This window comes from Astatotilapia calliptera, chromosome 20 (genome assembly GCF_964374335.1).
Source record: "Astatotilapia calliptera chromosome 20, fAstCal68.1, whole genome shotgun sequence".
NCBI lineage: Eukaryota > Metazoa > Chordata > Actinopteri > Cichliformes > Cichlidae > Astatotilapia > Astatotilapia calliptera.
In genome coordinates, this window is record NC_137441.1 from 34,434,784 (window position 1) to 34,549,373 (window position 114,590).

Sequence of the window (114,590 nt, forward strand, 5' to 3'; positions counted from 1 at the left end):
CAAAGGCTCCACCCCACAACCTCACAGTATACCGCATGAGAAAGGCACGCCAGGGGGATATTGATCATGTTTGTGTTTCCCATTAGTTAGACAGACGAGAGAAAACACTGTATGGAGCAGGTGGAGGTGGAGGCTATGTAAATGATGCTTTGAGTTGTCCTCACACTGAAAAGATGGCCAGTTCTCCGTGGAGAACCTCCCTCTGCTCTTTTTTCCCTTTTTTTTTGTCACGTTACAAAATTCCGTCTTGCTGGTTCCCAGCTCCTCCAAGTCACGTGGACTCTTCACTTTAAGCATCCCCCTCCCTCCCTCTCTCTTTCTCCCCCGCACTTCCTCGGACTCACCCTCCCTTTTCCCCTGTTTTTTGGTCTTTTACGTGCGCATATGCATTTTTACAAAATCTTGTTATCGCTGACAATCCTCCAGCTCTTTCTCTTCTAAACGCTGCATTACCACATACACCAGGGCAGACTGTGAGAGAGAGGAAGAGAGAGAGAGAGGGGAAGAGGAGGGAGCCAGAAAAGGGAGATGGGAGGTGCTGGAGCACTGCAGTGCAGATAAATTAATGCAGCAGTCGAGGCTGACTCAGCAGCGCGCTCCTAATTTGGCCCAATGCCTCCGTGAGCAGCCTGGTCACACTGGCTCCCCCGCGAAACAAAAAAAATCACACTATAATAAAGGCATTTCATCTTAAATTAGACTCACTAAGCACATCTGAGAGCAGCAATTCCCCCTGACGGCAGCGGGCGTTGCTGCTTGCTCTGCGGAGGAGCTGTCCTTGGTGCCGGAGGTGGAACCAGGCGGACGAGCATCCTCTGCACGGGATGTGAAGCTTTCTGGGTGGGGCTGCACGGAAGAAGCGCAACCGACTAAGCCCACTGTTAAAAAAAAAGTGTTTAGTGGAGCTTCGTATAGGTCCACACCCACCCCACTCTCTCTCCCTCCTTCTCATTGCCCCCCCACCTTCTGAAATAGGCTAGGTTGCCACATAGCATGTGGTTTCTCCGTGGGAAAACCTGAGTAGCTAAATTTAAACGTGCCACGGCTGGGCTTCATAGACAAGTTTGGCTTTTTATAACCGACACAGTCACGAGTGTTATTGTTTGTGTAATCATGTTACAGCTGCACTGAAACTGGTGTTGTCCGCTTTTTGAGCTTTTAGTCCCTTCTGCCTCATCCTTCACTTCCCTGATGTTCAACGTAAAAATGCGAATAGCCAGGAGTTAAAAGGGGGTGTGTTCATACTATCTGATCAACCCTTGACTAAGATCAGAGGATGATGCTCCCTCCTTCTCCCCTCCTCCCCCCCTGTTCTCCCCTGAGGAGGGAGAACGGAAACCAGAGAAGAAGTGAGTCTCATAAAACGTGAAAAGCCCCTCCCTCGATTTATTCCCAACATTACAGAGGCTCGTATGGATGAAAACCTGCACCACCATCCTCCAGTAGCTTTGGCCTACTGTTTCTCTCCACCGGTATGAAATCTGCCAGCACCTCCTTGTCAACGAAATATTGACTATATAGGCAAGTGATTTCATAACCTTGTTGTGCAACAGTGCAAATGTGTATTGAAAAAACAAAACATATGCCTTTATTTTTTATATTGATTTATTTAATTCCCAAATCAACCTGTCCTGTGCATGAACTGCGTGATTCCTTCGATTTGCCGAACAACAGCACCCACCCGTGGTCTCTGTCGTGTATAAATAGATACGAGCAGATAAAAGGCTGTCAAAGTTCTCATGACTGATTTCCAATTTAGGGAGACGGTATAAGACTGTGTCTGTTCAGAGCATCGTGCTTCAACTTGCTAATTGTTATTTTAGTGCTGGTTTGTTTTCTTTAATTGTTAAACAAGTTTAACAAATAGATTCAATCATTTTTTGACAACAGATAGATTTTTCTAATCACTGGAAAGGTTTGGTCTGATATAACTGCGAAAATAAAAATAAGAAAATGTTCCTTCAGTCTGTGCTGATCACTCCATGATATCAACGGTGGATAAATAAAGAGTATAGTGGTGGATTCTTTCCTTGTCGTCCTCATAGAGCTCCTTAAACTAGCATCTGCTTGCAGGTCTCACTTTGGGAACACTATGTGGTCCTTTCCTTCATTCCTTTTTCATTCCATTTATTCAATACTTATTTATTCCATTTATAGTACCTGTGATCGGTCTACAGTGTCAGTACAAAACATCCCTTTATAAGATTTAATCCTAAAATGTGTTACACAACATGAAATGCATACAAGTGAATTCATAGTGCTTTGGAAAAGATCCCAAATTCAAGTTTTTTTCCTTTTCATTTGGCATCTCGGTTTATTCATACTGCAGAGATTTGTTTAAGAAAGCAGAACAAAACAAACCACACATCCTTTTCTCCCCATTTCCTTATGGAAATAATAAAAAATAATGAAGCCGAGATAAAATGTTAAATGTCCACTTTATCTTAGGATACCGGCATTGTGTTGTTTAATGCAGACTCATTGTCATTTTTTAAAAATGATGTAACGCAGTGATGGGAACATGTTTTATCCCGGTGGTTTCATACTTCTGCCGCAATGTCGAGCAGAGCTTCACAACATCTGTGAAACATATATGTAAAAGCAAATAATTGCAATTAACATTCAACTGTGGATAAAAACTGACTAACATAGACGAATTCAAGCGAGTGACTTCTACGAAACCCTCATGAAATCCAAACAGCGTCCAAACAAATGTTACTTCCCAGCTCACCCTTCTTGTTTGGGGTCGGTCAGCCACTCCACAAAGTCTTTAGCCTTAATCTTATCAAGATAGTGTGTGAAATCACTGGTGAATGTTCCATCTGAATGCCTTTTGAGCTTTCGGACCATATGATGTCCCTTTTCCATCCGATACGAGAGCCATCTAGGAGAAGAAGTGTTGAAGAGAACGAAGAATGTTTAACTGACAAACGTATTTCAGAACTGGAGCTAATAATCCAAACATGAAACTGGACACTACATAATACCTTGATGGCCCGGATTTGTCCAAAACCACCTGCTGAGTATCTGAAAAAATACAAAGGAGCAGCAAACACAGCACAGGCAGATTCATCCTCAGGTCACCTAGTTAAAAAAAAACAAAAACAAAAGCAAAGATACAAACAGGTTGTTTATCCTAAATCATTTGAACAGATTTTTATTTTTTTTAAATTTATTTTTATTTTTCAAGTTTAGGTCTGAATGAATCAGCTCACCTCAGAGAAACCTAACACCTCTCCAGTGAAGAGCTGTGCTTTCCTGGCTGCTGCAAGTGTAGTGATGAAGAAGCCACGGAAAAAGCCCCTTCACACCTTGAAGATACACTAAACTACAAGTACTGATTACCTCTGTCACTTTATAAAGACAGCAGGTGTCCTAGTGTGACATACAGGCCACCTCCTACAGCTGATGAGCCTGTTAGTCATTATGGTGGTGTGGATCATGGCTCATCTCAACAAGAATTGTGTGTATTCTCCAGAAAGGTCAAAAGTCAGAGCGCACTCTGACTAACACAGACAGAAGCAGGTGCGAAGAAATTGTTCTGGTGTCTGACAACGACCACGTGATTCCTAAATCGTGTCGCTCGCTTCTGAAAATTTGGAATTCTAGTCAGCTTGCTGTTTAGTTGCAGTTCTGCAATCATCCGGTTGGATTTTTTGTGCTGTCTTTGAAGAGTAGAAAGCTAATCATTGTTTGTAGGTACAAGATTATTTAAAATAAATATACCAGATATGACCATATTTGGACAAGGGTCAAGCTGACAACAACAAACCAACATAAACATGTAAACTCCACGACATCTTTTCCTAACTTATGGCAACCAACTGGACCTTCTTTTACAAGTCCGAATATGTTAGAAGTTGCTGCTCTACTCATATTTTCCACAACTATCTCTGAGGTTTACAGAGGATGGTCTGAAAAACAGAAAATATCCAGTGAGCGTTAGTTCTCTGGGTGAAAATGCCATGTTGAGGCAAAAAGTCAATGGAGAATCAGCACACTGGAAGTCAGCTGTTACTCAAATACCCACTCCTTACATGCAGAAGGGCTACAGCAGCAGCCCACGGTGCCATGTGCTGCTCCTGTCAGTTAACAAGAGAAAATCAAGACTTTCCGATGTTTTTATGTCTAATATCTTTACTTACATTAGTAAATAGACTTTAGTGAAGATGATTTATGAAGGGGTTATTTATAAAATGAGGTATTTTTATGAGCAACATTAAAACCATTCTACTTTTTATTTAAAGTATCTTTATAGAACTGTGATGTCATATTTGTTGCTATTTCTGCTCCCCTCGTGACCAGAGAAAGACAGAAAATGTAACAGCAGTGTTTGCAGCAGAGGTGAGAGTATGGATCCAAACATCCACAGTATCGATACCAGCGGAGGTATTGGTACGACCAAGATGGGATCGATACTTTGTTTCTATTAGTTCTGCATGTCGCTTGAAAAATTGTGTTAAATAATTTGCTTGGAAATGAAAAAATACACCTCGAACATGCACTGTGAAAAAAGATGTCTGAACCTTTCCCTGTTGACTGCCGTGTCTGTTTGATTTGTAGCCTATTTAAACAACAGAAGTTGTCCTGAAGAGCTTTAGAGACAGGAACAATTACATTTCAGGTCTTCAAAAAAAAAGCCAACTCACTCACTGCTCTCCTACATGAGCTGCTTTTATAGGTCACAGGTATCGGTATTGATTTCGGCAATATTGGCTCTGTATTTACTTGGTATCACACAGGACTAGTTCGCGACCATGACTGCAATTAAATAGGCCTCAATTAACCCAATCGCAGCCACTAGATAACAGCAAGTCTGAGGCACACAAAAACCTCTCACACATTAGCGTCTATTTCCCACAGCACACACGGAGGTGAGCTAACATGCGCTCTGTTATGGGAGATTAACATAAAACTGCAGATATTGGACTCAAATTGCTGAGAGCAGCAAAACAAACTTCAGCTCCAGTTAACATTTTATCTAACCAGGATTATTTACTAGATTTATTTACAAGTAGGAGAGACCGGGGATAGTTGTAACGTGGGTCAGTTGTAACACTTCCAATTTCTCCAATCAGGGCTAAGTTTCAAATGATGTGACTCATCCTGTGCATGCCCAATTCAGTTCTGCTATCACATGTGAAAAATCAGCACATTTTGTCAAACACAGACAATTTAACATGAAAATAAGTAATTTATATGCCAAAAAGTAAGTTTTTCTACTTTATTTCAATGTTTAATAGCATTATCTGCTTTGCAGTTAAACTCATCAAATTTAAATTATGTTATTTGTATGTCTATGGGGATATATTCTGTGTAGGTCTTTAGTGCTAATGTTTTAGCCGTTGGCTGTAATGTTAACTAGTTCATGGCTATAGGAGTCTGGGTCAGTTGTAACAGCAACAGTCTGGGTTAGTTGTAACAGCAACAGTCTGGGTTAGTTGTAACAATAATGCAGATGTTACAACTTACCACACTATTACTTTAACTTATATTAAACAAGTTGGGGCAACGACATCAGCAGAGAGAGGTTCACTGGTCACTTTTGTATATGCGGTTAATGCCATTGGCAACACAATTCCTCCACTGTTTGTGTTCCCCACACATACATTATGCAGACCACTGTGTCAGAGATGGACCAGTAGGAAGTACTGGTAGTGGAAATAAATCAGGATGGGTGCAAGAAACAGATTTCCTCATCTTTCTGAAGCACTTTGCAAACCACACCAAGGTAAGCCATGATAAAAAGTAATGGAATTGCGATGCTGGTGAACAACTACTTTTTTTCAGCTTCATTGTTATGTTCAAAATTGGTGCAAGAGTTGTAGGTTATAATGCCCACTGAGCCAATGAGGCCAAACTCAAGGAAGACCAACCAAAATTAATGAAATATTCAGTTGCAGAAAATTCCATAATTTGTCTTTTTTGGGGGGTTGGAATATGTTCAAAAGCTAGATTTCTGCATTCTGTCACACACACACACAGCTACATAAATGGATGTAAGTGCATTCATGTGTTGAATAAACAAAGATCACATGTTAATGTTTTGTTAGTACCCTTATTTCATTGTGTTACATTTCACCCCAGGATATGTTACAACTAACCCAGACTATGGGGTTAATTGTAACATTTCACTCTTTGTGTTTGAGGCCATACCATGCAATGGGTAATTGTGCTGCAGAGAAAATAGCTGCACTATTTAATAGCAGAGACATGTAAATACTTTGCATTACATTTTGAATCCACTACCTTAAACGAGCTCCAATTTACAGACAGAAATGTCAAAAATGTTACAACTATCCCCGGTCTCCCCTAAATACGCTCTTATGGACAGGTGCAGTCTGCGCACCTGTGTCAAATCAAGCCACAGTATGTAGCTTGATTGCTAGCAAACTAATAATACTAGAGCAAATTATGTACACTAGCAGTACTACAGCTGGCTAGCTTTGAAGTTGACCCAGTGTAACTTCATTGTCAGTCTTCAGAATGTTTTCTTCTAGCTGTCAGGAACTTCTATTTTACAGAATTATTTAATAATTAATGGCGAGAATATCGAGATTAAAAAGCACTGGCAGCCTTGTTTTGGTGCAGGTGGTAATCTGCTCTCTTTAAAGTCATCTAAGAAACTTGCACGTTACAAATGCACTTCTCTGACTGTGTGCAAGTGTGCACTCAAGTTGGATAAGTTATCATGGTGCAGTTTACAGGTCTGGGAGCCTGTAGCTGCATTAATAATTGTGCATCTGTGTGGCTCACAATAGAATAATTCTCAGAAACTGTACTGTGTTGAGAAGAAGCCTTGATGCTGCCTGTGGGATGTGCAAAGTATTGATGTGACGTTCTGTATCGAGGCTTCAAAGCTCGTTTTTTTTTTTTTTTTTAAATATTAAACTTTATTAAGAAACAGTATACAGAACATGTATACAATCAGAACAAAATTAACATATGCCAGGGGGTCTAATACAAAGAATTACAAACATTCAAATAATTTGTAATTACTACAAATAGTAATAGTTTTCATAGCCTTTTTGTTAAGTGATCCACTAATCAATTTTATGTAACATAAAACATCATTACAGTAATGTTTAAAATGAGGTTTTTTGTTACTGTATTTGCATTTGTGAAAATGAAATTTAGCTAAGATAACTAACAAGTTTATTATAAAGTAAACATCTTCTTTTTTTTTGCCTTCGAAAGAAACAAAATACAACATTTTCCCATTTCACAGTAAAGTCTTTGTAGAGATGTCCAGCAATGAATCTACTGAAGTCTTTCCAAAATGTTCTAGCGTATGAACAGATCCAGAAGAGGTGTTGCACAGTCTCAGGATGGCTTCCACAAACTCCACAGTTCACATTTATGTCCCTTTTGAACTTTGTCATGTAATGATTAGCAGGATAAAATTTATGCAGTATTTTAAATGAGACTTCCTTCACTTTATTCATTACCAGATACTTGTTAGGAATTGACCATACTCTTTTCCAGTTAATGTCACTGACAAAGAAATTCCAATAAGAGACCACATGTGGGATAGTTAGAGATTCTGTCTGGAACAAAGCACGAATATTCTTATTACTTTTACTGTGGTTTGTTAGACAGATTCTTCCTATGTGTGAATCCAAAGGGTTGGGGAGAGAAACAGATGATATGCAAGGTTGAATACCTTTAAAAAGCATTATAATACCCGTAGGTATTGCATCAAATAATATGGCATATTCTTTGGGTGTGGCTGGAAATTTATAGGTGTTTAAGAATTCTGAATAGGACATAAGCTGCCAATCAGGATTAAACAGCTGATTCACTAAAACAATCCGTTTCTCAACCCACCTAGAAAAAATAATGATTTATTTTTATACACTATGTTCCTATTATTCCAAATTGAATACGTATGGGGTGTAAAGTTGTGTTTATATATAAGGGACCAAGCTAATAGAACTTGTTTGTGAAACATCGAAAGCTTTTCTGGAAGCTGGCTTCAAAGCTTGTGTCGAGTAATTGAGGGAGCGTTTCCGCGATGCGCGTCTCGAGGCTTGCTTCATTTATGGGAGGAGCTGAAAATGATGACGTCCGAAGCCTCGCTTCCCGGCTGTACCGCGTGACTGGTTCATGAAGTAGTTCGAACTTTGCTGCGAGCTATGACAGCGATATAAAGCCCTCAGACTTCATTCAAAATGTGGGTGTTTGATGGAGAGTTGTTAGCGAGAGTTTGTAGACAGTTTGGAGGTTTATGAGAGTGAGGAGAGAAAGTCAGGAGAGAATGGAGCCAGCTAAGAAGAGGAGGATGTCCTCCCCTGTGTGGGAACATTGTGATTTTATTCCTCTCAACAAGGTATGTAAATTTCTACAGAAGATGTATTTTCATAATACTGATGGTGCAATAAAACTTATGTTAAGCTGTCTGTACTTTTGTACAAGGTGAAGTGTTTGCTATGTGCCAGGGAGCTGGGATATAACAACAACACCTCATCCATGCTTAGGCACTACAGAGCTTTGCATGAGAATAAGGGGAACACCGATTGTGGAGCAAGACCAGGTGAGCCATCAAATGTCATGATAATATAGCATGCAGTAATGTTACTAAATGATATAACAATATTATACAATGCAATAAGTGACGTGTGTGATATTTATATTTGTGCTTTGTCTTTATTGTCTTTCCTCAGGAGAACAATCTCAAATAGATGAAGACCTGGTTACCATGGTGATTGAGGACTCCCAGCCATTTAGCATTGTGGAGGACAAAGGATTCAAAAGATTTGTTAAATCATTAAATCCCAGCTATGTTCTGCCCACTAAAAAGGCCATAAAAGCAGTGAAAATTTAGTTTTTACAGAATAAAATGTGGGCAGGACTGAGGCTCAAAGCCTCAGTGTGTAGCTGTCCATACCTCAACGTTACAAAAGCACAACCACTGTCCACACCCCAACCACACCTCACCTCACAGTAAATGATCATTTCCATTTTAAGCATTTCCAAATAATCATTTTCCATACTGCCAGTATAAATATACACAGTATACTGCATCACTACAATATACATGTTTTACACACTCCTTTTGTTGTTGACATTTACAGGCTGTGTGCAAAAGGCCACACTCTTCAAATTCATGCCAACTAATATTTTTACATCCAGTAGGTGTCCTACTAGAGCAAATGAAGCTTCAAGAAGCTTTGCGCTGGGGTGAACCAATTGGATGAAAAGCTTCAGTGCTTCACGAAGCTTCATCTGCCCATCACTAGTGCAAAGATCTATATAAGCTACCTTTAGAACGATGACATTTACTTGATGGAGCAGTTATTTCAGGTGGGCCACAGAGTCAAGCTTAGCCAGTCCTGGCAGACCAGCTGATCCCAGTACCAGCCCACATCAGCTGATGGCTCAGATGAGACCTTACTTCACATTCAGTCGTCAGATCTCAAGCCGTGACTTAACCAGTGTCCTATCTTTTGTCAGTGAAACAGCTCTGTTCAGTGCTGAGTCTCCTTGCTGCTCGCTGCGTGCCTCAGGGTTGCCTGTTTGCACTTGAAAACATGGAAGTCCCAGAACGGAGCCATACTGTCCCCTATGAATGACTGCAGATGGAAAAGCCAATCTTCTTTGAAACATAACGGTCCTGATTGAAATGTTTCTGTTCTTTTTCATAAACGTTTTAGGCCAGCAGCTGGACTCCCTCAGATCTGCAGTGTATAACCCAGTGAAGGACTTCTGGACAGATGAGTGAACAAAGTACAGAACATCCTCTCTCTGACCTTCAAGAGCCTCACTCAACCGAGGCATCTGGCAAGTATTTTCACCCTAAACCTCAAATAAAAAGACAAATAGTGCCGACAAAGTTGAAAATGCACTGAATCTGTTGGATAAATGTGTTCTACGTTCTGTGTTCTGGGCAACTAATGTGGATGGTTTTTTTTTCTTTTACTTTTAAAGATATTAAAGGTGGGCTAGCTTTCATTAAACCCTTTGTATACTAGCTGACTACTTGACTGTCACATAAATGACACTGTATGTTGTTTGATATGTACGGAGTAGCATCACAACTGAGCAGACAGTGGTGAGGACTCAAATAGTGTCTGTGTTAAATTGTTGGCTAGATTATGTGTGTGCATACACGCTATTACCCCACAGCCGTTAAAAGGCTGATGGTATTTTCGTCACCCCACCAGTGGTGTGGGTGGTGTGGATAGCTAAGTTTGTGAATGCGATAACTCGAAAATGAAGCAGCGTACGAGCTTTAAATTGATGCCACAGGAGTATCTACTAAAAATAGCTGACACGTATGAATCTCACTGACCTCAGCCAGGTCAGAGGTCAGGTTTTCTGAAAATCTGGTCAATGCCGTAACTCGTGAACGAGGCATCGTAGGACTTTGACATTGACACCATAGATGCAGCTGCTAAAAATCTTGGATGAGTTTGAATCTCACTGACCTTGACCTAACCCCCACCTGGCTGCAGCTGCCCCTCCCGGATCCAGGCTCTGCTGGAAGTTTGTTCCTGTTAAAACGGAGTTCTTCCTTCTCACTGTCACCAAATGTGTACTCATAAATTTTAAGATTTGCATACACTATTATATATTGTACATATATTTATTAGTTTCAGGTTGGCCATTCTTGTATTTTGCTCGTTTGTGTTGTTGTGTTTGCACATCTCTGTTGCTTGTGGGGCTCGCACACAAGAATTTCACTCGCATGTGCTGTGCCAGTGTGCCTGCACATGTGATGTGACAATAAAAAGTGATTTGATTTGATTTGATTTGATTTGATTTTAAATCGTCATCTGATAACTGATTGTTGGGATTTTCTCTGTATTATTCTTATAATATAAAGAAGCTTGAGGTGACTGCTTTTGTGATTTGGTTCTATGTAAATACAATTGAATGATTATTGGCTAATATATAAATGGCTTTTTAAAAATTCCCTTATTAGTTGGATTCTACTTTTGCTTTGGCTCGATTTCCAAATTCTAGTCTTAAGGTGATTTTTTTTTTCTTTATTAACAACCTAATGCTTAAATGTCTTGCTTAGTCAAAAGGTCATACACCTACACTTGGACACGTGTCTGTCTGATTAACAACTAAAAACATCAGGAGATAAAGCTAGTTAACTTTTTATTTTTACTAGAAGAGACTTGAGTTTCATATTTTAAGATTTGCCAGCGTTAGGATGTACTTCTTGGACCTGGCCGCTAGGTGTCACACTTGACCGGAGCATCCAACAAGGCCTCCTGCACTGGCATGTTGCTCTCCACAACACCTCTGAGCAAAGATTTGGTTTCAGTTTGCAGTTCCAAGTTACAGCTTGACTTTTTTTTCATATTTAAATATCAGATTGATTAATACAAAAAATGCTGAGACACTGTCGACTCAGTTCACTTTTTTTTTCATTCTGGTTTTCAAACCAACCCAATGTGGCTCCCAGACCCCAAGAATGACAAATGATGTTTGTGCAGGATGATGAGTTGAAAGTCCTTCGTAGTGTAAACCTTCATTGTAAATTGGATATTTAGAGCTGACATAATGAGATAAAGATGCTGATTGGAAAAGCAAATATTTGATCAGGCTGTTCTTTTGAAGAAGCTCTGTTAGCATTGGTGATATAGCATTCACAGGAAAAGTGTTTTATTCTTGGAGAAATAAACGTGCACCTGTGTCACAACTGAGACTGAGACATATGGGGCAGGCAGGGGGGAATAAATGTTTGAGTCTATATTTATTTATTTTATTAGTAATATTAACATACAAACAAAATGCACCATATATTACACATTCAGAGAATAACCATTCCTTACATAGTAGCAACTTTCCTACATAGGAAAAAGAAAATATAAAGATGGGGTCACATAATTTAACAGATTATTAACTCACTAAATCAAAATCTTCCACAAAGGAAACAAAAAAAGCAGCCTTTTTCTTTTTAACTAAGGTCAAAGATTTAACTAACAGGTTTAAGTCTTTTTCCCAGTAAGCTAGTGTTGGTTTGGTCTTAAAAAAAATGACATTTATGTATAAATTGCTTGCACAAGATTAATAACACATTAACACCATAATTAGTTTTCTTTTCTTTCAAAAACGCTCCAAACATATGGCGGCAGCTAGTTAGTTTTAATATTACTCTTATTATTCTTTCTGGGTCACAAAAGAAACGTTTAACATATTTTCAGGTGAGAATGTAGCTGTGTAAACTTCAAATATCTGCTCAGTTTATCAGGACACCACATATTTTCAAAAGCGCTCCACGTTTTCGGAGACGTCTGTTACCCACTAGGTCGATAGCTAGCCGGGGGCAAGGCTCACTAGAGCCGGTGAGAACACTGGACTCCCAGCAAATCGTTTTCAAACCCACCGCTGTCTTTCGTTACTCAGGTTAAATATATATAAGTCACTTAGATAACTCAAAAATGTTATCGTTTGGCTTTTTTTTTGTATTTTATTTGTTCCTGAGTAAATCGGTTTGGCTGAAATTAAAATTATAGTTTTTACACAGCTGAATAAACGTCAAGGAGACAACTGATTATCAGAAGTATGAGATGCTGGAGAATATACTCCGGTGTCCTGTTATATTTTAGATAGCAAGGAGTTTATTAAACTTCACTGAAACAATCTGCAAATTTCATTAAAATTTAATAAACTCTCATCTTGTCTTTATTTTTAGTTAGCACAGACCTTAAACACTTAAAGCTGTAAGCTAATGATAGTTATATAAGAGCAGATGCTGCTGGTGCAGTAAGCTGTACGTTTTACGTCCAATGGATGATGATCTGATTAGTCGACTAATCACAAAAATAATCGGTGACTAGTCGACTATCAAAATAATCGTTTGTGGCAGCCCTAATGTATAAGATTGAATTACACTGAAGAAAATCTCCCACACAGTGCTCCTATATAGATTTCATCTCACTTGAAGTCTGTGTGTATGTCACAGTGGACATTTCATATTAGACTATTTATCTAAAACAACAAACGCCTTCCCTGGCGAGGCATGACAAGTCTTTGAAACACTGCAGGAGACCAAACAGTAAGGCTTACACCTATAAACATCACACATGAGAGCAGTGATTCTGCCTGAGATTTTTTTTTTGTCTTCAATTTATTTGGCCTGTTAATGACAGGCTATCGGATTCCTATCTCCCTTTCCTGCTCTCCCTCCCCTCTCCTGCTCCCCGCTGTAGCCTGGAGGACTGTTTTGGCGAGCATCTGGAGGCAGGCTGTTTGAATAGGCTTCATTCTTGCAGGGCCTTGTGCTCCAGTGAGCGCACTCGGGGCATGGATGCTTGGCCGTAGTCCGTAGATGGGGGAGAGGGAGAAACAAAAGGAAGCCTGCAAAACGCAGCCACTGGTTGTTAATTTCCCCACGCTGGAGTATTTGCTTCCATGCGCAAAATCAATATAAAGTGCTGTCTCTGTTTCCTGTCTTCCTCCCTTTCCCCTTTTTTGTTTTACTCCTAATAGAAATGGGGAAAATATTTTCTTCATATGTGGGGGGAAGAAATCTTAAAAAGCCAACAGTGCTCTGCAGCCTTTTCCTGCACAGTGGTAATAGGAGATGGGGTGGTGTAGCGTCAGATTTGGTGAATGTGCTTGCGGAGCAGCTGAGGAAGTCTATTTTCTATTTTGCAGGATGCTTGTGGACAACTGTGGTCTTAAACCTCAGCCACCAAGTGATTGCCTTGTTGCCTTTCATAGCCTTGTGCAATTTCCCTGGGGTGAAGGGAGAGGATTGCTTCGGAGCACTTTGGATGTTTACATTTATAAGGTTTTCAATGAATTTAAAAGGAGTGTAATTTGTTGGTTTAGTCGTTTTTAGTTTTTATTTCTTTCCTTTTTTTTTAAATTGGAAATCTCAAAACTGTTGACCTGCCACGAGAGCAGCCAGAGATTTAGTTAAGAAATTGTTCACACGTCCTATTGCACCAAAATATAGCGGTAATCTTTTCAAAATGTTGAAAGCCCTTACTCTCGAGTAAAATCCTCTCGTAATCTGGTGACAAAAATTGGAGTGCATCGAAGACTTTGGCACTTCTTTCCTTGCTGACCGTGTGGCTGTGAATATGGGACCTACATGTGCCCTTGCTCTGTGCTGCCTCTGATTTGTGGATGAGGGTGTTTGTCTGCGTAGAGAAGCTGTGGCTCGGCCAGCGCTGACGTGTAGAGGGTAATGGGATTGTAAGTGTCCGGCAGTAGGGAGAGGTAATGAAATGAAGGACCAGCACTCTCAGAACGAGAAGTGTTCACTGACAGCCGCATGAGTTGATGTGCATTAGGTAGTGTGTGTTTTTTCACACACGTGGGAATGTTTGCGTATAATAACATGCGCTTGCGCCCGTGCAGAAATGGTGCTTTCAGAGCCTCGCTGCTCCTGCTGACAGTCTGACGGCCTGACAGGATCCTCTGAGTTAGTGTTTGCTAACTGTTATTAGCTCTGTGGGTTTGTGGTGACAGACAGAAACCTCAGGATGACAACATAACTGTAGCATGTCATAGCAGTGAAGGCGTGACCAGCTCTTCTATTTCCTCCTCTGCTGATAGTTGTTATCTCTGAAGGCAGGGTAATGCTTGCCACTGCGGCTGTCCAAACGCCCATTCTCTGTCCGCTTGCGTGATGCATGTTCCTGGGTGATAGTGCTGTAACTAAGCTTTAAGAAAAAGGATATTGGCTGCCAGAGCACAATTTTGAACTATAATCATGTCATAGGTAATGAACTTTTTGAGCTATCTAAACAAAAAAAGAAGAAGAAGAAAGAAATCCATTTTGTTGTTATATCATATTCCTGCCAAATGTCCTCTGGTCATTCTGTGAATCTCTGTCATTCTCATTTGAAATCATTATATCAGTGCATAAGCCCATATATATGCCATTGTGATTTGGTTTGGAGAGCAGAAATGGCAGATTGGTCTCAAATCCACCCGAGTAGATTATCTACTCATCTCTAAAGCTCGTGCTTCGAGGGCTCCTCATAATTGCCGCTTGTGGTTTATAAGGCAGGAGTGCCCACCTTGCCCATGGTGAAGAGAACAGGACCGATCTGCTTGCACAATGCCAACCGTGTATGCTTATTAAAAGTGTGTTTGACCCTGTTTTTTGTTTTGGTTTGGTGTTTTTCTCCCCCTGTGTTCCTCTTCTTACTTTATTCTATCTGATTGATGTTCACTGGGGTCGCCTAAGTCTATGCGGGGATCACTGTGTAGTGTGGAGGCGGCTAAATGTTTACATGCATTCATTTGATTTTACACAAGGGTCCACTGGCCCCAGTCCAGGGTGCTCCGGCAGTCTCAGCCATATGTTGTCCTTTTTAAAAAAAATTTTTTTAACACCACCGGACTGAAGGTCAGACCACCAGGTTTAGGAGGCTGGTTAGGAAACACAAATGCTCTTTGTGGGTGGATCCTTAGTTCGTGGTGGGTTGCGGAGCATGTATGTTAGTCATGTTTCTTGTCTGATGATAGTAACCTGACAGACGTGACAGTACAATATGTTCAGTCACACTGGAGCCAAAATAACAGCGAGCTTGAAAAAGAGAACAGAAGTGACAGGAAACAGCATTTTTTTTCCTTTGGAGGGGGGGATAGAAAGGGAGGCTGTGAAGAACCATTAGATGATTTTACTGATATTTAGCTTGCATATAAAACATTAAACACAAATTCACAATCCATTCTCATTCTGACATGCTTCCTGTGACAACTCCTCCCCCTTTTGAAGTCAAAAGGTCCAATTGGATCCTTTTGATGTGCCGGTTCTGGCCGATTGGAGGTATGTTTGTTACAGAAAAGTGTGGAATCTGAGAGCGGTGTTTTCATTAATAAGAATACTTTAATCAAACATTTTCTTGTTAATATAAAGTTGCAAGCAAAATGAATCAGAATACCTTCTTGAGGATAACACAACAGTAATAAATGCCTCTGTGCTATTTAGTTCACATATAGATACAATTTTAGTGTTCCCAAATAGATTTAACATAAAAACAGGTAGAGTGTGTGTGTGTGTGTGACTTGTAGTATAGTTCTTGGCGACAGTGGGAAGGAAAAACTCCCTTTTCACAGGAAGAAACCTCCAGCAGGTTCAGGTAGGCTCAGGGAGGGAGAGCTATGTGCTGTGACTGGTTGCAGGTGGAGGACAGGACAAAAAACACTGTGGAAATGTAGAGTGGTGTATAAACACATGGAGAGAGAAAAGAGCTGAGTAAAGAAAAAACACTCAGGGCATCATGAAAGGCCCCCAGCAGCCTATGAGTATTGCACCGTAACTAAGGCAGGATTCAGAGTTTGATCCATTCTCTTAAACTCTTAAAGGTAGAGAGGGTGTCTGGTAGCCTGGTAGGAAAGTTGTCTGTGTTGTGCTGATGCAGTGATTTCTTTGAGGTCAGCGCGGCAGAGTTTAAGACGGTGTGCCAAAGAGTTCCCGGGTGTTACAGCAGCAGCTACGTCTCAGCACTGTTATAATTCACTAAATGATTTAACAGCTTTCCATTGATCCACCTGGTAAACATTCGTTGCTTTCAAAAAGATTTTCCACTTTGTTCAGAGATCTCTCTCTCTGTCGCTCATGCTTATGCATTGGTGTGTGTGTGTGTGTGTGTGTGTGAATTGAAAGTTAACAGGCGGGTGGGGGTGGGGAAACTGGAGTCTGAGTGAACGAGTGTTGGCAGAATGTGGTTGAGACTAAGTGAAGAATGGGTCAGAGAACAGACAGTGTGGTAGTAAGACATAGAAATGAAGGATTGTCTGCTATTTCTCTCACCCATTAACCAGACGCGACCATTGTTGCGCTCACTTCCCGCTGGCGCACTGCTGCCCTGACTGACAGCCCAACAAGCCGCCTCTGTAGGTCTGCCACATGGTGGGCCGATGAATGGGGAATGCAAAACGTCACTGTTTTCTAAAAACGGCTTACCTCGACTCTTTCTCTTCACCTGCGCTTCACTTAACACTTAGTTTGGTAATTGCATTTGCTTCAAAGCTCCGAGCCTGAAATGAAATGTGTGCCTGTGTATTCATTGATTTCTAAGGTGGTAATGTAACATTTTAGGTCATGTTCTTGATATGTTATACTGGTATTCTTCCCTTTTTGGCATGCGTAAAGCTTGTTTGTCTCTAGTAATAAGTATATGTTTATATTTATACAACATAAAGACCATCTGTGTGCAGTACCACATGTTAAAGGCCCACAGGACCCCGTTACAAAACCCTCTTGAGCACAGCCCTATCCCCACCTCGAGAGTCGCCACATGCACCCACTACCTCGGCACAGCAGTGGGGAACGTGCAACGAGATGTGTTGAACAACTCTCCCAGGCGGAGGCCATCTCATGGAATTCCAGAGCCGGAGCAGGAGGCCGAGAGGAGGCTGCTGGGGTAACAATGGCCAGGGACATCTGTCATGCGTGGCTGCACTCCCCTTTGCTTACAATAGGTCCGGGGGACCAGCCAGTGCTGTCTTTCATTTCTCTCCCCTCCTTTCCGGGGACACTTCTGTCCCTTACAATGGGCCTTTTGTCCCCTCCCCGCTTTTTGCCAACATTTAACCCCTCGAAGCTGCTCCTTTTTCGGCCCCTTCTTTCTGTCTCCGCTAGAAAACAAAACTTATTTGAAACCGCGACTATTCATTTACCTCCCTCTGCTTCTGTATGTCATTATGACTTTTTAGCTCTGTCTCTGGCAGTGCGCTATGCGCTTTGCATGAGTGTGTCAAAACCCTCTTTGAAAGCAAGTGGGAAATTGGCAGAGGATGGAAATGATGGTCTACAAATAGGAATGAAATGAAAGCCTCAAAGTCCAGCACTCACTTAGCACCAAATGTGAGCCTATTGTCTTCTGCAGTCCTCTGGCACTGCAGGCACTGTACCGGCTCTATGTGCTGTAACCTCACTGCTGTCCCCTTCTAACTAACTTCATTGTGTTACATCCAGGTAGCCAGGACGCCAAGAGGCTGTCATCACACACTTACTGCCCGTTGATGTGACGCAAATCACTTTCCTGTGTGATTTCTGATTGATTATTAAACCCATGATGATGTTAGGGCCACAGCTCTGCACTGGCTTCAATGTAATTATGCTCAAAGCTGTCTGTTTCTCAGTGTTTTCAACACTCATCAGCCTGATGTAAATTGCAAATTGATTTTTTTCCCCAAGCCTCTCATTCTTAAGGACTTAAAGGGTTCTTGCTGGTCTATAATTGATTGGTCAGATTGCAATTTATTATTGCTGTCAGCAACAAGACTTTTCAAGGGGAAACTTGGCAGTCTGAGTAATCTGGGCTCATCACTTCTGTTGTGCCAACTTGACAAATATAAAGTCATGTCTACATTCCCAGATGCACTGAGTAGCTCCTTGGTTGTTGGTGCCAGACAGGCTGGTCTGAGTGTTTCAGAAACTGCTGATCTACTGGGATTTTTCTCACACAACCTTCTCTAGGGTTCATAGAGAGCGGCCCCAAAAAGAGAAAATGTCTAGTGAGCACCAGCTCTCTGGGGAAAAATGCTTTGAGCTGATGGGAAGGCTAAAGTAAGAAAATTAGGGATTTGTTACATCTAAGAAAGCAGAAGAGCATCTCTGAATGCACACCATGCTGAACCTTGAAGCAGATGGGCTACAGCAGCAATCTGATGGACCTCAATTTCTGCGCTAACATGACCAGTGTACCCATCGCCTGGTGGCAGCAGCCAGCGGTACTTGATGTACTTAAACGGCCTCCACAATCACCAGATCTCAATCTAGCAGAGCGTCTTTGGGATGTGGTGGAATGAAGTTGTTGGAACAAAACTTAGTTCCCCTTTCACTGGGATTTAATTCTTTAACTTTTTTTAGACTCCTTCTTTCCCACCTTTTTGATTCCAGACTGGATGCGCCCCAGTCGCTTGGCTTTTCTTTTACGCTAAAGGTTTTGTTTTGGGTTCCAGCCAAGTAACATTCTTGGACAGGATGTAGCTGATTTTTGCTCATGTTTCCTGTTTATTGTTAAGTTGCTGAAGTAATGCTCTCAAATAAAGCTGCAAGACCCTGGAAGCCAAGTTTTTAGTCAATATTTTGGCTTCTTCACAGGAATCTATTATCCCATCTTTAAATCTTTCTCTTAAACACCTTTTGTGTGATCTTATCTTTGTGAAGTTTTTTCTTTTCCCCCTGGATGGTGACTGTGGAGTTCGGTGTTAGGCAATATCCTAACTGTCATTGAAGATCAGCAAAGGGGTTATCAGCGGACATCCAAGTCTGAAGAACTTGTCTCTGTTTTTCAAGACTAGATTGTTCACTGTGCATTGTTTCAGGAAGAAAGGCTACTGCAGCACTGATTGGTGGTCTGACAGCATTCTGTCAACTATTGTACTGTGCATCCTTGTTACTGCTGGTCATTGATCTTCAGATATCCTTTTTCTTTTGTTGACTGTCACAATCAGGTTTTTTGACTCCTTTAGCAGTCATTTCCCACGTACAGTCAGTTGCAGATGATCAAAAACTGAGAAAATCACGATGATCACATTATTTTATGAGCACGTTCACGCAGTTTGGTTGGTTAGAAGTAACAAATGTCCTTAAATTTTTCAAATATTACATTTTTTTTCTTACTTAATTGTGGTTTTAATGCAATTATTGGGAGAGATTAGGCAAGCATGTGATATTGCACAGGGGTGTACTCACGTCTGTTGTTTATAACTTCCCGGGCTTGCAGTCACTTGTTTCACTCGGCCCTGCACCATAATGGAGTCACTGGCTAGCTGGACTGCTGTGTCCTGTCCTGGCAGATAATTGCTGCCAGCTGCCCATGGGTTGAGGGAACAAAGGCCTGTTTGAAAAGGTGATCTTGTTGATTGGAGAAGCTGTCCACCCTCCTTTAATAGGATATGCATCACATGAGATCTGGCATCTGTGTACAGTGCTGCCTCTTTCTCGCAGACGTCCCCTGGGTCCAGCACGTTTTTGTAACGCTAGACCTTGAGTTGTTTCAACCGGACAGCGAAATTAACTCTGAGAGGGAATATCAGGGCAGTGTGAGCGGGGAGTAGGGTGAAGGTGGTGCAGGTCATTTCACGTAGTTGGAGCGAAAGCCTAGGGGGTGAAATTTTATTATTGTCACAATTCCTGACTTGACACATTTGCAGTCATTTTAGATTGCATTAATATTTGCCAAACCTTTTGACAGCGACTTCATATATTTGGGACCATCTGATGTGGGTTTTCAGTCTCTGTGCATACCTTTTTTTACTATCTCTTAAAGGAGGAGGAAGGGTTTTAGAAAGCAAATATTTCATGTGAATGGCTGAGTCAGTTGTTGGAGATAACATTCTTGTCTTTTCCCTGTCAGCATAAATATTTAAGTGAAGCTGTCAGCAGCGCTCCCTCACTTCCATCCTCAGAGGAAAGAGAAAAACAAGAGAAGAGGGGATAAGTCAGAGAGCGAGATAAAGGCCTCTGAATGATTGTTTTCTGTCTGCATGGCTGTGCTCTCTGGCTATAACCAGGACCACTCACATGCTGGTAGGACCTGTGTGTGTCTAACACCTCTCAGTGCTGTTTAGCTGATCGAACGGCCCTCCGGGCGTCCTGCTATGACAGCTCACTCTCCACCTAGTGAGACTTCATCTGGGGCGTGTTCTGACAGGGTGGCCTCTTGAAATATCTCTGATGTGAGTCGAGCACAGATTTCTCTCATTCTCCTGCTGCTCACTGTCACTCTCGCTTTATTTCTTTGTTACAGTGCATGCTGTTGGTTTGTCTTTTTGCACATTGTGATTTCATCTGGAAAAAAAATGCCCTATTGTGGCAATAACGGAACAATAAGTTATACGTAAGGTTTTTCTTTTTAATACATTCAGTTTTATTAGAGAGATTTGATATGAGCTGCAAATATCCTTTAACTGCTAAACAAAAGAAGAAAAAAAAAAACGCAGAACACAATGAACGACACAAAGTCATCCCTCTGCAGCACTAGTACTGACTGACATTGTGAAGGTGAGATAAGAAAATCAGAGCAGTAAAAATGTCCTTGACTGAGCTCTGGCCCGGCCATAGTTAACCAATCAACCAGCACCATCTGTGACAACCCCAGAAGCAATTATCTCATATCACATCCTCACTGACCATCTGTATTAAAACCTTCTCAAAACACCTGAGATTAATCCACCCTCTTCTGCCATAATCCCGCCTGTCTACCAGTTCTCGGTTTTTTGCGGGGTTGAGTGTGTGGGCTGGTTCATGGTCAGCCTTCACCTTGTTGTATAAATTCAGCCTGCTGCTGCCAGTGGCCTGGTCTCCAATAATAACTACGGCTGTCATAAAATGTCCAATAGCTTAAATTGACTATAAGCCCTGTTAATACAGACAGAGGCAGAGTGATGGGGTCTGTTGTAAAAGAAGCATCACGGACCTGAAGGTCAGCAGTCGGACACGACTCTCCATCTGTGATTTAACCAATCAGAGACATGTTTAATGAACCCCCCCCCCAGGTGAACTTCAGTTTTTGTTAACTGATGCCAGTTACGATAATATGTAGAATTTTAAGGTGGAGCTATCGACAGGAGTTCAAGGACTTCAGACAGACGATAATCAGCAGTGCTCCTGCTCTTTGACTAACTGGTTTTATCTTTGGAGTTCACAAGCTTTCAACTAGGAATGTGATCCAGTCTTCCTACTCGCTGAATACCTTGTTGCACCGGTTCTTTTGAATTCTATTTGCATTTCAAGCCTTTGTGTATTTGGTCAAGGTAGTGGCAGATCCACCCTGAATATGCCAATTCAGAATTATTCAGTGGATGTGCATCCAGCAAGACGCCCTCAACACGGAGGTGGTACAACTCCTACTAGTTAGTCCAGAAGCAAACAATCTATTTTAAAGGATGGCAGGATATTGCCAAGGAAAATGATAGCTCTGCTCCTCTGCCGTGCTGCCTCCTGGGTAATGATGTAGATCATTAGTTATTGTAATTTCAGAACAGTGTGTCTGAGCACTCTGTCTCAAAAATGGTTAAATTGCTTAAGGTAAAGAGTGATATGTCTGAGATGTCTTACTTTAAAATTCTTGAGTTGTTCCATGAGCACTAGAAGAAGGAAAAAAAATTAATGTTTTGATCTTTTCAAACACAGCTTTAGATCTAGACGCTTTGAAATGTCTTGGTAAAAAGAGTTTAATTCTTCTAAAGAGATCAGTTCGTGTATTGCCGCTCTCTGTATGCTGCGCCTTCATCTTAGAAAATAAACAGACCTTCAGAGTGCAGAGGGCTACATAGACAGCTTGCACACTTGTGATGATGTCAAAATGAAATGCTGCTGACAAAGAGCAGAGCTGCCATGGCTCATTGAAAATCGGCTGTGAATAGGGAGATGGAATTCAGTCCGTCTCATACACATGGCTTGATTGTGTAAAATGTTTTCACTCACTGCTGGACAATGCTCAAGGCTATCCTCTTTATGTACACTGCCCTTGTGTTCTGAGCTGCAGCCTGTGAAAGCTGCATCGATTTAAGCGTGCTGTATAATACAAGCTCATATGGAAATGGTGCCAACGTACTCCTTTCATCCCTCCGCGAGCAGAATTTGCTATCCCATATTGTTTCATTGTGGCTAGAAAGCCAACAAAACGGTGTTGAATCTGGGCTAGACTCCCTGTACCTCCCCTGTGCATGTTCTTTTCTCTTTGGTGGGGCCATTAAGCTATCAAAGATGTGGCCTGTAAAGAAATGAAACATTGTCCAGAGAGTGGGAGAATTCTTCTGAGCTGGGGGAGGATGGGCAGAGAGTTGTGTGTGTGTTGGGAGGATTAGAGAGGTTTTTAGGTGGAGGAGAGGGGAGCCGATGATGATGGACAGACATGGGGGAGACCACCCCCCCCACACCTCAGTATCAAAGCAGCAGGAATGTCGAACGGGCTGGTAAGACCTGGAACGCTCTCCTAAACCTCAGATCTGATGTGATGTGTGAAGTGGAGGGGTGAGTTAGAGCTTAGCGCTGCATACAGCAGCTGAGATACAAAGCAGGGACCTAGACATGCAGCTGCTTACCAGACCTGCTTGTTAAACCAGTGTTTAAATGTTACTTTAGGAGTACAGTAATCAGTGTTTTGCTACGTTGATGTTTTTGTTGCTTGAGCATATGATGCACTTTGAGCGTCGTCTTTCGTGTGCTTTCACAAAGCACCGAATACCTTGGAATGTCAGTAAATCTTTTAACCCCTTGGTGCCTCTTACAAAATTCAGATCCCATATCTATTTAGCCAGAAAAGGCAACCTACAGTCAATAAAATAACAAACTGCCATTTGCCCAAATGAACATTTCCAGAGGCACCTCACAATTTCCAATTTTGTGATAAACACGTTACTAAGCCTCCAACTCTAAGAGGAACCATGAGGTCACTGAGCACCTGATTATGTAAACATTTATACGGTAACTTTAGCTTAGTGAATATGATAAAATCACATGTTTAGTTTAAGCACATTGCAATGATGTAGCTCTACATAATTTGTTTGGGGATTATCAAAGTATTCTGATTATGGTTTTCTTTTTAACCTCCGAGGACCCGAACTCTTTCATAGCCTGCATTTTTAATTTCTCTTTGCTCTTTGGGCTGATTGGGACCTGATTTTTTTTTTTTTTGACAAAAATGAGATCCACATATGAGGACATTTGTTTTAAATTTCGATAGAACAGTGACAGTATAATGTCCTCGTAAGTGGATATCAGGCCCTTGTGGAGCAAAATGTAGTATTTTGGTCTAAACAACCCAAAAAACGTGATGTCCAAATATGTGGACACCAGGTCGTATGAGGATAATCCAAAAGAAAGAAGGAAAGAAAGAGCCTGAGAGTCGTGGATGCTGTACAATTTAAATGACAGAAAATCATAATGTGCATGAAATGGTGAACAGTCTTATAAGCTGTAACAGCTTATTTTTGCAACTTTTAAAATGTTTCTCAGACTTTAGATTGGGATCTAATATAAGGTCAAGATAATTGACCCCCTCCCCCCATCTGATGCATACATCACTGTGTACTCAGCATACATATGAAACTCTGCTCAAGAGCATCACTGTGGCATTTATTCATTTCTATATAAACTACAAAGGAGTGGGCTACGGCAGATCCCTGTGGATCACCAGCTTTAGAAGCTAGAAAAGCTGGTTTTTCATTATTAATGAAGGCACAGCGTTTCTAATTTGAAAAGATTTGAACCATTATAAGATTTTATCAGAAAATTAAAGCTTCAAAAGTTGAAGGGATAAGAATGTTGGGATTTAATTTATGAACTTAAATCACTAAGTCCGGAAGGCTAAGCCAACTACTACACGTTTCTCTGCCGATTTAAAATTTTTTTTAATTCTTTTAATTTTAATTTATTTCTGACTTCAATTTAAAAATAAGGTGGCAGTCACCGGATTAATGAAGCTGGAACTCAAATTTTAGTTGATGCATAATAGTATTTGATTCATTGTAATTCATAAACTGATGAACTACGATTCTTTTTTTTATATAGGTACATTGACCTAAATTGCCTGCCTGGTCAGCTGTGCCTCACTTTAAAACTGGAATCTTAAAACTGCTTAATTCTGTTTATTGGGAATGTAGTGAGGAGTCGGAGCTGTGCCGTTTAATTGACTGGGACAACTCTCCATCCTTGTGTGGGGTCACGAGCTGGCTGGAGACTTTGTGCCTCCACACCGTTTTGCTTTTCACTAATAGACAAAGCCCAGCTCTTCCTGTGCTCAATCACAACCAGAGAGATGCACATGGAGTGTATCTCCGTGGATACGCTCATATCCCTGTGCGCTCATGGACGGAGACAGACAGGGAAGGTAGTACAGCGCTGTCTGTGTTTAGCTATTACAGAGATGCCCAAAGCTTTTACAGCATCGGTCCAATTATGGCTATACATCCGCTTCTGCTTAAGTCCATTTGCTTTTACTTAATGCCCAAACAATTCCCTGATGCTTTGTTCTTTACTCCAAATACAAATCACTCTGTCCCTCTCTTTCTCTCTCCAGGCTGAATGGCTCCTTGCACTTTTTCTCCACTTCCCACTGAACATGTAAGCTGCTTCCCACCACTGGCTGTGGGGTCATTAGACCACAGGAAATTTAGTTTTTTTTTTCATTTTTCCAATCCTTTTCCTTTATTTTATCTTTGCCTGGAACAAAGGGAAAACATTCAATAGTTATTGATTTGGAGACATCTAACTTTTACTGGAGATCCCATTTAATCACAAAAGCTGATTTATAGTAGGCTCTCTGACAATCCCATTAAATTGCTGTCTAGCTAATCAAGTCAATTCTTTCTCCTCGAGGACTAATCTTTTATAGGGACAGCAGAACAAATCCTGTCGGTAACAGGATTGGGAGGAAACTGGAAGGTTTCAGCGCTGCCTCACCTTACCGTAAATATGAGGCGGGGGGAGTCACAAGAGTTCGTGTTTGTTACTATACAGTTAGTCAGCTAAAAAATTTGGCTTCACTAGTAAAAGGAAATACATCGGTGACTTTTTTAAATAAGTATTTTTTTGGGGTGGGGGTGGGGGGGGGGGGGGGGGAGAAGTGTTACCACTATCCATCAGTAGCTTTAGAAAATATTTTACTTTTCTAAAAATTGAAATTTGCAATGAATTATAGATGAAACGGCAAAATGGAACAAAGCAGTTCAAAGACAGAGTGAGGTGTATAATGCAGTTTGTATAATAAGTTTAAGATTCTTTCCAAAACCTAAGAATCCGTCTCACACAAATCACTAAACCTACCATCAAAACTCCCATTACATACTTATTCAGCTGTGATAGGACACCCCTGTCCCCAAACAAGACAGTCTTGGTGACCTTGGTAAATTGCATTTCAACAGTTGGTCCATATAATCCAACAAATCTCTCCAAAACGGAGAAACTTTGGAACACTTTTTTGGAAAAAAAATAATTTGCAGATTTAGCATTACGACCAGGTGAAGTGCAATCCAATGTGGTACCAATATTGAAAGCAGTTTGCAAACACTATTGTCATCTTCATTTTATACTTTAGCCAAATTTCAGCTGTCGGGTCGAGTGTGCTTCTGTGGTGGATTAACTGTTTGGGGGGGGCTTATAAACCTGCACGTGTCCTTTTTTGGTGTGCAGCTTCAGATTTGAGTGAGGTGATGGCAGACCCAGAAGCCCTTAGTCTCATAATGAAATTGTTCTAGTGAATCTGTTTTCTGCCTGCTTGTCGTGGTGCTAGCACTTCTTTATGAGTCACTGACCCACTGGGATTCACCTCATCTACTAAATGAGGTGAAAACCCAAAAGAAATCATGGAAACCTGGAGACGCATGGCTGAATTTTATGATGTGCTGATAAAATTTCACTAGCTCTTGTCTCATAACATCAGGAAAGTTACAACTGAAGATGTTATTGCTTCGTGTGCTCCCACTTCGTTTCGAGACGTCAAACCCGTCTTCATTCTTTTTACGTAATTAAATATTTACTTGTCTAAACTCAGTGTACTTCACCATTTTGTGCAAATCCAACATCACACACATAACATTGCTTTCCTTATGTGGACCCCCTCCCACCACCACCCCAACCCCAGCATCATTTCCTTGTCATTCTTTTTGTGAAAGAAAATGTCACTTCTAACATTTCCATTAGAGCAAAAATGATGTTATTCCATGTATGTGGTGGAGAGCTGTAATTGCTTGCTGTCGCAGTACCTTCAATACTGTCAACAGATTGCTGCATTCTTTGTCATTTACTATTAGTTGAGCGTGCTGCCTTTTGAATGTCATTTGCAGTAAAACACTAAGTGGGCTGCAGGGTATCTACCTATAGTGTGTTTTCCTTCAGTATGATACATTTCTGTGTATTCCCCACTTCTTATTTATTTACCCACAAAAAACAAGTCTAATCATTAATTTGATTTAGGACAGTTTTGCTCTGCTACACAAATTAATATAGGATATAGTTCTGTAAGCTTAAAGTATATTGTAATGGAAGCCCGTATTATATTATCGTTGTTGTTGTTGTTATTATTGTAACCCGAGTAGATCCAGGCCTGACAGGACTCACACAGGACAGAATGTCTCCTTTGCAGCCAGAAGTCCAGCTCAGCACCTCTGGACCTCAGTGGAGCGACCATTGATTTGATCTCCTCGCTCATTCCTCGATTGACACAGATGCACTGTGTCACGGCTCCTTGGCGAGATAAATCTAAGTCTGTCTAAACAGGCCCACTGTCAGCAGACATTTTAAGTTTGTTTTTTTCTTTCTTTTTTTTTTCTTCCACCCCTCTTTGGTGTTTATGTAGATTTTCAGCTCATAGTTCAATAGCAGCCTTGCTTTGCTTTGGATGGTGATTGCTTTTCTCCCTGCTCATTTGCATACTAAGAGTGGGTTCCCACTGAAAAGATCAAGGTAATCTATGTGTGGCCGGCGCTGGGCTGCTGCCAGGAAGACTCTGTCGATTCCATTAAAGGTGGGGCCAGATGTTTGTCATTACCTTTATTGATAACCACGGGGTCAATACTGTGATTTATTCTGCTGGGATAGGGCTAAGCTTTAGTCACAAGTTTCACCAGAGCCTGATCAATAGTACACAATGGACAAGTACAACATGCCCACACGTGAACTGAGAGCCTCAGCAAAGCTATAAATCTGTCACAAAGTTTTGTGCTTAGGTGCACATAGCAACCACATAGCAACCATAAAAACAGCTGGGTGGGGTGTTTTTTTCTTCTTCTTTTTTTTTTAAGTGTATTTATTTCTACCTGAAAGCCCACATCCTGTGGATGTGTCACTTATTTTTCTTTCTATTGGTCCCCTTCACTGGGTGCTCTTTCAGTGTTGTCGCTCTTCAAAAAAAACAAAAACTCAACAAATTGCACCGTGGTTATTGTTTCTTTAGTTTTCTACTTATTAATCATAAAGCAGCATTTATTTGTTTTTAATGCAAGACTTAACCCATTTAAAGAAATCGGAGTATTTTCAGATTAAACATTAAATTTCACTGTTGCTCATGAAGTGTAGTGGTGAAGTCAGCGCAGCTGTTTGTTTAAGGCATTGTGACCAGCACTGGACATTCCTCTGGTGGTTGTGGTCTGTAGGAGGAGGGCACTGTCTGTACCCTCTGAATAGACGCTGAGTCGCCGAACTGGACCAAAATGTAATTACCTCTAGCTCACAATGTCACACTGCAGACCAGAGCCTGACAGCAGCCTCAAAATGAAACACGCTGGGATTGAATTAACCTCCAGCTGGGAGAGAGTGTGTGTGTGTGTGTGTGTTTTGAACTGCTCGTATACCTTTTTCATGAGTGCGATTCTGAGATTTTTCCGAGAACTTACACTGTCACACTATTATATAGCACAGTCTGTTTTCTAAAATGCTTGGGCAAGCAGTGCTGTTTTGTGGCGTTCTGTGACTTTTGGCCCAGCCAGCCAACTATAGAAATCAGCCACTGAATAGTGAAATGCAGTGCTCTGGGGGAAAAGAGAAAAAACTGAGCACACATACAAATAGTCTCTCTGCCTGAGCTTTTTAGACGCATTGATATGATAAGCTGATAGATTTGGAGCTATTAGAGTCAGTCTCTCTCTGTCAGTGACAGTAATTTGATTTAATTTCCTTTTTGTCACAGTGTTTAACATCAAACTGATTTTATCCAGAGATTTATTGAGATTGATCATATTTTCATCATGTAATATGTTCTCTGAATGTGTGTTGTATGGCCTGGGTGGAATAGAATAACGTAATGTGATGGGGACTTAAATGAGCCATTAATCTTGCAGACCCAAGGGTGAAATGTAAATTGCATGAAGTATACAGCACATCACACATTTAATGAAATATTCAAGTTGCAAATCCTCCCTGAGATTGATGTGATACATGAGCAAATTCATCTACTGTTTGAGGACTTAAATCATTTACTCATCCTTCTTGTGTCATATTTGTGACTCAGTATTGTGTATGGTGCTGCCTGGTGTCATTGGGGATCTCCTCCCATATTTGAGCATCAGTCTGTGGTGGTGTTTGGTTGCATCACATCAGCTGATACATGATTTTTCAGAGGTTCTCCATTGAGTTCAGCTTTTGAGAATGTGAGGATGAGTCAGAGGTGTCAATGCCTTCATCAACCAGAAACTGCCTACACACTCTGGCTACATGATGCCGTGCATCGTCCTGCACCAGGAGCAGCATACGACAGACTAACACACGAGTCTGTGTGTGACACTTTAAGCATATGCCTTCCTAGGCCATCGCTGGCCCACTGCAAAATTGGACATGCTGGATGATGACAACCTTCGCAGTGGCATGTCCTGACTCCTTGATGTCTGTCGTATGTGCTCAGTGTGAAGCTGTTGTCGATGAAGAGATCTGCAAGTTCTGGTGTTCTCAGGTGAATGCTAGTCAGTCTGCATGGTGCTGGGCTGTGAGCACAAATTTGCACCAAAGTAGGTGAAGTGGATTCACAATCACTTGTTTCTTGACTGGACAGATTCTCCCTGGAGTTGATGTTACGCTGCAATGATCAAGTATTGCCTTAATTTTCTCAGAATTGTATTTATTTCATTCTTTAAATAGTACAGTGTAAACTTAAACAGCACTACAAAAGTTTAATAACATGTACAGTAAATACAGGGAACAACTTTTTTTTTTTTCCCCAGCATGTTCAATCAAAAGCACTTTATTCATCACACATAATGCCAGAGGAAAAGCTTTAAAAGGAGACACCAGGTGCTCTAAGATTAGAAATCAGGAATGGAGATAACGTTGTGCAGGAAGGGGGAAACAAAGTGATGATTTACAGTTTATCTGTGGAAGACACTGGGTATTATAAATGATCCAGTGAGACCAGAGAGAGATCTGAGCCAGTGTGCTGTCGGGGCTTCCTGGCTGTATAATTGAAAATCATTCAGACAGCTGTACGTTTTAACCTTGGACCATGTCTTGGTCACTAACTGATGGGTTGGGATGCACAGCAGTTGAAGTGAGAGGAGTAGATGGGTAGACGTTGAACAGGTGTGAGTCTTCATGGATGTGCTGTTTGAATAAAGCTTTATCGAACACCATTTAAAAAAAAAAAAAAAAAGTAGCCCTTTGTAGAAGTGCTTCAGTATCTCTTGACATTGATTTTTTTTTTCCCATTATAACTCTGCACGACACATTATCGAGCAGGCTGAATCATTTCTATATGTGGGCCGATTACTTTTCAATCTTAACCAGCCTCCACCAACGTACTGTCAGATGTAACACACTGGTTTCTGAGGGAGCTTATAATCTTTGGGAGTGATACAAAGCCAGGAGTGAACTCCAGGAAGTAATGGATACCCCTGGCCTGTCTTAGCAGAAGCCTGTCTCCTTCCTCCATGCAGAGGGCTGGAGCAGTGTGGTCGTCTCTTCCCTCATGGAACCAGATGCATTATTGATGGATGGCCAATTGGGAACTCAATTACACAGAGATTACTGGGCTGGCAGACACTGGGACACCACTACCCTGTCAGAACTATTGAATTAGAGCACAGGAGAGGAGGGAAAGTGTCCTTCAGAGATGCTTCTTTTTTCCTCTCTCTTTCTTGGGATGGCAGATGGCCACATCCTAGTTCATACTCTGACAGTTGACCTTCACAACAACTGTAGCTTTGGTTGCGCAGCTAGCTGGCTGGATAGCGCTGTGGTGAGCAGTAGTGCGAAGCTTATTTCACACTAACCTGGATCTGGACGCCGCGGTGTGGTAGTACCTGTCGCGGCTGTGATTTGTAGCGCACACGTGCGTTTGTGCATTCCTCAGTGTAATTTCATGTATCAAGTGACAGCTGCTCTTCCTTTAACACCGAAGCAGACGCAATGATGAGAGAGGCTCAGAATGCGAATGTATGTGCATAAATATTGGCATTTCACCAAATCTCATTCATATAACATGGCCTACCTGAATGAGAATCGTGCCTTGCAGGGTCGTATGCTATTACAAGTTTAATGTGAAATCTGGATGGCAGAAGATGAGAGTGGTGGAGGAGGGGGGGGGAGGCTCAGCATCTGAAATGGAAGCATTCATCTTCCTTTTCTGTTGGTCAGCAAATGTGTTCAATGGAAAGGAAAAGCAAGGTGAGGCAAGCTGATCTCAAAGAAGAGAAATCATTTCATAGCAGACCACACAGTGAAGCATATTTCACCCCTTGGCTTGGTGCAAGCTGCCTATCCTAAGCTTCTGGTTATTTTATTCATCAGTGAAGGTATGAACGTCTGTGGATTTACACTTCTGCTCTTGGTAGTTTTTGTTAAAGGAATCTTGATACATTTTAAAAGCCATTTCCACTTGCTTCATCCTGTATCTTTGGAAAACACATGGACGAGTTTTACGAGTTTTTTTTTCTTCCCATTTCTCAAGTGTCTTCTTCTCTTGTTGGTATGTCAGTGTGTCAGTGAAGAGAGCTACTTTTGAAAGAGAGCATTGTTCAGGTTTGCGTTGTCAATGGAGACGAGGCCATAGCCAGGATTAGGTGGACAACAGCAGCTTTCACCGGGCTCCTGCTTTATCCAGGTCTTTTTCCAACAGGCTGGACAGTTTAGAAAAGACACCCCGGTGAGCCATGCCCCGCTCTGTTGCCCCTGTTTCCCTGAACACTGGGCACGGGTTAGCCCCTGGAGAAAAGGTTTAATAAGGAGTGGAGAATAGCCATTAGCTCCCTACCAGCCTCTGTTGATGGAGGAGAAAATGGAGGGACCAATAGACCAACATGAACTATTGGAGCCTGTGACAATCACATCACAGAGGAAACTAATTCCCTTTTCCTGAGGGTGAAGCCTGTCCACCAGTTCAGAGCAGAAAACGCTGCCACAGTCATTACAAAATGTAATTACCTAGAGTTTGGAAAATTAGTGGTTAGATCTGATATATTAGTGCAAAAATTATCCCAGCAACTAACTTCAGCTGTGCACAGTTATCATATTGTCTGAAAGTAGTCAACAGCAAAGAAACTACTAGTGGGTGCAGAACACTAATCGGTCACTTGTTTGCAACAGTGTTTTTAACCTGTTATTTAATTAGTGGCCTAATTCACAGGTCAGATCGGTCCTCATTGGGGGGCTGCTGTGCTCATAGCCAGAGCTCTATGCATACCTCACATCACCATATTAAGGATATTCCCTCTCGTTGACATAGAGATCCAAGAGAGGGAGAAACTTCTGGAAATGGATCATTTAGAACAATCTGAAGCCTGAGTAATTGGCTCACACAGCTTAAATGTACATAAACAGACCTCATTATTTGAAAATTTGGACAGGTTTAAGCTGGGTCTCAGTATATATTGACAATAAATCTGTAAAAGCGTAATAGGTCGACTTGATGTAATTTACATTCTCTCGGTCATCTTCATCGGCCAATATCTAAAGAAGTTCTGGCTTGGTGTGTGCGCGCGTGTCTCCTTAGTTGCCTTGTCTCGTGTCTTTGTGTATTCGCCGTACCCCATTCTTTATTTCATTCCATATACATATGCAAGCAAAGATCCTCTTTCTTACCATCTTATTTGTTAAACGCATTTCCTGTGTTTTCTCGCTGTGATGTCATGCTGGATACAATCACACTGTTAAGGTTGCAAGCAGATGGCAAACATTGATTTTTCTCATACCTGCACTGCATTTATGAAATGGCCTCTCAAAGTAAAATCAATTTCAGTCGATGTTCTCAGTCTTTTCTATCACAAACAAATTTATAAAAACCTGCTGGTACAGCTGAGTCATTAAGTGAGATTTTATCCAAACATAGCTGTACCACGCTAGTTGCCAGGTAGAGATGATCTGATCAGCGTCCTTTGAATTATTTTTGTAGAAAGAAGCTCCGAGTTTGTCTCGGTTAACTCTTTAACGTTCGATCATGCGATCGTGACTCAGCTACTTGCATAAAGTTTGTTTCTACCAGCTGAGTAGGCTGAAAATGCACGTTGTGAGTCATTGTCCAGTATTTGCCAAAATACTGAAATTATTGGAAGAAATTTGAAATAATGAATGCATTCATGCAATTTAAAGCTGACCTATTCACAGTGAATAAATGCATGCCATTATTTAAGGAAATCATCTTCATTAAGTAAGCATTTTTGCAAATTAATGTCAGTGACTTGTAGCATCAAGTTACAATCTGCCTCAGTAAGCACAGTTATCATTACTGATGAAGCTGCCCTCATTTGTAGGACAAAGACATGCCGTGCCTCTTTTTCTTTATTTAAAGTACGCCTCAGATTCAAATGATGGAAGTTACTACATATCACAGGAGTGCATGCATACACATAATGGGTGGAGTTGGAGCTGCACTGTGTAGTTGCTGAGATTCAATCACATGCAGATTTTTCTTCCATATAACCATATTTGCTGCCTCTTCCCATCTTCCAAATTTGTATTTTTCTTGTCAGTTGCTATCACGCAGAATCTGTGTTTGATCTATCGATTAACAGTCAGAAATAACTGGAAAATTGGAAAAAGTACATTTGTTGACATGGACTCATTACATTTACTTTCCACACAACCATGAACCTCATTGTTTAGTGGAAAGTAAATGTAACGAGTCCATGTCAACGACGCCCAAAGGCTCATTCTGAGCCAGGAAAAACACTTTTATTGACAGTAACTGGAGCTGGGTCCTGCAACCAGCGGATTCTCTCATTGTATTTAATTTCAGCTCAGAGCTCTATTTTCTCTCTATTTTGTCTACTTGGAGTCTTCTGTCCTCCTTCATTACAATAACCAACCTAAACAGCCCAAATCTGAACCTGAAACCAATTTAAAATCCAAATTCAACTCCCTGACCTCCATATGTCCAGAGCTCTGTTTCCATGCCATCAGACTGCATGCCTGCATGGTGTGGAAAGTTCAGGTTCCCAGTGTCACATGACCCTATCCAGATTAACATGCATGAACGTGACTACAGACCCTCTGACACTACAGGTTTATGTCGATCGCAGAGAAAGTCACAGGATGTATTTAGAGACGGTCAAACTGTGTGATTTTTATTTTTAAAAAATAAATGTTTAAAGACATTGTTCACTGCCTTCTTTGTAGTTACCCTTTGGTCAGAAGAGATAAGGTGTACAGAGTCGTACGTGTGTTCTTTTATAGGCTTCAGATAGAGAATCAAAGGACTTTAGTTTGTGTTTGAGGCTTTGCAGATGCTGTGCTCTCACTTGAAAAGAAACATACGATTTCACCAAAATCTAAAGCTTTAACCATCTACTATATCCTCATGCTTTTCAAAGGCTCTTCCACGACTGAAGTGCGAAGCTTTTCATCGACCTGTGAAGTCCATGAGTGTCTTATCACTTCGGAGCGGTAAATCTGATGCGTCTGTTAAGTTTTGTGAATGACCCCTGCGGTGTGGGGTGTGTGTGTGTATGTGCTGCGTCAGTATCTGAAAGCGCTGTCGGTGTGTGCAGCAATGCCACAGGGTTTAACCCCGCTGCATTGATCCCTGGGTTGCTCGGGGCTGGTGCCTAATTCTCCAATTTTCAGCTGTTAGAGATAGAATTGGAATAATAAACAGCTGAACCTCCCACTAATAATCCCACTGACTCACCCCGCCACCCCCGTCTTCAGGACAACTGGGGTCGGGGTAGAGTTTCTCTGTCCACCCTAATCTCAGCCAAAGCCTCAGCACTCGCTCCTCTGCCCTAATGAAATGATATTGGCCAGCTTTGTAAGCCTGGAAGTGATTATCGCTACACAAACGCATGCACATTTGGATGATTTGTAGATACTTAAAGCACCTACATTTGTCATACACACTCCTCAGGATATGTATATACGTTTGCAAAGTATCTGGAAAAACTCTTGTTGGTTTCCTCAAACAAACAAGCCTCTCTCAGCTTTAAAATTCTGCCACAGGAAGAAGAATACAGGAAATGATGATAATATATGCTTTAAAATAGAAACGGGGAAGAGAATACTCTAGTATGTGTTTTCTTTGTTTGTTCAGTTCCCTGAAAAAAGGATGTGATCATTTCTCGGAGTAGTTTTATGAGATTCACAGTTCAAAAGTAATCCTAGTTTATCTTTTACACTGCTTTGTTTTGCAGCTGCTCGGTTCATTCTGTGTCTGGAAAAAAAAGCAGGTTTGGTTCTTTTTAAGGCTTTAAGGCCACCAGCCCTTTAAGTCAGCTTTCTTTTGATTGGCTCCCCCTTGCAAACAGATGGCTCAGAGTGTAGGTGGGTGGGGTCTTTGTGCTATGTTAGAGATATCCTGGCTCTAATGACAATGACATCATCCAGAGGAAAAAAAAGTTAAACTTTTGGCTCACAGGGGATTTTTGAAATGTTTTCACACCCACCTGAGGCACGCTCGTCTTTAGCTTTTACTTTAGTGCTTGTTTGCAGTGTTAGTAATGTCATTTATAGACTATGTATTAACGCTAGTGGGAAAGTAATTGCCAACTGACAATATGTCAGATTTTTTGAATACCTCAGCGCATTGAAAACGTAATATTGGTGTGATCTTCATGGGGGTCAGTGTAGGTAGGTCTTTGAAATGGTGAAGAACTATGAATTCAGCTTTATCTGAAATTTGTTGAATTTTCTCAATAACAGCAGAAAAACATGTTTTAAGAATCAAGTTGAGTGATGCAATTCTTAAAGAGGTTATTCAACGAGTAATTACTGACATGTTGAAGCTGCCTGTCATGTTTGGGTCAGGAATAGCCAGAAAAAGAAAGACGTCACCTGTAACTGTCACTGATATTAACACCAGCATGTTTGTTTGTTTGTTTGTTTTTTTTACATTGTTTAATTATATTTTTGGGTAATGTAAGGTGAGTGGCTGAAAGTACTCATTCCACATAATTTGTTGATCATGTCGGCTTTGAGGCGTTAGGTGTGAAGGAGTGATGGATGTCTCACCTGCTGCATGCTCGCAGTGAAACTGCAACTTTGACTGACTTTGTGTCAAATGCTGATTTCTGTCCATGCAGCTGATAAGTGTGACATGTTGCTTAGCTAATCACCCTGCGGGGCTGCTCTGCATGCAGATTTTCATTTAACCAAATTAAATATAAGCCTGATTCAACGGTTTGGCTCAATGTAAAAAGGCTGACCTGCTCCCACAGTTCATCATCGGGGTGAACAACCTGCTGAATGGAGGTGTTGAGCTGGCGTATGAGGTCAAACACTAGCGTGTTGACCTGTACCCTTTGTCCATTCAGGAGTAATTTCATCCGCCACAGCTCTTTTGTCTTCCTCTCATATCTTTCCATTAACCTTCAACCACTGGGCTTCGACGAGTCCTCCGAGCCCCGACAGTAACCCATGTTCTTTACTGTCTCCTGTGCAGAAAGTCTTCAGAGAAATTTGGAGAGCCAACACGGTCACAGGTGTGTTGTCGTGTATCAACGCATGTTTGTGGCAGAGAGGCACCTGCCAAACTCTTCTGTGCCAGGGGAAGTGGTCTGTGCGGATAATGCCTGCTCTGTTTCATTGTTACTCTGTCGGTGTTTGAGTTTTTTGGCTTGCTTCAAGTCCTGGGGCCCTGAAGTCTTTGTGCTGTGGTAGTGCTGGACTCAGCATGCTGCCTGTGTCCACACACTGCTGCCTCAGCACTAATAAGGCAATAGTATGATAGAGGGAGCGCCAGTTGTCTGCTTTCAACGTCCCTACTCAACCGTACCCTTACCTAATGCCCTCCCCCACAAAGACACCATTACCAGATCTTTTAAGGATCCCATATTAGGGAAAAAATCAAGGAGTCTAATTGTGGTTCTGAACTGGGTCTCCCTGGGTGTGGTAAGTTTTGTAACCCCTCTAATGAGTTGCTGTGTTTCCTCCTATGGGTTTATTGCACTGCATTCCAATTTAAGTCATGTCACTGACCACTGGAGCATCTCCTAAAAAAGCTCAAACCACATGGTTCAAATGAGGCCAGTACGGTTTTAACACCGTACACAATAAAACGACTCTGAGGCCCTGACAACGTGATGATTTTAATAGAAGGCGGCCTAACGAGGAACATGGCAGCACAAATGACCAGATGGGCTGAGGGGGAAAAATGTCAACGTTAACCAAAAAGTTTGTAAAAGTTAATAATGGAGGTTTTTTTCTCTCTCTAATGTTTTTATTAACAATGAGGGATTTATTGATATGTGGGTTTTCTCATATTTCTTTTTGTCTAAGCTTTAAATATTAAACTCGGGGAGCAAAATGGGAACATCAGAATATTTTTTATCAACTGCAATTATTCACCAGTAATAAACGGTTATATCACTTGACAACATAATGAGCTATAATAGGATCAGTACAGTATAAATTATTACACCCACCCTCCTCTGGGCAAACACTTTCTCTAATGCCGTCGTATGATAAAGTCCATGCACGCCTAACGTGATCGCAGTGTCCCTCTCTATTTTCAGCCTGCCCACCGACTGTGTCTGCTAATTTCTATATGAATATTTTTGGTGCGCGCTGTGTGTGTGAGAGTGGCATGCTGTAACATGTGTAGTGCTGAAGCTTGAGTGGAGCGGTGGCTGCATGTAACAAGAGGAGATGACTGGGCCATGTGGCCCTCAGTGTGGTGCTAAAAACAGCCCAGCAGCTGTGTGTGTGTGTGTGTGTGTGTGTGTGTGTGTGTGTGTGTGTGTGTGTCTGAGAGGTGAGTAAATGAAACGCCACCTGACCATGAGCAAAAAAAACGAAACATTGGAGTAACAGATAACTAATCAAACACGCATCAGAAATCTTAAAACGGTCATTATTGTCACACCAGTCCTTTTCTCGGCCCTGTTTCATCTTCAGTTCTGCGAACGGTCAGAAATCTGGGCATTGATTTGGATCAGTTCACCTTCGATAAACATGTTCGTTGTCTTATAATGCTTTTATCATCTTGTTCTGAAATGGGAATTATCATTATTTATTTTTGACGTGGCTCGATTGTAACATTTTGTTGTTCCTTGATTGCTTAAAAGCTGTCCAGAGTGCTACTGCGAGGCTTTTCACCCGGCCCGCTAAAAGACTCCATGTGACACCAGTTCTGTCCTGTTTTCATTGGCTCTCTGTGATACTTCGTATTCAGTTTAAGATTTTGGTGATGTCTTTCAGAGCTCTTCATGATGTGACAGGTCTGCTATGCATTTGAAGTGAGCTGATCAGTGTTTGTTGGATGTATCTTGGTCCAGGATAAGGACAGAAGTGGATTGTGCTTTTGAGGTTGTGGACACTGAAGCTTAAGACCAACCTGTGCAACTTTACTTACTTAGTAGCTCCCTTGATGCTACTTATAAGCAGTCCATCTGGTTCTGCTACAAGTGACTGGAATATTCACTTCTCAGCCACAACATGAAAACCATCTGCCTACTTTTACACAGGTTTCACTACATTGGGGTGTACACAAAAGACCTCTGCGGTTTACTCTGGTGTCTGGAACCAGGACAATGGCAACTGATTTTTAGGTCCTGTGCCAAGTAGGACTTCTGTGTATTGGGCCACTTCTTCTGGTGCATCTTGCCCCCAGATGCTGGGCTGATTTGGGAGTTAGGAGGCTGAGCTACTCTTTTCTTGCAGTTTTTGTGTTGACCTTTGCTGTCTTTATTGTAGTGGATTATGCTTTTTACAACTTCCCCTCAGATGTGGTCCAACTGCAATAATGTTTGATTACAAATAAGATGAAGTGACTGGGTATCTAAACTGTTTATCGTGTCTGCTCATTAGCAGAATGTGCTTTTGAAACCATCATTAGTGGAACATATTTTTCATGTCTACCACGACATAAATCCCACCTGCCTTATCGTCATCAAAGCAGACCTGACCTATTGTGGCATGTCCAGTGGGTTGCATGGTTGGCGGACTGGAATCTGGGAGGGGTCTGATGAAGGGTTAAGGCATTGGGTTCTTTATCGGGATCCTTAGATCTGTAAATTGTCTGGTTAGTATATGTGTCAGAAGGCTAGGATGTAACTTTTTCCAGCAGAACACTGAATTGTTATGGCCCAATGTTTTTTTGGAAGTAATATTGCACTTAATTGTATTTCTCAGTAGTCTTTGTTAATCAGACATTTCAATTGTTATAAAGGGACAATTAATTCTATGACTCTGGTGGCATCTGTCATTTTTTACAGTGTGGTATGTTGGAGCAGCAGTTTATCGGCAGCTGAGAGGAAGAGGTTGGATAAACTCATTAGGAAGGCCAGCTCTGTTCTGGGATGCACCCTGGACCCAGTACAGGTGGTGGGAGACAGAAGGACTCTGGCCAAAATAACATCTCTGATGGACAGAGTCTCCCACCCCATGCATGTAGATGTTGCTGAACTGCAGAGCTCCTTCAGTGACAGACTGCTGCATCCTCGATGCATGAAGGAGGGTTTCCGCAGGTCCTTCCTCCCTGCAGCTGTCAGACTCTGAACTGCTCCCAACAAACATAGATGTTTACAAGTTAGTTAATTAACCAATTCGCACTACAACCTGGTTTGCCTCTTACCTGTAATTATTTTTATTTAATTTAATAACTGTACAGTACTCTCTGTTTATAGTAACCATTGTCCTTTATGTAAATATGTAAGAAAAATTGTGTATGTTTCTGTTCTGTGTCCTGTGTACTGTTTGTTTGTATATTTGTCTTTTTGGCTGCTGTTACAACCAAATTTCCCCTTGAGGGATAATTAAAGGATTATTCTATTCTATTCTATTCTATTCTATTCTAAGACTGTAGTTCACTATTCAAATGTTGAAAAGGTTTAAAAATTAGTGGTGAATATAAGACTGAAGTATGATTATTGATCTATATTTGAAAGATTAGTTTTTGTTAATTGTTTTAGTTTTCATTTATTTGGTCTTTGTTTTGTTTAAATCTATTAATTAAAATGGTTTTAAAAAAAGCTTTTAGAAAATTAGCTGTAAAAGTTCTGCTCTAATCTTCAGCCTACACCTTTTCAGTCAGTAATGCCTTCTTTCTATTTGATTCAGTTCTTTAACTTTTTAAACCTTTAAACCAATTTATATAATATAATTTAAGAAGGGAAAAAACCCCAAACAAAAACAAGAAAACCCCACATATATCTTCTGATGTGCATATAAAAAATGTATTGGGCCACCTGTCATAAAAAAACACATTTTAGAAATCTTTAGAAAACTTGTTTAAACCACAAATTATTTTGTTTATTAGGCAAATAACAAACTGAATGTATGTTTTCATACTCAAATTTTAGCTAAACTGCAGTAATGCAATATATGCAATACATTTAAATTGGTATCTTAATCAAAAAATGTGCTTTACTGTATTTTTTATTTATTTATTTATTTTAAACAGTGAATCTGAAAATTCATGCTAACAACAGTAACTATATTTACCTTAGCTTGTATGTACTGGTGGATTAACAATTACTGGAACATTTAAAATGAGTCTGGTAATTTACCAGTACTGTTAATTTAGTGCAGCTGTGGCACAAACCTTAAAATCGGTGGCGAGCTAATAAATTAGTTCTTCCTTTTGGCTCTTTCTCACAAACGCTAAACCTCCATTTAAGATGCACATCTATCAATCAACCATGTAACCTGCATTTATAAATTAAAGACCTTTAAGCAACGCAAACATAAAAGAAATAAACTACAACAGTGCAGGAGATGTGTAGAGATCTGCTTATTGCTTTTATTGCTTGTATCGGTGGCGACTGTTGCTCGACAGATGTTTCCAGCTGTAGTCTTGCATTAATTTGTCCATAATAAATCCAATCTGTTATACTAAGGTCAAAGTTTATTGAGCTATTTCTGTTTCTGGCTCTACTCAGCTGAACCTTTGTTCACGAGGTCACCTTATCTGTGCTGAATGGTGAAGTATGGTGTGATGGTCGTGCATCAGGGCTTTGTGGAGACAAGTCTTCTGCGATGTGGGTGTATGGCTAATGTGGCAGTTGATCAGTAAATACCTCCAAGCTGGCTGCTTGCTGAACCACATTGTCTTCCTCGTGTTACATACAAGATGTTGTGTGGGTGTGGCAGCTTAGGAATTTTTGGAAGGCATTTTTGCTTTTTTTGTTTTTGTTTTTTCGGAGCTTGGCTGAAAAATAGAAAATAATAATAATACACTCATACCAGGCTAAGATGCATTATTCTGCTTTTGAGAAATACTTTCTTAATTAGTAATAAGCGATGAATATCATTTTTCAAGGATCAGTTGTCAAGTGTCTGTTTCAGTCAGCCAGTGAAGAAATAAGAGCTCGCTCCTCGGTGTGTTTTCACTGCAATTTGACCGCTGTTGAGCTTTCTTAATCCTCCTATGTCAAACCAAACTTACCCTGGGCATTTCCCTCCAAATAAAAACTCTCCGCTGTCCTCCGTGTCCAGGTTTCATTATGAGCGAGCACCTTCACGCTCGCCCTCCTTCAGAGGATGATTGGTCAGTCCCCCACCCTCCCTGCTGCACTCCCCTTATTCTCTATCTCTCTTCCTACTTAAATACTTTTAGCATAAAGAGTGAGAAGGAGGGGAGGGGGATGGGAGATCCATGGGGGAGGGGAGCTGAGCGCTCGCTCTGTCACTGACGAGGGAGAGAAAGAGGGAGGGAGGGGGGGAGAGAGAGAGAGGGAGAGGGAGGGAGAGAGAGAGACGAATTGTGTCCCATATGTGGGGAAAAAAGCATAGCAGTGCACATGCAGGTCTGGTCTGCTCCAGGGATTATCCTAGCGCTTTCAGATCTGATGGAGGACATGCAGGCATGAATAGGTAAGACTGCTTGTCTTCTCTGCATCTATGTGTTTATCTGCTGTCATAGCCCGCTGCTATCCCTGCTGTTTGACTTGGCCGGGCTGAAGTTGGAGGAAGACGGGAACTGAGCGTGTTGAAACAGCTCTCCTGTTTGGCCAAGGACCATGAGACATTTCCTTGAGAAAACTCAGCTTTCTCTGCCTTCTCCCTTCAGCCTCGCTCTGACCTGTGCTGATGCAGGGCAGTGTTTGCTTTAAGTGGGAACTGTGGTTTGCCGCTGTAGTGTGCATGTTATTCTGGGCTGAGTGGTAAAAGTTGACTGTCAGTCGGAGCAGAGTGGGTTTGTAGTCTGATACTGTGTTGTTGCCTGTTGGTGTCCACAGATAGCCTTGTGGTCATTGCGTAATTTCTCTTCTATGTGAACAGTACATTTATGAATATAAATCTGTATTTAATAGGTTTGTTTTAAAGCGAACAGACTGCTGCCAAAAGTATTAACAGAGCATTAAATAAAACGGTTGTTTAAGACTTGGTTTACATATCTGAGATTATGTAATTTATGACTTTTAATATTTGACTTATAAATGAACTGTAGATTCTACAGATGTGGTTTTCACAGAAAGCATTAATGACCCCAAAGGCTCAATGAAAAAACTTTCATGGAAATATTTTATTTGCACGGCTTTTTCAGAGAGGTGCTCCAGATGAGAAAAGCATAATAAAAACTAGAAGGTTAAGCTGATTTGAGTTGGTGCGTGATCAAAATTTCTTTCACAACTTGACTTTTCAACCTAAATAGAGACTTGGTGTAATTTAATGTGCTTTATCTTTGAAAGTAGACAAAAACAATAGCTGGTTATATTTAGATTTCCACATTAAAAATACATTTTAAATCATTTTACAGCTGAAGCTGATGTGTTTGGACAGCTGGACAGCTGGAACTTTGGCTATATCTTTCCCCTGCATTTTGTTAGTACGGCTCCAAAAGTGCTCTGTGTCCTAAGAATGCAGTCTTTATTGCCCCAGTGCACAGAGCAATGGTATGCATGAGTCTTTTTGTGAGGCAGATTTAGAAAGCCCTCTTTAGAGGCTGGATGCAGCCTCACAATCAGCTTAATGCCTGCCTATAATGAACGCCCTTGTGCGCCTCAGTTTGGTAGACTGAGTGCGTGTGTGTGTTTGTGTTTATATCAGTTTGAATTCTGTTCTTGTTACGCTGATCGGGCTCTTGGGATGGTCAATAATTCCATCAAATTCCGGTTCAATCTTGTGTTTGGATGCGTGTTGGCTTGTGAGCTCGCCTTGCAAGCATTGGTTGACGTTTGAGTGTCCACACAGTGCAGCAGCCAGTAACTCCCTCACCTCTTTTTCTCTCTCTCTCGCTCTCTCAGGGCTGTTCTGTTGTCAGTGCAACCTCATGCCAGTGATGGACTACAGCCGGACGGGCACTAACCTTAGCTGGCATTCACAAAACAGCCTTCCTCCTTATTGAGACCAGCTCCACAGAATGCTGAGTCCTATTGTCCCTTATAGTGAGTACACTATACCCTTCTCTCTATCTGCTCTGCACACCAAACGGCCTCATTCCCTCACTTGGACTTTGCCTTAATCAATGAGTCTCCGTTCCAAAAATACACAGGAGCGAACATCGTGTTTGTGTAGTTTGCAAACAGAGGAAGAATTGACAGTTGATCGTGCAATCAGAAACGTGTTGGGCTTTTTTTCCTTTTCTTTTTTTCCCTTTCCTGCTTGACGTGCGTTGTGGAAATGCTAAACCCCGGGCACTGGCCCTGTGTGAATGTTTCATCAGCAGACGGAAGACACAGATGGGGAGAGGAAGAGGTTGGAGGGCTGATGGTTTAAGCTACAGAAACCCTTCAGTCCTCAAAGTGTCATTTTACTTACACACACACACACACACACACACACACACATGCACACACGGCCTCCTGCCTTCTCTGCTTTTTCCTCCTCCCCTCTCTCTATTCTCCCTTCAATGCTGATCTAATAACTAACATGTCCAGTGTTCGTCTCCCCCTTTGCACCCTCCCACCAGGTTTCATTTGAGTCAGAGTCCAGTGCTCCGGCTCTCCGAAACGGCATTGTTTGCCGGCCAGCATGGGGCTGCCTCCGTGGCCTCGGCCTCGAGCGCCTTTTTCCCATCTCTTTAAATGGCCTCAAAGGAACATTATTGGCTTGACAGTTACAAGAAAAGGAGGAGAAATCACATGGAAAGGTCAATTTAAAAAGTATTACTTAAAAATGGTTTGTAGGAACTTTTGATTGTGTTTTTAAATGTGGCTTCGGTCGCAGTGTAGGCGAGCGCGTGGGCGTGTGAATTCAAACTGGAAAACAGAGTTTGATTAAAGCATCACGAGCAGATGTTTGACAGTAACCATGGCTGTTTGTTTGCTTTTGGTGGATTTCACCCTCTAAATGCCCAAATAAGTAGCTGACCTCTCGTTTTTGTTTTGAAACCGGTCCATTCACAAGTGGCTCGTGGTTGAAATATTGCCAGCTCCCAGAATTTTTTTAATTTTTTTGATTAAACGCTGTTTATAGTTCAGACCCTAATTAGACCGAGTTTGGCCGTGCATTTGAAAGGCCTGTTTCGCAGGTTACTCCTTTAGTTCCCTGCAACCTGCGGGTCCACACTCACTAGTTATACTCGGCGCTGCTGAAATGGACAGCGAGTCTAAGAATGTCACAAAGTGATGGTGGAATAGTAAGCATGCCTTCGGAGATGACACACTGTTGGTCCTTCATAGGACTCTTCCGGTACATTATGTTTTAGGCTTTGTGGGCCTCTGTGTGTGGCTTGCTGTTGTGATCAGGACACACAGTGCTTCTTTTCATCTTCTCAGATCAACAGCTTGATGGGTTTTCATGTGTGGTGCATTTCTGTTCTGCAGTGTTTCTGCAGCGGCGAGCTCATTTCAGAGCGGCCTGCTAGTATTTGTGCATGCAAAGTTCACACAGGGGATTGTATGAGCATGTGCAGCAGTGTTCGGTAGGCTTTGCCGTTTATTCTCAGACCAAGCGTGACACACAAATATGCCCCTGTGCTTGAATGTGATGTCTCGGCGTACTGTCTTTTAGATAAGGACGCTGAGTATGTGCAGTGCATGTGAAGACTCTCACTTCCATGTTGGAATCCCCTTTGTGGGAATGTGGAGCATTCCAGCTTCCCAGTGCTACTTCTGACTCCTGCTGTTGGCATTTCTGTTCTGAGTCAAGTCCCCTTGTATGAACACAAACAAGGTGACATGTGCTTAGGACAGGTACACCGACACAGAGTTTAAAGGGGGGGGGGGATCAGAACCACTTCGACTTAATGAATAAGATGTCATAATTATTCGGTGTCTGAGTGTCTGATTCTATATTAGCCTGTTCAGCCCTTGTCCCCGTCTCCGGCCAGTCCAGAATACTTCAAGCTGGGGTGAGCAGCTATGGCCGGACCTGCGGAGAAACCTGAGAGAGATTCCAGGGGCCATGGATACTCCTGGAGGGATTTGGTGCAAAGAATCTGTAATCTGCACTTCAAACACACTCTTAAATCAGTCCCAGGCCGCCAACCCAAGAGTGCCCTAACTCTTGTTGCTGGGGGCCCCTGCTGGTGTAGCAGTACCTTTTCTTTTAAAACAGAATGCATGCGCACACACATATATACAAACACACACTCCCAGAGCGACTACACACAAGAGCCCAGATCTGCCAGTTTTTATAGCTCTCTCCTCTGACTGACCCCTCTCCTTTCTCTCTCTTGCTCTGTTTTTGTGTTTTGTGTGAGTGTCTTTGTGAATGACTCCGGCAAGTCATGGAGCGTTTTTGTATGGAGGAAAAAAGACTAGATCTCATCCCGGCTCCTGAAGGAGGAGGTTGGAGGGCCGTGCCAGCGCGTATCTCTATTGTAGGCAGAGTGGTATGAGTGGTGCAGTAGAAGGAGGTCTGTGAGGCCCTTGAGTAAACACACAGCCTAAAGTGTGTGCGAATAAGTGCTAGGATCATTAGTTTGGGTGTGAATGTGTTCCAATTAGCCACCAGAGTGTGTGCGTGCGTGTTTGTGTGCGTTTGCGTCTACGTCCACAAGAAAAGAAGGTTAGGAACCCAGGCCCTGTGAGTTCACGGGCTCTGTGGTTTGTCTCTCTACGGGTTTATCAGCTCATTAAGGAGACCTCCGCTCCCATTAAGGGTCCAATTAAGAAGCAGGGTGGTGAGGCTCATTCGGGTGGCAGCGCTGAACTGGATTCCTGAGGCAGCAGAATTCAGAGCTCGACAATGTGACACGTCTTCCACACCAGCAGAGCTAATTAGTAAATTACTACACTTGAGAAATAACATACTTTAATTGTCGTGTCTCGAGTGTTTGTAGGTGTTTGTAGTCTAATGTCCAGAAAACGCTCTGCTAGAAAGAAGAGAGGCTGTGGAATGTCACTCGAGCTTTCTCTAATTTGTGTGTGTGTACCAACAGAAAACAACAAATCCCAAAGCTGTCCATGTGCCGCGAGTATAAGCTCAGAGCACAGAGGGACCAAGGGATTTGGATAGAAAAGAGGGGGGGATGCAAGATGCTCAGTGGGAATGTGGGGGAATAAGGGAGGTGGAGAAGCGGAGAAACACAGATAGGAGATTGGAGGGAAAAGACAGAGCTGAAGAGGAGGAGATGGAGCGAGAGAGAGATTGGGTGGGTGAGACAGATGGAAGGGGTGATTGGTCATCACAGAGCCTTAGGACAGCTGTTCTTTGATATATTAGTGGACACAATGACCTAAAGCCAGCCTGTAGTCCCAGAAAATAGGGACCCTGTTTTTTTTGTTTTTTGTTTTTGTTTTGTTTTTTGTTTTTTTCCTTCTTGAAGGGAAGGCGGGTGGGGGGTCGACGGACCGCTGCCATTTGTGGACGTGCATTAGCAGGCACGGGGGATGGGGGAGATGTTTCTAAAATTACGAGCATGAAGTGACGCATCCAGCAATTATTCTGGAGGCTTTCTAGTTTTGGAGAGTGCTGAGAAAAGCAGCGCAAAATGAGCGTGCTCGCTCTCAGGCAGGACTTTGCATTTTGCTGCACTCTCATTAGCAATTCTAAACACGTTTGTCAATTAATCAATGTTTAGCAAAATGCCATCAGGTAGTTTGGCCGCTGCTCCACCTCCATCCACTCTGCTTAAAATAGCAACTTTTAATGCCACAGAACATTAATCTGCCTCTAATTTACCCTTTTGTTTTATTTTGAATCGATATTTATTTTTTTCACTTATCCTAGTTACATGGCATTACAAAGGTATTAAAATTGTATCATTACGTTTAAAAAGCCGCACACACTTTGGTCATTTTGTCCTTATCCTCTCATGAAGTAATATTAGCTTCACACGCTGACAAAAACTCTTCTGACAGCTGGCCTGGAACAATCCCAGAGGAGGGTGAAACAAAAAAGGAGTAAGTCAAACTGTCATTCTGATGCATGGAGTGCAGATAGCTCTATCCACAGAAAGATGAAAGTATAGAGATAGAGACACACATACACACAAAAAACTCACAGAGGACATCCCTCAATGCCACTGCAGGAGATGGGCTCTGTCCTCCTGGGAGTGTACTGGTGAGGCGTCTTTGAAAAGAGCTGCGTCTGCTCGCGCTCTGGGCAGCAGGTGTGAAAACTCCCCAACAGAGCTCCCGCACTCTTCTGTTATTACATCTTTTTAGGGACATGAAGAGGGAGCAGATGAGCCAGATGCAGCGAGAGGCCTAGCGCGGGATTGTGTTTCATTTGAGTGATAGCAGGCCTGCGACTGAGAATTAGATTTATAATAATTTTCCTCAGCAATCTCCAATTATGCATGCCTGATATATGATGATCCCCGCTGGTCGGGTGCGCATTATCCCCGTTTTAACGTGGGTCGACGAGGGTCCGAAGAGCCGACCTCTAACGGCGTTTTGGCAATACCCCACACAATCACAGAGGCTCCTCTGCGACTGTGGGGTAATAATGCACAGGGTGACTCGACACGGTGTAACGCGAGTGTCGTACGAAATAATCCAAAATTTATGGCAGGAATTTATTATCTTTATCACCGTCTTCAGGTCTGAACTGTGCAAGGGGCTGATAAAATGTGTATTTCATACCAACGTCCAGAGACAATTTTCTACTCTGTCCACCAGCTAGGCTGTGAAATGTGGCCGGTGTCTCCGATTGGTGTTTTTACGACACACCGGTAGCATGCAGCAGCATACAGCCTAGAAAGAATGCCCTGCTTGATATTAGTATCATAAATCATAGTGAACTTGAGAGCAGAGGACTTCAAGGGCTTGAAACAGCAAATCAAGATAACATACATACACAAGAGATTTTCACTTGCTTCGTGGTTTGCGTGCTAAACTGATGATCATTTGGGAGATTTCCTATTCAAAGCAATGTGTTGGGTTTTGAAAACGAGCAGTTGTGTTTAAAGAGTTCAGACGAAAAAGGGAAAAAGTCTGTCTTACATATGTATAAGTGCCAAGCGTGAGTTTTGTCCAATAACTCATCGATCAGGTTGTGCTCGCTGAACACGTCCCGACTGATGTGGTCATTGGAACATCAACTTTGTGCTTTATCAGCACAAACACAACGCCCGTCACACTTTGCCCTTCTCCACTTTCATTCCCCTTTTGCAATATCGGTGTGCGGTGCTTTGTGTGACTGCGCCCCTTTTAAGCTTTTTTTTCTTCTCCCTTTTTGAAGTGGCTGTTTTCTGAGAAGTTGTCTCAATTGAATTCCTGACACACTGCCACAACAGCCGGAGCAGCATTCTCAGAACAATTTGACACTGTGCTCTCTGCAACTTTTTGTTCATAGGTATTGAAATAATTTTGTTTTAGGCATCAAGTCTACTTTTTCATGTTTACTTTCAGGTAGAATAGCTGGCCAGACTTGGAGGGTAACTCTTTATATTACCAAGACTGCAAATTTTAAGTTTATTTAAGCAATCATTTCTATCAGCTTAGCTTTTCTTGTTAATAAATAAAATATTAGAAACAATGTAACAAATGCATTAACTTTGGTGTTGTGTAGATGTATTTATTTTCTGGTCTGTGGATGGGGCGGAGCTGAACTCTGAATATATCCCAGATTAAATTGATCCAAAGCTCTCTTGTTTACAAGCGGCCCACAGTCCCAGAAGGCTTGTTGCATCCGTGTCCGTTTTGTTCCTCGAGGCCGGGAAAACAAAAGTGCCGGGAATGGAGAAGAGGGGGGGAGCAGCAACCTCAGGGGAGCTGTGAAATGGCACTGGAGCCCTCCGTCTCGGGGCTTCCAGCCAAGATAAGGTTTCACCTCACTCACTGATACTTATTTTATAGGAAACCACAACGCAGTCGAGAGCGATACCAGCCTTTATGGGCCACGAGCTACTTCAGTTTCAGCCAGTCAACAGGAGACTCTGTGACTTTGCAGGTGGCAGATCTGAGCATTTGAGGGCAGAAATCACAGCACTCCCCACACGCTCCCCCGTTTGGCATAAGTAGTCTAATTTTAATTTTAGGGCCTCCTCAAAGGAAAGCTGGTCTCTGCTGAAGTGAGCTGTGCCACTGTCTTCATCACACACACTCCTACAATGGGATGCAGCTCACACAAGTTCCTCAATAAATCCCAGGCTGACACAAAAGCTGTCAGTAGACTGCTGCTGAATAGATTAATAAGATTTCCATAATTAGACAGGGCCCTGACAATAGGATCCTTTAGGCTTTGTCTCAGGGCCAACTGGATTGTCCGATCCGCGCACGTCTGCTGGATGGTCGTCCGCCACAATGGCCGCACAGACAGTAAGGCGGTCAGAACATCTGTCTCTCCTGGGGCCAAGAACACACACAAACAGTGGGAAGTTTTATATGCATACACAGAAGGTTCTTATCAACCTCCCCACACTCAGTCGCACTCGGTCAACAGAAGAGCCATGTCATTATCTGTGTATATTGAACTTGGTCACTGCAAGTGATTTTTATTCACTTTAAATTTAACAGCGTAAGTGATGAAAGAGAAAACATTACACACTTTATATTTAGATCACAGAGGAGCTTTACTTTGTATTGTTAGCATGAAGAAAAGCTTCGATTGTATTGGATTCATATTTGTAAACAATATTCAAATCATAAAAGTCGTCTTTTATATGAGATGGAGTTCAGGGGATGGTGGCGCATAAATAAAAATATCAGCTCATCAGTGTTACTTGCAAATGGATTACAACATTTAGTGATTGCATTAGCAGCGCTAATGCTTCTATGTCACAACCCAGCATCGCATTAAAGCATGTATTGAAGTTAATCTAATGATTGCACTGCTATCCACAGTATGTCCACATTGTCCTGATTTCCTACTTCTAATCTTAGGTTTCTTCCCGTCCCTCCAGTGAATTAATCTGCGCGATGGCTCTGATTTAAGCAGAAGTGTAGATTAGCGCTCGCTCAGTTCATTGTGGAGTGCTACTACTCCTACTACTAAAACCACAGTCCAGCACTGGGAAAGATCTAATTGCATGGGACGCTAAACTGCTCAGCAACCCCGCTGTTTTCATCAGGGGTGAATGATCACTCGCATCGCTCTGTGGAAGAATTATAATAACGCTCAGATTTAACAGTGAATTGGTTTTTCAGTTACGGGCAGCTGGTCATTACTCCGGTCAGCGGGGTAGTGTACCATCCTGTATTAGAACTACTCTAATGATGGAGAGGACAGCAGTTAGCCCGCCTCACTGAGTCCTCTAATGTCTGCGCAAGTCTGCTTAGAAAGGACGAAGTGCCTGCTGTCCACTCTTTCCCCTCCCTGCCTCCATCCCTGCCTTTACCATCCCTCCCTCCCACTGCAGGTTTTATGAGCTCCCCTGGGCTCTCATCCATCTCTGTCACACACAGGCCCCATTATTGGGGCTGCTCACAAACTGGTTGGGCTGCAGATGGGAAGGGCCTGCAGGACATGTATATGGTTTCTGCAGCCTGGACAAAGACCTGCAAGTCAGACCAAAAAAAAAAAAAAGTGGTCATCTGGGTGTGGACAAGCCAATGTCTTCAGCATGTTTTTAAAAATAGAAGTGAACACAGTGCAAGACTGTTCTTGTACATCTTGTGGCCGTGGGTGTGAGGCTCTGTGGGTTGGGTGAAGCTTAGGGAAGCGCTTGAACTGGTTTGGCCATTGAGAACTTAAGGCAGTGCATTTGAATATGAAGGACATGATAATCCAATGGCCATCTGGTCTGCCGGTCTCATCTGACTGAATAAACAGGCGTAATCTGAAAACACACACGCGGAGGTTTGGAAATTGGGTAAGGAGGGAGGCCAAAGTTTGGGAGTGAGCTAGAGACCAAGAGAGCAGCAGCTTCTAATCTTGGACTGTGGATATTGAGCTTTGATTTAAATGGCAATAAGAGTCCTGGCTCCACACACACAGACAGCCATGAATAATGAATCATCAGGCGTCCGCTGAAGGAAAGGCAGAGACGGCAGCAATGATGACTTTCGCCATATTCCCTTTTACCTCCCGGTTTGTGACTGACGTAGTCCTCACCTTGGGGTAAATCATGACAGTTCAGTAATGCCAAGCTATGTGTGGAATGTCAAGCTAGTGCCTCAGCAAGATGCAGCACTCTTCATGAAATGAACAATCCTATAATTATAAGATTGTGATTTTGTTTTTTTTAAACCAGCTTTTAAACATTGTTAATTATATCCATTGCATGAGGGGAAACATGAAAAACAGATTTTTCTTGCTCATCTCTGTCCTGTTAACTCAGCGATGATCAATTAGACCACTGCTGAAGTCAGCCAGAGGAACAGGCATTCCACTTTCCCAATGTTCCATAGGAGACTGTGCTGATGAATAGCACACTATGCTGCATTTCCAAACCCACCCACCCCCCTTTCTTTCTTGCTTTCTTTCTCACTCTCTCCACACCACTGTCCACACACACACACACACCCTTGTTCATTTCTCCCCTCCCCGTGTCCAGCCGGCCACTGGGCCTTTGGAGCTCTGGTGTACGGTGGGTGGGTGGATTGGTGGGTGGTACGTGGGGGGGCAGGGCGAAGAGAGCAGGCATTCAGAGCAACATGCACAGGGAGATAACAATAGCTCCTCTGGGAGATCTGCAGATGCTAGCAGTACAGGCAATAGTAGTGGGATCTTATCGCTACGCCAACATAAGCTGGGAAAGTGCGAAACAACACATCCAACCCACTGATCAGTTCCCCCCCGGTTTGCCCACAAATTAAAAATTAAAATGAAAAACTGAATTTTAGGCATTCTGACACTTTCTTTGTGTGTTTTAAATATAAATAAATAAATAAAACCATGGTTAAGATCATGGAAAGTCTTGCTGTTACTGCACCCAGATGCCCATGTAAACGCCTACTGTGGAGAAAAACATGGCCATAGATGAACTTATATGATGACCAATAAACTTCAGGCTTTCCTGTCTAAATTTAAAGTGTAATGATTTTTCTGATGCAAGTCTACTTAGAAGAAAAATATAACTTTTATTTACTGTTTTTTTTGTTTTGTTTCTATCAGGCCTGTTAAAGATGCACTGGAACCCAGAGCATGCCCAGTCCCTCAGCCAGTGGCCTGAGCAGCACCTGGACGTCTCCTCCACCACCTCCTCTCCCGCCCACAAGTCAGAATTTTACTCTGGCCGTAGCCGCAGCTCCTACAACTACGCCTGGGCCAATGACGACATCTCTGCCCTTACAGCCTCCAACTTGTTGAAGCGCTATGCTGAGAAGTATGCCGGCGTGCTGGACTCGCCATATGACCGGCCTTCTGCTGTGGGCACCTATCCAGAGTCTGGGGCCTTTGGGAGCCTAAATAACCAAAAGACTGAGCTGGAGCCTTGGCCACTGACGCACAGCACTGAAGCCTATCCCCTGGGGCCTCCTGGAGGCCATGACAGCCATTCGGGGCCCAAGACTGCAGCCACGTCCACGGGCCCTCCGGGGATTGGCAGCGTGTCAGTATTGAACAGTAACCTTTCAGACTCAGGTTACAGTGGTAGCAGCTCCTGCAGTGGGTCCACTGAGTACCCCTCTCGCTACAATGGCACCTATCTTTCCTCAGGTTTTTGTCCGCAACCCAACGCAGCACTTCCCCCTGCCTCTCTCCACACTCTCCAATCGACTCCCACTCTTGTGCCCAGCTATAGCCCTGCCACGCCAGTCTACAACTACCCCCCCAGCACATACCCTCCTCAGACCAGCCTTGCTCCTGGCTACAGCCACCCTTCTTCGACTTACCTCCCCTCAGGTCTACCGGCCCCTACCCCTGTTCCTTCAAGGCCCACTGTGGTAGGAGGCAGCTATAGTTACCAGAGCACAAGCCTTGGGACATCTGAATCTGGAGGGACATTGAAAAGAAAAGCCTTTGAGATGGGTGTTGAAGATGATGAGAGTGGGGACCGGTCGCGGTACAGGAAATACAGCTATGACCCTGTGAAGGCTGGGGGAAGCTCACCCTACAGTGTGAATGATAAAACGGATTGCCATGGAAATGGCTTCAGTAGTTCAGGCAGCACAGACCCTCAGACCTTCAAGCCCAGTAAGCCCTCCTCTCAGCCCTTGGTGTCTCCTCAGTTTGGGGCGGCAGGGCAGTACAGCCCTCCAACAGGCATGACGGGGGAGAATGGCATGACAGAACAGGGATTCACCCAGCAGCAGCAGCAGCAGCAGCAGCAGCATTCCCAGGCTGTCAAACACCCTCCATTATGTGCTCCAACTGCTGAGGCTATGAAGAGTCCAGACCCGCGGCTGTTAGACCTCATCAATGGGGAGTTATTGGACTGCATCCCCGCATTGGGCTGGGGTGAGCTGGCTGGACTCACACATGTCAAAGCTGCCCTGGAGGAGGACCTGATGTGGCCCGTGTTGAGGCCAAGTCCAGTGGTGCAGCCACCAAGAGCCGTCCTGCTGTTCGGCCCCAGAGGAGGGGGTAAGACGACATTGACTCGCTCACTGGCTTCGCAGTTAGGGGCCTCCTTCTACCGTTTGAGTGGAACCATGCTGGCCTCTAAAGGGAAGCCTGAGGCAGAACACATTCTGGGGTCTCTGTTGCAGGTGGCGGGGGCACGGCAACCCTCAGTTGTGCTACTTAGTCAGGTGGAAGCCATGGAAGAGGAGGGCCTTAGGCAGGTACTGCTGAGCACCCTGGAGAAAGCTCAGGTGGGGACCACAGGTCTGGTGATTCTCGTATGCGCCACTGGAAGGCCAGATCTGCTGCAAGATGCTGTCCATCGGAGCTTTGCTAAGCGATACCACGTCGGCCTACCAGATGTGGCTCTGCGCAGAGAGGTGCTGCTGCAGGCTCTGTCGCCCCAGGGCTTCAGCCTGAGCGAGAGGGAGCTGAACGGTGTGCTGCAGCGCACGGAGGGCTTCACTGTGCGGGAGCTGCTGCAGCTCAGCCAGCAGGTGCTCTCGTCAGCATCCTCCTCAAATGGAGCCATGCACGGCCTCACCACGTCCAGCAAACCCCCCGACTTTACAGACTTCGAGAATGCCTTCTGCAAGGTGCGGCCACACACCACCGCAAAGGAACTGGACACTTGTGTAGAGTGGAGCAAGATGTATAGCCACTGAGAAAGCAGCCAGTCCCAGTACTCGGACTGCATTATGACCCTGTCTCTGCATCGGCATAGAAAGCCTTTGGAATGTTTTTGTTTTTTGTAATTACAGATTATTCAGCCAAAAGAGCCAGAGAAGCTCACAAACATGGGAGAGATGACAAGGTTGTTTCACTGGCAGAAGCATGCAATGATGTGCTGTTTTTGTTTTGCTGTAAATACCCGCAATATTTTGTTTTTCCCAAAGAAAATAAGGATGGGGCTTGTTTAAGTGTATTAGTAGTTTGGCCAATGGGAAAATCAGATAGCTGTTTTATGACTCAGAGATCCTGATTAGCCTGGGTCCAGGACAAAATCAATTATTTGTTGCAAGGTGAAGCGGTCCAAGCTTATGGATAATCAGGGTTTGGAAAATCCCTCCCCCCCTCCCCCTTGGCTGCTACTCTCAGGATCCTATTTATTACCAGTCCACTTCCATGCTTTCCAAATGTTGATTTACTCATTGAATTGCCACTAATCATTCAGTGCAAAGGGCTTGGGATCTGCAACATTTCAGCAAACCAGTTTTGACCAAAAAAACTTGTTAAACCAAATACAAAAGCAGCAGTAGTCTCAAATTTCTCCAAATGGGCTGGTTCTTCACATCGGTGTATTGATGTTGACAGCTTGTTACCAAATCACGAAACAGCAGCTTCTCCTTACTATTCTGCATCTTTTATTTCCTGTCATGTTAAAGATCACATACTTAATTTTGTATTATTCACATTCCGCCTTAAGTCCAGTTTCCCTCGAAATCTTCAATTAGAGCCACATTAATCCACCTGCACATCCAGCTTCTCCTTCAGCATGTCTGTTTTTTTGATTTCACTTACTGCTTTTTTTTTTTTGTAGTATGTAGTCATGTTTGAAATGCTCAGGAAGAATTTTACCTCAGAAATATGAAATAAAGAATGTATGTAATCGTAGGGTCTTAGTAGAGAGTGGCGGAGCGTGAGATAAAGGTGCGAGGGGAAACCTGACGGTCTTGTAGTACCCACTTCAACGAGGCTTTTACCTCGGGAGAGAAACTTGAATCTGCTACAAAGAGTAACATTGAATGTAATTCAGGTATTTCAAAGGATTTTTGATGCCATAAATCCATGTATTATTATATATGAATATATACATTTTTTTCCCTGTTCTTATAACCTTTATTTTTATTGTAGTTTATGGTGAAGTGACGATTGTGTTGAAGAAATGCTATGTAGAATACAGAAAATATTCCTTTTTTGTTGGACAAACTGCTTGCAAAAATCTGTGATATCTAGTGTTTACACATCCTGCATATGCATGTCTGCTTTATGATTTCACTGCTGCGTAACATCACTTGAAACTGTAAATACAATAAACACACACAATCACCTACGACGAAGCACAAGATGCCATCCAAAAAGACGAGTTTTGAGAAGTATGTGTAGCTTTTAACAAATCCCAAAGTATAAAAATTCACAGCTGATGTGTACATATTACATATGTAGACAATCCAAAGCAATCTCCCCTTTCCCAGCAGCTCTGTGGTTGTTTTAATAAGTGGGAAAAACCCGTCTTTTGTCTGCAGCAGCAGAGGTTGTGTGCATTAGACTGTTGCCATGGTCCTGAGGAGGTATAAACAGAATGATGTAATATTTCCTACCGTCCTTCTCCTCTCTCCGCCTCTCCCGCCCTCATCACTCTTTTTCTTTTTTTTCTGGTTTTCTCACTCCCCGATGCAATCTCATTAGATTGGATTGCCCCCTGGCCACAAAACCCAGTGGCCATGTGGCGTTGCATCTTCTCCCCACCCCCTTCCCCTCTCCTTATACCGATTCCTCTGGAGTGGAAGGGGTCTGATTGATGTCCAGCAACCCTATAGCACAGTGCAGACCTCCATTTCCAGTTGGTAGCTTCAGTCATGCCATACAGCCCCCACTGACTAAACTGATTGCCCTCTTGGAAATTCAAAGAAACACTTTTTCCAACTAGCAGAACAACCCCTGGCCCATCAGCGTTGTGCTGGAACTGCAAGCGATAATTCATTTGGTAATTACATAAATTTAAAAAACCTTTTGATTGCCTGTCCCCTGTACTTCTCACAGTTTGTCCAACAAAGCAAGCTTTTATTGTGTACATTTGGATCTGTTATCACAGTAACTTTGTTCTTGGTTATTGTACATTTTCTGTAACCATTTCTACCTCATTTTTGCGGCATATTGTACATGAAAGTATTTATTTCATGTCTTTTTTGATGTCTGTTTAAAAAAACAAAAACAAATGATTATGTTCTTGAACTGTAATAGTCTACCTCAGAAAAGACTGTATTTTAAGATAAGAGTATCATACAATATTAAACAGAATTTGTCAATATTACTTTGTACTTATTTCGTTGCAGTTTTTCACTGGTTGACGTAACAGTAATAGCTATGGTTGATCCCAGCATCGAGGTCAGTTGCTTACATAGACGGTGTGTTGTTTTACGCACAAAGTTAAATCATAGGGCTTTGGATCTTTTTAGCTTGGACTGAATTAACACAGTTGGTTGCACAGTCAGCATATTAAGTGCTGTTAAAGACAGAAAAGACTCCTGTAAATGTGAGTAATGAAGATAAGGCAACCGAGGATACTGTGCACATAATTTTGCCAGTCTGCAAGCGTGTGTGTGTGTGTGTGTGTGTGTGTGTGTGTCTGCTGTAGCATCCAGAAGCAGTGCGAACACACCCCTGAGGCTTAAGGCCCAACACCAGAGCACAGAGGTCCTTCATCCCTGTCACTGTCTGTAAACAACAGCTCGTCCCAGCGGCCTAGCCTGCGCTATTTCTGGCCTTTTCCTGACATCTTTCAAACACTCAAAACTAAAAAGTAAATTTGAGCAACTCCATGCAAATAAGTAAAAGTTTAGCTTAAGTCTGAAAACAGAATCCGTCACTCCTCGGTTACAGGTTGTTAAAGGGCGTTTTGAAACATCTGAATGAATCCCGGTGGAAGCGTGGTGCTGCTGGCGTTAATGACAAGAGTAATTAATTGCCTAATAATGATACATAGCTCTGTTATAAGCACAACCTTGTGCAGCAGCTGCCCTTCATCCTCTGGTGAAGGATAATTGTCTCCGCAGCTGTTTAAAAATTATTTAATATCTTTTGCTGTCACAATCCCGATAACATTATCTGCAGAACAACATAACCTTGTAAAGGTAGACGGATCACGCAGTGGCTGTGGGAGAGTTTTCAGAGTACAATGATGAATAAATATGCTACTAATATTTTACCAACTGTGGTCTGAAGCCAACGCGTTTTTCTGCAAGCAGCAGACGCATATAAAGCTATAAAGTGCTGCCCTCACTACTTGATGACACTGCAGTGAGGGGGTTTGCAATTATTTGACCAAATGAGGGTACTTAAAAAAAAACCCCATATGGTTACCTTCTGCATTTAATACTTTTATATCCTGACGTCCATCCAGGAAGAGCCTGAAAAGCAATTTGTCCTTTTTGTCCTACAGTGGGTTCTGTCCTCCAGGAAGTCAATCATTTTTGTCCCCCTGCTGATTGGAGGTAATTAGGCGAGCAGAGTTTCTAACTGGATAATAAAAGATGCTAATGAGTCGCTGTCCTATTTACTGATAAAGTGGTAGTGAATAGCAGGACACAGCGCAGCCACATTTCCCTGACGGCGGCACACAGAAGCAAAGATTCAGAATAATATAAAATTTATATTTATTCATTGCCAGACTAATTTCTTTATTTGGGTGGGTTTAATATGAAGTTGTGGTCATGTAAGATTAACAAGATGTTCTCAAATGAATCTAACCAAGACATGGACTGATAATACGTGTTTTTAATATCTGCTTGTATATTTGATGTTGTGCTCTCAGATCAGGCAGCATAAGACTGAATATTTTCCAGCGTGCGCTCAGACTTCATAACTAATGACGATGATGTTCATCGTCATTGAATGCTCCCGATTTGAAGGTCCCAAAACCCGAATGTTATTTATGGTAACAACTATCATTAAAAAAAAGGGTCATTCTCTGAATCTCACTTCACCCCAACACAGATCTCCTCCCTACCTATACGTGCTGCCGGCCTTCCATTGTACAGGCCTTGATACTGACAAGGTTGACATCAGAGGGCAGCTCTGACACGGGGTGAGTTAGGACTGCCAGCTGTTAGCAATCAAGTCTATTTTGAAGTCAGGGACACACAGACCCCCAGGGCCAAAGTAGCAACTAGCCCAGCCCCTCACTCCCCAACCCACTCAAATCAGCCTACAACCTCCGAGCCCCCCGGTCCCACAGATAGCTAGCACATCTGTATTGGTTCCAGATGTTGCAAACTTGCACTGAGCGTCCTTTACCTAAGAGCACCCCGAAACAGCGTCAGAGAAGCACAGAGCTTAGTGCAGAAATCTAAAGAATATGCTCCAGTGCCTGCCACACTGGTGACAGAGAAATCACATTGTGGCAGTGTGCAGCCCTCCTAGAGAATAAGCTCTTTGTCATTTAACATTAGATATAGGCTCTCTCTTTAATAACAGGCATAGCTGTTACCACAAATACCTGAATCTAATCTTTTAGGCTTTAAATATTTTGCCATTTCCGAAAAGAGAGACAAGGGCTAAGGAGACAACACCGGGGAAACGAAAGAATAATCATCAACACAATTATTATGTAAAGTTTGCACCTTCAAGCCACATACATAATGGAAAATCCGCACTGAGCAAGAAAAAACAAAGGACACAAAAGAAACTGCTCAGGTTCTTTTAAAGGAAAAGCTCAAGCCTTTGCCGCAGCATTGTTTCTGTGTTGGTCAATCAAAGCTCTGAGGAAATTAGATCTGACAGGTGGAATGTCCTGCTAAAATACTTTGGCCTCTGCCCCCCGCTCACATGACCAAAGTGTGATCACTGAATAAATAAATAGTAAATAGATATACAGGAGAAAAAACAGACTGTGTGTTTAAGAACAACGAAAAATATATATCAGTGAGAGAAGAGCATTAGACAGGGATACTTATAGAAGGGGATCAAAGGGTTAACATTAGATATTCTACTAGGTTAGATTTGCTTGATGCTGGGTAGCCTGCAGATGCTCCTGTGCGGCGCTACATTTCATATCCCTGAACATGTGGCAGATTGTATGTATGTCACTACTCCCCCCCTGTGGCTAATCCGTGAAACCGCAGAGCCACAAGTGACAAAATTATGTAAGGAATCCACTCTTGATTCCCCTGAACTGAATTTTTGCAGAGTTTTTGTTTTATTCTTGTGCAAATTCCCATCAACATATACATTCATGCAAACTTCTCTCTCTTTCTCGGATTATTAAATTATAATTACACTACATTCAATCTCGAGTTGTTTTGAAATCACCAACCGTGATAATAAAATAGGATGTGAAACACCGACGCTGTCAAAAAACCATAATGACTTTCAATTACTGCAAATTCAAAACCAGAAAAAGCAAAACAGAAGCTGAGCTTTTTCAACACATCGACGACCCCTGCTGGCTTCACTTGGCAAGACTTTCACGCGTGTGCTTAAAAGCCATCAATACAAATTACATTAGAAAGGACTCAACCTTATAATGATGCTGGAATAATTCATACAGCTATTTTAAAAATATGTAAAAATTTAAATCTACAGTATGTAATAAACATGTGATGCAAGAGTGAACTGTTACATTCATGTTAATGATTTCTAGTGTGCAGATGCATCAGATCCTGAAGGCATATGTATATATTTACATATTTTTGTCATACACATAATAGCTAGAATGGCTTGTGCATGTTTCTGTATACAGGGTCTGTATAAACACTGTATAATCTGTATCGTTATTGCATTTACTTGTAAGTACAGTACATAAGATAAAGGCTATAACTATTAATGCCATCATCATGAGGTAAAAATGTTAGGGATGTTAATAAAATATAAATTGTTAAAGCAGAATTATAGTAAAATGGATTTACATTCTGAACTAAGACAGTAATGAATCAGTGCCCATATTTACAAAATGTGAATGTGCATAGAATAGTAATACTTAGATAGATTTACAAGTGCATATTGCTGCATGCACAAGATTTCTATGAATGCATGCACACATATGGAAGGTTTCTTTTTCATTTGACTATGCAGTGCTGTAAATCCTTGGTACACCACATGCAGCAGCAGCTTGCAGCACCACCTCTAGCAGCAATAACTCAATAACTATTGAGTCTCTCACGTCATTAGAAGAATTTTGTCCCACTCTTCCTTGTGAATTTGCTTGGGTTCTTTGAGGTTTGTGGCTCTGGACTGCAAACACAGCATTTCAGTGACCTGAGGTCTGGGCTTTGACTCGTCCATTGCAACACTTCTTTTGTTTTCCAGTAGTTCTGTTGTAGATTTTCTGCAAAAGAACAACTGGAGGACTGCAAGGAGACCAGGACTGCAAGGAGACCAGGACTGCAAGGAGACCAGGTGCTGTGTTTGCAAAACAAATTAAAAAGGAATCACTGTCTTGCTACTGTGGGATTATAATATTATCTTATGCCATGTTATACCCCTGATTAAAGATTGTGAAATTATTATGTAGTTTAACTTTGCATTATTCTCCTGAATTAGAAGAAGGTGATAACTATTACATTTGTTAAATTGAAGCGTTAGCATGAAGTGTTTGCGTATTATGTCCAAAAATCTACACACCTTTGGTTTTGTCTTTTGAAAGGACATTGTTCTAGGAGTGTTGTGGTTTCTAGAGAAACTGAAGCAGTTATCTCCGGGCAGCCTGTCTAAACAAGCTGCACTTCTTCAGTCTTCAACTTTAACCTTTAAAATGCTGAGGCCTGCAGAGTCTGGGGTGTAGCTATTGGATTTTGTGTAGTTTCTCTGAGCACCGTAGGGCAGACCTTGGTCTTATTTTGGTGGTATGTCCACTCCAAAGATTGAAGTGTTTGCTACACTGTATTTACAAACACTTGCTGCAGACCAGCAAACTGCCAAAACTTCTGCTGTTTGTGTTGTTGTTAGCCAGAAATGCGGTTATGTGTTGTTTTTGTTGGGAAAATAAATATGCTTTACATTTCAGACTCCTGTTGTTATGACTACCTTGTTTTGCCTACTTGGTCGCTCGACCAAGCTCACAACAAAAAAATTTGACTCCTTCCTAATGTGTGTGTGTATATATATATATATATATATATATATATATAGACAACCTGGGTAAATACAGAATGCAGTTTTTAAATAAAGATTCAATTTAGCTATCCAAACCAAACTAGTCATGTGTGAAAAAGTAAGAGTATTCACTGTGATTAACCACATTTTTGGAAAGGGGAGTTCAGTTTCACTAGCCGTGCCCAAACTTGTGTGAAATGAAGTAGACTAAAAGATCTAAAAAAGCAACACGTCATGCCACGAGCTAAAGAAACAGCAGAGAAACAAAGTCACTGATATCTATCGGTCTGGAAAGGGTTACAAAACCATTAGTAAGGCTTTGGGACTCCAGTGAACCACAGTGAGAGCCATTATCCACTAATGGAAAAAAACAGGGAACTATACTGAACCTTCCCGGGAGTGGCCAGCTCAACAAAATTACTCAAAGAGCACATCCAGAACTTATGCAGGAGATCACAAAGGAACCCTGGCCTCACTTACCTCAGTTCATGATTCAATAATAAGAAAGAGACTGGGCATCCATGGGAGTTTGAGTCATGTTAGCATTTCATAAAGAGAGCAGTCAAACATGGTGGTGGCAGTGTGACGGTCTGGGGCTGCTTTGCTGCTTCAGGATGACTTGCTGTCATTGATGGAAACATGAATTCTGCTCTCTGCCAGAAAATCATGAAAGAGAATCAACGGCCATTAGTTCATGCACTGAAGCTCAATCTCAGTTAGGATATGCAGCAGGACACACCAGCAAGTCCACGTCTGGATGACTAAAACAGCATAATGAAGGTTTTGAACAGACTTGAATCTAATTGAGATGTTTTGGCCTGAGCTTAACAAGGTCGTTCTTGTTTAAAAACCATCCAAATGTGTCTGCATTAAAATTCTAATTTTGGACAGAAGAATGGGCAGTGGTTTGGGTACCTTTTCCCTTAATAAATTAAATCATCATTTAAAAACATTTTGTATTTATGTGGTTATCTTTGTCTAATATTAAAATGTGTTTGATAATATGATACGTGTAAGTGTGACAAATACAAAAAAAAAGGAAATCAAATATTTCACAGTACTGTATGTATAGATTAGCTGGAGTTTGGCCCTACGGCACTTTCTACATAAGGTGTAGAAGTTTAAACAGCCATTAAAGAAAAGCACATATCAAAGAAAAACATTTGAGAGTGCTATAATGTCCTTATTTTCAAAAGTGAACAACTTTCTTTTTAATCTTATGAAACATGAACTGATGAGTGATGATGCACAATGTCCATTTAATGTTTAATGGGATCATTAATCATACATAATTTATGATTTTTAATGGATAGAAACACAGAGCTTATAACCACCACTTCGGTGTTCCAATAGCATAGTGTGTTACCTAAGAATTTATAATTATGCTCTGTTTTTATGTTATATTAGATTAAAAAAATATGGTTTTCTTTCAAAAAACCAAATGTTTTTTTGTTTGTTTTTTTTTAGATGTGGTGAACTTTTATTTCTGTGATCTGTCATTTATCACTCAAAGAAGTTTTTGTAGTTTGTTAATGTTGCTACTTAATCTGCATTGTTGGATTGAGCAAGTGTGCGTTTAATCTTCGTGTTCTGATTTTATTTTTATTTGCTTTTGTAATAACTGGCCAATAACACTTGCTGAAAATGAAGTTAGAAGGTGTCAAATACCTGATTATATTACATTAACTGTTTATTATTGTTATTATGCCTTTGTGTTTATTCTGCATTTGAATGTTTCCCTGCAAAGTTAAACCAGTTTTAACTACTTAACAGCGCCACTGCCGGCTTTGTTCATCAGTATTAAAACAGTGAACTGAAGCAAGTAGTTAAGCTGTGACGTTTTATGAGCAAAATCCTTACTTAATTTATCTTTAGCTGTCAAACAAAACAGAGAGGCCGATATCTGCTTACTGAAGTTGCGTTACTTAAGTAAGCTATTTGAAGACATGTTTATTAACTGCATGTCAACATCATTGTTGAGTCATACGTTAGTCACAGAAGATATCTGAATGCGACTGCACCAAGCTCAACAGGAAAACGACAATCTTAATGAGCTCTTATTAGCCTGACGGGGTAAACTTCAAGCCACCGAAGGGTGACTTTACCACCAATGGCGTGTCCAGCGGGGTGGCCTGGGGGGGCACAGGCCACCCCCCAAACCAGACTGGCCACCCCAGGTGCCACCCCAAAGGCAAAACAATAAAATTCAATCAAATATCAAATGTCCGATTAAGTTTTCACGGTCACGAAAGACGGCACTGCAGGAAACAATTTTTCGGTGAAAGAAAATGAGGACAGAATAAATGTCCCGGTAAGTAATATTAAGTTTGTTGAGTTTAGTAAACTTCGGTGAAATTAGAATACCAAGGAAAAAAATAACACTTAAAGAATTATTGCAGCTGTGGAATATTTCAGACAGTATGCTACTGAGGGCAGCTAACATAAGAGTTATGCGTTATAAGATATAATCTAAGTCGTAACATTGCTGTATGGAGCTGCAGATTTGGTTGCAGGTTAACATAGCTGGACTGGCCATCGGGCATACCGGGCATATCCCCAGTGACTTATTTTTTATTTTTTTTGTAATGGCATGAACAATGAGAGGTGGTGGATTGGCCAGATGCAGGTCGATGTGTAGAAATAACTCCGTTGTTTGGTGGTGGCTATGACGGGGCTTCCACAGAGGCAACAGGTGGATGAGGGAAGGGGAGGCAGGAGGAGAGACCCGAAGCAGCCGCCAGTCCGAGTGTCAGGTGAACTGAACTTCAGGTAAGAAGTTATGACCTGCAGTCTATCTGGGTCAGATATAAACCAAGTTTAGGTGGAGTTTATTCTCATTGTGCTGACTTTTTACTGTCAGTTGCAATAACTCATACTGCGTTCTAGCCAGTTTGACGGAGTTTTTATACAGCTGGGTGGGTGCTATGATGTTACTGATAGTGAACTTTATTTTATTCATAAGATTAGTTAGTAGAGTTGCCAACGGCTCCTTAAAAAAATGGAATGGTCCCTCATTCAGAGAAAATATTACGCGTTTCGTATTGAGCTGAGAAGAGACGCAGTTTGTCCCGGACTTTAGCTAGAATGGAAAAAAGACACAAAGCTGGATTTATTCTGTCTTTATGCTGCACAGCTGCCTCTTCTTCTCTCATTCTCTCCCCCTCTCTCTCCTGTTGCTACTTCAATCATGAAACTGATCAATGATCAGCTGATTGGCTTTTCTCTCTTGTTTGTTTATCGCCCACTTTGCGCCAGAAAGAGGAAACCAGCAGATATTGCGCTAAACAACAGCAGCACGTTTAAGCTTGATCAGCTGTTGTTAGAATGTATTTAATATTAATTTCTAGTATCAGCTGATGTTTGCTGGAGCCACAGCTGTAAAGCTGCTGGTCATGATGTCTGTTTGGATATGTGGTGAGAGGGAAACATGAAGATGAAACCAGGAGATGTCCTTACTGAATCATCAGAGCTGAACAGGTGATGGAGAAACAGGTTTACCTTTTAGGTGACATGAATGAGTTGAAGTTATCAACTGTTTCTGAGAGACAAATAACACCAGGATCCTTTTTTATGTAGCTGACAGCTGGTAACTGTGCAGGGGCGGGTCTAGCAAAGTTTTGCCAGGGGGCCAGGTAGGGCATTAACAGGGAAAGGTGGGCACAAAGAAATACTTTTCTTTCTTATTCTCATTTAAAATACCTAGTTTTTATTAAATAATTATCTAAATCTTACAACCAAAGTTTTTATCTGACGTAAAATGTATAGAAATCATACATATACCAAAAAGACTGTACATCACTGTCACAACAGCATTTGTTTTCATTCAAAGTCTTTATGGCTTTACTACCTGGTGGGCCGGTCTGTAGTCAAAATGCCCAATTTTTTTGTCCCAGTCCAGCCCTGCAGGTTAATACTGGCAGTGTCACCATGCCAGCTGACTGTATTTTATCATCAGCCAGTGTTGTTCTTTATCAATATTACCAAAGTTTACCATAAGGCAGCATAGAAAGTATTTACTTGCTTTCAGGTTTTATTCAAATGTTAGTCTTTTCAGTTGTTTCCCCACTTTTTTCCTGTTTCAAAATCAAACACCAGTTTGTGAGAAGATTATCTTCTTTTTTTAACAGGCAGATAAAGTTTTGCATTGGCATTGGCTAATTTGTCAATTGTTTGTTACAAATGTTCGTATTTTAATTTTCAAAAATGTTTTTGCCCAAAACATATGTGCACTATATGTCAGTAAAAATACTATGCAAATATTGATGTCCTTGAATGCTGAGTAAGCACTGACTAAGCACTGATTGTATCTCTTGTACTTTATCAACGCAGTATCTAAAAACTTTGCACCGTAGTGGTTAAAATCTCATTCTAATAAGAGTTAAAAGTGCATTTGGTTATTAGGATTATTGAATTATGGTTAAGGGTTGGTAGAATTTTTTTTTTAAACATTATCTGCCAATTAAATCTGCCACCCTTCTCCAAATCGGTGCCCCTACCTGGCCCCCCCAACAAAATTTTCTAGACACGCCACTGTTTACCACGAACACGGAGCTCAAAGAAAGTTCAATCCTTCATGTTGACGAATAGTGCGAGTCTGATAAGTTTCCCTCTGCTTTACCGTTGGGAAGTTATCCCTCTTGAAGGCACTGCCATTTGCAGATATGGTATCATGTGTCTCCTTACTGGAAGTCAGACTGCATTATGTTGCAAAATGACTCAACATTACTCCGCCTACGACTCGTTCTCTGGAAGTTCACCATGCCCACTGCACTCACTTACAGTTTCTGTTTCAGCGCAATGATAAATACCGAGGCAGCAGTATACCCCCCTATCGCGGTCTTCCACAGACACAGTGCAAAATTCACGTAGCCTAAATTCCACGGCAATGACGAGACAGACATGAGTCCCAGACTAAAAAAAACAGAAGAGAAAAAAAGAGCAGTTTTCCTGTTTGGGAACACTTCGCTGTGAATCATACAGCAGCCCTGGTAGCTGTCCAACTGCAAACACACAGTACACACAGGTCATGTGCGAACTTGAAGGCAGGAAATAAAGCGCGCTCCTCTGTTCGTGCGTAACAGGGAAGTGAGTCTAACCTAGTTTCTACGTTGTTAAAAGTTGCTGCGAACGGCTGGCACCGAAAGTTCCGTTTTCTTCTGTTTTATCGACGCGTATTGCTCAGCTTTCCGAATTCAGCTTCAGCATTACATCGAGACACTGAGTGATGGAAGAAGGGCACGTTCTGTAGGACTGTTCGGTGGACTCGTAAGCCCAGCAGAGGAGGAAGAGGCGACGAGCTGCAGCTATTGTTTTTTTTTCAATGTTTTGAGTTCTCTACTTAGCCGAAGGTAAGCGTCAATGTGCCTTGTTTCATTCTGCTGGTGTTATCTCCGCTCACCACGAAACCGTGTCAGTTCCTAGAATCGCGCGTAATGGATGTGAGTGTTTGTCATGTTTTGCTTGTGTAACAACAGGCAGGATGGACGTCCGTTGGCCTTAAACACAGCCTTACGGCGCAGTTTTGTCACGTTTTATTTCTTTGAACACCAAAATAGTGGTTATGATTTTTTAAAATATATTTTTATCTTATAAATAAGTATTTGGTAAATACTTGTCTTTTACGAAACGTGGAAGGGAGTTATGTAATTATCAAGGCAGCATGAATGTTGCCACCTTAGTCCCTCCCTTCATGCCTTGCTGTCCAACTGTTTCATCCTGTACCCTCATTACTCCAAAATGTGTGCCGTTTTTGTGGCACCAACACTTATACTGGATGGAACCAGAAATAATTATAGGCATCAAGTTCATATCATCTAGTGCAGTAATCTTATGACATCTCACAAATATTATAGTTCTAGTAAAACAGCATTTCCATTGCGTGCAAGTGTGCACTTTAAGTCTTTAAAATAACTTTAGAATAACTAAAGATAGTTACTCTGGCAGGGATCCAGTGTTCAGCCTGGCACCGCTGTGAAAACAACACACACCTTGTAGCTGATGGGTGCTGTGTGAAGACAAGGATATGTCCTGCAAATGTTCAGAGATAAGGCAGCGCTCCTGGCAGGCAGATGGGCACAATCATGAAAATGATTCACACTATAAACTCGCCATCAGTTAGCAGTCCTAGAAACATGAGAGTCCTCCCCACTACTTCCCACAGTACACGAAAGAAACAAGCGGAAGTCTCTTGGTTTCTCTTTCAAATCAAATAGTTTGATTTGTGTGACTGTTGTGTGTGACTCTACAACCTTTATTTTATTGCACTCACACAAAAGAGTCCAAGCATAAGCTGCAAAGAGGGAGCTGCTTTTGCACATGGAAAAGTGGTTGTTCCCTACATTCTTCTGCATTTTCTTGGCTTTTATGTTTGCGTCTGTCTGAGCTGTACACAACATAATCTGTGTTGGCCTTGGAGGAGAAATCTCTCCTTATTTGTGTCAAAAGCGAGGGCCTTGCTCACTCTACATGTTATACTTCAGCTTTGTGCACAATTTTTTCAGTTGCTGGGGAAGTAATTTTTGGTGATCTCACTTAAAGCACAGGAAACTTTAGCCTTACTTATCAGAAAAAGGATGATTTGGCGTTTAGCTTCAAAAGATACGGTTTGCTTGGTCAGTAGGGGAAGCAAATGCTTTCGTTGTGATGTCCTGGTTGAGTTCGTTGTGAAGTTAGCTGTCAGGCTGAGAAACAAGAAATGCCACATTCAGCATTTAAAACTAATTTTGATTCTCCTTAGTAGAGTCTAACTGATGTATTGGCCAGCTGATATTGGTCTGCCAGGCTGGTATGTATACTGGAACTTTTCTTTTTCAGAACGTAATGTAGAAACAAATCTTGAAAGTAATTTGCCATCATCTAGTTTTTTGTTTTTTTAAAATATCTCTTTATTTGATTTTTTTTGATACACAAAAACAACAAAAACAAAAACAAACAAACAAAAAACCCAAAACAAAAAAACAACAACACAAAAAGCAGTCTGAGACATATAAAACTAATACCGTATGGTAGATAGTAAATAATTGGGTCTACCACCCATTTACACATTTGTCCTGACAAACCCAACCTGCCATCGGCAGCTCCACTCCGATGGCAGGTTGGGTTTGCTTTTTGTGTTGTTGTTTTTTTGTTTTGGGTTTTTGTTTGTTTGTTTGTTTTTGTTTTGTTTTTGTGTCACAAACCCTGACAAACCCAACCTGCCATCGGAGTGGGGCTGCCGATGGCAGGTTGGGTTTGTATAATTTCACTCAGATCGTCAGGTAAGGCGACCGTGGCTCAGGGGGTTGGGAAGTGCATCTGTAACCAGACGGTCACTGGTTCGATCCCTGTGCTCTCTGTCCTGGTCGTTGTGTCCTTGGGCAAGACACTTCACCTACTGGTGTTGGCTAGAGGCCATATGGCAGCCTCGCTTCTGTCAGTCTGCCCCAGGGCAGCTGTGGCTACAACTGTAGCTTCCCTCCACCAGTGTGTGAGAGTGAATGAATAGTGGAATTGTAAAGTGCTTTGGGTGCCTTGAAAAGCGCTATATAAATCCAATCCATCATTAAAGGGCGCCATATATCCAAAAAGATATTGTCATTACCGCTTAGTTTTGCACTCAGTCTTTCCATTTGTAGGACTCTAAAGATTTCTTTATACCACTGAGTTATTGTTGGTGGTTTTTCAATTAGTTGATCAGTTGATCCGATTGAAAACAATACATTTTCTTGCCAAGAACAATAATTTACATAGTAGTTTATATTTGTTTTTATCTGGAAATTTGTTCAGAGTTGGCAGCCCCAATAAATACTGAGCTGGATCTTTTTGTTTTCTGCTTTTAAGTATACCCTTTAATTCTTTTGTTACACAGAGCCAGAATTTTGAAATTTTTGAGCAAGTCCAAAGACAGTGCAAGTAGGTCCCCGCCGCAGATTTACATTTAGTACATTGTGCTGACCTACTCGGATCAATTTTATTCAGAAAAGTAGGCGTTCTATACTATCTATGTAAAATTTTATATTGTGTTTCTTTAAATCTATTATTAAGGAATAAAGAATGCACAGACTGTATGCACTCGCTCCAGGCATGATCATCACAATGACACTGGAGGTCTCCCTCCCAACTCCTGATAAGTTTTCCAATATTAGATAAGATAAGATAAGATAGAACTTTATTAATCCCTCGGGTGGGTTCCTCTGGGAAATTCGGTTTCCAAAAGCACAGCACCGACAGAAGTTACAGTTACAGAATATTATATACACACACACACACACACACACACACACACACACACACACACACACACACACACACACACACACACACACACACACACATATATAAATACAGAGACAAATATAAATAAAATATACGAAGGGGATAAATAGAATAAATAGGAATAAAAATAAAAATACAAGTGAATTGCACATTTCAAGTATTGAGTCTATTGCACCATTGACTATTTACAAAAGTATTGCACAAGGTATTGTACAGTGAGGTGAAGAGGCACTACAGCTTAGTTGTTCCCCCCTCCTTTGTCCTCCTGTCTCCCCTCCCTCTCCCCTCCAGAGAGGAGTTAAACAGTTTGATGGCGTGTGGGACAAAGGAGTTTTTAAGTCTGTTAGTTCTTGTCTTGGGGAGGAGCAACCTGTCACTGAACAGACTCTTCTGGTTGTTAATGGCCGTGTGCAGAGGATGCCCAGCATTGTTCATAATGTCCAGCAGTTTTTTTAGTGTCCTTTTCTCTGCCACTGTCACACTGTATTATAAAACTGTCTTATAGTACTTTTATCTGCATTTAAATGTAAAAAGAACTTTTCCATGGGTCCTAGTTGCATTGTATTGTGTAAAGTATCAAAACTTGAAGTAATTAAGTGACGGGCCTGTAAAAATGCAAAAAAATCCATTTGATGTATTCCATATTTCTTTTGGACCTGCTCAAAAGAAATACAATCATTCCCATTAAACAAATCACCAACCACACGTATTCCTGCGCCAAACTATCTCTGAAATACTGCACTTGTCATTCCAGGTGTAAAGTGCTGATAATTTATAAAAGGTGTTAGGTAACTCAGTATAGGATTACTTTCAGTGTATTTGTTCATATCCCGCCATGTTTTTAAATAAGTATCAATCATTACTTGTTATGTTTTTTTGTATATTTACTCACTAGTTCACTTAAGAGATTAAATGGCGAACATGTCGAGGCTTCAAGGGGATTCTCTGTCTCTTTTAGATATGCGTGGATCCATTTGTGTATGACTCTACTATGGCATGACCAGTTATAAAGCACAATGTTAGGAAATCATCTAGTTTGACTTGCGGAGCAGCTCGAGTTCTGGCAATGCTCTCAACATTGGCCAAACAAAATTTAGACTCGATCTTGATGTTTTATAGGATTTGTTTCTGAATGGTTATAGTTATAACTGTAGATCCGTAGGAATCTTCTGGAAACTGTAATAAAAAATATCACTCAGCAGCAATTTCACTTTTGCTTTTCAAGAATTGAATGTTGATTTGAACTCATCAAGTAATCAATTGATTTTATTCATCAGTTACTCATACTATTAGTCAGAATTTTTTTGATATGTATGAGTCACCAAAAGTAAAGGTTGAGTGTGTTTTCTGCAGTATTATATTATATTATATTATATTATATTATATTATATTATATTATATTATATTATATTATATTATATTTGCTATTGTTTAAGACAAAAAGTAGCAACACGTTTTTGAAATATGGAGGTACTTTGGATCACTGATGAGTCGCTCTGCTGTTTCAGACTTAAATTGAATTCATCACCAAAACAAATTTTCCAAAGATTTTTAACCTTCTATGGGATGTTTTGTTTTTTTCTACCATTTTACAGAATAATTGAATGGATGATTTAGAATTGAAATGATGAAATAATTAGAAGTAATCTTTATTTACTCTCAGTGGTAGGAGATTGTGTTAGGAAGGGTGTGTATTTAGAAAGTGAAGTTAACGAAAAGGCTTAAAGGAGTCATTCTTCTTCCCATGAGCCAAATCATAGGATTTTCTCTAGTCATATAATTCGATTCGAGTTCAAAACAGTCGCATAAGAAAAGCAAATTTCCCCACATTGGTTTCTGAGAATGCCAGTGGAAAATGACCAGTTATGGTTTGACTACCCCGTAACAGATTTTATCATATATAATGATATGAACAGAAGGTCTTCAGGTAGGTCTGGGTTTTTCCCTATTTCACCCAGTAATGTTTATTCAGAAAAAATAGATATATTGTATCCCTGGTGAAAAGCTGAATATTTGTTTTTATTACACAATTTAAAGCGTTGAGCTGTGAAAATAAAAGGTTTTTTTTATGGCACTGTTTGTTTATGACAGCGTACCTTGACCTGGTGACACATTTGGCCATCAACACAACAGCAACAAGATGCGAATGAGCTTCTGCAGAAATGCTTTTTCTCTCAGTGTCTGTGTAGCAGTGCGTCTGTCATCCTTCGTATTTTGACTGAATTCACCAGGGCAGTCTGCAGACAGCGTAGTCTGTGAAACACTGCTAGCCTTCACTGGCCAAGGTTTTTGAATAATGCATTAACTGATAATAATAATGAATATGGAAAAGTAATACAAAGTGATAAAGTACAAAACATGTCCTGATGGATTCTCGTTTAAATTGTTACATTTCACAGCAAACGTGCCAGTCAGATAAATACTACTGTTTTCATTTGCTGATCATGCAGTGCTCCCGTTTAAGGGGGATTTCTCTATGCTGCACATTTTGGGTAACTTTATGAAAATGCAACCAGAAAAGACAATAATACTGTAGCCACGTGATAAAGATTTGCTTGAAAAAGCAAACTCCCATAAAATAATCTGTGTAGAATTGAATAATATGAGCAAGTTTACATGTTAGAAGACAATTTTAAGGGATCTCTTTCTTTAACTTTGTTCCACACTGTAGATCCCCCCGCCTCCCAACTGGGGAAACTCCCATGATATGACACGTCCACTCACATCTAGCCTATATTAGACATTATCATAGAAATAGGAAGTAAATATTTGGCCTGGCAAACGATTTCAGCCGGACCTGTTGCAGTTTTGTCATCTACGTCAACTTGTGGGGCCAAATAGTGACAGGAGAAACTTAATCATTCTGAGTTACTCTCAGGGGATAAATGCTGGAAAGCTGTTCAGCACATCAGAGGGATGTACGTGCAGCAGGCTCCTGATGTTGAGATAACGCTAGTATAATAATATTGTGTAATCACACAATACAAACATGCACAGTCTTGAAAAAAACAAACCGATTAGTGTTCTTTAATGGAAAAATGTTAAATAAATGACAGAAAATGTAGGCACAGAAAGCAAGGAATTGGCAGGCAGGCACGAGTTTCCACGTCTATCTACAAACTAGTGACATAAGGGGCAGGAACTTGCAGAGACCACTAAAAGCCTGAATTGGTAATCTGACAAATATGCTATGATGCTATTCTTTGATTGACTGCGACAGTTGTTTCTTAAACATCGGTGTTGTATTTTGCAACCCTCTGACTTGGCAGTAATTCAGTTATGTTTGTTAAGCAGCTTAAAGAGGAAAAGGCTAAGATAGTGATGGATTATACACTTAAACTCAAACAAAGTCATTATTAGGGTCTAATCTTTAACCCAACCAGTATAGCAAGTATAGCACGGCAAGGTTCTAGATAACTGAGAGAATAAGAACTTTGTTATAAACTGCTGCTTGACAGTGAAAACTGTCGAACAAATCAGCCTTTTGGCTACAACAAAGAGCCACGTTACAAAAGCCCTAACCCAGTATATAAACACAGGGCCAACGCAAGAGGAAAAGACTCAAATAATTCCATTGTCTTTTTCATACTCCTGCATACACCTACATAATTATAGCTCTAGAACCAGTTCAGTCAAAACACAAGAAACAAGAGCAGAAAGCCCTGTATTACAGCCTGTAGGGTTTTTCCCTCTGAGCTGTTTTGGGTTCTGTGTTGCCCAAATCTAATGTTACAGCACAACCAGAGGGACTAGGAACACGAAATCACATGTACATTGAAGTTATTTCTGTTATGCTGTTTCTATTTTATAGTAAAAATTCAAATTAAACATGTACATTGTGTCGGCTTCTTTGTGCATTTATTCATCAACCGATTTGCTATCATCTGACTAGTAATATTCAATCATATTCATGTAGGACTATGTCAAAGTTATAAAGTCCTTTACTGTTATAAACGTCTCTTCATAGATGGTTTCTTGGTGTCAGCATTAACAGGATCCAACATTACATTTACCATACATTTTCCGACCATGAGTGAAGTGGGGAAATCAAACATCATATCTGTAGTTGCAGTCTTCATAAGCATATAAAGACTGGTCACTAAATGATCGTGTCGGGTTAGAGTGAGCTGCTCTCTACTAAAACTCTTAACATGATAAGTTTCTTCTGAACATTAAAATTGGCTGCATTGTTGTGTAATGATGCATGGCACCTAAGTATGTTGGGATTCTGTGACCTGAGGAGTGGCACTTTTGTGGAATAGACTTTTACTGCTGGATCTTATTTGGTCTGTATCAGATCAACAGCTTTGAATCTCTTGTTGTGTTCCTTTGGCTGTTTATGACTCATCCTTAGTGGTGTGTGTTGTCCTTATAGGGAAGGAGTGGGTTTTATGGGGTTTGTCAGATTTACGGCAATGTTTACGTGGGTGTTTCATATTAACGTAACGTCCACAAGAATGCCGGGACTTGGAAGAATTAGATTCCTGGAACGGGTAACAAGTCAATTCTGTTAGTTTTACGGATAAGCTTTTAGATTACAACCATGTTTAAACTGGGTTTTATTACTGTGTTTTGCTACATTGCTGTGTTTTTGTGTTTACAAAATGTCTGCACACAGACAGACTTCTACATTTGCCTTTGTGATTGTGCCAGTTACTGTTTTTAACATGCTGGCATTTTTAAAGATAACGATCTGAAAAGCTGTTTATATTTGACAAAGCTTTTGATAGCATGGTGAAAAGTGCCACAACACTGAGATGATGCATTTTTTACATTTTCAGTAAAAGATAAATGTGAGACTACAACATAATAAAAATTGATGGGTTTTTTTTATATTAAAGAGGCTCTTGAAGCAGTGCACTTTGTCAAAAGTTTGCTATTCAAAATGCAAAAACATACATGTGAATATGTAACACTGCAAACGCAATTCAATACACACGTGCACACTCACTAATCTCTGCAGCTGTGGAGTGATAGTTGCTGGATTTGAGGAATTCTGGCTCGCTCGGTGGAAACGCTGTTACGCAATGCTTTGTTTTGTCAGTTAAGATACAAAAGTTTAAAAAAAAGTTGCTCAATGTTACAAAACAGAAATCGTGACTCGGGAATGGCAGTTTTCTTGCTTGTGTCACACCGCCTTAAAAAGCGTATCATTTCTGTTGGAGAGGTCCTACAACAGGTGACTCATGTTTCCACCAACTTACATTAATAATGAATCAGGAAATCCTTTTCAACTTACATAATTACAGTATTACTGTCAAAAGATATGCAAGGCTTTGTATTACAGTGAAAATCAAACGGCTCATCAACATGCCAGTCGGAAAGTTTAACTTATGGTCAACTGTCTGACTTTCATGTTAGCTTTAGAAAAACAAGCGTGCGGTTAGACTGTAGTTGGTTGATCCCAGCAGGATCATTTAAAAACATTTGTATCTCCGCAGCTGTGCAAACTGTTTATGAACAGCGTATGTGCATGTTTGCTACTGGCGCAGTTGAGCTCTGATATCTGTTGCAGATATTACAAATTAATTAAAAATAATCAATTTGTTGCTTTGTTATGCTATTCAGTGGATCCTTAGTATGACCAACCAATACTGGCCTATCACAGAGATTCACAGTTACTGTTGTTTTGCTTATGTGCTGTCTGGTATGCAGCGAAGGGCGACTAGTGATAGGTAGGAAATAAAATATGGTGTCAACAGAGCAGCTCAGAGTTTTTTTTCTCATTGTTTAAATGTGCTCAGGCCTGCTTTCAGCACATGTTGCAGAGTTGGCTGAACAGATGGTTGTTAGGGCTAAAGGGGTATCACAGCAATGGCTGGCTTGTTTATAAAAACACGAACAGTGTTACATACTGCATATGTATGTATGTATAGAGATGAAAATCATATTGGGTGATAAATTAAAAAAACCTAACCTTTTCTCCATAAAGAGTGACGCTGACCTAAAAATTCCAGCTCTTGTCTCTTTGACAAACATTCAGATAATTTTGATCTGTATTCTCTTTCTCCCTCTGGACCCATAAAGCAGTGGTTAACACATTAGCCTAACAAGGAAAAGCTCTCTAGTCTGATCCCAGAGGAGGCACAGCTCCCTTGGTTGTGTCAGGATGGACATCTAGAGTAAAAAATCAAATCAAACACTACAGACTGTAGCGTCTCCTGGTGAATGAAGGAGCACCTCAATGTTGATATGCTGTTAAATCAGAAAGATGCGCTGTTTAGTTCCACTGTGTTTAAAAAAAAAAAAGTCATGGGAAAGGTTAGAAACATGTAATTTCTTTTTACTCCCTAGCCCTGCGTGATCATGGCCCAGTGGATCCACATGACCCAGATATTGCAGCATCTGCCTTATGAGACAGTCAGCAGCCTCTATCCACCAAACACCTTCCCGATTGAAGTCAGGCATTACATATCTGAATGGATAGAGAACCAACGATGGTATGATGCACACACATACTGTACATGTACATGCTTGTATAGTTTATATATACACATTATGCATGTTTATTCTTAATAAATATTGCATGTGTTTATTCATAAGGGACTGTGTGTGTGTGTGTTCTCACAGGGAGGACTTTTCACAGGAAAAGGTAGAGCAAGAGAGTCAAGCTCAAATTCTGTTGGACCAGGGTATCAGCATGATGCAATCCGTTGCTCAGCAGAATGCCAATGTTGTCGAGAAGATGAAGCTGATGCAGATGAGCAGGCACATGGTAATAAAGCCAAAGAAACTATCAGTTTTTTAAAAAAGAAAGTGACATTTTATTTGAGTTTATGGGCTTTACCATCACCCATAAAATTTCACCTTTGCAGAAATTCCTGTTTAGATTTTTCAACCTTCTGCAGCATTTGTTGCTTGGACTTCAAACTTCTGAAGAATGCAAAAACCTTGGTAGACTTTATGACAACTTTAGAAACTTCCTTAAAGCTGCTACAACATACATGTTAGGAATGCATTGTCTTTGATATCATTTGCATTCATTATTGCATTGCATACTTATAATTAGTGGTATTATTTGCTTATTTTACAGGAACTGTTTCACCAGCAGCCACTGAAGTTTGCACTGATGGTCAGAGACCTCCTCAGGCAGGAGAGGGCTCTGATAAATGGAGTAAGTCCCTTTTATGTTAAGTCTAACTAAAGTTTTTTTCCAAAGGCAAACGTATTTATCCCTCAAGTTTTTCCACGTCCTCACCTCAATTCTGCCTATTTTGGCGATCTCTCGTTTTCGTCCTTATGTTGATACTGTGATTATTATTCCTTATTATTCAGACGTGTTGTTATATTTCCAGGGTGGTTACATTTTAGGGTTTCATAGGGGTTTTTGATTACAACGTACCCACTGCATAGATTTCCTGCTGAAACGTAAATCCCCAGTAGTAGCAACAGTTCAAATCCTTGATATTAAAGCATCTTTGAGTCTGTCAATAGGAACAGTGTTATTGCAGGTGTGGCAAGTTGGTGAGGTGGAAATGGGGGGAGGAAGCAGAGAGCACAGATTTAAGTGGAGGCTGATTGGCTCTGATTGAACTAGAGTAACTATTTCATTATTGAGATTGACAGTGTGGGAAAGTGGTAGTGAGAGCGAGCGGTTTTAAGAACAGAAAAACAGCCTAACACCCACGAAAGCAGATAGGTGTCTGATTACAGATCTTCCTTAATGAACTTCATATCTGTTAGGTAGAGGAATTATCTACCAGAAGAGGCGTTGGTTTTATGCAATGAGTGGCAATAAAATTTGTGTAGTTATTTAAAAAACAACATTATTTTCTTTATATAAAAGAAAATGAGTCATGAGTCATAATTCATGCTGACCTGATACTTGTGTTTTTGATCAAATCTAACTTGCATTTCCAAATATGTCATATTGCAACATAAAACAGCTTAGCTCTTCTTAGAAATCCCCACAAGACATCATTGTTTCAAGTTTACTTCGACCCTTATAAAAATACACTGGTGATAGCTGGCAGTCACAAGCCACGAGGTTATATCTCAGGGGGAACCAGGTGAAGCTGATGTGTTTACCAGATACAGTTTATGTTTAATTGTGTAAACTATTGTGTAAAAAACCCCACAAAAGCAAAAAAGGTCAAGCTGTGGTGCTTTGCAAGTCCATTTAATGTTTTTTCTGTTTATAGACCTCCCCTGCACAGTACCCAGCGTACCCGACGAACGATATGTCCAAGCAGGACGTGGACCAACTGGTCCTGAAGGTGCTCGAAGTCCAGGAGATCCGAAAAAAGATGCACCAGATACAAGAGGAGCTTAACTGGGAGAGGCAAAACTTTGAGAGTGCACACTCACAGGGTAAACGCATGTTTTCCTTTAGCAGTACATGAATGATTACATGCCTTAGATACCGTAAGCAGTCAGAGCGCAGTAATAACTGCCAAAAGACTTCAACGGCAAAAATACAGCTTACATCAACAGAGTTCCTGTTTTTCAAGGTTAAATCATAATCTCTTTTTATTGTCTGCTTCCTTTTCTTCTGAGTCTGTTCAGCTATTTTAATTCCACTTGTTAATTTTTTTGGAGGATTTGTTTTTAAATGCTTGAAAAAGAAAGAGTTTTCATAAAAACTTTATTTAGAAGATCATTCTCTGGCGGCGACATGAATTAAAAAAATCCAGGTGCTGCGAATGGAGCGCTAGCTGGTCTGCTCAGTAGGAAGTGGCAGATGTTATCATTTTTCAAAGCAGAATAAGTAGAGATGGCACAGTTACGTGGATGTTGGCGTTTTTTTTGTTTTTTTTTAGATACCTTAACCCCATTGTCTGGGGATGTTGCTAGTGATATTTATTTTTATCTTTATCTGATTTGATGTGTCAAACCGTTTTTGAGGTCAAGCTTTGTCTAATTATATACAAGACTTAATGTAGTAAGATCAAATGTGAAGCACTCACTCACTTTTTGAAGACCCAATAAAACTGAATGATCAATAGAGGAGGTGCTGCCCACTACCAAAGGATTTCTAGGTGGTGCTTTTTGTTTAATGTTGGTCATTTGACCCTCATCATAAACAGTACTTGCATGATGTTCTCAAAGAAGTATGATTAGATATCATTTTTTATTATGCATTTAATTGTTCAAGCAGTGAAGCTGTTGGAACCACAAGGTTGTTTTGTTTGTAGGGCTGCAGCTACTGATTAATCAGAATCAGAATACTAATCCCTAAGGAAATGATCTGTTCTATATTTCTGATAAGAAAGCTATTAAAACAGCTGAACAGTCTAGAGTACGAAGTAAAGGACAAAGAAAAAAGTAAGAAAAAGTTGGAGCAAATGAAACAGGCTGCATGCTATTTTAGTAATAGTTACTTTGGTAATAGAGTAATCTATCAATTATTCATTTTATTATTCAAGTAACTGGATAAAAATACTTTTGTCTTAATAATGACTGATAATAAACATTCAAAAGAGAAAAAACAAGAGTTTTTCAGAATGAATGAACACACATATGCAGTTAAACCCTTTGATTGTACTCATGTGCCGTACTGAAATTACACTTTTTAAAGAAAGCATTATGCAAACGTTTTTTTCAAACGCGTACATTCAAACTTGAATAAGTGGGGTGTTGAGTGGGGTTACAATGTGGCTTTTTCACTTAGGCATAATTCAAACATTAGACATTAGGTGCGCCCCACTTTTTGCAATGTGATAGTTACGATAGGCTCCAACCCTCTGTGACCCTTTTTTAGGTCTCCAACATAAAAGTCAGTCTGTCAAAAGAAACTCACCTTTAGGTTGTGCAATCTTTTCTTTGCCAGAAAGCTTGTTTCTGAGGGAAAAAAAACCGTTTTCTACGTACAGCACAGGAATTCCATTTTATTATTTAACTTAAAGCAAAGCAGCATTTCCCAACAATGCAGGAAAGACTCGACATGTCATGTTGCTTCTTGTTTTAACAGGGTCGTTCCAGCAGAATGGACTTGATTCTGCAAATGCAGAAATCAAGAAACTTCAGACTCACATCCAACAGCTGGAGTACAATATACAAGCAATGGCCACGGTGAGCCAAGGGCTTATGTTACCATCATCAACATTACTGGCATCCTCGAGAGAAGTTAAACTAAATGTCTTTAGAAATTTTCAGGTTATTAACACCAAAGAACAAGACGAGATCTTCATCCCGTTTAATTAAACCTGTTTGATTTTTTGATGTTCCTCAGCTCATTTAAATATACTGGTAGTTAATAGATAAACAGTTATTACTTGATTACTTGTTTTCAGTTAATAATCAAATTGCAATGTGTTTGGATTCTGGTTTTTGTAGAAACGTTCACAGCTGCTGAAGGAGTCTATGGAGCTGCTGGGCATCTGCCAGAACCGATTTCTTAACAGGCTGAACGAGTGGAGGTGGGAGCAGCGCAAAGCAGCCATAGGATTTCCTTTTGATGACAACCTCAGCCCCCTGCAGACCTGGTGAGCTGCACACCACTCCACTGTTTGTACTCACAGCCTTTGTGGTATTGGTTTATGCCGTCCTGGTTAAAACCCATGATTCAGTGTCTTTGACACACTTGTTTTTATGTTCCAAGTTTAACACTAAAAAGAGGGCACCTTTATGCACACAATCCAGTAACATACCGCACTCTCGTTTAAGAGATGGATTTTTGAAGTCTGCATATTTTCAGTGATTTTTGGATTTATTTGAAAACTTTATTGATCAGTATCCAGATGTAGCAAAGTCGGCCTGGCAGTTGGTTTGATCTGTTGTTTCAGTCTTCATTTTGCTCAAATATGAATTATTAGAACTTTTGGATGGATTGCAGTTGGATGAATTTGGTGATCTCCAATCTACCATTAGAGTCAAGTCCTTTTTTATATCCCTCCTCAGGATCAACTGTAATCACTTTCTTGAATACTTACCAATTCTTACCACCACTTACTGGACACTCCAATGACTCCATCAGATTTCAGCTTATTTAACACAGACAAAAAATCTCTGATGGCGAATGACTGTATGAATTATAAATGTATAAATTGGTCAGTTATTAAACAAATATTTTGCATTTTTTACCAGCTTGGGTGTTTGTGTTTTTGCTTTCTTTCTATACTTTCTCTGTTAGGGCTGAGCAGCTTCTTGGGATGAATGGAAACCTGAGACAAGAGCTGATGCTGACTGGGGAACTGACCTCGGAGCTCCAGGAAGGGCTGTCACAACTTGTGCAGGTTTTGATTGAAAGGTAGCACAGTCCCATTGTTTCCTTTCTTGTCTCACAAACAGCAGTGTAAAGGAATCACTTTATTACCTTTTTTAAAAAGAAGAAGACAGTTGTCTAACTCTGTAACCCTTTCAGCTCTCTTATAGTGGACAAGCAGCCCCCACAGGTGATAAAGACACAGTCAAAGTTCTCCACAACTGTGCGATATCTGCTGGGAGAGAAGGTAGCTCCTGGGAAGCCTGTGTTGGTGAAGGCGCAGATCATTAATGAAATACAGGCCAGGAACCTGGCAAATGTACATGGGTGAGTCGTGTGTTTCTGGGCTGGAATCTGAAATCCCCTCACACTTTGACAGAATATCCTCACTGTGGCAAATTGTGAGGGAAGAAATAAAAACTGTGATCAAGCTCCATCGCTGGGTCTCTCCTCTGCTCTCTGTCTCTGTCATGGATGCATAAGAGGCGTAGGTCTGCGTGTCTGCTTCCCCAAAGGTGCCACACAGAGCAAATAGGCCACAAAGAACCTGCAGAAAATTGTGCAGAGCAAACAGAGCATGGGACAAGATCTAACATGTACTTGATGTTGCAATCTTCCCCACATCGGAAGTGTGGAAACTATGGGCATGTTTTCTTATTCTTTATAGCACAATTGGCAGGAAACATTCACACCTAACTTTCAAAGCTCTTCTAAAGCTCCTGTTATTTGCTGTGTTGTTATTAAAGTTTAAATGTTGTGTTCACAGTTAAATTAAAATCACCAAAATTCTTAAAATAATTATTTCCCACATTATTTTAACACAATAATGTAGATACATAACAGAAATCAGCTGCAACCATTTATTATTTACTTGAAAGGCAAAGGTGTGAGTAAGCCTAACTATACAATTGTAGCGTTTATCTACAGTAACATTAACAACAGAGTCAGCTGTTTGGTTAGATTTATTAGTTAACACTGAACACCTCATATTGTCAACAAGCATTTCTGCTGTGTAAATTTGATCTGAGGCTGTGCAGGATGTATGTCACGATCTTGTTTGTTTTTTTAGCATCTTGTAGATTAGCACATAATTAAATCAAATTAACTACAGAGGTTAAAACTTTAAGTGGTTAATATCAAGGTACTGACTATCCAGTATTTGTATGAGGAAATAACTGACAATAAAATGATGTTACCTGCAGTGATAATGTTGGTGAACTCATCAACAATTCGGCCGTCCTAGAACACAACGCAGCCACCAAGAGCACATGCTCCAACTTCAGAAACATGGTATGTGCGGGTTTACATTTACAGCTCATATTTGATTGACGTTCAGCATCGTTGGGAAATGCAAACTTTGTTTTTGATTTAACAGTCCATCAAGAAAATCAAGAGAGCAGACAGAAAAGGATCAGAGTCTGTGACAGAGGAGAAATTTGCCCTCCTGTTCTCCTCAGAGATCAACATCACAGGCTGTGAGACTCCGTACAGGATACAGGTTTGACCCTATCCGGCATTCTGACTGTTGTTTAACAGTTCACATTACACAGTTGACTTGAGTTGTTTTGCTAACTTATGATCTGTTTTGTTGAATGCATGCTGAGCACACATACGGTGTAGTTATGGTGACTTTAAAGGGGTCGGGTAACGTAACATGTCTGATTACAGGTGATCTCTCAGCCAGTGGTTGTTATTGTTCACGGCAGTCAAGACAACAATGCTGTGGCCACCATCATATGGGACTGTGCATTTTCTGAGCGAGTAAGTGTGAAGTTCTTCTTTTGATTTTTCCTTTTTACATTTAGTATTGCAGCTTGTCTTTTCTGCTGTTACAAGTGTTTGAAAGCTACAACATACAATATGTGCTTCATACTCTCGACTTGACCCCTGAACTGGAATTCAGCAGGGACTGGCGAGGCATTATATCAACTTCCCCTTGCGGTGGAAGAAACACAGAGGCAGCTGTTAGGAGGTGACTGTTGCTTATAAAATGCACAAATGCAGAAGCAGCAGCTAACAGCATATCCTTTATGCCTTCGATGCTTGTTGGCTCCTGGGAACACGAGGCGGGTCTGGGCCCGCGCTGGAGAGTCGGCGCAGTGGCAGGATGGCTGCTGTGTTGCCTGGGATTACTCCTCATCCCCTACCCAACCCTGTTGCTGGTCACATGCTCTATAATGTTGTACTGTGGACATTTCTGTGCTTTCTGTGCAGAGGAGTTTTTTTGTTTCCTGTTCTCATGCTGCCTCCTACAGCCCAGCATGAGTAGAGGTCTCTTTTTTTCCTCTTGTACTTTCCCATTGTAGTGTATATTTCAGTGTTTTTTCCTGTAATGCAACCGTTCTCTGACTTGCATCCCCATGTGATGTCTGTGTTGTGTGTGTAAGGTCAGGGGCGGGGTTCATTCCACTGCAGGGCAACCTGCCACTGCATGTGGCAAATAAAAATTGAACTTTCATCCATCCATTCACTTCCGCTTATCCTTTTCAGGGTCGCGGGGGGCGCTGGAGCCTATCCCAGCTGTCATAGGGCGAGAGGCAGGGTACACCCTGGACAGGTCGCCAGTCTGTCGCAGGGCCAACACACAGGGACAGACAACCATTCGCACTCTCATTCACTCGCACATTCACACCTAGTGGCAATTTGGATTATCCAATTAACCTATCCCCACAAGCTGCATGTCTTTGGACGGTGGGAGGAAGCCGGAGTACCCGGAGGGAACCCACGCAAACACGGGGAGAACATGCAAACTCCACACAGAAAGACCCCGCCCTGATGGTGGAATTGAACTCAGGACCTTCTTGCTGTGCGGCAACAGTGCTAACCACCGTGCCACCGTGCTGCCCAAAAAAAATTGAACTTGAACTTTAAATAAGAGGTGTGGCAGCAGTCATGTGGAAAAAATATGAGTGCAGTGACACACTTGACCCAATGTCCTGAACTTGGCAAGAGTTGAGTGTCCCTAGAGCCCGTGTGTGGGAAAGTGGAAATGTCATAAAAATAGAACATAAATAAATAGCAGACATTTATCATGAGGGAATAAACGCAGTTCACCAAAATTCTAAAGTCTGCATTTAACATCCATAATAGTGCGTTTATATATTTTCCTTTTTCTCTTTCCATTTTAAATTTGGTTTTACTCGTCCCCTCACAAATTTAAAAAAAAAATATGTGTATCAGTGTTTTCGCTTTATCAGCCTTTATGTCACTGCCATCAGGACAGAGTACCCTTTGTGGTGCCGGACCGCGTGCCGTGGAGGATGATGTACAACACTCTCAACAGCAAATTTACATCTGAGGTTGGGACGCAGCACAACCTGGACCAGTACAACCAACACTTCTTGGCACAGAAGGTCTTTGATAAGCCCGACTTTAATGAGGATTTCAGCAACATGATGGTTTCCTGGGCCCAGTTTAATAAGGTTCGCATGTGCTTATATTTGCTGGCACAGGTCACTTTGACCCACAAATCTTACGGTGCCTTTCAACATTACAGGAGGTTCTCCCAGGTCGACCGTTTACCTTCTGGCAGTGGTTTGAGGGAGTAATGGAGCTGACCAAGAAACACCTGAAGACCTACTGGAGCGAAGGGTAGGAAGATTCTGCTGCTGTTTCACCAGTGAATGTCAATAGCCTGTGATAAAAAAGCTTACAGTGTTTTGCTCCAACAGGCTGATATTTGGTTTTATTGGGAAGCAGCATCTCCACCTGATTCTCAAAGACAGGCCCAATGGAACATTCCTGCTTCGATTTAGTGACTCGGAAATTGGAGGCATCACCATCGCTTATGTGTCTGCTACTGAAAGTAAGTGTTGACAGACCACTGGTTAATGTTCAGTTCAATGTTATCTCAGCACCTAAAGCAATGTTAATCTCTTTGACTAATAATTTCCATCATAGTTTTCGTCAACAACTTGTTTTTTTTTCCTAACAAAAATAAGACGATAACTAAATAAAAACTAATGCACGACGACAAAAACTATGATGACACTTTTGTCGATGAATAAAAACACGATGAAAATGTTCCTGAGTCATGGGATCCAATCAGAACTAATTAAGTTGTGTACATAGGCGGGACAAGTTTTGGAAGTGATTGAATCGTTAAATCCTTGTGGAGTCAGGTTCGATGCACACGTCTGATCTGCTGCCAAGAAACAGGTGCTCCCTGTTTCTCACGAAAATGTATCAAAATGTTATAAGAGAATAGCAGACATGTGACCACATTTCACATTTAATGTCAGGGAAAATAAGACACAGAAATCAGATTTAGTCTAGGATAACTCCATGATATTTAGTCTACGAGAACCAGACTGAAAACAATTTAGATGTTTAAATTATGACTAAAACTAAATGACATTTTAGTCAAAAGATTATGAATAAAACGAAAGCAAAATCTGCTGTCAAAATGAACACTGACCTAAAGGATAAAGGCCACTCTTCCGAGGATGCCAGTTTTTAAATTTTGGACAGAGAAGACAGATGGTTTGAAAGAGGAGTGAAACAGGGGCATCTGTGTTCTCTGTGAACAACCATCAAACAGAGCAGGTGGCTTAAGACACCAACTCTCTGCCACCTACTATGCAGTCTCAAGCTTCACTGATATGTTGCTTTCAGGTGACCTCAATAGTTCACGTGATAGCATAATGCAAGTTCTCACAGTGGTTTCACCTGCTCTTCTATGTTGAGCCTGTCTGCCTCTCATGTCAAAGCAAGAGGTGGTCCACTAGTTTTCCTGATTCCCTTTCATACTGAAGGGTGTTCCTCCCAAAGTGCAAGTGCAAGAAGAACATCTTGCATTCAGGTGACCTCAAAAGGTCACATGATAGGGTGAGGCATTATCTCACAGGGGTTTCACCCAAAATCTCTGTCAGTAATGACCCACGCTTTTACCTTGTGATGGGATTAAAAGTGGGTCAGTGACCTTCGTAAGAGATAACCCCAACTAGGGTTGAAATACCTGAGATTCTCCACCTTTTGGTTGTAGAACATAAGAGGTGATAAGAGGTGAAATGTATTCAAGAAACTTAAAGAAGTCATTCACTTTCTTTCCAAGCTCCTTATGTGCACCTGCTAAAAATCTTTGACAAGCTTGAATCTCAGTGACCTTGACCTCAAGAAAATCACCTACAGTTTTCAAATTTGTACCAAAGGTGCATCTACTAGGAGGCTGAGGGGTAGCACTGTTGGCAGCCAGTACTTTTGAGTAAAATATTTGCATTTTACACTGCATTTCGACTCGTTTTGCAATTGGCGGTTATAAACATGACGTGACAGATCAAACTTTTTTTTCCAGATGGGGGACAAAAAATCCAAAACATCCAGCCTTTCACCAAGAGAGATCTTGAGATCCGTGGCCTCGGGGACCGCATCCGCGACATTGACCACATAACGTATCTGTATCCTGAATTTCCTAAACATGACGTTTTCAGAAAATTCTACACAGGTAATGGTTGTCCTGTACAAAGACAGTCATATGTTCTCAGTTTAGGAAAAGAAAGTGAAAGTAAAAAACTAACCTCTTTTTTGTGGTTTGAAGCAGAGCCTACGTCGTCCACCAACGAGGGTTACATCCCTGTGTCTCTCCAACTTAAAGTCGGCATGTAAGGATCTATTCATAACAAAATAATACATATAGGGAACATGTCATGTGTATGTGTGTGTATCTTTTTATGTGTGCAGGGATGCCCAACGCCCAACTTCCAGTACACCATCTTCCTTCAACATGTGAGTGTCACTTGTACAGTCTTTGGTACAGTATTTCCATACCACCAGCTCTGCTATTTAAGGAAGAGTCATTTAGCACAGGCAGCAATTACATGAAAGGTGTAATTGCTGCCAATGCTACCCATTTATAGTCACAATTATATTTACAATGAAATCTATGAGGTCATCTGTCATGAAAATAAGAAAACACAAACATTTTAGTGTTTAAAGCTAAAAGTTATTGAAGTTTTAGATAGATAGATATGTTTTTTTATAAAACAGTGCATTTGAAGGTTCATCGATAACAACAATAATTATATTTTAACATTAATGGTAATGAACAATACTGTTAATTTAAGGTAGGTGTGGCATAAATATCACATTAGGTGGTGTAATTAAACATCCTGATTTATGCTTAATGCCATAATGCACTGAAGCTTCAAATCTAGAAAATATACTTCAGTTATGACAGATCATGTTTCATTTCATGTCTCATTTTGTTTTTGTTGTTAATAGTTAGAAAAGATAATGTTGCAGTAGCTGTGCTGTTGGACTGTTTGCCTTTTTTGTTTCGCTATCTTGGACTTTGGTTACACTTCATATTATGTGCTTTTATTTTGTATGTCCAGGGATACCATGCCCTCGCTTCACTCTAGCTTCAATGTGTAAGTGTTGCTTTTATGTATTTCTCTTTTATACTCAACATCCACACCAATTACTTAATTTAAATCTTTCAGTGTTTTTCTTTTAAATAACTGATTGACCCACTGTTTTTTTTTTTCTACTGATCTGGACTTTCCTTTTGCTTCACATTGTGTTCTTACCTTTCATTTTACATACATTTGCAGGGAGCCTATAGCCCCAGCACCTATAGTACAAGGGCCTGAAACCTCACAGAGTAGCTTCTCTATGTAAGTATCAAGCCTACACATTTTTTTTAATCTCATTTAGAGCAATCTGTTCATATTAACCAGTGATAATGTGATAACTCTATATATTTCACTTCCGTACCACGCACTCCCTGTTTCAACATAAATATCTATAAATTATCAGAAATGATCAGATATTCAGATTCTGGGCACAAAAAATATTGAAATGTGAACAACTTTGTTTGAATATTCTTTATTGCGTCTTGAAAACAGCATATCTACAGGAAACACACTGTTGTGTACCACATTTACGATGCTACTTGACAGTCTGTGTAATGTAAATAAAATGTGAAAACATTTTATTTACATTAAACGGTGCCACGGAAATAAACATCTATACATGTGCGTGTATTCCTGCTTCATCTTTCATGGACTCACTACATCGCACATTTATCTGTGAATCTATATCGTGGATTTCTGCGGTCTATACGTATTTTTATTATTTTTATTATTTTTGTGGTTTTTAACTATTGCTTCTTCTTTCAGGCAACAGTTCCCGTCACCGTTCAACTCATCAGAGTTCTCTGATGAAATAATAGATGGTGCAACAACAGCTCCTGGCCTGGAACCCATGTACGTTTTTTTTTTTTTTGGCTTAATTTCTGTAAGACATCCATTGCAATGGTGACTGATTATTAGACAGTAACATCTTACGCTTGCGCTCTCTTTTTCTAGGCTACCAGATTTGAACTTTTTCGATTAATCTAGAGTCTTCCTGTGGGCTGTGCAAAGAAGAAGCCGGCTAGAGATTGAAGCCAGACTTGTGTCATGTAACAAACGTGCCACCATTTGAGCAGATTCTCTTCCTTGACTCTCAACATCTAAAGTTTGGACTACGACCAGTGAAGATTTTGAGACAAACTTGATTTGTCTGGGGCTCAACATGTTAAGAAAGAGGAGAAAATCAGTTTAAATCCAAAGTAAAACTGAGAACAAACCAGAACAAAAATGCTTTTTTTGCAGCCATCTGTGCCTTTGTGTGCATGTCAACAAGAACTTGCCTAGTGGCAGGTCTGTTAATGTCTTTTCTTTTTGCTTTTCTTTTCTCTTCTGTTGTGTGTGTGTGTGTGTGTTTCTTTGCTTGTATTTAGGAAAAGATTTGGATTACTGTACAGACTATAGCATTTTTCCAACAGTGGCTATAAGTGTGACAGCGGGTATAAAAAGGGCAAGGGCACATGACATTGCTGGCCAGTGGACTTTAAGACACCAGGGGATTTTGTTTTATTAGTGTTTGGAGTATATTGCATGTTGGTCTATTTTAGTCATACATTGTATGTAACCCTTTGCGTTTTCACTTTTCTCACAGTATATTATTCATTTAGTCTCTGCATATAGCGCATGGTAAATACTCATTAAGGAATAAACACCTTTTCTGGCAGTGGTGACTGTGAGACTGTCACAACACTGACAGACTGCGCAAAATGTCAGAAGTTATGAAGGGTGATGGGCAAAGTTTATATTAGATCTACTGTATGTCAATTAAAAATTCAATTTTGTGTTTTCTCTTCTATCAAACAATTTCTTGTTTAATGTCAGCTGATACTTAGTAGTTCTAGTTTTATTGTTTTCAACGAACTTTGTGCCACTGTGCGTGTTTTTTTAAAGTTTTTTTTAAGGCCCAAGCATACTAAAAAAATACCAAAGAAGAGTCAAAGTAAAAATATATTTTCAAACCGATTTCCCCTTATTTCCCTTTATTTTCAAGCACAACAATAATGTTATTAAGTAAGCAGTTCAGGAAAACAGACAGTTAAATCCATAGACGTTTGGACAATAATAGAATCTTTGTAGTTTTGCCTCTGTACACCACCATGGGGGATTTTTAAATCACATATTCAAGTTGTGATTGAAGTGTAGACTTGTAGCTTCAAATGGAGGGGTGTAACAAAAATATTGCATTAACAGTTTGGGAAAGTACTGACATTTAGAGGCTTAAAAATAACTAGATAAACTAAGATTTCTGCACTTAACAGGAAGGAAAATCGTGCTGTACTGGGATGACATCAGGTGGTTGACTTGGCCATTGAAGTATAGCCTATTTTCTTTGCCTTTACAAACTCTTGGGTTGCTTTAGCAGTTTGCTTTGGGTCCCTTTGCAATGTGAAACACTATTTTAAACTGTTTTGCAGCATTTTAGATGAGAGCAGAGGGTTTGCCATGTAATATTCTATAAAAGTCTGTAATTCCTGATCATTTAATGCAATACTTTTGATAAAGTCTTTGAATTAAAGCTGAAAATCTGCACTTCAATCACATGTTGATTGTCAGGTTTAGAAACCCCTGGGGTGGAGTACAGATGCAAAACTACAAACATTGTGCTGTTGTGCAAACGCCCATGGACCTAACGGTAATTCTGACACATTATAGTGTTTTCTCACTTGTCCGAGCTTTAATTTTTTTTTTAAATTTTATTATGGCTGTTTTTATATGCATTGAATGTTAACCCAAACCAGTCATTCCCATAAAAGATGTTTTTACAACAAGTTTAGCACTACCTATCGTCACTGCCAGTGCTGTGCATGTTATCACATAACAGTGTGTGTTGGATGTTGAGAACAGATGTTATATGTATACTTAACCTTTCATATCTTGTGGAGTGACTTTTGTTTATATCACCCTGGGGATACTACTACAATCCTTATAGTCTTTCACTGTGGAGACAAATAAAATTTCACTTTTTCTGTAAATAGTCAAAAACATTTGTTTGAATTTATTTACAAGAAATTGGTCATTTCTCCCTTAAGTCAAGATCCATGAGTTATCACTGCACAGTGGAAAATATTCTTCAGTACAAGCAGCTGCGGACAGATGATTTACAGCTTTCGAGGTACACAATCTCATCTGATTTGTTTATGGAAATGATTCGTTTGGGAGTGAGAAGTGTGTTATTAACTATATGACGATTGCTGTATAAATATAAGAATTGCTTTATTGGTCTATGCTGACTGAAAGCATATATCTAAATCCTGTATTTCTTTTTATTACACTTACTCTAAAAGAAAGGAGACAAAACAGGAGTTGGAAACTTAATAATTTTCAGATTTTCTTTTAAATATAAAAATAAGCAATGGCATTTTGATTGGGAAGGTATGCCTGTTACCACAAAGGCTGTCTATTGAATTAAACCATATTGCTGTATAACATAACCAGCGTCGCTTCCATAATCCATTAGCCAAATGGGAGACATTGCATAGCTAGCGTATTATATTTCCTGTCTGTCCAGTTTCAACAGTCATGAAATTAAAAAAGAAGAACACTATACACTGTACATCACAAAGCTTTTCCCCCCCATTAGAAAACAAGTTCTAGTTTCAACAGGCCATTAAAATGTAATTTCTACTCAACCACTGCCAGGGAAATCACACACACACACACACAAAGATTATGTAGAGGAAGCAGAAAGAGAATCAGCTTACATATCTGGTTCAGTGACTGCTCTGGTGTAATTTGTAAAATGCTAACTTATCTCGGTACCTTGTCCCCTTCCCTCCATCCCAGCAGCTGAAGATGTTCCCTCATGACAGAGGAACAGAGTGGCTGCCTGGTGAACAAAGGGAGGAGGTAGGGTGAGTGAAGGAGGGATGGAAGAGAGAGGGGACATCAGGCCAATTCAACTTCAAAGTTCATTCTCTCATGTGTAGACTGTATGAAAATAAAGGTGTACATCCACCGCCCTGTACAAGCACACTAAAGAGTTCAGTCTCTTCCCCCAAAATATCCGAGGGCCTTGTCCAGTGAAGTGATCTCACTCTTTGAGAGCCACCCAGCACAGTTAAGAAAAGAGAAGTCACCAGGTGTTTGCTAACACCAGCAAGAAGCCGTCACACCTCATGCACTCTTTCATTTCTAACCTCAAGCTGATGTAGAACGACCCTTCAGTCATGTCAAACAGCACAGTCCAAAGAGAAAATGCTTGTTCCTGTCAGGTTTGCTCTCTTTGTTTTACCATGGCAGGCACGTGAAGGTAAAAGCAAACCAGTTTTACACACTTGTACATGAATATCTGGTAAGCGCTGCTTTAAAGCTTGGAGAAAAAAAATGAACTCAGGAAGTCACCATCCAAAACAAATTCTCAGGAAGCTGTTTTGGGATATGGTGGAGGTTATGTAAACCAGCGGATTTCCCACTGAAATGAAATCATTAAAACAAACAAACAATGGTTAGCATATATGGGTGCAATAATACAATTTAGGGATTTGCACTGAATTTCTGAAAGTTCAAATAATTTCACTGGGTGTTTTTGTTGTTTATTTTAATACAAATATGAATGTGAGTGCGTGTGCTTCACTAGATGAGACACAAACCTGGAACTGCCTGAATCTGACTGGATTCAAATGCATTGATGATCTTCAACTGCTATTAAAAAACAATAGGACCACTCTAAACATGGAATTGATTGAATTGGTGTATTGGACTTTTGTGGTTTTAGCGAGCGCAATAAAAAGGGAGCGTCTTTCTCTAAAAAAGCTGGCAAAATAGATGAAAAGAAAACTCAAAACACAAACAAAGGAATGATCAGTTAAAACGAACACACAAGCATACACATGCACACAGACACGCAAGCACACTGTCTTTCTCTCACTCCTCATCACGCATGCACTTGCACATAAGCCAAATAAATACTAGTGAAGTACAATAACTACATGTAATTTACCCAAAGTTCATGGAACAAAACAAACAAAGGGCGAGATCACACTGGATCAAAACGGGGGAAAAAAGCATTCAGAAGTCCACTGCTCTATTGTAGCGTCACTCCTAGCAGACTACAAAATAGGAAGGAGGGAAAAAATAGAAAAGAAAGAGAAAGGGAAGCAAAGGAAAGACAGCAATAGCAGCCCCTGTCCTGAGCAGTATATAGCCACCTGGTCAGCCAGGAGTGACTGACTCCCCACACTACAGGGCACAGGGTGCTTCTGTCAGTGGCAAGTCTTCTTCCAACCCTCCATCTTTGTCCTGTGATCCAAGGGGAGAAGAAGAAAATGTAGGATGGGTAGTGGTAAAATCAGAAAGGATGACCAGGGCTGTGGGTGCCCCTTTACTGTAAATCAGGAGGTCCAGTTCTAGATTCAAAAAAAGGAAAACAAAACGTTTGGGATCTATAGTAGCATGTGTTGAGACAGGGAGGAGGTATGTGTGCAAAAATAGTGTGTGGGCTGAGGATGGACCAGGAACTGAGGGTGCAGAGGGAGGCATGACAGGTGAGGGATGAGGTGGGCGGGAGGAGGGGGTTCAGAAAAGCCAATCTTCTAACTCCGGGCTTATAGGGCCTGTGTCTTGAGCTCGATGGGCTCCCCCCTGGTCTCCTGCTGGCCGTCGGCCTCTGGGGATCGGGCGCCCTTCAGTGTGGCGAGCCTCTCGGAGAGGCCACGGAAACGAGGGAACAGCATGAAGTCATACAGCAAGGCACCCATGGCACCACCAATCATAGGACCCACCCAGTACACCTGTTGTTTACAGATATGACAGAGAGCAGACAGTGTTGTTTAGTCTGAGGATGTCATGTTCATGCTATGGTGTGAAGTCATTTTGCAGATACAGTTATCTTACCCAATGGTTGACAAAATTCCTGACCAGAACAGCTGGAGCAAAGGACCTTGCAGGGTTCATTCCGGCGCCAGTGTAGTACATCTAGGTAAGAGAAAGAAGTCGGGATTAGGACTGTAAAGGTGCTTGTTTAGCTTGTTAGGATATCGTTGTATGAACCCGGAGTGTATTTTCAAGTTTATAGACCCCGGGTTGGTTTTTACCCCAAGAAGATGCCCCATGAGCACAGAGAAGCCAATGGCCAAAGCAGCAGAGCCCAGGCGTCCGTTGCGTCTCTCATCTGTCACAGCAAAGATGCAGACGACAAGCTGGAGGGTGAGGAAAATCTCAATTGTGGTGGCCATGCCCAAGCTGATGCCTGGCTGCAGCTGCAGAGGGAAAGACAGAGGGATGGATTGAACTGAGAAGTCAAGACAAACACTGTTTGAAATTGAAACAGACATTTAGCTTTCAATACATCCATCCAGTCTCAAGAAAGAGTGCACCTAGTTGTAAAGTATTTTAATTTATAGTTCCTTTCCGAGTATGGGAAAATGATAGGTAACAGCAGGTGACGGCAATCTTACCGTGTTCAGTGCCAAGTTTCCCCGCATGTTGTTGGGTGTGACCCCATAGAGCACAGCAGCACCAGCCAGCGCTCCGAGACACTGGGCAATGATGTAGAAGAAAGCACGGAACAGGGACATCTGAGAGCCAATCAGGTAGGCAAAGGTAACGGCTGGGTTGATGTGTCCTCCACTGATGTGGCCAATAGACTGGATGAAGGTGGCGGCCGCCAAACCAAAGCAAAAGGCAACATGAAGAACATTATGGGGCCCGGTGGTCCAGCGGAGGGCCGCCCCCAGCCCGAAGAACACGAAGAACATTGTGCCATAGAACTCAGCAAACACCGCCCGCCAGAAAGACATGGACCTGAACTCCCACATGGTGGCGAAAGGTCAAAAAGCAACTTCTGAGTGGAGGGATGAAAAGTCAACAACTAATCAACTAAAAGGAGAAGATGTTTCTCCACAGGATTGACTGAGTTTGACACTAAAAAACAAAGAGCAAAATTTGCTCTTAAACCGAAAAAAGACCTCTCTCAATCTAATAGCGACAAAATTTACACCTTACTAACTTGCAACTCTCGTGCAACTGCAAATAATCTGCTGTTCTGCTTTCTGTCATAGAGAGCTCCTGAGTGGAGCAGTACGCCAGTCTCTGCGCATCTATATGCCAACCCCGCTGGTTGTTAGTAGAAGAACATGGATAGACAAACGGTAAGCATGTCCTGCAGACATTCAGCCTCTTTACCAGAGCAGGGGGAGCTCGGGGGCCTTTTTATAACACCCCAGGTCCAAGGCAGTGCCACACAGTCCAGGGGAGGGGTCACTGCACAATACCGCAAATCAAAACAAAGCAATTTAACCCTTTTCTTGCCTTGATTACCCTCAGCTTATTGTAAAAGAAAAACATAAACATAAAAGGCCATGAACTAATCAAAGTGGGCCAGAGAACAAAAATCATGGTTGGCAAGCATTTACAGTTTGGACTTCTTACATTTCCATGTGGTTTTCCATCTTTTTAGGGCTTCAGCTACAACTCTGGGTTCATTGCAGGAGAATGAGAGCACCTATGTACCTCCAACAGCCTGGCTGAAGCATTCAACCAAAAAAGCTGGCAATAAAACACCAATCAGTAGCCCATCGCTGACTCTGAACCCCCCCTGAGAAACTGCAGTGGTCTTGAACCTCAAAAACAAGAGCAGTGAGCAAGTGGTGGGAAGAACCTGTTAGTGCAGTGAACTAACTGCACTAACTTGTTTGATTTTCCAGCAATCCAGATATTTCTCCAAGCACTGAAGATAATATTAATACTGTGTGAATTTTTTTTAAATGATTTTAAACTATTTTCTTTTTATTTCATCTAGTTAAAGTAGCATCAGCAGTTCACATTGACTAATCAGAGGTGTGATCTATAAAGCACGAGGAATTTCTCAATTTCTCCATTTGTTCTCTGGATTGGTACAAATTGGGCTGATGGCAACAGAACTGATTAGGCAGAGTTTTACATTGTGTGGGCTGGAATAGTTTGGAGGCTCAGGTCAGATAAAGCGGTGGAAAATCCACGGTTGGAGAGGAAGAGGGGAGAGCAGGCCTGGCATTGAGCATCTGCACTGGAGCATCATGCTGACCAGGACAGCCAAAGGGACGGCTGCAGTGCTTTGAAAGGATTATGCTGAGCTCACTGATTTTCTCCTTTCAGCCATTTAAACAAAACGCTGGCAGTAACAGTTTCTGCTAGTTTCTATGATCTGTTTGCATTAACCTCGATGTTGAATCTGAGTTCACGTTTCCACAGCCCAGAGTGACTATATGTTTGTTCCAGGGTTGTTTTTGCTCACTGTAAAGGTTATATACAAATATAATTGGTAGAAATATTAATTTTCTACAGCAGGTCACCTTTGAAGTTGCCTGTTTAATATGATGGAACAAACAACTTTTAAATAAAACAACTTTGTGTTAAATAGTGTTTATCTTCTTTTTTTTTTAAATTCTGACACTTTGACTTTGGTCCAGTTGAGCATCTCTATTGAGAGTAGTATTATGGCCTTTTCGTGACTCCCTAAGCCACCTATTGTGGGTTTAAGCCCACAGTTCAGTTTTACTGGGGAGGGTGTTGAAAAGGTGCTTGCATTGTGTTTTCCTGTTCTCTGGGTCCAGACTGCTGACGCATACCTAACATGCAGCACCTAAACATCTCACATTAGATTAGAAGCTCTGGAATATACTCACCACACAGTGGTGAAAATGTGAACTGCAGAATACAGGACACGGATCGGGTAACTGCACACACAACATAAAATTTTGAAGCTGCTCATATAAAAAATGGGCCAACTTCCTTGAAGTTATGTTTATATATATATATATATATATATATAAAAAACAGGCTTTTGTTATGAGAAGTTGGGATCATCACTGACATCTTTCATCAACAAACTATAATCTTATAGCAATAGTTTATCTAGCCCACGAACTTCACTGAGGTGAACTACAGTACTTGTGACCTTTGGGTAGTTCCTTCTAGTAAACAAAGAAGATGGAAAGCCCCTGAATTTCCCTTTTAAAGGCTAGAGAAAAGTTGAGTGCAGTTCTGTGAAAAGCCTGACACTATGACGTGATTAATCCATTATTTCACATTTCATAGAACTTGGATCATGGGATATAAAGATTTTTCAGAGTTCTTTTTAATGCAGTACTTACAGATGGACTTTTAATTGCTGCAAATCTCTTAGCACTGACCCTTAAAAGACCCCTTCCTTATGAAGCTCAATTTAAGAACTATGGTACGTTTGCAGTCTTTGTTCTGCGTGAAAATACTTTTGAAGAGCAAATTGGAGTAACTTAATACAATTCTTTGAGCTTTGCCATCGCTCCAGCAAAAACAAAACCTATTGAGAACTTTGTTCTTAAAAGGAAAGCTTTATAACATGCTGACTCACATGGCAAAAGTCTCAATATTAATCAAGCTGAACTTGCATATATTAGTGCAGTCTTCCATCATTTACAATGGAACTGTTAGGAAGGCAAGACTATGGCCACTATGGGCAAGAGAACAATTACAGTGACCAGTAAAGTTTATTAGAAATTAATAGCCAAACTCCCACAATATAAGACAAAGAAAGAATTCAACACATGTTGAATCAAACAAACCTCCAATCATAGTTCTGTTGTATATGATAAACATTTATAATCTATACGGGATTAAACCATTTGTGTGACTTTGTTAACTACACAGGATCTCTGCCGTCACCTCGGAATATCTGTAAGAAAATTAATTTTGATGATTCATATAACAGCATAAAGAAACTCATCTTTGCAAAGGCATGACTACGTGGAACAACAGCAGCACTCCACTACCATAACCTCAACACAAGCTGTTAAGTTGCACAAGCATGTTTATTTTAAGTGCTGAAACATATTTTTAAAAAAAGTTATTGTTAAATATTTGTAGATGTTGGCATACATTTGAAAAACCCATTACAAGCAGAACTCCTGCCTCTTAAATTAACAAAGAAAATATGTGCAATTTACAATACAAACATTAAAGGGGAAAATCTGTTATTAAAAAATCTACTTTTTTGGAAAATAGGCATTTTTGAGGTTTTTTTTCTTTTCATTAGAAATCACAACGTTTAATACATAACCTGACATCGGCAAAAAAAAAGGAAAAAAAAAGAGACGGAGAGAAGTTGTAAGACATCAGTACATCCCATAACATCATCATTTAAGTCAATGAACAATAACATTTTCATTTGAACAGAATTGTCCATGCAAAACAAAACAGCAAAGCACAGCACTGTATGTTGCTATGGATTTCTGTGCATGTCTCCATCCAACAGTCACTCCCTGCCACTCCCTTCAGGGGTGTCGCTTTGGAAACTGCGTCGAGATTAGGTTCTTCTTCAACGTGGATGCCAACTCATGCCTAGTCTCCCTCTTCAACAAACTTAGAACTCACTTTGTTAACTACTGAGGTGGCATCCATATTCAACTACTCAAGATCAGGCATTTCTGAAAGAGAAAGTTAAAAACATGATCTAAGTATGAAATTTAATTTTTATGGCTATGGTCATTACAAAAAAAGTCTATGGGCTTTTTGGATAAAGTGGATTGTTAAAGAAACGAATAAACAATTTCTGATATACCAAATGTGTGTTAGTGCTATGAATTATGGGATTTCTTTATCATGGTTGCTGTTAATTCTCTTATTATTGCTGTTTTCTAACTGTCTGAAAAAAGCGTAACCAGGGACAAGATCTGCAAATTAGCTGTGGCTGAAAGTCTTATGTACATTGCATTAGTTGCATTTTGTTTAAACGCAGCAATCTTAACATGTATAAAAACAAAAACATTGAATAAATAAAAATTTATTCTATTAAATAAAATCTCATAACTTGTGACTTTTTCCCCACACGTGTAATTTCTTACTCAAATTATTCCATAATTAATCATCTGTTTTGACACTTTTTCGCACTGCCAGGCATTATCAGAGTTTTGGGACTCGTGTGATCTAGTGACTACAGATTATAAATCACAACAGAGCCCTTTCAGATCGCTACGTACTTTCATCATCGCTGTCTGCAGACTCATGCTGCAAAAAAAAGGAAAAAACAATTAAAATTATGTGTAACACCTGTTATATAAAATTTAAATGCCAAATTACAGTTGTACTATAGCTATATAAAACAAACAAATATTATACCTCCTCATCTGCTCCATCTAAATCTGGTAGATCATCCCCACCCATGCTATTCATCATCTGGAGGAAGGTGCAGGACACAAATCAACATGTCAGTTTAGCTGAACATAGTCAAACAATGAGCAGACTGTGCATGTTTGACACACTTACCTCTGAGAATTTATCAAAACTTGACAAGTCCTCATCTGAGTCATCTTCCCAGTCTTTCCAATTATTGAAATCCACACTTAGCCAGTTGCACTAAAAGCAAGTAGATTAAAATGTTTTGGTTAGGCAAAGTTTAAAATTCAGTCACTTTATAATTTTGATATTTACTTAGGTATTTTTTTTAAAACAGAACAATGCTCGGGGTAATGTGGAAATGGTTTCAAACTGTTTGTGCAACAGAGAGCTTACTGTTTATAATACAGTCCTTCATAGCGGAGCAGATGAAACTGTGGAGTCATTTTATTTTATTTTTAAACAGTAAGTTGCAAGTTGTAAAATACTTAATAAAAGTGCAACCTGATGGAGACAAACCCCTATCTACTTCCTTTTTCTTAATTCTTTTTATTGAATGAAAGATGAACAACCTGATTCTCCCAAAAATGTCATTCACTCTTAAACCTACTTCCATTAAAAAAAAAAAAAAATTACATATGCATTACATGCTCCACCTTTCAACTTAAACCCTGATCTTACCTCTTTGAGGGTCAATGTAACTGACAATGTTAACAACAAGGTAATGATGTATACTATGAGATTTTGATGTATTCTGAGTTTTTGTAAATGTTATACTGCTGAGAGTTACCTTTGCCTTGTCTTTGGTAAGTCTTGGCCATGACTTCCCAGGCTCTGCTTTTCGTAAACAACACAACACAGACCTGTCAGTGCGTCTGTGTTTGGATTCCTGTATATCAGAAGGAGAAACTGATGAAGGTTTCCTAACAATGGTACGCAGGGTCCAACCTGAACTGTCTGCACAAGTTAAAAACTTACTTTAGGGTCAATCTCCCCAAAAAGCTCCACTGTATTCTGGTGTTTGATATCATCTGTTCCACTGACACAGCTGTAAGATGAAATGAAAGACTTTTTTTAAAGACACTTTTAGCAAACAGGGTTTTAACAATGTCATCATTTAATATGCTAACAATGCAAATTACCTGAAAGTGAATTTGGACTTGTCAAAGATTACTTGCACATCTTTACTGTCCTCCATGCAAAACTCTATAAAGACAGACTCTCGTCTGTCATACCACTTGGCTGCTGCAGGCTGCCTATACACCAAGAACAAAAATGAAAAATGAACATTAAGACAATCCAAAACAACCAATGCATCTCTCTGATCTCATATTTCCACTGCCTAGTGTGGGCATTATAAGATCATGGCCCACGTGTATAGAGTGCAGTACCCACACACTGTGGAATTGAGAAAGGCGTAACTCATTCATTGAGATTAGCACATAGGCCTCCCAAACGCCCTCTTTATCCGTCCTATACTAATACTTGTTGTCCAATAAAAAGTTTACAATATCTTTTAAGCCAAACTATGCACTTGTTGAGATATATATCTATATCGGAGGTACAATTAGATTATCGCACTTGAAAGGTTTCGGGTAATACTACCATAATCCGCCATTGCTAGATGGGAACCACACTGTGGCCATTGTTTCACAGGGTTAAGAGAAGAATGTCTTGCAATCACATTTAAAGTGAAAGTGCGTGTTAGCTTACGTTAGCTTAAAGTGAATACCCCGGAGCGTGACACCATGCTTTTCCACTCTTAGCATTACCCTTGTCATGTTCATTGACATTAGCATGCTAGCTAACGATGACTGAGCTGTTGTCAGGTCCATAAACAATGCAAGATCACGTTTAGGAGTTTGAGACAGGATTGTACAAAAATACAGTAGATTGATGGAAAGTTGTAGCCTGTGGCGTTAACGAAGAGTTGTGCCTTTTTGTCTCGGCAACAGTGTTAAGTACGGCTGAACTGCTGAGGCTAACTCGTGTGCTAGCTCACTTAGCTAGTATGAGGTGGGTGATCCGCACTAACAAGTAGCTAGTTGGTTACCAGGTAAACACGGTAAATCAAGACTTACATATTCACTGTTTTAGCAATTTAAGCTCCCTCGAAGAACCACGGTATTCACACTGTTGTCTGGCAGTAGTGCCCGGCAAAAATGACTACTGACAACTAAACAGTTAACTCGGGTTTACAACATATGCACTGGTGTCTCTGGAAATATCGCGTTTTTCACGTTCTCTCGTGACGTCCGGTATTTGGAACGTGAGCACGGTGTTCGGCAGATCGAAGCCGCCGGAGATTATTCTAGAAAGAGTATACTCATGGAACCAGAGCAGTGAAAGAGCTCCACCACCTGAATAATGTCGTCCTACCTGATGGCGAGCGAGGACACTTCATACTTTTATGAGTTTTACAACTCGATGAAAGCAGGCTTCCTTGAGTTCTACAGTAATAGGATAACTGGGTCACTATGAAAACTAATTGATTGTTGTAACTGGGCGAGCTGCTCAAGGTGCAAACCAGTGCTTTCACTGTCACTTTAAACTTTACAGCAATTACTGCTTTGAGTTTACACGTCGTAGTAGTAGCTGACCATTTCTGGCACAACCATAAACTGTATATAAAAGATGGACATGGCCCATTGTTTATTTAAGGGCCATTTTACACCCTCTGTGTGGTGCTGCTGGCACTGGACAACAGAGGTGACATTTAAGTTAAGATAACCTTTATAAGATAAGATAACCTTTATTAGTCCCACACGTGGGAAATTTGTTTTGTCACAGCAGGAAGTGGACAGTGCAAAAGTTATGAGGCAAAAATTAGAATACAATAAGAATAAATACAGTACACAACTGTACAGAATGGAATAAAATAAAATACTATATACAGTAGAATAAAATAAAATAAATATACAATAAGATAAAAATAGAATACAAATACAAATACTATATACAACTGAGTAAAAATACAACGATGACAGAAAGGATTATTGCACTTAGTATTATTGCATATGTATGGATGTGTGTGCTTGATCAGTTAAAGTCTTTGTTGTGGAGTCTGACAGCAGTGGGGAGGAAAGACCTGCGAAATCTCTCCGTCCCACACCGTGGGTGCCGCAGTCTCCCACTGAAGGAGCTGCTCAGTGCTGTCACAGTCTGCTGCATGGTGTCACGTCTGCTGTCGGTAGCTGCCATTTCTGTAGGTCATGCGCCGTTTTTTTTTGTTTTGTTTTTTTTTTACATGGTAGGCTGTACTGCTGTCACTGCCATACATGCCAACCCTCCTGATTTACTGGAATTTCAGTACCCCTCCCGAAAATCTCCCGTAGCCACCATTCTCCCGATTTTCTCCCGATTTTCCACCTGGACAACAAAATTGAAAAACCATATCCCAGATTGGCCCAGCCAATTCCAGTTTCCAACAATGGCTACTACTACTGCAGCTACTTAGTTTTAATATTACTCTTATTACTCTTTCTGGGTCGCAAATAAACTTTTAACATATTTTCTGGCGAGAATGTGGCTGTGTAAACTTCAAATATCTGAGCCGGCGAGAACAGCGAACTCCCGGCACATCGTTTTCAAACCCCTGCGGTCTTTCGCAGTTATATCATGTTTAACTCAGGTTAAACATGATATATAAGTCACTTAAATAACTTAAACATGTTATTGTTTAGCTTTTGTCAGTGTTTTAATTGTTCGTGAGTAAATCGGTTTGTCTGAGATTAAAGTTATTAGATTAGATTAGATTAAATAAAACTTTATTAATCCCTCAGGAGGGTTCCTCCGGGGCTTTTCACACAGCTGAATAAAACAGAAAACGGATTAAACAGAAGTGTGAAATGGTCGAGAATTTACGCCAGCGTCTGGTTATATTTTAGATAGCAAGGAGCAGACGGCAGAGTTTCACTCCACCAAGAGAGCTCATGACGTAACTCTGAAGGCTAGACCGACCCATTTCACAGTTGCTCACTTAGACCGCGAAGGGCGTATAATATATATATAATAACACTGACATTTAACTTATTTTATCTGATAAATAAACACTGTAAAATTCAAGTTTTTTGTAAATATATGTATACTCCCATCCCCCCCCAAATGTCTCAAGGTTGAACAAAAACTTGAACTGCAATTTTCTTTGCTTCTGGTTTTGACTTCTTCTGCTCCTATATCAGTGCTGATGTGGAGGTATTGTCTGAGTGGCTACATGTATCATTCAGGAGAGTACTTTGGTTACCTGTGCTGTAACGGCATAAATAGAAGTGACTCTGTGATAATGTTACCGGCCATGCACGAAGCAACCAATGCACTGGGTATATTGGCGGCAGTTATTTGAGGTTTTTTTTTAAATTTCAAGTTATTTTCTTACAAGTTTGAGTTAGTGAGTAAAAAATAACTTGAAACTATATAGAAACTGTATAGCAGTCTAGTAAAATAAATCTCGGGTCCCTTCATATGTGACCTATAGAAGCTTGTTTGTTCAACTGAAAAACAATTGCCATGGATAAGTCAAAAATTTGGGATACTACCTCAAAATATCGACTTACTAACTCAGAATTGTGAGAATATAACCTAAAATTTTGAGTTATCTCAACATTTTGAGATAACATTAAAGTTAAACTTAGCTCTGCCAATCAAAATGTTTCTTTTTCCCTCACTGGTGTAAACAAGCTTCCATGCAGTGGATTCTCCCTCCTGCTGGTCATTACAAATAATGCAGGGTTTTAGACTGGAAAGCTTCATTCTTATTTTATATGCCTTCATCAAGCGATGATGTTCTATAGCATATAGCTGTAAATCCTTAAAGTAGAAAGTGTTCTACAGGCAAAATTGACCTCTCAGTAAAAAAACAAAAACATAAAAGTGAATAAGGGAATAAAAGCTACTCCCTTATTCACAAGGTGTCACTAGGCATGTTTGATTTGGTAGATTATTTTTTATGCTGGATGACCTTCCTAATGCAGCCCCCACTTAATTTCACCTGCTTGCTTCATTAAGAATGATTGTTTGAGTGCCATCAATTTGCAGCCAATTTTGGTACAGTGCGATTAACGGGACGCAAACCACCTCTCAGGAGAGGTTCACTGCAAATGCTTTGCTCATGTTTGCAAACGTTGGATAGAAATGGAGTCTTCACACAAAGTACTCCTCCCGTCATGCTACAATACACACAAAAGACTCATACACAAAGTTAAAATATGAGCAAAAATTTTTTTTTGAAGGAGTGAATGTAGTGACGCCTATCTTACTACAAAACAGACAAGAAATGGCCGAGATACAGTGGTGGAAACCAAAGCATCTAGCTTCACAGCTTGCTCGATAGATGACTTTCTAGCATTGTCCTTGGCTATGAATCATAGTGAAGCACAACTTTTTAGGCCCATGGGAATAGAGGGTGTCATATGCACCTGCTACTTCTGTGTTTTTCTTCTAGTGGCTTTCTTTGTAAACTAAAGCACTTAAGCTCACAGAAAATCACATGAAAACTGACAGAAGGCCATCGGGGGATGTAATCAGTGGCTAGCTGATGTCACTTTGGGAGCTGCTTCAAGCAGTTGTACTTGAACAGGAGAGGAGAGAGGCAGTATTGCCAGTATGAGGCTTGGCAGCTGCCAGAAAAAACACAAATAGAACAAAAGCCAGTGGATGGAAAGAAGAGGACAACACAGTCATATGAGTGTTCACTGAGGACAGAGCCACAGATGACACTGATGATAACGGGTAGAATAACAATGCCTGCAGCTTCTGAATGCGTGGGACAGAAGCAGTGAAGTTAGGTAGTTAATATTTGAAAGGGGAGCTATGTGAATCAGACAGTAATGGCGCATTTTGCATGCCTCATGTATTCTGCTGAAGGGTATAGGTTACTGGTGACAGTACAGTCCTTCATTCACTCCAGCTTATTAAGGTGTGGTAGACTATGAACAGCTGATTCCATGGATCTAATAGGAGGCAGTGCAAAGAAGGAGGGATTGCTGTATGAAGTTTTTACTGAATGTTCACTCATTTGTCAGTTTTTTTGTATTAGGCTTTAACAAAAGTAATCTGGTTCTTAGCAGGTCTTAAAATTGGGTAAAAACATTGTCATATAAACAACAAAATATATCATATTACACTATGTCATTATTTATTTAACAAAGGTTAAGGTAGTGTGTGAAAAAGTAAGCACACTATTACTGTTTCCATAAGAATTAAAAGTGTAAGTAGCAGCTTGGTGCTGCTAATAAATGCACTTGACAAATTGATCACCTTTAAATGTGAGCGCCTCTGTAAAAGCAGAGGTTTGGGCATTTTTCTGGTGTGGAGCATTCACGTGTTTGTTTACACAATTCTAAGGATGCAAGGTGTCAGCAATGATCTTAAGCAACTGCTGCTTCCCATCAGCCTAGGAGGGGTTATAAGACCATTTTCAAACAATCTAAAGTTCATTATTCTACAGTGTGAAAGATTATTCACAAGTGGAAAACACCCAAGACAGTTAACAATCTTCCCAGGAAGTTCCAGCAACTTCACCTCAAAGTCATATGATGCAATGCTCAGATAAATTGCAAAAACCCCAAGTGCTACTCAGACTCTATTTGCAGGTTAAATGTTCGCGACAGTACAATTAGAAAAATACGGAGGTTTGCAAAATTACACCTGAATAAACCACAAGACCAAAGTGGAGAGGTTTGACCAAAATGGCCTAAAGCACAACGTTGGGAGAAAACCAAACATAGCATATTAGCACAAACGTCTCATACCAACTTTCAAGCATGGTTGTTGAGGTCCTTTTATTTTGCAACCACACGACCTGCACACCTTGCACTCATTAAGGCAACAATGGGGGAGTTCATGGTATACCAAAATGCAAATCTGTCTGCCTGACGGCTAAAGTCTTGCCAAAATTCAGTCATGCCTCATGCAGCTGCACTACAGAATTTCACTTGGTTGAAGTCTGGATTTTGACAGAGCCACTAAAGCATCTTGATTATCTTTTTTTTCTCTTTCCCAGCCATGTTGTAGATGTGCTGCTGTGCTTGGACTCATTGTTCTGTTGCATGACCCAATTTTGGGCAAGCTTAAACCACAAACCTCAATGAACTGAAGCAGTATTGTAAAAACGAGAGGGCATAAATTCATCTGTAACTATGCGAGAGACTGAAAAAACATCTGACAGTAAACTTCAAGTCATTTCTACCAGCCGTGATCTACAAGGTACTGAGTTCATCTGTGTTTTTCACACAGTGCTTCTGCATGTTGGCATAGTTTTGTTAAATAATGGCACAGTATAATATGTCATGGATTGCTGTCTATCTGAAGTTGTATTTATCTAGTTTTGAGACCTGTAAGTGGATGATGAAATTGATGATGAAATGTAAGGGACAGGATGTACTTTATTTTGTAGATTGATAGAGTAGACACTATCAACACTTTCAATTCAATATTGCAATTTTTTTCATCTACCTAAAGCTATTTTGTGAGTTAATGATTTTTAAAGAAATGATGATCTAACAATAGTTTGTTGCTTATCTTTCTAGTTTTTCTGCCAGATAATAAGCCATAATTTGTTTTTTTGTGAGTTTTAAAGCCAGTTTCTTTCTTTTTTACAGTCCTGATCGCCTTTAATGGCCTGACAAGTATGTTGCAAAAAATGGTTGAATGTGCTTTAGATGTAATTAATGTAAAAACAAACAAACAAACAAAACAAAACGTTATTTTAAAGCTGTGCACAGTAAGATGGTGCACATTAAATCTCTGAACAATGTAAACAGTCATAGAGGGTTTTGATTCTTCTTCTTCTGGCTGCTTCCATAATCACCGTATCTCTAGCATCTTATTGTGTCCACTCCTTCACTGCATTCATTAATCTTTTCTGTGGTCTTTGTCTTTTCCTTCTACAAGATAGCCTACCTTCCAAACACACTTCCCCTTCTCTCCTTCTTTTGTCTTGCCAACATTAGCACAGTTTTCAGTGTCATTGTTAACCAAGGCTCCAACCAATCCAGTATGGGAATCTCATTCTTGATTTGGCAATGATTTTTATGTCAGATGCCTTCCTGCCACAACCCTCTTCATTTATCCGGGCTTTGGACCAGCACTGGCTTGTGGCCCCCCATGGCTGGATTTATAGAGGGCTTAGATTACTTTTTCATAATGGTTTGGTAATTCTGCTGTAGTCTATCATTTATGTATTATTCTTCAGAGCAATAAAGTATCTGTGTCATTCTCCGAGACAATTTTCATGAAGAAAGCATTAAAATGACACGTGTAATACTAAAAACCCTTTTGAGATTTAATATTGCAGAAATAAAAGGCCAGGTGCACAAAGCTTGGAGCTGCCCCAGTCTCAGTGAATAATGACCCATTAGTCACTGTGCTCAAAGGCATGGTGTCTTCAGCAAGATATGACTATATTTTAAACATATAAATCTCATCTTGTCTTAAAAAGAAATTAAAAAGCAAAGGCAGTCACTATCGCAGTACAGTTTAAGGGCGATGGTTTTAAGAACTGTTTGCATTACTTTGCTTCATGATGCTCTGTTTCGCTGCTGTAGCAGCAGTTGGACAGTGAACAAAACAAAACCTTCCAACCTCTTTAGATGGTGGTACACCTTGGACGGGTAGCCATTATCGCAGATATTCACCTGAAGCAGTTTGTGGAAATTTAGACAAAGAAGGAAGCAGCTGACATGTTTTTTCTATTTTTTATTTTTATTAAACTTATATTAGAATTTTTGTTTCACTGAAAGCCTTTTTTGTGAACTGTGCACCATACATCAGTCTGGAGAAGGATCTTTATGCCCTTGCGTCCACTGTTGTTTTAAGTGGAAGATGAAAACTTACTTCAACTTTTAAATCAACATTTATTTGAAAATGTGAAGTATCGTATGTGTAGATCTGTAAACGTGTGTTAGTGTCTCGTGTGACTTCATTTTATTGAAAGCACACATATCATAATTCATTCATTCATTATTCATTCATACACAAACCTACATAAAGTGAAAAGAAGAAGGATAGAGACTGTGATATTGTAAAAACACTGCATTTCTTAAGCACATTGCTTGTTCCTTTTTAACAGGGGTGGGAATTAATTAATGAGAAACTGAGACTGATGCAGAGGGCTGAACCAAAAGGCTAAATTCAGTTCTGCTCAATATTAATTTGATCTCTTTACAAGCTTTTTAGTGCAGACCTCCACAATAGTCCCAGTTTCTCAAGGATCGTATGTATTCCTGTCACACAGGAAAAATCTTTAAAGTCAGAAGTTTACTTGTGATCTGTTTGATGGAGTCAATGGAGCTATCTATTTCAGAAAGATAGAACGCCAAGAAACAGAACTAATATACAAATTAGCTTAAAGAAAACAAGTAAAAATTATATAGAATAAGAGAAATGTCAAAGGGCTCACTTTTATTGGTTAATAATATTGAGCTGTATTTTATAAGACATATTTAGGCTTAAAGGAAACCTTTATTATCACAGTGAATAGGAAACTGATGTTTTCTATTCCTGTTCTACGAACAAACACTGATTGATGCCTATAGACTCAATAGCTGTTTAATTGATAAATTGGCAAGAAAGTGTTGTAATGAAAATGAACAGATGTTTAATGTGGTGTATCTCCTCAGTCATCTCTGCGAGCAGTGAGTTGCCTTATCTTTTCCTCTCTGTGAGGGCTAATAATTCCTTTAACAGGCTCCGTGTTGCTGCCTCATTAAGGACAGAGTAAATTCATGACAGGATGATGGCGGATTACTGTCATCTCCCATTAATGCAACCCTGATCTCAGATCTTGGTTATTGTTCAGAAAAATTATAAACACAGGCAAGTAAAAGAAAAACGTGTAACCTTATTATAAGCACAAGAGAAGGGATTTTTTTTAATTAATGTTTTGATATTGGTAATAAAATAGCTGCTCTAATAAGCACATTATTAAATATGATCTATTTGCCATTTATTCTCGTAGATAAAAAAATATAAACAAATGAAGGATGGCTCAAGACTTTTGCATTGTTTAGTAACCACAGGATGAATAGTAAATGATAACCATGTTCCAAATAATATATTGTTACTGGTGCATATGCTTACTACATTGTTTTTCTAACCCTGTGTTAGCCCTGGCAACCTGTCCAGTGTGCATCCGAATTCTTACCCTATCCTCCCCCAAGACCCTAAACTGGATAAGATATCCAGTTAGATTAGATAGATAAGTAGACAGATATCAGTATTGTTATTTGTAGTATACAGAACATTCTGAACTGTGACATTAATAAATAAATTATCACATAGAAGCTGTCATGCTCCATGTATTCTTCTGTTATCATAAAAGCTGATAATCATGACATTACAGAATGAATCACATTATTAAACACACACACACCATTTGTCAGCCAATCACGTCAGCTTAGTGACGAGCTTCCTGGTCACATTTTCTCGTAGGTCCTAGTTTCCTTAATAATGTTTGCTGCCACGCGCTAAACAGAAAGGGCACGGTTACATTAGAAAGCTCAGACACAAGCGGGCAGAATGAAGAGGAGAAACAAATTATCTGACTGTAAAAGGCGGACACACGGCTAGTGTGCTCGGAGCCAGATAAGAAGAGCAACTACAAATGCTATTTACTCCGTGTTACGCCAAGGACGTATGAGGAAGGCAAACACAGGCGTGACTGACAAGAGGAGGCGCAGGGTTTGGGGAACGTCCGTTTTAAATCCTTCAGAGATGTGAATCATGTCTTGACTACAAAAAGATTAGCTTAACTGCAGCAGTACGTCAGATTTAACAACAACAATAACTAAGAACTACAACAACACAGGCCTCCTCCGATGGAGCTCAGTGCTCTTTAATCCAGCCAGAAACCTCCCTGACAGGCAGCGACGAGCTACGGCAAAGGGTGAGGTGTCGAAGTGATCGAGGTGGAGGGGTTGGTGTGGTGGAGACACTTAGGCTAGCTAAATGTTCAAGCTAAATGTGTGCGAGGCTAAGCTAATGTTGCGATATCGCTGCCGCCGCGGTGGAGAATGTCTCAGTGTAAATATCGGCGAGCAGCTGTGATTACGTTTATTCCAGTGCTTCAGTCTCTTCCTCTCTTTCTCTGTTCAACAGGACGCTTTATTCGCGATTGAAGGAATTTATGGGATCACAAGGTAACCCTTTCACCACAAAACAAGTGTCACTCTCAAGTGTTTTTGTTGCGTGTGGCCCCCGCTGTCAGTGGGCTTTCCCCCCCCTCGTGTTGTCGCGCGTGTGACGGGATTAAGTTTCCCTTGTTTACAGTCTGAATTTGGGAACAGCTGATACGTCTTCAGCAGTGCCGCGACGCTGTTATGTTTCTTTCTGAATCCGCTGCAAATAGACGTAGATTAATTTCTCATGCACAGATACACTGCAGGCAAAACACAGCGAGTGCTATGGTGGTTTTATGTGCGTGTGCCTGAGCGCCTAAATTATATAGAAAAGCACAAAACAGCACAGGTGAAAAGACTCCTGCGGCCATGTCTCATTAAAAGATGAATGCTTATGAAAAAGCAACACTTTTTGTTTGAACTTGCTTCTGCTGCTCAAACACTGATGACTTTCATGTGCCTCTCTGTGCAGTTTCCTCTGATGAGATGAGTGTGAGTGCTGGCCAGGGCAGTGATGAGGTGCTGGTTTCACAGGCAGTGTGGGATTACCTGACTGCAGCTGGGCGGCCCTGGCTCATTGACTTCCAGCACAAGCAGGGGATGAGTGCTGGTATCATTAGGCGAGGAGAGAGGGGGGGCTGCTGTGCTGTTCGGCTGCAGCCGGTGGAAGGCTCGAGGAGCGTCGGGGCTGGTGTGATGGATGGACCCATCTCCAGCGAGACGCGAAAAGCTTTCATTGACTTATGCCGTTGTGCCCGCAAAGAAATGAGCAAACAGGAGGGGGGATCCAAGAGGAAGAGGGCTCTGCTGCCCTGTGTGGGAGTCCTGGAGCAGAACGGAGAGGGGAGCCTGCTCCAGCCTCCACCTCCCCAGCCTCGGCGCTCCCAGAGACAGCAGCAGAGGTTAAAGAAGCCTGTTGACGAGGAGGCGTGCGTCATGCTCCACGAGGCTGCCCAGAGGAAAGATGTGGACTCCAGCATGGCTTCCCACGGTGAAACCGAGGACAGTAATACTTGCTCGATCTGCATGGGGGACATAGTGGAGAAGACTACCCTGGAAAAATGTGGCCATTCTTTCTGTCGCTGTTGCCTGGATCAAGCCTTTAAAGTGAAGAAAGCGTGTCCCGTCTGTCGGCTGGTGTATGGGCAGCTGATTGGGAATCAGCCTGCCAATGGCTCGATGATTGTAGAACGAGATCCTGATCTGGAGCTTCCTGGCCATGAAGGCTATGGGTGTATCTGCATCATCTACAGCTTCCCTCCTGGCTTACAGTCGGTGAGTAGATGTGGACAGTAGATGCAACTCAGGGGAAAAAGTTTTAGTAATCATTTGTGTGTGTGTAAAGAAATTTGTTGGACTTATAATTCAGATTGTTAAACATTGTTAATCATTAGAATTCCAGTGAATAATTAAGAATAGGAGTGTATTTATGTAAGAGAGTCTTACTTTGGCATAAAATAAACCATATTGCACATATGATGACAGTCTCTCTCCTCAGTTTGACTGCGTATATTTACTCTTTCTGTCATGACTGATGTCTCGCTGTTTGACTTTAATGACCTTTAATGTAGCCACAAATTTACAGTTTCCAGAGGGAAGTTCATTAACCTTAAAAGGTTATTCTAAGGATGCAGGATAATCTACATAATAAGGGTCATAATCTCTCCAAAGCCTGTCACGCTAGATTGCATTCAGCTTTTCTGTGTCTTACTGTGTAAACGTCAAACTTGAGCTGAGAAAACATCTGTTGACAACGAAAGTTGGTTTCCACACAGTAGGAAATTTAAACAAGTGTCAATGTCGGAATTCCCCTGAAAAAATAAACTGCACTTTTGTGGGGTTTACCTTCCCAGGAAACAGACGCCAAGTAGAAGGGGTAGAATGTGCCACAGGTGCCTTATCTCTTATCAAATTAAGGTTTAAGATTGTCTTTATTAGTGTGAATGCTTGAAAAGCATTCACAGTATTGTTATTCGAATCTTTATTATTATTATTATATTTTATTTTTCCGTACGTTTTTTGAAAGCCTACTCCTTCAAAACCGTTCAACTTAGAAAAACCATTCAAACACCGTTAGATTCCTATTCTTTTGGACAACATTGCTTCTATTTTTCTCATTTTTAACATTTATATTTTTAATTTTATTCAACTTTATTCAACAAAAATTTCCCATGTATTTCAATGGGGAGACCCTTCAAATTCTCATTCAACTTACTCATTTTTAAACTCTTACTACTTCAACATACGTTCACATAGAGCCACCATTCAAACTTTAAAACGAAGACAAGACATTCAACTATTCAACTTGTATTTATCTTTTCAATATCTATTATACTTTTTCTTCAGTTCCAGTTTAAGTTTCATGATGTTTTTTCACCCGTTTCAGAGTTTATAATGGGTGTGTATGGGACGGAATGTTGGGGCTAGAGTGAGGCAGCTCAACTGCTAGAGTGAGAGGAGCAAAAAAATTAATCTTAAAATCTTTTTTAAAACTGCTGCTGTGTCCGCAGCGTTTGCTCTACAGGTATGATTTTACCCTCAAAACGTAGCCATGGCTGTCCTCTTTCATCCAATGTGTTTACTATTGTCCTAGGTGTTATGGTTCTTTCATAAATGTCACCAATGCACAGCCTCCTCCCTCCAACTCTTCCATAGACTCTAATGTTAAAATGGCTCAGAAGGTTCGTTTGAAAATCAGAAGAGCATGGTGTCTTTACACTGTCACCACGTCCATATAATAAGCTCCACAGGCATGAAAACTGAGAATTAGGTAGACTAGACATGGCTGTCGCTCACGGTGAAAGAATTTTGTCAGTACGACATGTACTTTTCATTTGGGAGCGATTTGTTTCGGCCTGACTTTTCTGTTCATTTTAAGCAGCAAAAGTGAGGTGCATGTCTGTGTCGTGTGTATGGAGCCATTGGGTGCGGTCACTATAGCAACCAGGCTCACACCTGCCTGCTTAACGAGCTCTGCCTGCCACTCTGCCAAAATTCATCTTAAGCACTTCTCTTTCAACTGCTGCTGTGTCCACAGTGTTAAAGCCATCATTTTACCCTCAAAACGTCGCCATCGTTGTTCTCTTTCCAACATCTTGTCTTTCAAAGCTCAGACATTTAAACTTTTTAAACTGTGTGGATCCAAGTGGAGGGATCACATTTTAGTCATTCAGTGATTCAAAGAATATGACCTTTTAATATTCTTTCAGATGTTTTCTGACTCTAAATGTTCTTTTCTCATTTCTTAGGGTTTTCTAATTTACAATTAAAACATTTTCAGCTTTTTTCCAACTTCTTCTTCTGTGTAACCTTCAGCTTTTAGCAGTTCAGCACTTTTGTTTTCAGGTTAAATTCGGGTTTTTTTTTTTAATCTCATTCAAAATTTTTAACTTAAATTCAGTAATTATTTCATTTCAATGCATACATTCAGATTCAAGCATTCACACTGCAGTTTCTTCAGAAAATGCACTTTCTAGTTGTTTCCTAAAATCTCTCCTGGATTGAAGAAACTGTCAAAATTACAAAGTAGCTGTAATAGATTATATAAAAAACACATTCCTGCTGTGTGAAATATGGCTAAAAATACAAGACCTGGATGTGTAGCAGTGCCCCAGAACTGAGGCATTTGATTGTTTAAAGCCATTTATGCGTTTATAAGCTCATCACACTTTAACTCTTAATAGCCAGAACATCCCAACCCGGGTGTGCGGTACCCAGGAACAGACCGTGTGGCCTACCTCCCTGACAGCCCTGAGGGGAACCGTGTGCTGGGCCTGCTACGCCGGGCCTTTGAACAGCGCCTTATCTTCACCATCGGTACCTCCATGACTACGGGCATGCAAAACGTCATCACCTGGAATGACATTCACCACAAGACCTCAATATGGGGCGGGCCACGCTGGTATGTACTCACTTTCAGCTGGAGGTGAACAGTTAGTGACGCATCTCATCCATGTTCTTGACAGAGATGTGCTGTCAGTTGTTGCCACTATTACTTGAGCTTGAACTCATACCGGCGCAGTGATGGCTTTTTATTCCTTCTTACAGTTTCGGCTATCCTGACCCCACGTACTTGGTGCGAGTGACAGAGGAGCTCAGAGAGAAGGGCATCACAGCGGACTGATGGCAGGAAAGCGACAGGCTCTTCCAGGATTTTGTAGGACTTTCTGATTGTCCTTGCGGTGGACATGACTCAGCTCCAGGTTTTGCTCTTGAGACTGCCCGTCTCTTAAAAGATGACTGAAGACAAAGACCTCAGCAAACAGGAGTCTAATGCTGCAGCAGAGCCCATATCATTCCACTAGTTCACTTCCTCAGTTTGCTCATTTTCAGTTTATCCCAGTGCTACACGTGGAAGAAAATACTCGGGAGTGCAGTGCATCCTTGTATTACAGCTTCCACTGTTGGCAGCAGGGACTGATTTGTGACGCACATATTTAAGAGCATTGTGATTTGTTGGAATTCATGGTACTTAATATTGTTTAGGAAATCTTAAGTTTAATGTTAACGTTTATGTTATATTAATGTGTATTTCTTCTCTGGGGATCATCTTATTTCTTATATAAGCAGACATATTTTGTTGAATTGCCCCCCCTCCCCCCCAGAAATGTTTGTTGAGTTGTTACTAATTCCACGTTATAAGGTCAGTACATGGCTCATGTCGCAAGGATAGCACTGCTTCTATAAACTGAATTAATTTTCTGAAGATGTTGCAATCTAAAGCACTCACAGGCACTTTGGTAAGGAAGTATGTTTTTCACTTAAGTAGAAATAACGGTTTTTGCTTCCTCTTTTGAGAGTGCTCGGGGCAAACCCCTACAAAGTGGCTACAAGGTGATGTCAATTGCTTCATTCGTGTGTCTTCTTCACCCTTCATTCATTTTCGCTTAAACAGGAAGAATGTTAAATGATGTCTCATAGCAGCACCTTTTTAACTTGCATTTGGACTTCCCACTGGGTTTTTCCCATTGGTCACGCTGGTTATTTCAAGATGTCTCCCAAGTGTTGAACCCATTACATCAGTTGTAAGTAATGTGCTACTCTGATTACCAGATTTATGACGATGTCAAATATCAAGGGCATATAGACCAGTTAAACCAAATCGTAGGCACAAAAGCTCTTTAAATATCCATGCCTCTGTTCCTGTCAAACTGGGAGGTTTGCCTGCTAATCTTCTCATTTAAAATGAGGTAACTGTTTTCAATTAATTTATCTAAATAAGTACTCTAAAATACACGGTGGTTAGAGAGAAAAAAGAAATTGTGCGAGAACAATAATTCTAATTTAGGCTGGGATATTGATCTCATTTTGTTGTGCCTTTCTTACATTGATTTTTTGATTTA

At 40.8% G+C, this 114,590-nt stretch overlaps 5 protein-coding genes and 1 long non-coding RNA gene across 9 annotated transcripts in view; 4 read left to right on the forward strand and 2 right to left on the reverse strand.

Annotated features, from left to right (window-relative positions):
* The first annotated feature begins 7,633 nt into the window (after nucleotides 1–7,633).
* LOC145423163 (uncharacterized) lies at nucleotides 7,634–11,672 on the forward strand. The gene is made up of 3 exons (XR_013904272.1): nucleotides 7,634–8,329; nucleotides 8,416–8,533; nucleotides 8,664–11,672. It is a non-coding gene; the product is annotated as an uncharacterized LOC145423163 (long non-coding RNA).
* A 29,702-nt stretch (nucleotides 11,673–41,374) lies between these two features.
* On the forward strand, nucleotides 41,375–54,313 carry fignl2 (fidgetin like 2). Of its 2 annotated transcripts, XM_026154513.2 has the most exons (3): nucleotides 41,375–41,602; nucleotides 42,976–43,116; nucleotides 52,118–54,313. In XM_026154513.2, the coding sequence occupies exons 2-3, from the start codon at nucleotides 43,092–43,094 to the stop codon at nucleotides 54,169–54,171; spliced, it is 2,079 nt and encodes a 692-aa protein (XP_026010298.2). In that variant the 5' UTR covers nucleotides 41,375–41,602; nucleotides 42,976–43,091; the 3' UTR covers nucleotides 54,172–54,313. The 2 variants fall into 2 exon arrangements, with proteins under 2 accessions (XP_026010298.2, XP_026010299.2); XM_026154514.2 differs by lacking the exon at nucleotides 42,976–43,116 and having other exon boundaries at nucleotides 41,473–41,602.
* Nucleotides 54,314–66,292: 11,979 nt separating this feature from the next.
* stat6 (signal transducer and activator of transcription 6, interleukin-4 induced) lies at nucleotides 66,293–89,026 on the forward strand. Of its 2 annotated transcripts, none has more exons than XM_026153659.2 (22): nucleotides 66,293–66,666; nucleotides 75,866–76,011; nucleotides 76,142–76,286; nucleotides 76,605–76,685; nucleotides 77,713–77,881; nucleotides 79,482–79,582; nucleotides 79,847–79,995; nucleotides 80,643–80,759; nucleotides 80,874–81,041; nucleotides 81,917–82,004; nucleotides 82,090–82,212; nucleotides 82,383–82,475; nucleotides 83,933–84,136; nucleotides 84,211–84,305; nucleotides 84,386–84,519; nucleotides 86,008–86,157; nucleotides 86,254–86,314; nucleotides 86,394–86,438; nucleotides 87,047–87,082; nucleotides 87,266–87,328; nucleotides 87,833–87,919; nucleotides 88,022–89,026. In XM_026153659.2, exons 2-22 carry the CDS (start codon nucleotides 75,878–75,880, stop codon nucleotides 88,047–88,049), a joined length of 2,271 nt encoding a protein of 756 aa, XP_026009444.1. In that variant the 5' UTR covers nucleotides 66,293–66,666; nucleotides 75,866–75,877; the 3' UTR covers nucleotides 88,050–89,026. The 2 variants fall into 2 exon arrangements, with proteins under 2 accessions (XP_026009444.1, XP_026009443.1); XM_026153658.2 differs by having other exon boundaries at nucleotides 86,251–86,314; nucleotides 88,022–88,852.
* A 2,710-nt stretch (nucleotides 89,027–91,736) lies between these two features.
* mipa (major intrinsic protein of lens fiber a) lies at nucleotides 91,737–94,188 on the reverse strand. Its single transcript, XM_026153660.2, has 4 exons — nucleotides 93,460–94,188; nucleotides 93,097–93,261; nucleotides 92,897–92,977; nucleotides 91,737–92,793 (listed from the first exon to the last, which is right to left on the reverse strand). The coding sequence occupies exons 1-4, from the start codon at nucleotides 93,817–93,819 to the stop codon at nucleotides 92,608–92,610; spliced, it is 792 nt and encodes a 263-aa protein (XP_026009445.2). The 5' UTR covers nucleotides 93,820–94,188; the 3' UTR covers nucleotides 91,737–92,607.
* A 2,303-nt stretch (nucleotides 94,189–96,491) lies between these two features.
* Nucleotides 96,492–100,396, reverse strand: ptges3a (prostaglandin E synthase 3a (cytosolic)). The gene is made up of 8 exons (XM_026154939.2): nucleotides 100,216–100,396; nucleotides 99,277–99,390; nucleotides 99,113–99,182; nucleotides 98,925–99,023; nucleotides 98,285–98,374; nucleotides 98,138–98,194; nucleotides 97,999–98,026; nucleotides 96,492–97,446 (listed from the first exon to the last, which is right to left on the reverse strand). Coding segments are annotated over exons 1-8 (480 nt in total). The 5' UTR covers nucleotides 100,218–100,396; the 3' UTR covers nucleotides 96,492–97,426.
* An 8,141-nt stretch (nucleotides 100,397–108,537) lies between these two features.
* dtx3 (deltex E3 ubiquitin ligase 3) overlaps nucleotides 108,538–114,590 on the forward strand; it is a 6,098-nt gene continuing 45 nt past the window's right edge. The window contains exons 1-5 of one of the 2 annotated variants that reach the window (XM_026154721.2): nucleotides 108,538–109,016; nucleotides 109,229–109,269; nucleotides 109,721–110,523; nucleotides 112,932–113,149; nucleotides 113,296–114,590. The exon at nucleotides 113,296–114,590 is cut by the window's right edge and continues 45 nt beyond it. In XM_026154721.2, coding sequence (XP_026010506.1) covers nucleotides 109,257–109,269; nucleotides 109,721–110,523; nucleotides 112,932–113,149; nucleotides 113,296–113,371 — 1,110 coding nt within the window. In that variant the 5' untranslated portion in view covers nucleotides 108,538–109,016; nucleotides 109,229–109,256 and the 3' untranslated portion in view covers nucleotides 113,372–114,590. The remainder of the gene's footprint in view (nucleotides 109,017–109,228; nucleotides 109,270–109,720; nucleotides 110,524–112,931; nucleotides 113,150–113,295) is intronic. The other variant, XM_026154724.2, reaches the window with a different exon arrangement.

Excerpts from the sequence above, each read along its gene's own strand:
- fignl2 (XM_026154513.2), top strand. The coding sequence starts at position 43,092 with ATGCTGAGTCCTATTGTCCCTTATA. Across the intron at positions 43,117-52,117 it reads GAGTCCTATTGTCCCTTATA|GCCTGTTAAAGATGCACTGG; the intron begins GTGAGTACACTA and ends TGTTTCTATCAG.
- stat6 (XM_026153658.2), top strand. The coding sequence starts at position 75,878 with ATGGCCCAGTGGATCCACATGACCCAGATATTGCAGCATCTGCCTTAT. Across the intron at positions 82,476-83,932 it reads ACTGTGCATTTTCTGAGCGA|GACAGAGTACCCTTTGTGGT; the intron begins GTAAGTGTGAAG and ends CACTGCCATCAG. Across the intron at positions 87,329-87,832 it reads TCACAGAGTAGCTTCTCTAT|GCAACAGTTCCCGTCACCGT; the intron begins GTAAGTATCAAG and ends TTCTTCTTTCAG.
- mipa (XM_026153660.2), bottom strand. The coding sequence starts at position 93,819 with ATGTGGGAGTTCAGGTCCATGTCTTTCTGGCGGGCGGTGTTTGCTGAG. Across the intron at positions 93,262-93,459 it reads GAAACTTGGCACTGAACACG|CTGCAGCCAGGCATCAGCTT; the intron begins GTAAGATTGCCG and ends TTCCCTCTGCAG. Across the intron at positions 92,794-92,896 it reads GGAATTTTGTCAACCATTGG|GTGTACTGGGTGGGTCCTAT; the intron begins GTAAGATAACTG and ends TGTAAACAACAG.
- ptges3a (XM_026154939.2), bottom strand. Across the intron at positions 98,375-98,924 it reads TTACCAAAGACAAGGCAAAG|TGCAACTGGCTAAGTGTGGA; the intron begins GTAACTCTCAGC and ends ACTTGCTTTTAG. Across the intron at positions 97,447-97,998 it reads TGCAGACAGCGATGATGAAA|AAATGCCTGATCTTGAGTAG; the intron begins GTACGTAGCGAT and ends TTTCTCTTTCAG.